This window comes from Scleropages formosus, chromosome 1 (assembly GCF_900964775.1).
Source record: "Scleropages formosus chromosome 1, fSclFor1.1, whole genome shotgun sequence".
Taxonomy (NCBI): domain Eukaryota; kingdom Metazoa; phylum Chordata; class Actinopteri; order Osteoglossiformes; family Osteoglossidae; genus Scleropages; species Scleropages formosus.
The window spans coordinates 4,193,873-4,305,540 of NC_041806.1; the positions used below are offsets into that span (position 1 = coordinate 4,193,873).

Genomic DNA, 111,668 nt, shown 5'->3' on the forward strand with positions numbered 1-111,668 from the left:
AACGTACGCGAGGTTATCTCCGCTGCAGCCCGTTGACCTGTTTGTTGGGGTACCTTACCAAGGAAACGCGGTGCAGGAGGGATGCTTGCAAACAGCCCATGCCGGACCGAAGGGCTCCGTGAGCTTTTTATGCAGCTGGATAAAACCAGTTTGGGCTGGCTTAGCTGATTGCACGGGGACTGTCTGAAAAGTCCATTTCCAAATCTTAATTTAGAATTTCAGTGATTTACTCCACTCCTTTTGCGCAATCAGTCAATAGCGCACCTTCGCTGAGAACTTCTACCTTCATGTGGAGGGCTGGAAAAGGCCCAATTCTCCGACTGCGTGCCGGAGCACCTGTATCTCGCCGAGAACACGCAACTCCCCGAAGAAGAGCTCCTTCGGTTCTCCAAACAGAAGCCCGGAGAACGTGCTCGGTCGTCCTCCAAGTCCGAGTCCTCCGGGACGCGCGGAGAGGGACGAGTAGGGAGCCTCTCCGGGTAGAAGAATTTCCGGCAAACGATAAATAAATAAAGTAGGCGTTTAATTAAAAAAGAGGGAGAGCGTCAGCCGCGCGTCACGTCACTGCAAGGGTTCGCCGCTATTTAGCTCGAGTTTTAGTCGCTTAGAAAAGCACATTAGAAGAGCCCTTCATTGTGTGTCTCTGTGTGCAGGTGTTACATGTTTACGTCTTAGCGTCGCCGCTGCCAAGCGTGCCTTTTCCTCACGTCTCCGTCCGGGAACGGCTGCTTGCGCCGCGCGTACGCGTCTGTGTGCGCCTGTCTCCGAGCCGCACACTTCGATAATGAAGTGCCTTTAAGTGGAGAGCGGGGGAGGGGCTCTCTGCTTTCCCTCTAAATGAGATAGATTCTGTTTAATTATGGATGCTAAGCGCAGGGTAAGCGTACCTGCCTCATGTTCTCATTAATGAACGAGGAGGTGTAAATGGCTGCGTGGCGCACAATATTCCAGGTGCATATATATGGGCAACATTGTTCCCCAGCGCTCCTCCTCTTGCCCTTGGCTGGGTTATGCAAATGAGGAGGGGTGCTCTGTTAATTACAGGCTCTGGTGAGTAGTATACGCTTAACAGAGTGCAGCTCCGGAGGTGTTCCGCACTCCTCGGGGGGGGGGGAGGTGGTGGACTGTGAGCCGTTCCACAGATGTCCTGCAACAAAGGGGCTCTCACGTGTTTCCCAGATGGGATTTGAACATACGACCCTTTGGAGCGGAGCTCTACCGCACGTCAGGACTGGCACCACTTTGGCCTTGGCGATCCAGGCGGACGTCGGGTTCCGGTCCCCCGCGGCTTGGTTCTCGCGGCAGTTTGAGTCACCTCTTCCCGGCCCCTCCTCCTCCTCCCGCTCTCTTTATCTCTCTATCACAGATAAAAAGCTCAGTGCGGATCGCCGGGGAACAATTAGTCTCGCCCGTCTAATCAAATCCCTCATGCTCTGCTCAATCTTCCTCATTTTCATAAACTTCCCACATATTTCCCTCCATGAATAACATTTACCCACGCTTGACGGAGAGGATGGGAAGCCAGCGTGAGATTGCCCCATCTTTCTCTGTCCTTCTCCCACCCTCCTGTGTGCAGTCGCATCTTTTCCATTCACTTCCTGAGAAAAATTAGCCTAAAAAGATTGAAGCTGTCATTTAATTATCAGCTTATAAGCCCTAATAGTTCCACTCGCAGTCCTAATGCTGCGATCGGATCACTTTATACGTGCTTTGAAAACACCCGACTGATGAAATTGTTATCGAAGCCCACTTATCCGGGACGCGTCTCCGGCAGCCGATGCCGCGACTTGACGGTAACGTTGGTTATAGCGATGACGTGTGTGCCAGTTACCACTCGGGCATGGCTTTGGCGGTTTGTTTGATCAATACTCCCATCACAGCCTGCCTCTATATAGAGAGCGATGGAGACATCGTATTACTTGGTAGGAGTTTTTTCCTGTTAAGTCTCAATCTGCACTGCTTTCTTTGCATGCCTCTCAAAGAGAGCAATCATGATTTTGCCACATATATAAATATATATATATGTATATGCATATATGAGAAGTTTTTGTTTTTATTTATTTGGAAGTAGATTGAGACCCCCTGCTGAATCCTGTCTCATTTGCACTGTTGCGGCACCATTTTAAGTTGTGACAACGTTCCATACTGGCAGGCAATTTGGGGGTGAGCATCGTGGGTTATTTTCCAGGGTGCCAAAGCATCACGCGTCATAGTTGACCGTAGCGTGACCCCGGACCGCGTGTCGCGTCTCCTGCTTCTTTCAGAGTGGCTTGCCTAGATTACGTTTTCATTCGGTGATATGCGTGTGCTTCGGCTATCAGGGTTCGGTGCCGCGCTCAAGGATGCCTCTCGTACCGTGACTTGTTGATCTCTGTCCCGGCTCCTTTATCGGCACATCGCCCCTACTTCGCCACCTCATATCCGCCCCTCTTCAAATGCCCCGAATGTCTTCTCCGAGTAAGTCTCACATCCGCAAACGGCACGCGTGCCCCTCAAGGGGACGGACAAAGTTGCGGTAATTTGATATCGATTTAATTTGATCTGATAAATGAGGGGTCCTGGCGCTGCGGCTCAGGCGCGCACCGCACGCGGTTCCTCAGCTTCAGGTACGGCACTACTGACAGGGCTTATTAATTTGCGCAGCTGGCGCTTTTATTCTAAGCCACTTACTTAGGGCTTTTACCAATTCATGCAAATGGGTATTTCATGGAGCAATTATGGCATATCAGCTAAGCCGAGGGTACGGTACGGAGTACCGAGCCGGTACTTCGGCCCTCAGCCTTTGCAGAGGAATTCCTTTAACCGCCCTGCCACCTGCTGACCCCGTCGATGCAAAACGCTCACCCTCGACCTTCATCCTTCCTTTTTTGCTGCAGATGATGTGCCGCCATACTTCAAGACGGAACCCGTGCGCAGTCAGCTGCACCTGGAGCGGAACCGCCTGGTGCTCACCTGCATGGCGGAGGGCAGCTGGCCGCTGGAGTTCAAGTGGATTCACAACGAGACGGAGCTGACGCGCTTCTCCCTGGAGTACAGGTAGGCTTAGCGTCTGACGACGCTTCGTTCAACCAACTGCCTTATCGCTGCCTCGCCATCACTCTTCGTCGCAATTCCCTAATCTTATCTCGCACACCTGCCAGAGAGACACACACACACACACACACAGACAGTCCCTGCTCCCATATCAAAGTTCCCACCGCCCCCTTTATTCTCCGTGTCTGTCCCCTCTGCCGGATCCACTGAAATCTCCCCAATGTACCCCATCTGTGGTCGCTGGCGAGGGACTCAGCGAAGGCAAGATAAGCTCCTTAAACACAGCAGAAAGATCTGTACCGTGACACAAACGTCAGATCAAATGTCCCTTTTTCTGTTTTTTTTTTTTTTTGAAGCGGGAGGGGGTGTCCCCAAGAGCTGGCTCTAACTACAGCTGACACCTGCCTGTCAAAGGCAGATCGGGAACGTCATGGGGAAACTTTGAGGAAAAAAAGGGGCTTGCTGATTCCTGCACACCAGGTAGCCTACATGCGAACCTGGCCGCAGACCCTTAGTGTGAACTCCTCTGCGTGTAGGTGCCTACGTGTAGGTGTACGTAAGTGTTGACCTTCTCGCCGACCTAGTTGGTCCTATCAGGGTTCTGCTGATGCCTGTTGTTTTTCCTTCAGGACCTTCTATCTTGTGAGTTGGGCAGCTGAGCCCCGTAAGTCCAGTGGAAACAAAGCTAGACAAGGTCTTTTGTTGAAAGGCAGTTATAGGCGCACTCTTAAAAAGCATTTCATCTTTATTTGACGGCCCCGTCAACCCAGCAGATCAATACCATAGAGCAGGGGGCGGAACTGCACTGCATGGAGCAATATAAAACCCAATGACTGCGGTCACTCACAGCTGGAGATAGAGACTTCACAGCCGAGCTGCTGTTTCTTGATGCCCTGGTCAATCAAGGGTCAGCGCTTTATAGACTAGAACATACCTGGAGTCCATCAGGGGGCCCCCTTACACAGGTTTGCTCAGTGTATTCCGTTCAATACCTTGTTTTCGGTTTTCTTACCAACCAAACTACGCTCTACATGTATCATTCCACGTGTGTCGGCACAGTGGCACAGCGAGAAATACCGGTTCCTCGCAACTCCTGGGCTGTGAGTTCTGAGGTGGGTACAATCCGTGCTTGGTTTGTGGCGAGTTTGCGTGTTCTCCGCGTGTCCGTGTGGCTTTGCTTCGGGTGCTCTGGTTTCCCTCCAAAGTCCAAATGTGTGTTCCGGGTGGATTGGTGACACTAAATAGATCACGGTGTGTGTCTGAGTGTCAGTTGCATTGCCCTGTTGTGTGAACAGGTGAACGACTAGTTAGGCAGTTTGGTATTGTACAACTAACATCTACAATGTCTTAGGCAAAGGCATTAGATAAATAAAAGCAAATAGAAATGATGTAATTCGGTACAGTAATGGGCACCACAGCGGTTAAGGACACAGACTTGTAATGTGAGGGTTGCTAGATCAAGTCCCAGAAGAGGAGTGTGTATTTCTACCATGTATTAATGCAGGAAAGGGAGGCAGTCTGAGCCGAGGAGGAACGCGGCCTGTGACATTTAGGAGCGACACCGTACGGTTGCTCTCTGCCCCGCATGGGCTGATGCAATGTCTTCAGCATTGCCTCTTGCTCCACTCTTCTAGTTGTGAGCCCAGTACGGCACATCTAGCGTGAGACCCCCCTGTGAAGGGTGCCCATCCTTTTTTGTGCCTTTAATTTCATTAATGGATACAATTTCATGCTGGCTCTGAGCAAATTAACACAAGTTGGGGCCGACGGTTCTCTGTACCTCCAAGGTTCGGGGAGGGGTGACCGCAGCTTGTTAACGAGATTTGCCAACAGCGCAGGAGGCAAGGAAGTGAAACAAACAACCATTAAAGTCCATGTGTTGTGATGGGTGTAAAGTGTTGGGCGTGTGTGGGATAAAGTCTTGCTGGCTTACGTTCTGTTTACTTGTGTTAGTTTTCTGGGCGGTGAGGGGAGGTTTGGGCCTGGGGAACCGAATCGCCAGTGAAGAGGAAAAAGCGAAATGTTGGAAATGGCTCGTGAGCCGTCTTCCATTTCCGTCGGCACACAACTCGCATACTCCGTGGTGTTTCCATTGTGAACGAATAGAAGTCGCCGTGAGAGGCACCGCTGTTTTGAAAATGAGCAATGTTCTCAGAGCGCAGACCTCTCGCTGCTAAGGGTGTGTCTCGGGATGAACATTTCTCACCCCGGATGATCGTATTGCAGGAGTAAAACGTGGGAGTTCGGGAACAGCTCGTGTCCACAGCTCGACACGGTTCACTCGCAAGATCTCCGACCCAACATTCTTTCTCGTTTCTGGTGTGGGAGCCGCTTGGCACTCACAGCCCTGCGCCCCGTCCTACCCCTCGCGAACCCTCAGTGGAGCAGGGCTCTTTATCACCACCTGCTATCTGGAGCGACTGGGACTCCGGAGGAGCCAGTTAGATGGAGTATCCCTCATCGATTTCCGGTACAGTTAATCAGGTCCGGGTTCTTCTTCCCTGGACGGTATTTATGTGGCACACTTCCAGGTGAATGACAGGACAGAGGGGGAGGGAAACCATGATTTTAGACACTGTGATGCTGGTAAGGTTTGATAGGATTGCTTCTGTGCCTGTTTGCTCCTCACTATGAGGATCTGCCCGATGTGCACGCTCAGTTTTTTGGGCAGTGACCTCATTGTCCGCCCTGACCTCCAGCGGCTGTGAGTTCCAACGGGTACCCAGCCCAGCCAAGGCCACAGCACGCCCACGTTACGCCAGTTGAAGAGGTGGAATGTGGGTCCTGTCCACAACACAAGGTAAGCATAGCAGGGGCATGAAGAAGGTCTGTTTGCCTACTTGGATTTCACTGGGTACCAAATCATCCGGAGGTCTCGGAACGCCCAAAATTGCAGAGGAAGCAGTGCTGAATTGTGGTTGTGGGGAGAAGCGGGCGGAGAGCTCATCAGTCTGACTTCCCGGCAGCTCTGGACAGACTCGGCCTCGATGGGTTGGTGAGGCTCCTAGGCACCAGAACATCGAGATGATGGGAATTACGTCGGGCTGATGGAAGCTCCTCGGGCTTCAAAAACATTACCGCTCCATCCACCCACGCCGTCTCCTCCTTTCCATCTCTCGGCTCCCATCACCCGTCTGTCCCGGGCTGCCGTGCCCCCCATCCACCCCCACCGCCACTGCGGTTAATGAAGGGACCTGACACCAACTGGCATCCAACGGCAGGCCGATCAATCACTGTCTGCTCCCCCCACCCCGTCTCCCGCTGCCCCCGCTCGCTCATGCGCCTCCCCCCAAAGGTTAATTGTATTCATTATCGAGGCGGCGGCGGCACCGGTGGGTGGAAACTCCATAAAGTCACCCTGAAGGTCTGTCTCAAGACAGTGAGCTCTGTGGGCCTCGCAAGGTTAGAAGAAAGGTACACCACCTGTCACCCCTGGTGTCTCCCCCCTGCTGTCCCGCCGTCTCGTGCAAATCCCCCCATCTGTCCTCCACTGCCGTTGTCGAGGACCGTGCATGTGCCGTGAACAGGAAGAACCTGTGAAAGGAAAGCAGAGTAGCCCTGTGCCGAGCGGCAGACCAAACCCCGCTGTAGTTTCTGATCGCGGGTGAAAATGCAGAAACCTGCGCGTCGCCACAGCTCCTAATTAGTCCATTAGCACTAATAGACTTCACGCAAGAAGTAATTTAGCTCACTTGGCTGGGTGCGCACCCCCGCTAACCCCACTGCTAATATCGTTTGATACCTCATTATTGTCTGGTAATAACAGCACCCATCGACCTGGTCTCCTGTCAATTTTCTGTCTCGTCCTTTTCCCTCTCCCTCCTCCTCCTCCTCCTCCTCGCCTACCCTTCTCTTCTTCCCTCCTTACCTCTTTGGCTTCTCACTGTGCGAGACTGGTGTGGTGCTCAATCCTTCCTCTGTGTTTCTGGCTATTTCGGTCCTCCTTGTGATGGACGTCGGTCACTCCAGAGCGGAGCCTAGGACCATTGTTTACGAAAGCATAAATAGGTTCGTGCCGAGGACATGGGGATGAGGGCTAATGCCAATTCACAGGATTTATTCTAGGCATCGCTCTACAGAGAAAGCCAAGGAAGGGAGAAGCTTAACGGACCTGACATCTCCAACCTCCAACCCGCCTTCCTTCTTCTCAGCCCTTTCCTGGGGTTGTCTTCAACGGCGTCATCCTGTGGTCCCTGTCTCCATCCCTCCCCCAGTCTCAGCCTGCCTGGCTGAATGGATCTCTTAACCGTCCTCGCAGTATCGCACCAATCGATCTCCATCTGAGGTCAATAGCTTTTTAAAGCATCAAGATCGAACCTCAGACTATCTCTTCTCCGGCACCCCCGCCCCGCGCCCGCCCTGCACCCCCCTACCGCCCCACTTCTCCCCCCATCATTGATTTTTGGGATCAGAGAGCTTTTCCAGTGCAACAAATTGTAGCCAAAGTTTCTGAGGTCATTTACCTTTCGGTCTAATTGTAGAGCCAGAGATGGAACCATGAGGATAAAAACTGACTTTTAAGTTCATAGCATCATCGCTTTTATCGCATTTCCATCCTCTTCATGCGTAGAGCATTTTTTGTAATTTAAGAGCCCATTTATTACAGTTTTTGATCAAAGACATTATCAGAGCAACTCAGGACTGAGCGGTTCATGTCCAGCAGATGTGGCTGATCTTCTTCCGATTCCCAGCACCGATAACTTGCAGTTACGGCAGACGTGCGCGGACTGCTGCACATAATCACAGAAATGCAAGCAGCATCTCCTTGCGCCAGCGCTCTTTTCCGCTCGTGCTACCGAGTTTGCCTCTTTTTCTGTCTGTCACGGTGGACGTCGTGGAGCACAAAACATTTCTGACGGCACCCATCATCCCCCCGCAAATCAGAAGAAATCTTTGGGATGGAAGCAGGAAACCCATGCGTGTGCTATGCTAAGCATGCTAAGCATCTGTTTGATGGGTAAACACCGGCAATTCAAAGAACTTATCCGTCAGAAAGATGCGCAAACAGACTTTGTCATCGGTTTTACACTCTTTTCAAGCTTCTGTTTTCCGGCTTCCTCACTGGGGAAGAGAGGGGGCTAAGTGTTCCCCCACACCTTTTCAACAGCAGAATTTGCTACTGCCATTAGACTGATCGTGTCCCTTCATTAGAGAATCAACGATAAAGCCCACTGCATGGCGAATGGCCAAATTCATCCTTTCCGATTATCCAAAACGCATCTTAGTTTGACAGTCAAGCGTGGCACAGGTGTGCAAATAGCTGTTAAATATTTGTCCAGGGATTTGAATGTGCTCTGCGTTGCCCAAACAGTCTCTTGCATTTTATAGTTTATTTTTTGCTATTGTTTTTTGGAAGGCAATTATGGTCGATGTGATATGTTTGGCCTCATACGTCTCTGCACATATACTTAGCGCATATCATGCCCCGGTGCCCATTAGAATTTTGACAGAGCTCCGGTCGGCATCTCAAAGTGGCGCATTCATTACTCTACCCAAAAGAGTATGACTCATCCAAGCCAACGATGCCGTCTCCTTTCAAGTCTCCTGCAAAATCTTGCGGAGTTCCAGCCGCGCCCAGGGATTGGCCACTCCAGTTTTCGGATTGAGTATGTCGGAGTGCCACCCTGTGGGCCGGAGTAAGTACTGCGAACAGGAGACGTGACCAGTTGCGAAGGAAAGCCGGGACTTAACGTTAGCTGAGATAGGGGGCCGGAGCATGTTGACAACTTGTGAGGCACCGGTAGAGAAAGCCGTCCCACATTAATATCCCACTGATTTGTTGAGCATCTCACTTGGGTAACAACAAATATACTACAGTGCTGGTGTTTTGGGTCACTCTGAACAATGGACATCTCTGAGGACCCACAACTCCACTGATCAATGGATACACACGGCACCATCCATTACCCCCTGGCAGGAGCCGTGCTCCAGTGCTGTTTGCGTCACCCTACATAACCTCTGTGAAACGCAGCTGTAGACTCTGACAAACTGCATTGTTCCCTCTCCGTTTGCCTTCCAGGTACTTGATCCCCTCCCTGGACCGGTCCCACGCCGGTTTTTACCGCTGCATAGTGAGGAACCGCGTCGGTGCCCTCTTGCAGAGGAAGACGGAAGTGCAGGTGGCCTGTAAGTGGCAGGGTGGGGTCTTGGGCACGAGACAAACATGGCCGAGAAAGCCAAGCATCTCTGTGTGTCACGACAAATGCAGTCCATCTGAATTGCTCCGCCTTTCTTCCTTGGACAAGCTAAGGTGGACGGTCGCTCATGGGAACCGTCCCATCTGACCATCCCTGCTTTGTTTTATCTGAATCTTTCAGTGTTTTTTCTTTAAATTTTTGTAGTTCTTTTTATCTGTAAGACCTGCTCTTCTGAAGCCAGACTGCTTCCATCGTTCAGTCGAAACCAAGGCAGCATTTTGTCCACGTTGTCATTTTTGTACTCTGACATTATTGCAATTATTTATGGGAGCTTGGATGCCCAAATTGACATCACTGTAAATTTCAGAGTGCATTGACCTGTTTCTGTATCTTATGTATACAGTGTGTGTGTTTGTGTGTATGTTTGTATGTATATTTTTCCACCCATCTAACCATTTCCAGATACTGCTTTTCCAGTCACATCACGGTGCCAGTCCTGCAAGGTGCAGGGTGTAAATCTTGGTACATTCCAGATAAAATGGCCACCAAAAACAGAATCTAACCAATGTTCATCATGCAGAGAAGAAAGGAATCATGTGGTTGCAGACCTGTCAAGAATCTCAGGAAGGACAGAGTTTGGCTTTTATCAGCAAGCAGAGCTGAAGCAATTAAAGGTGTAAAAAGACACCTTGCTGGAAGAAACATGGAGACGGGAGATTAGGGTCATGCGGGCTGAGGAAACCTCATATCAAAGTCAAATTTTTCATTTCAATTTCAAGTACTTAAGAAATAGTCTACACCTGGATTACCTATTTATTCCTAAAGGGTGAGTGAGGGGGAGGAGTTTTCCACAATCTCTGTGCTCTTGAAGCCTTGCCTCACAACTTCAAACTGAAATTAAAGACTTTTTTCTCATTTTTCAATGGAGATTTTATTGGAATTAATTATGTTTTCGGTTAATTGGCTTTTTTGATTAATTATTCACATGACTTGAAAAAAGGCGCCTTTGATTTTTCCAAGTTTCTTCACAGAAGACAGATGAAAAGTTATCTCGGGAGAAAAACGTACCGTTTCCCAGCTTTATGTAGGTGTAACGATAAGTCAAACCTCAGCTAGCCCTGAGGTCGAGGTGTTTGGGGGCAGCAGCGCTGGCACAGGTTGCACTTCACTCTGGCCATCCTGCTATGGTAATGACACGATGAGTAACAAGAAGGCTGAAGGAGACCTTTGTTGTAAGATCAACCGCATGGCCCTGGTTACTGACAGATAATAACAGTGAGTTGTTAATTTTACAGTTATTTAACGTGTTAATTGAGGAGTATGTTTGTTTTCTGTGATTTTCTTCATTGCTTCAGCCTCACGCAAACTTATTTAAATATTAAAAGAGAAATGTGGATTAGAACGTAGGTCTTTCGATATTGGCTACTAAGTACTCCACTACCTACTGTCCCAGGGACAGAAACGCAGCCTCATCCACTGCTTCGGGAAATGAGGCTTATTTATACTGATAGCTGATGCCATATCAAGAACCTTACTTAGAGTAGCTGGTATTTTGTCTTTTCAAATCTGAGCTTGGAGAATTTTGTAGGCAAGAGCAGTTCCTTAGCCAGTACATCAGCTTCTGCCCTCAAATCCTCCAGACTAAATGCCATTATGACAAGCTCTCGTGCAGCACTGGAGAGTGTCAATCAGGTGTCCTGCAGCGGTACACAGGGGACTAGAGGCGATATCACTCCGAGAGCTGTGTTTCTCTGGTGTCTCAGCTTATGGACAGTGCGTGGATTTTAACTTTTTTTCTCTCTCCTCTCAGTCATGGGCAGCTTCGAGGAAGGGGAGCGCGCACAGTCAGTCTCCCAAGGGGAGGGGGCCGTAATTCCCGCCCCACGGATCCGCAGCTTCCCCCAACCGCAGGTCACATGGTTTCGGGATGGACGCAAAATCCCACCCAGCAGTCGCATGTAAGTCCCAGCCCAATAAAATGTGTTTATCAACCATCTAATGTGAATGAATTCAGTGCCTCTATCCTCAGCTTTGATCCTCAAACCTACTGGTCATTAGCCCAGCTCCTTCCCCACAATGCAACATGTTGTCTGCTTCTTTGTTCCTTTTCTCCGAGATCTCCTGACACCTCCTCCGCACCCTTTATTCTTCCCGTGCTGCCATTGCTGTGTGATATTTCAGCCTTTCCTGAGGCATTCTTTTCCCAGAGGCCCTTACTGTTAGAAACCGGCCTTCTGCTTGGGCATGTCTGCTTCTGATGCACAAGCAGTACAAACCAATCCAAAACCCTCGGCTGCACATAGCTCCTCCTTTTTCAGCACAAGCATTCTGTGCTTTTTTCATTTCCAGCTACAGAAAAAGTAAAGGCTGTCAGAGTAGATGACACAGTGTTACACAAGGGCTGGGGGTGTTTCAGGGGTTCTTAACCACAGTAGTCGCTGCCCTTAAAAGACCAAATTAGGTTCTGGGGTTTGTTTTTAACTCCTCTGTCAGAAAGAGTCGAGTGAAGTCAAAGTCATTTTCGGAGGAGGCCACATAGTTTGTGGTGACTCCAGTGTGAGGCCCCGATGCTTTCTCTGTAATGTGCCTAAAGTTACAGGACACTAAGTTGCTCAAAACCAAAAAATGTTTGGAAGAAAAAGTTTTTTCCTCACCATGGAACATGGATTCCTCCAGCTGATGTCCTTGTTTGGACTTATTATGCTTTCTTTTAGGCCAGTATAAATGTAGCTGAAAAAATTTTATTCCTCCTTCAATGATATGCTTTGATTGCCACTTGGATTTCCACCACGACCTTCTGCAGTTTCCTTGACACCCAGAGAATGTGCCATCACCATGATAAAGGACACAAAGTTGTCGCTCTGAGTTTGAGCTCTTTCTGATCACGGTTCTCTGTGTAAACAAAACTATTCTTGGGTGATAAAAACAGGATTTGGAGGTGTTGCCATGCTGCTTGAAGAGGGTCCTACAAGGGTATGTTGCCCAGGGACTGGAAGAGTCGGGTGAACATCGGTGTGCTACCCAGGGAATCCCAGTTGAAAGCAGACCGATAGCAGGCCGATCCGTCTCTGCTGATCCTGTCTTCTCTAATGCTCCATAAAGGGCATATTAAACGGCTTCTTCTTATCCTCATTTCCCTCCTCCAGCCGCAGTCATTAGTGTGCATTAAACTTCACTGGAGAAAGGTCAGCAGCAGCTGGCTCTGCTTTGGCAGCTCAACGGGGCCCAACTCTGGGAGATTTCAGGGCCAGCTCCGAAGCAGTGAATCTACCTCATAGCAAGCTCTGAAACCAGCCTTGATTCAGGGAGTCCACCCAGCTGAAAGCACCAAAACCAGTTTTTATTCACAAAGATAACCCGATCGAAAGCTCCGAAATTAGTCTCAATTCACCATGTCCACCTCAGTGCGAACTCTGACCAGCCTCGATTCAGGAAGCCAACTCACTAGACTCCCAAACCAGCTTGGATGCAGGAAATACACAAAACTCTGAAATTAGTATTGATGGAGAAGGTCCATCAAAGAGAAATTTCTCAAAATAATCTGGATTCAGAAAGTCCACATGTGTGAAGCTCCTACTTTCATCTTCATTCATAAACCCATTCAGTAGAAAGTGCCTAAACATTCCGTATTTTCAAGAAGCACTAGCAGCAACCTCCCAAACGAGAGTAGAGTCTCATGTGCATTGTGCCGAACAAGTTGATGCAAGCCTGACCGAGTGAACTCATCTCAGACCAACCTGCAGAAATTTCCAAACCGATTCTGGGGTCTGCTCTGAAGGAAAATCCAAAGCTGTGCCCTTGTGAGACGATGAGCACGTGGCCATATCTTATTTTCCGGCGACGGCCACCAAACGTGTTTATCCCACAAATGTGAAAAATGGACCTTGAGCCTTTCCAGTCTGCATACACTTCTGCCACCACGGTTGTGGTCCCTGAGAGAAACGGACAGAACAAGATGGTCTTCTGAGGACTGATTATGTCTCGATATCAGAGTTTTCTGATGCTAAACTCAAGGGCCTGCTTTCAGGTGCTTTTTCTCAGTGCTGTGCATCTCCATACATATGGAAACTGCCTCTCTTTCCATCTCTCTCTCTCTCCCCCCCACTGTCTCCATCTCTCTAGCTGGCACAGACCCCCTACCACGCGCCACTCCCACCCCCGTCACCCCTTAAGCTTTAGAATTGCTCATTCGACTCAGGCTGCCAAGGTTACTTTGTGCAAATGAGTGGTGGCGATAACATTTTTTTTAAGAAAATCACTTAATTGAATTTGAACCATGCCACTGGCACCTCTGTGGGGGACCGCAAGACTCTCGGAGAGTGAAAACAAAAAACGATGACCTTGATGAAGGCACCCTCTCATTCTGTCTCCACCATAAAGGAATGCATTTCTTGGGCCTGTGAAAATCGAGACCTTGGAGTTACACCTCACATTCTGGTCAAAATGAGTTATTGACACAGGAATTCTCTGGCTATCACCATTCACCTCCGTGTTCTTACATACCTGACATTTTTCTTAACGAAAGATTTTTCAAAACTTGTCAGTACGAAACCGTTCTATTTTAGTAGCTTTAAAGCACAAGATCTCAAAATCCCAAGTAAAAAATCCAAAGTGTCTCACGGCTACGTCTCTCTGCTGGAGCTGTGAGGTTTCATTGCTGCTTTGCTCTGCTTTCTAATACAGGGCAGTGTTGGGCAGGGCATTGGTAGTTGAGTGGCTGCACGTTGAAGAGAAGCAGCCATTTTGTCCACCCGTCGCAGTTATTTTAAGATATTTAATCAGAAATGAAGCATCCCTCCTCTGCGCCGACACCTTCACTTAATGTAACCGGACCAGAGGCAGACTGCTGGATGGCTGGATGTTTTATTCAGCCCCTGCTGTGTGTGCCGTTTAACCTTTGCACTGGCCCTACAGGATTCCGTCTCTCTCTCTCTCACTCTCTCTCCCCATGTCTCGCTCCCTTGCTTCTGTTTTCATGGAGACTGCAGGCGTGCCCCTCCTCTCTCGTGCGGAGCTTGCTTCATCAGAGTCGGGGTACTGGATGTCATTTATGGCCTCCTGCCGAGAGCGCCCGTCCGACTGTCGTTCTACCGGGGCTAATCACGTCGAGACGGTGATTTCACTCTCTGGTCTGAACCCCTCAGAAACGCCCGCGATCATTTGAAGGCACTGGGAAAAGCCACAAAGGCAATTTCACTCGGGTCATAGACAAAATGAGCCTTCTGTTTTTTTTCTTCTCCCTTTTTAAACGTTACCCAAAGCACTTCAGCTATGGTGGTGAGTTACATTGACATCCGGTCACAACCAGAGCCTGTATCAGTCATCATTTCCGTGGTCGGCGGTCATCCGGCCAGAAACGCGGGAAGGAATATCTTTAGACGTGTTTTTACAATGCAAGAAGAAGAAAGTTAATCCAGAATAAAGATATGAACAGATGGATAAGCCTTTGTTACACACCTCTCCCATGGGATGGGCTATGCGATTTCACTCAGTCATTGAACTTCTCAACCTTCAAGCTCTCCTTCAGCTGTGAGCGCTCTTTGTTTTCTCTCTCATGCCTGACTGGCTAGATTTTGTTCTGCGTGTGCTGACGGGCTCTGTCTATAGCCGACCGCTTTCGCTGAACCGTGTGCCATCGTCCCCAGGGCACACCTTTTTGGAGTAGAGTACAGCTCATTAGCGACAAGGCGTTACAGGGTAAAAATGTCCACCCCATGCACGACTGGCCTCAGATCCATCCACCTGCAGATTTTGGGTTTTTTTTTCATTTTAATTCTGTGCCTTGTTCTCATTCACTGTTCACTTAGTTTACCTGTATAGGTCAGTGGACATGGAAGAATGAGTTGATCACTTCATCGCGCTGAGGGATCATTGCCATCTCTCTGCTCGCTGTTGAGGGAGTTGGGCTTTTTACCCTCTCCCTTCTGCTCCTCCTCAGCGGCTTAGCTGAATGCTTTGTGCAGCCAGTCCCTGGGGGCTGCTGGCCGTCATGCGATCGAATGCAGTGGCCTGTCAAACTCGAGAGAAACACAGCAGTCTGTCCACCCGTACAGAAGCATATCGGTCCGTTCACCTGTGCAGCAGCACTCAGAGTAGCCTGCGCCCTCTTGGCTCTCCAGTGTGGGGTGGCCAAACCTTGAGTGTGTGCCTTGTGCTGAGATAGGAATCCATGTCAGGGTAGCGGAAGGAAGAGGAGAGGAGGGGAGGGGAGGGAGGCCTCAGCACTGGAACCATTACTCCTCTGTGCTTGCGGACCAGAATGAAAGGCCTTTTACATTTCTGGTCATTTGATTTGTTTTGTTATTTCCATGGCTTAATGGCTGTGTAATCAGTTCTTCCTCCGCAAACACATTTGCCCGGAGCTACGGCTCTGGAGCTGCCAGCTCCTGAATGGGGTAAGAGTCCTGGGAACTCCGCAGTGCTCGGCTCACTCAGACGACCTTGTGAGCAGTTGGTAAAGGTCCTCCCTGCAGCTTGAGGCGTTATTTACCTCTCCGTTTGCACAAGGGCACTGTGGATGCCCTCAGTGTAATTACCAACCCCATCTTTTATTGAGAGCGATCAATTAGCGTGCTGGCTGCAGCCCTGCAGCCCGTCACTGCAGTATGGATTCTCTATTACTCAGATGGGGCTCCAGCAGTCCCGGGACATTGTCTATTCATCCTGCACCCTTTGGCTTGAGTGGTGCTCCTGCTTCTGCCCTCGTCCATCAGCATGTATGTTCTTCTGAACCCGAATTAGCCAGGGAACCCGGCCAGGAAAGGACCGAGCTACCCTCCGAGTTCTAGTCTGCAGGTGAGCGCGGCTGATACTGCGAGTCCAAGGAGTGTGCCTTGTTTTCCAAGCCCTCACGTCAGGACTCAAAATAGCGGCAAATGGAGAGCAAACAGCTGATTACTTCTGTAGCTCCCGGGTGGAAAAGTCTGTGGATCTCTCTTCCTTTCAGAACCAGGAGGCCTGAGCACAGCTCAGAGAGTGGGGCTGAACAAATTCTCTGGGACCGGCAGCTTGGTCCCTTAGTGGGGGGCTGTCCTGGTGTCAGTCTCAGTTTGTGGGTGATGGAGGTGCATCGGTTTAAAGACGTTCCTTCTTGAAAATGTTGGGTGCTGCGTTGACTTTTGCTAAAACTTTGATTCCAAAAGTACCAATGACTGTGTCACTTGTGACTTAATTTGAGAGACACACACACACACACACACTCAGATCCAGAAAGCAGCACCAAAGAATACTGATCGTGTTTGACTCACCCATCCATCCACCTGTCCTCTGCCCATCCCCCTATGGCACTTCACTCAAAAATAAACAGGCATGAGGCATAATTACAAATGGAAATCCTCACCGCCTCCGGCACACCAAGGCAGGGCACCGTAAAAGCTACTTCGCTCTCAAAATAAATTATAACGTTCCACTCGTGTTTCTCTGCTGCCCGAGTCTGCTGAATAACAATGTAATGAAAATAGGAAGTGGTGCTTTTGCTAACTAGCACTGCTTTTTAGGGTCACCATGCGATGCCGCTGCCCAGCTCACACACATTAATGGTGGGGTGTGTCCGGGGCATGCGTTTTGGCCCCTGTCGTTACTACAAGTCGAGCACCCGTCCAACGTGAGCTGGGCATCTTTCCGTCTTGTCCAGGCCAATTTCCCAGCTCTTTGGCTCGACAAATCCCAGCACGGAGCAGAACGTGCTAAAAAGTCATTAGCGGCTTTCGCCTGCCGGCGCGCTCGGCTGTGGGCCGGGAGGGAGAAACAGAGGAGGCCAGACGGGGAAGGAATGGCATATGACATGTAGCTCGTCAAAACCCTTGTGCCCCTCCACCCCTCTCAGTCCTACATCCACATCTCCTTCATCTTATCTCTTACTCTCCACTCTATCTGCTGTCACCTATTCAGCCCGATTGTACCACCCCTACCCTTGTTCCTCTGGCACGTCGCTCAAACAACACTTCCTCGGTGTGTCTCCATCCAGTCCTGCTGTGCTCTCTTCCTTCCTCATGAACTCCCAACTCGTCCTGGCTTTACACACCCCCGGCACGAATCCATCCGTCTGCCGCTTTCTGCTGTGTGCACCTCAACCTCGATGAGTATCATCCTTCTCTCCCTGCTCTGTATCCTCCCGCTTTAATCCCCGCTCCTCACACGAGTTCCCGTTTTACATGCGTGTAAACACATGCGCCCTAAAACGGCTCCATCTGCCCATCCCTGCCATTTGCACTTCTACCTGGCCCTCTCCAACCCTGCACTGTGGAAAAAAAAAAAAAAAAAAAAAAAATCTGAGCCTAGAGAACAATTATTCTAACTCATTTTCCACTGAATAGACACACAGTGATATGTGCTTTGATCCCCAGAGCCATTGATTTTGGGCATGTGGGCGAGGTGCAGAGTATCCACTACAAATGTTTGAAAAGGTCTCTTTCTGAATTGATTGCCGGGTAGAGCAGGAAGACCAGCGAGGGACCGCACGGGATAAAGCGAACAAAGAGGTTGCGTGCGAATAATTAACCACTCGGTTCACAGCTCACCGCTCTGTGTGTGTGTGTGTGTGTACTGTGCCAGGGCGTGTGTGTACGAGCATCTATTCATGCATTTGCTGGTGTTTGTGTGCGAATCCGTGGTGCGTACTTTTGTTCGTCTTTTACCCTTTTATACATCTGTCTATTAATGTCTGTGTGCATGTGTGTTTCTTTGTGCATGTGACAATCAGTAACTGGTCATCAGTGTGTCGTTGCCCTAATGTTATCTTTTAAGTGTGTGTGTGTGTGTCTGTGTGTGTGTGTGTGTGTGTGTGTGTGTGTGCGCGTTTGTCTGTTTGCGTGACTGCGTGCATGTGCTTGACTTTCAGTCTGTGCCCGAGCGTCTTCGTAAAAATCTCCATGTCTCCATGTGGATGTTTGTGTTTCTGTGTTTATGCGCCTGGTGGCAATGTGAGTGTTTGGGAAGCATCTGAATGTCTACGTGTGTGTGTGTGTGTTTGTGCACGTGCGTGTGTCTGCACACCATCTTGGGAACGCACCTCCTGGAGCACCTCGTTAAGGGCTCCTATGGCACTTAAGCCGAGAGCCTGGCTGTACTGAATACGGCTAAAGGATGGCTGGACGAATCACCTGAGACTAATTTACCGCTCTGGACAGCACAGGAGACCCACAGGAATCCATTATTCATCCGACGCCTCCGACATGTCACATTTGTAGTGGGGTTATATTAAATATTTACCACGGATCATCTGGCCGAGCTCTTCAAACCAGGCAGCATTTGAGGGACCGCGCTCGGCCGAGCACGACTCGAGAATTCGGAATGATGAGCGCCGTTCGAGGCCTTCAATAAAACACCTTCGGTAATCTCTGCTATTTATACAGGATCGTTCGGCGCACGGGCTGGAGCCGGACCCGCTAAAAAAAAACGAAACACACCGTAATGTCAGCTTCCGTAGCCTGGGGAGCACTTCAGAGCGATAGCTGCTGTTTGAAGGAAGTCGCCGCAGTGGCCGATTCGTAATGTCAGACATTTAAATTCTTTTCTTCTGTCGCGCACATCTAAGACAGCCCGTAATTATCGTTCCGTACGTAAAAATTTCCAGAAAATTGCGGCGCATTCATTAGCGAGGGTGAAGGAGAGCCGCAGGATGCAAATGCGGTCACGCTTATCTGTGCCCCGGAGCGCGCCGCAAAAAAAATGTGCGCCGACCCGCCGCGTGGATATGGCGAGGCTACGAGGTTCAGCTCACGGTGGAGGAAGGGTGCCGCCAACTGCCGAGAGAGGAAGAAAGGGACGCGTCGGGTTTAGGAGCTTGGAGATAAAAGCGGTTTATCTTGTTCCTGCTAATTGCACCGAGCTTGTCTGACAATTCGCCTCCTGAGCGATTGTTTGAAACTTGCCTTGTCCAGGACCTGCTGGGTAACCGCTCGCACTGTCTCTGGGGCTCTAATGACTTATAAATAGGCGTTAATCTCGCCGAGGGCCAGCGTGCCCGCAGCCCTGGAGTGCATGCCCATCCGAGCCGGTGCAATCGAGTAATAATTACGTCCGGCAACGCGGTGAAACGCAACAGGTGTTGGAGTGGAGATGCGTGTGTGCGTGTGTGTGTGTGTGTGTGTGGGTGGTGTGTGTTGAGGGTGCAAGTGTGTAGGTGAGCTCGATGTGGGGAGTCGTGTCCAAGGGGCTGTTTGCGTACGTCTGAGCCGACGCCCTGATTGGTATTCTCTTAACGGCCTGCCGTGCCTCGCATTTGCATTTCGTTTGCGAGCATCAGCACGGTAAACGGGGTTCGAACCACAAGCTGAACGTGATCTCACAATGGGGGGGTGACGCAGGCCAGAAGTATGCAGGGTCTCAGTTCTCTGTTTGTGTTGGGTGTCACAGTTAGCGCTTGTCACAGGTGTAACCTTTGACCCCGGTGTCCCATCGCCTGCAGTGCCATCACCCTGGACAACACCCTGGTGATCCTGTCCACCGTGGCACCGGATGCCGGGCGTTACTACGTTCAGGCCGTCAACGACAAGAACGGCGAGAACAAGACCAGCCAGCCCATCACGCTCTCTGTGGACAGTAAGTGTTGGCCGGTATGCGCGCGCACACTCGCGCGCACAGACAGACACACAAACACACACAGCTTGGTAGCGCAGTCCCAGGACGTGACACCTCCAGCTGGTTTGCTGCGTCTCCAGATGGAGCACGGAACCAGGGTAATGGACCAGACGCGGACAGACTCTCTCCCCGACTCCTCTCCCTCAACTCATCGTGTCTCGAGCTTCTCCCAGCTCGGTGTCCCGCTGCCCTCCACTTTACCCTGAGGAGGATCCCAGTCCTGCTCAGACACACGTCGCTGCAACCGAACTTGGGGACCTGCGCTCAGACACCAAAGCTGGTCTATAACACACACATTTCCCACAGAAACTCCCCACAAGTGGAGAAGCAGAGAGGTTCGTAATCCTGAATGTAATGGTGACCGTACCTCCCATCTTCACATGGCTGCCATGGGAGCAGTGAACTGAGAAACCAAGTGCGCGCTGTCCAAACAACTGTCCGGTGGCTCAAATGTGTTTCGGTGCAGTCTGCAACGAGGACAAATGTGAGTACTTGGCCTCACCGCGGTACACCGCCCGATCAAGTGGACCGCGAAAGAGACTCACCAAAGACCTTGAGAAAGTTCTGGCCCAGTGAGCGCCCCCAGACTCACCACCACCACCGCCCTCCCCGACCCACACACACACACACACACACACACACACACACACCTCATGTTGGCCATCTGAGGAGGACCAGCTGTGCAGAGGGTCGAAGGCCAGCCGCACTTCCACACGTAGCGCTTAGCAGAAGAAACAGCTTTTTGTAGCTGTGATTCCCTGAACAGCTCCTCAAACATCAGGACTTATGTGCACAGGTTTACTTACATATCCACCGTCACTGTCATGTCAGTGTCACTATCGCTCCCCGAACCAAATGCGGTGAAACTGTAAAACGTGTGAAAACTGTCAACAAACAAGAGTTTTGTCCCTTCTGCTTTTTCATGCTCAATATAGGAAAGCATCTTGTTTCATGGCGATGTCCCCAAAAAGTCTGTTTGCTAGGGATTGCTTTTCTTGCCGGAGCTCTTCCTTTGTCAATGTCCCCACAAGGGCGTGAAAGCACACACACACACACACACACACACACACACACACACACAGACAGAGCACACCGCTGGACCCACACTGATGTATTTGCTTGTGCTCCTGTGCTTTAAGTAAGTGAAGGTGCAGCATCGCAAATCTGCTTAGCCAGCCAATAAATGGCCATTTAACGCAGCACGCCTGCCTGCGGCCTTCTCAAGGTGAGTGGCGAACCTGGCGGGAGCGAGGGCTGCGCACGGAGCAAGGAGTCTGGGGGCACGGAGCTGACAGGGGGTCCCTTTGACCAGGCCCATTCATTAGACAGCTGCAGCTCACAGCTCCTCTCATGTAATTGAATTGCTTATTATTTTGGCGCCAGGAAGCTATTTGTTCAGCTCTGTGTCCTTTGAGCGGACAGTGGAGTGGGGGGGGGGGGGGGGGGGGTGGGTAAATGCACAGCGTTGCCGCACTTGTAAATTTGAGGATATGTATCAGGCCGCTCCGTCAGCAAGAGCTCAAACGGGCCGACTCCACCGCACGAGCTCACCCGCCGCAGGTGGGACGAGTCGGAGCCCGGCGCCGAGCCGAGGCCGCGTTTGCGTGTCGAGCGGCGCTGCGTGACAGGTCTTAAGGTTTTGCGCATCGCTGAGAGCCGTAATCCCTCTGAAGTCAGACAGGAAGATGTCACAGACCCTCTCTCTCTCTCTCTTTCTCTCTGCCGCTTTGCCTTCTCTCTCTCTCTTTCTCTCTCTCTCTCTCATCCTATCCCTCGAACCCCGGCGCTCTTCCTCTGCGCTGTGAGAAGGGAAGCGGTCAAGGCACAGCGGGGCTGAGGTTTACGCGCCACGGGGCCTTCGGACTGGGTTTCGCTCGTCGCTTCTGAGCGTCCGTGAGCAGGCCTGTTGCCAAGAAGACGCCCACCTCATGCTGCTCTGAGGGGGAGTCACACACCGGTGACACACAGTGAACAACAACGGGGGGAGGGGCACAAACGTCTACAATCCCGGCCTTGATGTATGAGTGCCGCGCATAGCGGCCGGGGTGCAGGTGTTTTGCGGAAGGGTGGGGAGCTCTCACCGAGGCGTCTGCGGAGCGCCTATGTAGGTGAGACTGGCTGGGTGCTCAGACGGTGCCCACACAGGTAAGGACGCGTGCGACCTCGGGGGGACTTCCTGTCCGACAATTACCCGTACCGCCCTGTGTGCATTGGACTGTGCGCTTCCCAGAGATGCTCTGTGTGTCCAGGAGCACAGCTGTTCGCCTGCGAAGGTCAGATGCACCAAAGGCCCAGCATTATGGTCTGCATTCTCTCCCGAGAATGCACTGCAACTCACCGTCAGAGTTTCGCCAGATGTCCATCGGAAAAATTGCGCAACGTCTCTCGCTTGTCATTGCCATTGCCAACGACTGCTTGTCCCAAGCGGGGTTGCGGCAAGCCGTGGCCTACCCGACAACGGAGGGCGCAAGGCCGAAGGGGGAGGGGACACACCCAGGCTGGGACGCCAGTCCGTCGCAGAGCACCCCAAGCAGGTTTCGAACCCCCGGCCCACCGCCCAGCGGGCATTAGCCAACCCACCGCGCCACCGCGCCACCGCGCCCCCCTCTCACTTGTCACACTCTGAATATGAACAACCCAAGACCCAAAAGAGTCTCTGAAAATAGAGTGTGACTTTGAACAACGTTAAATATTATTACCTATTAATTTGTCTGACTTTTGTACCTTAAATGTTTTATCATTGTAAAGTTACACACAGCTTGGCAGTTTTTACTGTCAGTTCAGGGTGAGTACCGTGACCCGGGGTCCTGCAGCAGGAGTTGGCGTGTGAGCCCGGGTGCCGTAAATCCAAGGCGATGGCTCTAAGCACTACCCACCTGCTGTTTGTAGCCTGCGGTAGCAAATTCCACACCACAGTGAAGATCCCAGCACATTGCCAGTGTCTCAAAGAGCTTGCGGCTTTTTCTGAGGCGTGAACCTGGTCGTTCCGGCCCGGTGGAACAGGTTGGCCTGGCTGAATGTGACTCTTTGGTTTCAGGCTGCGCTGCAGTTGGTGACTGCAGAGCTTCTCGCTCAGCTGAGGTCACCTGCAGCACGTACAGCTCACGCACAGGAGTCTATTGCGCCGTCCAGTGTGCTTCATTTCGGGTTTTTCTCATAGAGCGTCCTGCCCAGCAGGTTATCTCAGAATGCAGCAGGAGATGAGAAAGTACAGAGAAATATGCAACAAGTAGCATATATAATAAGGACACTGACGCACTGTTAGAATGAGGCATGGGGAGAGATGCCAGAAGGCAACAGAAGAGACGAATCAAAGCAAAGTGAATCTTATGAGAGTGGAATCTGAGAAAAGTTGGCGATCCGACCACCATGCATCCATCAGCGGTAACCGCTTGTTCAATACGGTGTCACGGTGGTCCAGAGTCCATCCCGGAAGCACAGGGCATGAAGCAAAGTGAACCCTGAATGGGAAGACAGTCCGTGTCAAGGTGTCTGTCTTTTTCTCCTGTATGTTTTTGCACATGGGTGTGTGTGTGTTGTGTTCATAGGATGACTGATCTTTTATAGATTTTTGTGCAATTTTTTCAGAAACAAATGACTTTACGTTGGGTTTTACGCAAAGCGCTCGTCTGCCCTGCTGGTCTACAAAGGAGTGGCGAAAAGAGGGGCCTTTGGCTCCCTCTAGAGGTGGAGAGGACTCGCAGCCAGGGGAGCACTTTTACTGTGCTGTGCACCGCAGTCGTGGTGCCATAGAGGTGGTTGGGAGTGTGTTAACTCAGCGTAGCTCTAGAGGCAGAACATGCGCCTGGAATGTGTGTCTGCGATGGGACTGTGTGCGTCGGAGAGCTTTTCCAACAGGACATCCATCGAACCGCTGTCCTGTAGCACCCTCCTCCGTTTCCAACGGCCCTCTGGAGCCCTTTTCCAGTCCCACCCCCACAAGAGCCCGACCACAAAGAATAATGGGCCCAGGAAGTGTATTTGGTTTCTAAACGGCCGTTCCGGAAAACAGATTTGCACAGTGGACGTGAGGGAGAGACCTTTCGCCGGAGCCTGTTTATGCAGGATGGGGCGCTCTCAGGGGTGGCTGGAGGAGGCCAGATTGAGAACGATTGCGACGTGTTTACCCAGGACGCCGCGCTATTACTCGGTGGGTCCGGTGATGATTATTGATATGGGCAGCCTGTCTCTGAGCGCCTCTCTTTGCCCGCAGCTATGATTTTATTAGCCGTGGCACCGGTCACCGCGCGCCGCTCTCCGAGCGTACATGTGGCCCGCATTCGCACGTCTCCGGGGTCCTGTACCGCTTCTTAACCCGTTAACTCGCCTCGGGTCTCGCAGCGCTCTCGGACCAGCGCCATGACTTCACCGCAGTCAGCTGTGATGCGTCTTGCGCTCACACACACAGACACACACACACAGCTGAAATCTCAAGTCTTGCAATCTGAATCCAAGGTACAAAATATGTCCGATCAGCTGAAGGAAGGTGTGTACCATATGATTTTGTCTCTCACACACACACACACACACACACAGACCTTCTCTCTGACCCTTTCCTCCCTGTTTCATTGTTTCCCATTAGATGTGGGGGGCCCCGCTGACCCAATCGCTCCCACCATTATCATCCCACCCAGGAACACGAGTGTGGTCTCTGGCACGTCAGAGGTGACCATGGAGTGTGTTGCCAATGCCAGGTATGTGACCTTTGACCTTTACAGTCGCTGGTAACCACAATAAGCAGTGGATGGGGCCTCACATTCTTTCTAAAGGATTTCGATTCCAGCAGTGACCCTTCTCTTCCCGCTGCCCCCGCAGGCCACTCATCAAACTGAGCATCACGTGGCGCAAGGACGGTGCAGTGGTCAATTCCGGCCTGAGCGACTTCAACCGCAGGCTGACCGTCATCGGTCCCATGGTCATCGACTCTGGGTACTATGAGTGCGAGGCGGTCCTCCGCAGCAGCAGCGTTCCCTCCGTCAGCGCCGGGGCCTACCTGCACGTGCTCGGTACGCAGCCGTCGGCCTGCTCAACGGAGCCCCGCCCTTTTATTCCTCCACCTCTTAACTGGTTCATTTATTCAAGAACCCAGCATCTTGAATCCTAGGGCACCATGAGTACACACAATTTCAGGTCCAAGTCCTGGCGTACCTGCTGTCCTTCCAGTGACAACCGTAATAAATGAGCGAAAGCAAGAGGTTCGAACTGTACTCTGCATTACTGCGTCACTAAACGTGTCCCCTATCAATTTCAGCCATTTCTGCCATTAGATATGTACTTAAATAGTTCAGATCCGCACTGAAAGATACATCTATGGCTCCGTCTCGGCACTCACCCTGCAACCTTCTGTCCCAGATTTGACTTCTTTAACCACGTGCCTCTGCTATTGTGTGAGTAGCGCCTCTTTGAGGCCACCGGCCATCGAGCGGTCCAGAGCTCAACTGAACCACTGGCCAGGACTTTCTTTTGTTCCCTCAAATTAATGGATACTGGTTCCTTTAAGTTTATAACAGCCATTTAGTTTACAGGCAGCTCACTTACTCTTCTATTCAGTGCAGAGTCTTGCCAGAACACCATTAAGAGCGGGTCGATGGCAGACGTCCCGCGGTCGGCTGCAATCTGCATTTCGGACCGAGTCGCCCTCATTCTCATTCTGCATTCCGCAGGAAATCATTCGTATTGAGCAGTGTCAGACCCGAGCGGGGCATTTGCGCCAAGCCGCGCACTCGTTGTGACTTGCCGTGTTTGTCCGTGTCAGAGCCGCCGCAGTTCATGAAGGAGCCCGAGAGACACATCACTGCCGAGATGGAGAAGGTGGTGGACATCCCGTGCCAGGCTCGAGGTGGGCGCACGCCTTCGTCTGTGTTTCGAGGGGGCCTCTGGTCCTTGGGATGGCGTTCGCTCATCGCTGGTGCCTTTTTCAGGCGTGCCGCAGCCCGACATGGTATGGTACAAGGACGCGGTGCCCATCAGCCCTGTGAAGACGCCGCGGTACCGCGTTCTGGTGGGGGGCAGCCTGCAGATCAATGGTCTCCTTCCGGACGACACGGGCATGTTCCAGTGCTTCGCCCGCAACCCGGCCGGCGAGGTGCAAACCAACACCTACCTGGCCGTCACCAGTACGTGTCACTAGGTCCTGGATTCACCCTCGACCTCTGCCCTCTAGTCCCACTTGCTTTCTTAAAAGGATGCTGTGCTCATGTGTCCCGTGTTGCGTACAGAAAACTTTTCCCCCACCATTTCTTTGCTCTTGTGTTGTCGCTGTGGAAACACAGCTGCTTGTCGTTTTGCTGGTGATTAATGGCTTTCGGGGAGCGCTAGAGAAAGCGCGGTAACGTGTCTCACGGTAGCCCTTCATCTCCGCGTCTTGCAAAATAAAAACCGACAAAGATTCTGCGGCACAAGGTGCTGCTCTGGTAGCCTGGACAGCATCAGCCTCGGTAATCGTCACTGTGCAGATGTGCATCTTATCCTTTGTCTGGAGGTTTCCCTCTGGTCTGCGGCCCACGTGTGTCCTCTCTCGTCCCAGGCATTGCCCCCAACATCACAGCAGGCCCGACAGACAGCACCGTGATCGACGGCATGTCCGTCATCCTGCACTGCGAGACCTCCGGCGCCCCTCGACCAGCCATCACCTGGCAAAAAGGTGCGTAGCTCCTTCGCCGGCTTGGTTCCCCAGCATCCAGTGCATACTGTGAAGCTGCGCCGTGTCGCTTGTTAATGTGAGCTCACTAATGCCCCAGTCCTGCAACAGAATGCCAGGGAATTTGGGATAATATGCTAATTGATGTAGTTGTTGCCATAATACTGCTGTAATGATAATAATAAGAATGCAACAGTTGGTTATAAGTGCTGATGGAGCAGCTGGTAGCGTGGTTAGAGCTGCTGCCTTTGGACCCAAAGTCTCACCTTCAGCAACAGTGCCCTTGAGCAAGGTACTTGCCCTAAACAATGGCTGCAGTGAAATTATGCAGCTGTACAAATGGGTAAATAACTGTAAGTAGCTTAACGCTGTAATTCGCTTTGGAGAAAAGCATCAGCTAAATGAGGTAAAGTAAAATGTCGTGTAAGTACTCCCGTCCTAGGATTTGGACGCGAGACCCGTGGTGATTCTTGCTGATAATGAGCCCTTTCCTGCAGGCGAGCGGGTCCTGGCCAGCGGCTCAGTTCAGCTGCCTCGCTTCACGTTGCTGGAGTCCGGAAGCCTGCTCATTAGCCCCGCCCACATCTCGGACGCAGGCGCCTACACCTGCATGGCCAGCAACTCACGCGGAATAGACGAAGCAGCCGCCGACCTGGTGGTCTGGGGTGAGTGGCTTGCTGGCGCTGCCCTCTGTGTGTGTGTGAGTTTCACGTCATCATCAGTCTGCAGGATAGCAAATTTCTCTTCCTCTGTTTCTCCCAGCTCGAACCCGCATCACCAGCCCACCACAGGACCAGAGCGTCATTAAAGGGACCAAAGCAACCATGAGCTGCGGGGTGACCCACGACACCAGCGTGAGCGTCAGGTGAGGCAGACACAGTAGGTGTGGCGCAGTACGCATCCCGCAGTACCAGCTCCCCTCCAGATGGGTGTGAGAACGCCGACTCCCGTGTCTGTGTGTGATTTATTTATGGGCGCCCAGCCGGCTGGATGTGTTCACTGATTTAGTAAGGAGTAAATGATTAAATGAAGGAGTAATAGCAGCGGACACCATCTTTCATTACAAACAACAGTAAGACGATTAACTGGGGAGTAACAACAGCTGCAATTAATCACTGCGTGTGTGTGTGTGTGTGTGTGTGTGTGTGTGTGAGAGAGAGAGAGAGAGAGAGAGAGAGAGTGTGAAAGTCAGTCAACGGTGGTGGCTACTGCTTCCTTCAGCCTGATACTTCACCTGGATATCTCGCAGTAGAAGATCACACTGTTTTTATTGTTCGTTTTTTAATTGCTCTAATTACGCCTCTCAATTAATGTTCTACTTTCCAGCCCAGAGTAACGGTGATTTTTTTTTTTTCTTCCCCACCACTCGTTTACAGCTGAATGTTTGGACCGAAGAGGTACAGGTTTAGTCATTATGGGTACAGTCACAGGTTCCTTAACGTAGCGCTCTTCCTCCTCACGGTTTCGTTCGCTTACGCGGCCGGGAAAGAAGAATAAATTCCAAACATGTAGATGTAGAAGAAATCTCTCTGAAAGGGTACAGTCACATAACATGGTATTCAGATGGCGGTGTGTACCAGCAGCTGGTGTAGCAGTTAGAGCTTCTGCTTTCCAGTCAAAGGCCCTGGGTTCAAGCCCACCTCCCTGCTGTCATGCCCTCGAACAAGGTACTTACCCTGAATTGATACAGTAAGAATTACCGGGAGTGGCGCGGTGGCACAGCGAATAGCGCTGTTGTCTCACAGTGCCTGGGTGGTGTGAGAGAACATGGGTTTGACCCCCACTCAGTCTGTGTGGAGTTTGCATGTTCTCTCCGTGTCTGCGTGGGTTTCCTCCGGGTGCTCCGGTTTCCTCCCACAGTCCAGAGACATGCTGTTCAGGTTCCCCCAGAGTGTGTGACTGACAGAGAGAGAGAGAGTGTGTGTTCCACTGATGCATGGATTAGTGACCCAGTGTAAGTCACCTTGGTGAATGAGGTGTGTGGGTTAGTAACACTACATAGAGCTCATTGTAAGTCACTTTGGATAAAAGCGTCTGCTAAGTGAATAAATGTAAATGTATGACCGGATTAATCGGTGTGTCTGTGTCACAGTGCAAACTTGACATTGTGAAGCACTTTGACGAAAGGGTCGGATACAGGAATGAATAAGAGCGAGCGGCTCTGGCGGTCTAAAAAAAGCGTTCGGATGCATTTGTGCTGCAGTCTGGACTTTAGGGTTAGAGTCTCTGCTGGCTAACAAGGTGCAGTGGTGCTCTTGCTCCAGCTCTAAGCTCGCTGCTCCACGCTGCCCGTCTCATTTAGAGAACTTTCGAGATCCGTCATCAGATAGCTGGGGAACGGAACTAACTGCGTCTTGCAATCGGGTCGCATGACAAACGTTGCTGTCCCCCCCGCCCCAGGTACGTGTGGGAGAAGGACGGCTCCGTCATCAACGCTCAGCCCACGCCCCGGGTGCGACTGGACCCGGACGGCACGCTGCACATCTACCAGACGTGGTCGGGGGACATCGGGACCTACACCTGCCGCGTCACATCCGTGGGGGGCAATGACTCGCGCAGCGCCCACCTGCGCGTCAGGTAGTGTTAATCGATGGTGTTAATTAGCACCAATTATACCGGTCCATGACAATCAACACCGATGTTTGCACCAAACTCAGTTATGTTGCAGTGAAACCTCCAAGAATGAGAAACAACAGAATAAGCCACTAGCCTCGATTTTAAATTAAAATGGACTTAAAATGAATAATACATATCAATACAAAAATATGATATATAATGCAGTGGCATTAAAATGTAATGTTGGTGTCATACAGGAAATGCCGAGTCTCTCTCTGTTCAGAAATGGAATATTCACACGCTCTCCTAAGATTTCCCTTCCTCTCTGTGATGGCGGCCTTCCTGTGTGCCTGTCCTTCATGGCATCTGCGCGGTTGTCCTGCGCTCCTCGAACCCGTTCCTCCTCTTCCTTTTCCCCTCTCTCACCTCCCAGTGCCTCTCAGACCTGCTTTCTCTTCCCCCACCTGCCCTTTAATCATCTTCACTCACCGTCTCTTCGTTTCCCTGGCAACCCCAGGCCCCTTGCCAGCACTGTTTCCCCTGCGCGGTCGTGCCTCCTTACCCATAAGTCTGTCTCTCACTCACTGTCCCTCTCTCTGTCTCCATATGTTTGGCTGTGCATCCTTTCCATGCGTTCTTCCCTTGAGCTCCGGAAGGAATGGACAGGCTGAGGTGCCAAATCAACATCTGTAGCATCTGGCCATTAATGCGCTTGTACCACATGGGGTGCTGTGATTGTGTGTCGTGGCTGTGGTCGCCGAACCTGCACTCTGGAGCCTTACGGTCTGCCTCCTCGTGGTCCTTTCTCGTTGTCCGGCTCGCAGGCAGCTTCCCCATGCTCCGGAGAACCCGGCAGCCGTGCTAAGCTCCAGCGAGAAGAGGGCCATCAACCTGACGTGGGCGAAGCCTTTCGATGGGAACAGCCCCCTTCTCCGCTACATCTTGGAGGTGTCAGAGAACAGTGAGTGGTCCTGGGTCCAGCGGAGGGCTTGGACCTGCCAGGAGGGCGGCAGGGAGGGTCAATGAGGACCGCGGTAGAAGAAAACGAAAGCCTTGACTGGACTGACACAAGTCAGAGGATCATGGGAAGCAGAGATGAAACCCACTATGTTTATGAATCTGTTTCTCCTCCAGACGCTCCATGGACCGTCCTCCTGGCCAACATTGAACCCGAGTCCACAGCCGTGACCGTCAGCGGGCTCATCCCCGCACGCTCCTACCAGTTCCGCCTCTGCGCGGTCAACGACGTGGGCAAGGGGCAGTTCAGCAAGGAGACGGACAGGTGAGTTTGGGGGTCCTCTAGCTAGCCGCTCTAGGCCTGGACGAAAACCGTGGGACGTGCATTCAAACCCCGAGCCGCGCGAGATTAGCCCCTCAGACAAATGACATCTGTCGGCGTCCACTCTGGTGCGTCTGCCGGGGCCCACGGGGGGTTTCTGAGCAGCGCAGGACTTGCTGGGCTCCGCGGCCTTCCGCTACTCTCTAAACAAAACTATTTATCTCGCCTGAACTCCAGAGAATCATTTTTTTATGCCCGTCTGACAGGAGACAATATCGAGCCGCCTGCTTAAATTGATTCCAGGGTGCCCGAGTTTGCCCTCAGGGATTAACACACTCTCTTTCGGGGATTTTTTGATCTCCGTGCTTCGTAGCGTGTCTCAAAAGATTACAGCACGGGGTTTGATTTGTTTGTCGGCATGTGACAGAAATACAATCAGCTATTCTATTGCTGTTTTTTCCCTCCCAATTTAGTCGGGCCAGTTAGCTCATTTTTTCATGTCTCCCTCTTGCGGCACGAAGCGCAAAACCGACATCAGCTCTCCAGGGCTGAACATAAGCGTGCTCACACACACACACACACACACACACACACACGTGCGTGCGTCAAGCCCCCTGCTTCTTTCTGATCTAGGGCCGCAGGGCTCTTCAGGGAACACGACGTGCTGTTTGCTCGGTCCTGCTGCCGGCAGCCCCGCTCGGCTGTAGCTGGAGCGGCACGGCAGGGAACCGCGTGTGGAGACCTACTGTCGGGTGCACAGAGAGACCCCCTGTCCACATGGGTACTTAAAGAGAGGAGTTTCCCTCAAGCGCTCTTTTCTTTCTCTCCTTGGCAGGCAGACACACCTGAAAGATCGCACTTCGTGGAAAGATTTTAAATTTGTCTCTCATGTCTGATTTACTTGGCTGTGAGATTGGATGCAGATTCGAGTCCAATTCAGCGTGTGTTTAGTTTACGTGGGTGTTCTCCCACAGCGCAAAGACGTGTTTCAAGTAAACTGGTGACTCTGAATTGCTCTTTATGTGTGTATGTCTGTGTGTGTGTGTGTGTGTGTGGGTGAGTGGGTGTGTGACAGAGAGATTACTGAATTAATGAATCAATAAATGTGTGTCATTACTCTGCGATGAACCCGTGTCCTGTCCAGCATGTGCACTACCCCACGCCCTGTGCTTCTAGGATAGGCTCTGGTCCACTGTGACCCTGCACTGCACAGGCAGTTATTGTTAATTGTTTTCAATATTTGGATGAATGTCTTTGGTTTAATGTTTTGCTCTTATTTCAGAAGTTCACTCATATACCCATTATCATTAGTAATAATAACACATCCTATGTTTCCCTGTTCCATACACCCGCTCCTCCACTCAGACTGTCTCTGCCTGAGGAGCCCCCCAGCGCCCCACCCCAGAACGTCATTGCCAGCGGTCGCACCAACCAGTCCATAATGATCCAGTGGCAGCCCCCTCCAGAGAGCCATCAGAACGGCATCCTTAGGGGCTACATCATCCGGTGAGTCCGCCGTGCCCCCGAACCGCAAGACCAGCAATGCTGCCAATACGCCCTGTGTCTGCACCCAAAATGCTGTGAAATACACCCTTAGAACCTCAGTTAGCACAGCTGTGGGTAGTCCTCTTTCTGGCCCATGTGTATCGGGTGCTGCTGAAGGTGCACATTCCAGGAGAGCGCTTGCTGCTAGCATTAAATAACCAGGTGAATAAATGACTACTGTAAGTCATTTACTGTACGGTTAATCCTAAGTCTGACCGCAGTGTACCGATGACTTGCAACCACAGCAGCGCCACACGGCGACCTGTGTTAGAATGCATTGACTATATCATGTACGCACCTTATCTGAGATATAATTTTTTAATGAAATAGTGGCGGTACGGCTCTCCTCTACATTGCCGGCAGTTTTTTAAAAATATCTGTTTTCAGCGGGCTCTCGCGGGAAGGGGGGTGCTTGACGCCATACTGTCATTTGTCGCTGCTGAGTACCTATTCAGGCAAAGGTGGCCTGGTGTGATTTTGACCTCAACAAACATCCCACACAGATACTGTCTGGCCGGACTACCTGTGGGCTACCAGTTCAAGAACATCACCAACCCAGATGTGACCAACCTGCTGCTGGAAGATCTCATCATCTGGACCAACTACGAGATCGAGGTGGCAGCTTACAACGGTGCGGGGCTGGGCACCTTCAGCCACAAGGTGACCGAGTGGACACTGCAGGGAGGTGAGACACGAAATGTGGTGCTCGGATGAAGAGATCACCAGTGAACGGATTCACTGACAAATCAGAATTAAATAGTGTCAGATGGGAAAATCAGCAATGATCACGTTCATAAGAAATCAGGAGTAGCCAGTGCCTGATGGGGTTATCAAGTGATGAATTCCACAGCCAAATCAGGAATGATATGTGTACATTCAGGGAATCGATAATGAGGGTCAAGGTTACTTCAAGAATAGTCAATGTCTCGTGGACATATTTACAATAGGAGCATGTCAGGGAAATCAGAGAGGATCAATGACACTCCAGAATCGGGAATAACCGTTGCCAAATGGAAAATTGAGACGTGACGAGTGTCATGGCGAAATGAGGAAAAATCACGTCTGACACCCAGGAAGGTTCTTCGGGGGAGGAGGAGGAAGGTTTCCTGATCTTGGTCTCGGGGCCTCTCTCCGTCTCCTGCTCTGTTCACGGAGCTCATTAGGCCCCATGGAGCAGCTTCTCAGCACTGATCACATGCCATAGGTATTCACTGCTAAATGCAAAAAGGCCTTTAAACAGTTGCAAAGTGTGTCTTTGCTAAGAAGTACAGTTATTTCAACTTGATTAAAATTAGAACTGAAATTAAGCAGTGTTCATAAATCTTTCAGTTACCTAATTTTTCAGGCACTTGGGAGAATTGAAAAACTATTAATTAACAACATGTAATTGACAACCACTCGTTATGCAGTTTGAATAGGTGAAAAAAAATCTTCAGTTTCATCTTTTCATCTTCCATAAATTCGGTGCTTAGATATGTTGAATCACAGTCAGAATTCAATCAACACCTCTGTCGAGTGTAATTATTTAATCAAGAGCTCAGCTGGAACAAAAGGAGAAATACGCGCCGGGTGCACAGGGCCAGGAGTAATAAACGGCTCTAATGAAACACTCCTGCGTTCTCCTCCAAAGCCTGATAAAGCTTCGGAAGGGGTCGCTTACCGAGCCCTCTGTGGTGTGTGTGTGTGTGCTGGATGGGCCAGTAGGTGGTGCAGTGGTTAGAGTGTCGCTTTGCAGTCTTAAGGTCTCTGGTCAAGGTACTCAACTTGATACCGAAAAAACTGCCCAGCTGTATAAACAGGTAAATCGCTGTGAAGTGGTTGAACCTTCCACTTATCCCCAGTTATCTAGTCCTAATTCATCCCTAAAAATGGAGAGAATATCAAAAACCACTTAACGAAATTACTTATTCCATTATTTCAAGGAAAAAAAAAAGGTTTGTTAGAAGCCCATCCATTCTCCCCAAAAATCACCCTAAATGATGCCTAATATCTTAAGGGAAAAGCTGTATACCGCATTAAAAAAGAAATAGCAATCAATAATAACGTTGTATGTTAAATTTTAAATATAATGATCTCATAAAGTAAACTTAGAATGATGGTGTGTGTGGAGTGACTGAAGGAAGACAAATTCTCTCTCCTTTAGATACATGAATGTATTTGAACAAAATGGTTCAAAACAGGACACATGTACACGTGAGTGTGCAAAAGGGACTGTACAGTTCCATTCTGCAACGGAGAGCGTGGGTACACATTTCCCACAATGCAGTGCGTCTCACAGTCCCTCTTGCACAGCAACTCGGTGCTCTCAGTTTTTCACGTAGGAACAACTGTCACGGACCGGATTAATTAAGACCCGGATCAGCGGGATTAATAATTGCAGATGGGATTGAGGAGTGAGAAACAAGGTATCAGGAGAGGGTACTTTTTCTGTACAGTACTTTAATTTTTCTAAATGAAAGTTAGTAGCAATAATGTCCAGGAGGTCCGACGTTCAGGGTTCTTTTTAAAAGCAGTCGCAAATGAGCAGGGGGCTCCACTCGTCACTGTAACATTGCCGGAGGCAGGTGCTCTCAGGGACAAACCTGGCCACCCCATCATGTCCTGGTGAAGGCAGCCAGGCATGGGCTTCGGGGAGGTGGATATAGGCCCGGTGGGAAGGAGGGGGGGTGATATTACTGTGGTCCGCCGTTCTCCACCGCACGGTGGACAGTGTGATCGATGGCGCTATCAGCACAGTGCTGTTCCGGGCCTGCACCGCTGCACGGGTGAGGTCCCCGGGGAGGGGGGGCACGAAGCCTGAGCTTGCGGGGATTTTAATCTTCTCCTCCACCTTTCCTCAACCCCCCTACCCCACCCTCCTCAGTGCCCACCATCGCCCCGCCGAACGTACAGGCCGAAGCCGTCAACTCCACCGCCATCCGCTTCACCTGGACCGCCCCCAGCCCCCAGTTTATCAACGGCATCAATCAGGGCTACAAGGTGAGTGAAGGACCCCCTGTTTTTAAGCCGGGGCTAGAGCTCCCTCTAGTGGTGGGAGGGAAACACCCGTTTACACCGTTGTGGACTAATCTGACAAACCCGTTGGACTCCTCCATTAATCAGTGTCGTACCCAGTAGTACTTCCTGCTGATGAGCCCTATCAGTGTTACTAAAATGACTGTCTGACCTGTTGACCTTGAGCTTATGACCTCCATAGTGTCAGCGAATCCAAAGTGTACAAGAAGGTGTTTCGTAGGTTCCACGTTTATGGCATTGATGCATGTGGCTGGATTTAGCTTGGTGCTTCATATGAGCGAGTTTCTCGCAGCTCGGTCACTGTGCAGCCCACAAACAGACGCGTTAGTCCCCCTCGGGAGCCCGTGTCTCCCTCCCTCCTTCTGTTCGTAACTCCTTCTCTCCCACCACCGCAGCCTCTCAGCTTATTCCCCCGGAGACACTGTCCTGCAAGGGACTCCCAAAACAACCCGTGACACAGACGTCAGCCAAAGTAACTGCCTACACCTGTAATTGGCAGTGCTCCGGCTTCGGTCTGCCTGTTGCTGTCCTGCACGGAGCTGTGTGTCCCTGCATGGACGCTTTCGTCTTTGGATACGTCTCAGATGAACGAGACCACGCTCTGTGACCATCCCTCACTCAGCAGCGAGCCTGAGCTTTCTCGTGGTGACAGGGATTTTAATAACAGCAACCTGAAGCGTGACTCAGCATGACAGGAAACTTGTGTGTGTGAGAGTGGCCGTGGTGTTCGTGACATGTTTTTCCCAACGTTGTCATGATGAAGACGGGAAGAAGTTTTTACGTCATTCCTTCACTCCTTTCTTGTCTCCCCTGTCTTGGGAAGCTGTTGGCATGGGAACCAGGTCAGGAGGAGGAGGTTACCGTGATGACCGTGCGCCCCAACTTCCAGGACAGCGTCCACGTGGGGTACATCACTGGCCTCAAGAAGTTCACTGAGTACTTCACGTCCGTGTTGTGCTTCACCACTCCGGGGGACGGCCCCCGTAGCCCGCCGCGGCTCCTCCGCACGCATGAGGACAGTGAGTCCAGCGCATACACACAAACACACACATATTGTGAAAGCCCCCAACGGAGTCTTCTTAATTTAATTTGATTCCTGGACTGCCAGGATCCCTCAGCGCACGTCCATTCTGGATGCCAATTTGGACCAGAACGCTGTCCAAAAATTCTGTGCGGGTTTTGCATTTTAATGGGCCCTGTTGTTAGCCGTGTTGCTCGCAACGATGTTGACAGCACGGTATCGTTAGGTATTTGACCATGTTGCTTCCCTGCTCCTAGCACCTGGTGCCGTCGGACACCTGAGCTTCACAGACATCCTGGACACGTCTCTGAAAGTGAGCTGGCGGGAGCCTCAAGAGAAGAACGGCATCCTAACTGGTATACAAGTGGATCCCACCTGCAGCCTCATCCCCTCCACCCGCGCTATCGGCGTCTCCTGGTTAACGTGGCCCTCACCCATTTCGACACACAGGTTACCGCATCTCCTGGGAGGAGTACAACCGCACCAACACACGTGTCACACACTACCTGCCCAACGTCACGCTGGAGTATCGGGTCACGGGCCTCACCGCACTCACCACCTACACCATCGAGGTAGCTGGAATGACCTCCAAGGGCCAGGGCCAGCTGTCCTCTTCCACCATCTCCTCTGGAGTGCCCCCAGGTGGGTGTGTCCCTTCCCCCTCCAGCCTTGCACCCTGAGCTGCGGGTTAGGCTCCTGTTCGCCGCGACCCTGCTTGGGACAAGCGGGATCAGACAGTGTGTTTGTTTGTTTGTGTGTGTGTGTGTGTAGTGATCAGAGCAACTTGCCAATGTGTTTGTGCTGGACCCAGGTTTGAATCCCTGCTCTTTTTCTGGTACCTTCAATCAAGGTAATTATCCCATATAGTAAGAAAGACTCTGCTGTGTAAATGGGTAAGTCAGTGTAAGTAGGTTAACGCTGTAAGTTGTGTTAGAGAGAAGTGTCGGTAAACAAGAAATAAAATAAGATCTTGCCTGGTACTGATGCCTTCAGGGGGCCATGAAGAGGTAAGTGCCACTTTGCCAGGTGCAGACATGTCACCGTTGGTGTAACACAGAGCTGTGAAGAAGCTGTTAGCATCTCACTAGTGGCTCATGGTCTTTTGTGTGAAGAGCGACCAGCAGCAGGCCTCCTCTCGGCCCCTGGTCCCCAAGCGCCAATTACTTCAGTTTAGCATGCAGAGCGGCAGCAGGTAGCCGTGCGTCTGCCCAACGCACACAAACATGCAGGGAGCCTCAGTGTGCTTCCTCTCCAGCATAATGAGCGAAGGGAGTGTGTTCCTTTCTGGGCCCAGTGCCTGTCTCATTACTCGCTCTGTGCCACACAGGGGGGGTGGCGGGCAGGCGGGCAGGCAGGCCAGGGCCAAAGGACACTCTGGGACCAGGATCCTGAAGAGTCCCTCCATGTGCTCCCCCCGAGAGGCCGCAAGAGCCCAGTTATAGGCAGGACGCTTTGAGCCCGAGCGCCTTGGCTCGGTGGCGGGGAGGGGTCAGTGGAGCTTGGGCTCATTCTGGCAATGAATTATCAGCAACCTTCCGCTGCGTGCCGTCCTCAGTCTTCACTGCTACGCCGGCCCGTCGCAAACGAGACACAGTGAGATGCGAGAAGGTAGCGTGAATCAATCACATGGTTCGTTAAATCGGCTCCTCTCATATCTGTCTCATTCGCAACGCGAAAGAAACACAGCGAACCCTCCAAACTTCTGAGTGACCAAGGCGTCTCTCTCTACTCCAGTTTACCACTGGGGGGCGCTGCACAACAAACTCAGGCTTGAACGGGAAAATGTGTCACAGCTCTTCAGGGACATATGAACAGATGGACGAATGAATGACTGAATGAATAAATTAATGATTGAAGCTGATAATTAACCTCTAAAACTGTTTGGTTGCCGCAGCAAACGGTGTACAACATACACACTTGCGCACGTGTCACATATGAGTACACGCACACACAAGTGACGAAATATGGAAATCACACAGTGAAAGTGCAACATTTGAGCACTTCCAGTTTTGTCAATGTTTCTGTGAGTAATTTTAACCACTTGCGTGTGCTGTGCTGCAGTGCTGGACCTCCACTAGGTTATGAACCTAAAAGATCACGTCCAGGAACAGCTCTCGGTGTTCCAGTAGCAGCGCTTTGCACAGAGATGGACGCCTGTTTCCACCCTCACTGCTGAGTCCAGTACATGTGGCAGTTCTGCCGAGACTCAGTCAAGGCGTCAAACTGTCCAAAGTCCTTAAAAGGGAGCAGGATGCAGGGATTAGCACTGTTTTGTTCTCGGGATGGCGTGACATTTTTCAACCGCTGGGTCCAAAGTCAGGGAACTGGTCTTTTGGTCTGTGTTGCAGCAGGTCTGCTTAGCTCATCCAGCACCCCCCAACCCCCACTCCGCAGGATCGCTCATTCGGGTCACATCGCGAGCAGCGAGACGGCTGCCAACCCCCGGAACCGGCAGGTCTGGCGTAGCGCTCATGGCTGCCAGAGATCGACTCCAGTGTCATGTCCTCAATCGGACCGGGCCTCGAGCCGAGAGAGAACAGAACCGCGGGGCTCTGCCAGGACACTGTCACGTACCACCAGAGATTTCCGTCAGGACTCCTGAAGCTTCCTGCTGTGCCCCATATGGGGATCTGCCAGGAGGAATAGTTATTTGTTCGCTTTTTATTTATTATTATAATTTGTTCACCATATGTTCGCCAAACGTGACTTGAATACCCTCTGATTACAGCAAAATCTACACCCAGTCAAAGAAACAAGCTTGGGTAAATCACTGTAAGTAGCCTAGGTGAATCACTATAATTAACCTAGTGGACCACCCTAACAATGTAAGTTACTTTGCAGATGAATAATAATTAGTTTTTAAAAGAAATAGTGAAAATGGGTGTATTTGAATTCATCCAAAGGGCTGTCAAGGGTCCAACATCAGTTCCTGGGCAGAGAATCAAACCTTTGAGTCCAGTTCAGCAGAAGCGCCACCCGATGGAGAGTGCTGGCAATTACTGAATCGATCGCGTTCGGACTGTGTCGCCCACAGAGCTGCCCGGCCCCCCCACCAACATGGCCATCTCCAACATCGGCCCCCGCTCCGTGACGCTGCAGTTCAAGCCGGGATACGATGGGAAGACGTCCATCTCCCGCTGGGTGATCGAGGCCCAGGTGAGCCGTCCCGTCCCGCTGACCTGTGTAGCGCCCACGTGTACAGTACATGATGGTGCGCATCCCACTTTATGCATCTTACATACCTACTATGCAGTTGCTGCACGTTATTTAATCTTTGATAATGTTGCCGATGTGTGAGGAGAGAATGCAGGCTCTGTCGTCCAGGTCGACTGTCATTAGAGCCCTATGTGAAGTGCAGGAGATGAAAATGACTAAATACATGTAAATGTGATGATTTAGGAGTTTGGAGTCTTCACAATATGGTCCTGATCTTGTGCTTCCTGGTTCCCTCTGTCCATCAGCGCTGACCTCTGTCCATTTCTGTCCTGCCTCCTGCCCAGATTGGTGCGATTGGAGAGAACGAGGACTGGACCATGGTCCACCAGGTGCCCAATGAGCCTGATGCCCGGAGCCTGGAAGTACCTGGGCTCAATCCCTACACCTTCTACAGGTAACAGTAGTAAAGCCTCACCCGCAGCCAATCCCCCCCCCCCCCCGACACTGCACCCCTACAAAGATAATGTACCTGTAAAATGACACCCTACACTAATCCTGTTTCTACCCTGAACTACAGCACCTGACTGACACTGCAGCTCTGCTAACATTTCCATTTATTCTTTTAGCTGACATGTTTCTCAAAAGTGACTTACACTGTTAAACTACTTATTTACATATCTCGGTAATTTTTACTTCAGCAATTCAGGCTAAGTGCCTTGCTCAAAAATATACTAGAGCAGGAGGTGGGACTAAAAGACAGCAGCTCTACCCACAGGTGAGGAGCGAAATGAGTCTGAAAGAGCTGTGTTTGAGACCCTTCTTGAATGCTGTGAGGGATTCAGCAGCTCTGAGGGACAGAGGGAGTTCATTCCATCACTTCTGGGACAAAACTGAGAACATACAGACTTTTGATTGTGAACCCATTGGGAGTGGGACCATCAAGCAAACAGAGGTGGAAGAGCACAGTACTTATGCTGGGGTTGTGGGAGTGATTAGGTCCTGCAGGTATTGAGGTGACAATCCTGTGACCAGATTACTGGACAAACCGTGATATTCCACAAGTTATTTTGAGTGAGTTTTCTGTCTTCACGTAGACTTTGTGACCTCTTGCCAGGTTTCGAATGCGGCAGGTCAACATCGTGGGTACCAGTCCCCCCAGCCAGCCATCCCGAAAGATACAGACGCTGCAGGCTCCGCCCGACATCGCCCCTGCCAACGTCACCCTGCGTACGGCCAGCGAGACGAGCCTGTGGCTCCGATGGGTGGTATGTCCCGATGAGCCCGCTTTCGCTTCACGCCTTAATGGGGGCAGTGGGAGCGCTGGGATTCGAGGAATACCCTGACAGGAGGCTTGATTTAGCTCAGCGTCTTAATGGGCACAGTGGGGAATATCTTAGAGGATTTGGGTGATTCCGTTTTACTGTAGGTCTTAATGGGAGCAATGGGAATTGAGGGGACCCTGAGGATTTTTTATTTTACTCTACTCTACTGTACATTAATGAGTTTTTAATGGGTCGTAGACTGCGAAAGGCACAGAGCTCTGCTCTCACACTGAGACACAAAACCCAAGCCAGACCGTGAGGAAGTGTTTATTTAGTCTTTATGTTTTACCATCCGAATCTTAATGATGTTTTGTATTTTTCTGGGAGCAGTGTGCAGATCAGTAGGTGTGTCTTTCCGATTTGTGTTATGGGAAACTCTCCGCGGAGTGTGTGTAGTAACCGCCTGTTCTCTTGGATCACAGCCCCTGCCGGAGTGGGAGTACAACGGGAACCCAGAGCTCGTTGGATACCGGGTCCAGTACGCTCGGACCGGCTCGCAAGGCCGACCCCTAACTCACGTCATCTCTGACCGGCTGGAGCGCGAGTTCACCATCGAGGACCTGGAGGAGTGGACTGAGTACGAAGTCCGGGTACAGGCGCTCAACGGCATCGGGGCTGGACCCTGGAGCCAGCCGGTGCGAGGCAGAACGAGGGAGTCCGGTGAGCTGTCCTCAGATTCTTACACAAGTGTTTACACACTGCCATAGACAGGCCTGTGACCTGTGTCCCCCCCCGTTGGCCACCTCACAGTCCCTTCCTGCGGCCCGACCAACGTGTCGGCCTTCGCCACCACTTCCAGCAGCATCCTGGTGCGCTGGCTGGAAGTCCCTGACGCCGATCGCAACGGCCTCATCCTGGGGTACAAGGTATGCCGCCCTGCCGGACCCCCCGTGGCCCTGCAGCTCAAGCCTGATGGTAATAGCGATGTGTCTTTTCTCTTTGACCTCTACAGTAAGGCACAATCATTAACTTCCAGTTATGTCTAAATTCAAACTGACTGACAATAAAGATGCATTAGATGGGTCTCCAGCAACTGCAATTCAGTGACAGCTGAATGTTGATTCGTCCGTTTTATCCCCATCCTGTCATTCACCACCAACATTGAGGAACACTAGACACAATCTGTAAACACTGTGGAAATGAGTTCACTTCGGTTGGTCCCTCACACCTCCTCTGTTTGGGTGCTGTTTACTGCCATCTACAGGCTGTGTAAACACAGGTAGCTTTTGCTTCGCAACAAACAGAAATTCTCAGAAATACGCATGTGAGGACTTGAAGAATTAAAAATAAATTAACTGGGAAAAGTCCATATGTGGGAAAATTCATAACTTTATCCTTCATAACATGAGGAATCAGTGTACTGAATTGAACAGACATGGGCACTGGCCAGTGTCTGCACGTGGCAAGCACAATATGAAATACAAGTACTGTACATTTACTTATCTTCTGTAGTAGGAACCTCTAGGAATAAGTTAAGACTTTAGGCTGCTTTGTATGGAATCACCAGGCTGAGCTGTGTGCCCTCAATGTACACAAAGCCACGTTTAGGGATTACGACACGAGCCGTGTCTTCGTCTTCCAGGTGGCGTATAAGGAGAAGGACTCGGACTCGTCGCTCCACTTCTGGACGGTGGAGGGCAACACCAGCCAGAGCGTCCAACTCACGGGCCTCGGAAAGTACGTCCTGTACGAGATCCAGGTGCTGGCGTTCACCCGCATCGGCGACGGCGTGCCCAGCACTCCGCCCATCCTGGAGAGGACCCTGGATGACGGTGGGGCTCCGTCCTTCGACCTTCAAAATTTGCTCCGTTAACAACTTGTGTGTCACGATAGGCTTGCGTGCGATGCATTAAGAAGTGCTGTCAGGTTCACGCACTGCGTCGCGTTCATTGTTAGCAGTATTGTGCCAGACCCACGCAGCATTTCACACACGAAACTTGCAAGAAGTTCAGTTTTGCAGTTTATCTCCCCCAGATTTTGTCAGGACATAAATGTATTCAGACGTCTGATTTAATTTTTAAAAGAAAGCACTGGATTGTGAGTCACTTTCCAGTTTTCCTGCTGTACCACAAAAGGTGCAGATGGGCGCTGACTGACCCCTGCTCCACAGAGTGGAAGTCATCCCACATTTTACTCACACAGCAGCTCAGCCAGAAGCAATAAGTGGATTTATGAGCATAAATCCACTCAATTTATAGAGCTCCGCTAGAACACACGTTGGAAACGACTGCTGATTGCTGTTCCCGAGCACACGGCCTAGTGAGACGAGAAGCCAGCTGCACAAATTAATGTAGCTCTAAATAAATGTCTGTGTTTACACTTTGAGAGACTTTTCCATCGTGATTGGGAAACACTGCAAAACTATTTTCATAATGACTCATTTTACCCAGAGTGCCTGGCGTTGGTGTTACGGCAGTAGAGCAAGTGCTACAGATATAGGGGCACGTGACATTATTAAGATGGGTGACGGAACTAAGAGGAAATTCTCTGCCCTGTTCCCCCCAGTGCCTGGACCCCCGGTGGGCATCCTGTTCCCCGAGGTGCGGACCACCTCGGTGCGCCTCATCTGGCAGAGCCCCGCCCAGCCCAACGGGATCATCCTCGGTCAGTAGCCCAGCCAGAAGATCACGGTCCACCACAACCCCTGAACTTAAATGTGCAACTTAACAGGACTGCACTTCGTGGTACATGTGGCAGTGAAGTTAAGCACTTAGCGGCAGGTGACCTAGCGCTTAGAGCTGCCATGTTGCGCTCCAGGGACCTAGGTTTGAATCCCACTCCTGCTGTAGTGCCCTTGATGAAGGTACTTACCCTGAATTGATACAATGAAAATGCTGTGTAAAAATGAATGTAAGTAGATTAGTGTGATTTGCACTGGAGAAAAGTGTCTTGTAAGTGAATAAATAATAACTGACATTTTCTCTGTCGAGATTCAGACAGCGTAGGGCTAGTTTGTCCAGCCTGTACACACATATTATGCCCTCGTTATTTTTTCAGTATGCAGTGATGGCACCTCTTTGCATTTGCTTCTACATTCATTCATTGAGCATATGATTTCTCCAAAGTGACACACGGAGTAAACAAAAGTGTATTTCACCAGCAGACGGAGAGAGACGCGATTCTCAGAGTGTGGTCAGTTCGTGTGATTACACAGCGCTCTATCCTTGCCTTGTCCCCCCTCCCCCAGCCTATCAGATCACATACCGGCTGAACTCCACCAACAGCAACACGGCCACCGTGGACGTGCTGAACCCCAGCGCGCGCCAATACACCGTGACGGGTCTGAGGCCCGAGTCCGTCTATGTGTTTCGCATCACAGCGCAGACGCGCAAAGGCTGGGGGGAAGCGGCCGAGGCTCTGGTGGTCACCACAGAGAAGAGAGGTGAGGGCTCTCCTACAGCCTCCGCTCAGTTTCCTTCGCCCTTCTTCTGTACTGGGTTTTTTTCTTGCTACAAGTGCATGTCGAGAGGAATGTCAAGAAAGCACCGGGGTCATTTAAAAGGCAAAGTGGAAGTGGAAGAGGAAACACTGAATGTTTGAGTGGTTTCCACACCATTGTAAATCATCTTTGAAAAATCAATATGTCTCAAGAGCTTGTTTAGTGTGAAATTATTTTAAACAAATTCAGCCCATTTTAAGTATTGGCTGAACCTCTATACTGATAAAAGCTACTTGGTGCGGAATGTGCGTAACCATCTATGCTGTATGCAGCTAAGTATGAATTCCTGCACACAGGCCAGCTAAGAGTACCGATTAGAGGAAGTATAAGATAATGGTGAGGTCCGTGTGCCCCCGTACCCTGGTACACACTGATTGTCTGGAGAGGGTGTCTCTGCTGAACTCCTGTGCGTGAAGAGTCATGCCGGGATTTTATTAAATGATATTAAATAATAGTGCCTTCATTGTTGCCGGTTGCAATGTTTGGTTTTTCAAATTCCATGGGAGATCACTTAAGAGTTTTTTTCCCAGAAAACTCTAAAGGGGGTTTTGTACCCCTGAAACACGTGAACCACTCCACATTATTCGAGTTGACTTGAACGGTGCCTGGTTACGGATGTTCATTTTTGGTTAAAACTGGACTGAGAGGTTTTGTGAAAATTAATATCTGTTTGCATCTCCTTCTACGCTATGATAATTTCATTGTGACTAGTATGAAATGAACAAGCTGGTTCACAAGCTCAGGTCTTTAACCATCACGCCACCTGCTGACGGCTCCACCCCTCAGCCCGCCCGCAACCCACGAGCCGTCCCGCGGTGCAGCAGGAGGACGTGCAGGCCCGCAGCGTGCTGTTGTCATGGGAACCAGGCAGCGACGGCCTCTCGCCCGTGCGCTACTACACGGTCCAGGTCAGGGAGCTGCCGGACAGCAACTGGACGGTCCACTCCGCCTCTGTGAGCCATGATGCCACCTCCTACGTCGTGGACAGGTGGGGAAAGGGAACCGGGCAGGAGGTTCGGCGGGGGGGGGGGGGGGTTCCGTAATCATTCAAAAAACAGCAGGACAAACCAAGAAAAACGTCCAAGAAAATTGTTAGCAGGCTGACATTGCCGCGCACATCCCAAAACAATTATCTGACAGAGCCCTATCCAGGCAGAGTGCGCCATTTTACATTCTTACCACTGAATGCTCATGTTTAATACCTTTCTCCAGAGTACAACAGCAGTAGCCTCCTGGGTCTAGAACCTGCAGTGCCGTCCCAGATCGATTTCCGTAATGGCCGTACAATTACCTGCTTCAGTGGCATGTGTTTGGACTGCACGTTTTAAAGCACGTCTGATGGATGAGCCTCCCTCGGTGGGGTCGGGCCTCAGCGGGGCGCAGAGCGAAAGGAATCCGGCCAGACCGGAGCAAAGAAATGTGTTTCACATCACCGTCTCCCTCTGTGTTGCCGCCTCTGTAGACTGAAGCCTTTCACCTCCTATCAGTTCCGAGTGAAGGCCACCAATGACATAGGGGACAGCGAGTACAGCGAGGAGAGCGAAGCCATCACCACGCTGCAGGACGGTGAGGCCTTCAACCCCTACTCTCTATCCGTTGACTGTGTTGCAGCACCGACCTTGGTCCACTCTCTTACTGTCTCTTCTCTTCTGCTCGTGTAAACGAGAAAACAATTTGGAACCTGTGCTCTGCTTTAAACTGAATCTGTGTTACACTCCCCTGCCTGCAAAGGAAACAAATGCGCACTTGAATTGCAGTTAGATGAACGCAGAAAAGGTAGGGGGTGCGGTGGCGCAGTGGGTTGGACCACAGTCCTGCTCTCCGGTGGGTCTGGGGTTCGAGTCCCGCTTGGGGTGCCTTGCGGCGGACTGGCGTCCTGTCCTGGGTGTGTCCCCTCCCCCTCCGGCCTTACGCCCTGTGTTGCCGGGTAGGCTCCGGTTCCCCGCGACCCCGTGTGGGTCAAGCGGTTCTGAAAATGTGTGTGTGTGTTAACGCAGAAAACTGCCGCGTCTGCTGTGCGGAGGAATAGTAGTCGACTCATCTAATTGCTGCACTGAGGACATTCCTGGAAGCGGACGAATGCATGATGTCATGTTTACCATCTTGTTGCCGCGAGACGCTGGGTTCTCTTTTTACAGCTCTCCGGCAACATGACTCAAGTGTAAAATCTGGCCGACGCAGCGGCACGTTCGCTAACTTCCATGTTGGCCTCAACAGTAGATCCAGTGTTTTTGCGTCTTAGAGCATTAAACGCTCCACTAAAACCAACGCCCCGATCCCCTACCCTTCTCTTCCCTGTCCAGCTCCTGACGAGGCTCCCACAATCCTCTCGGTGACGCCACACACCACCACCTCGGTACTGATCCGCTGGCAGGTACGGATGGATCGCTTACATTTCCTGAGTCACGCGCTTTCAGTCTATCTTCCAGTTCTGCACAGAAGTTCTGAGAAAGTGCTCTGGTTACCTTTTCAGCAGAATTGATTTTGGAATTATGGCAATGAACTAAACCCAGAGTAGAATAACATACAGCGTGCGCTAAACGGCCACAAGCTAACACAGTCTACGCTAGCGTAGCGCTAATTTTTGGGACTCGGTATAACACCATATGCTAAACAAGGTGACGGCAACCCTGCGCACACTAACGGTCCACGCTAATGAAAAACCGTGCTTTGCAGCACTGTAACTTGACGCCAACAAAGACCACGCTAACCAGCGTGTGTAAGGCGTGCCAGTACTTCTCCCCGGCCTAGCCATTGCTCAGCTTGATAGGCCTGGCAGGAGAAATACGAGGTGCTCCAGATTGCGTCTTGGCCTCGTTACAATGTGAACGGTCCGTGGAGAGGGGTAAAAAACTCATAATAACAAGATCCAGTCTCTGTCCTCATTCTTGTTGCTTCGTGTTTTATGGTGGGGGGAATTCTTGAGTTCCATGAATCACAGCTTTGGACAAGCTCAGGTTTTATGGGGATTTCTGGATCGTGTCTCCGGCTGTCTGCGTCTGCCGGCTGAGGAGGTTGTATCTGGCAGGGATTAGAGGATACCTCTGGGTTTCTGTACCAGCCAGTAGAAGAGTGAGAATCACCAGAGAGGAGGTGGAGGGGAAAACTCAAGTTCACAATTTCTACCTGACTCAGCATTGTGGTTGGAGTGAAGGGTGAAGGTGACACCCGTGTGATCTTTTCTCCTCATCCGCAGCCGCCCCCAGAGGAGCGCATCAATGGGATCCTACTAGGCTTCCGCGTCCGGTACCGGGAGCTGCTGTACGACCGCCTCCGCAGCTTCACTGTCCGCACGGTCAACAGTCCCTCGGCCACCTGGACCGAACTCACCTGTGAGTGTCATTCTAGCCTTGCTCTCTGTTTACCCCCACCTCAAATCTGATGCTCCTCCTTCTCCTTCTCTCTTGACTCCTCCCCTTATGATGTCACTCCTCTTAATCAAGTTCGATCCCAAACTTAAACGCTACCAGGAAACCTCATTCAAAGTGAAGCTCAAACATAAATTAATTCCCAAATGCAAACCGGAACTCAAACGTGTCGGTTAACCAACGAAACAAAGAAAACGATGCTGAATTACAAGAGAGTGACGCACGCTAAACAACAATATGTACAAATCTCTCAAAGCTGCTGTCATCCAGACACAATAAACTGAAAACTGAAATGCGTGGGCTGTGCCACAGGCTGAGCATTATGGTAATCGCAATACTGCAGGGATGCTATGAAGACGAAACACAGCGGGATCAAGTTTACACCCTTCTTGTGATGTCATTCTCAGTGCTGCTACTAAATTTGTCTAAACATGTTGAAGCTGCTGATGTTCCTTGGAGCGACAGTAGCCAGATCTAAGCCCAAGGCCACTGTTGTGTAAGATGTAATCATTGAGTAACATTGCCATTATTCCTGGATCCCATTAAGCCTCCTTGCTCAAGGGTCTAACAGTACTCAAGAGGCTGTTACCGTGATTCTGGTTCCGTATCCCGGTCAAAACCTGGGAACCTGGGAATCGGGCTGCAGGGCAGCTTGGGCAGTCCTGTCCACACTGCCAGCACTGCAGCAACTCAGTTCAGTGGGACACGCGGCAGCCATGTGGCATTAATTGGGGAGGCAGGTGGTGTATTTCTTAGAACTGTCACCTTCCAGCTAAGGGACCAGTGATCAAACCTTGCTCATGTTTCAGTACCTTGAGACAAGGTACTTACCCTGAACTGATAGAGTAAAAACTACCCTGCTGTATAAATGAGTACATCATTGTAAGTAGTGTAGGGCTCATATTGTAAGTCACTTTGGAGAAAAGCATCAGATAAACGAATAATAATCCTGAAAGGCAATGGTTGTTTAATGCTTGTAAAGGCAATTCACGTGACAGTAAAATAGGTATTCCTACGTACCATGCAAATGAAGAAGAACATGTACACACACACATATGATCAGACACACACTGTGAAAAAAACCTTTTTTAAAACCCCAAGTAAACAGACCGTCCCCCCCGCCCCTCACAGCAGCTGAATCCTTGCCCTGGAGCCCTCCCGCTCCTCTCCAGTACTGCTGCCTGCCTGCTTCCCTCTGCCCTCCACAGTTGCATCGATTTGTTTTGCTATTGTTTTGATTTAGTTTGTTCTGTTTCCTGGATGGTTGAGCTCTTTTGTAACGGTGTGTTTCTGCAGCCTTTTCTGCTTCGTGCCCTGTGCCCTCCAAGTCGTTCGCACACACTGTCTGAAGAGGTTTTGCGGTGTGCACTAACGCAGTAACTTCTGTCTCTCCCTCTCTCACTCCATCTCCTTCTCCACCCTCTTTCCCCATGGCTGCTACATGCCTACCACGCCTTACCCCTCCAAAACCCTAAACCCCCCTCTCCGCATCCCCATCCCAGCCCCCTACAGCGTACGGAACTTGACCGAATCCTCGCTCACTCAGTACGAACTAGACAGTAAGTCCCTGTGGCTCTGTTTTACCTCTCTTCCTATCTCTCACCGTCATCCTCCAGTGCTCTTAATGTGAAATATTTATATCCTTTATCACCACGACAACACACCAGTGAGCTGTTGCCAAAGCTAAATTACCAATGATTGATTGAGTCACCGATAAAGTAGTTTTACAAAAATAATTAATGTGGCTTCCCTGGTTTGAAGCTGCATGTGGTGAAAAGGGTTGTTAATACATTATGTTTATGACTTCGTGATTTTCACTGCAAGTGCCGTGCTCATCTTTTTCTTTGGGTTTTTAAAGAAACACTGGCGAGGAGACGAATTTACACAAATTTAACGCAGTCATATAGCCAAACAGAGATACTGCCAAATCCGAGAACTTGCCGCAGGCCTCTTGGCTTCGGTGTTGGCTGTTCACGGTGCTCAGTATCTTCTTGTTTCTATTTATGCCGTGCAATGCTAAAATTCAGTTATTATATACACAGCTGGCTGCTGAATGACTTCACAGGTCAAGGCTCCGCTCGAGCACAACAGCCGAACCCCCTCCGTCCACGAGCTCGCTTCATTAGCCGCTTCACAAGCTCTGCTGACCTGACCTTTCCCATGAACCTCGGTGCTCGCTGAGGCTGGGCTCTGTCAGAGTCCGTCTCTGCTTTTTATAACAGACAGCTGTGGGGGTGGAGCCTTTGTGCCCCTCTCCCTCTTCCCATTAATTTCAGTAAAAACGCATACACACACACAGCCGTTCTCACCATTCTCCACACACACACACACACACACACAGATATTAAGCAAGTGGTGTTGTGGTGAAGATATTGGATTGCGTTTAGCCGGAAGGTCGTAAGGTTAAGCCCCAAAGTAAACCGCAGGGGTGCAGCCGTCGAACAGGCTCTCCCAGGTGCTTTCACTTTGTGTTCTTCTGTTGGTATTTATTGTGTTGGGTCCAGGGCATCTTGTTATTAGGCGATAAACGGTGTTGGCACGTCTGGTTTTGCTCTCTTGTGACGCATTCAGGAAGAGCTTGGTGAAAATAGAGCTCAGTAAATCAGACGCAGTCATTTCCTGGAGATCCTTTTCTTTTCCTGCATGATGTGGAGTTCAAGCAGCCTGTAATGGAGGTTTTGTCTAACGCTCTTGCCTTTCATTAGAACACGAGTGGCACTTTCTGCACTGACACGCTTATGTATAATAGTTTCTCATAAATCCCATATCTCACTCAGGTCTTGAAATTCCAGACTGCTGGAGAAGGCAACCCAGTGCTGTGTGTCCTTGTGCATTATGGGTAACATCCAAATGTTGTGTCCTGCAGACCTAAGCAAGCACAAGCGCTACGAGATCCGCCTGAGCGTATACAACGCGGTGGGGGAGGGACCCACCAGCACGCCCCAGGAGGTGTTCGTGGGAGAGGCGGGTAAGTGACTGACAGGTGGAGGTTCGTGTGCCACACCAGCCGTCGTTTCCCAGAATGCTCCTCAAAGCAACATTTATCACATTCACAGCAAACACATCTAGAAAAATATGTCCCAAGTAAAGATAACTTCACATGCTCAGCTGGAGCTGAAGTGCTGTTGAGCTTATCCTAATCCCCTTTCTATTGCCTCTGAAAGTCCCGTCTCTGTTTGATCTCTGAAAAAACATAATTTTTCACAACTTGTACACTGTGAACTGGGTGCTGCCAGAAGCTGAATTGCGATGACGAATGATACCATGTGCCATATTCCTGTAGGTGATGAACCCCTTGTTGTCTTTCCTTTTCCACAGTTCCTACTGCTCCGCCCCAAAACGTTGCCATCCAATCAGCAACTGCTACACAGCTGGATGTGACATGGGATCCCCCTCCGCTGGAAACGCAAAATGGGGACATCCAGGGCTACAAAGTGGGTGGGAGCATGCGGCCAAAAACCTGAAATACATGTCACTGAGTCTGAAAAGAAGGAAATTCCCAGGTCTACAGATTTTTGTAGGTCTGTGGCATGTCACAGTGGGCAGCATCAGGGTTAGTGCAGGCTTGCTGTTTCTCCCTGGTAAATAGACAGGTTGTTTATTTGAAGGAAGAAAAGTAAAATTGCGAAGACTGAATGAAATTAGGAAATCCAAATCGCTTCCCCAGCAGTTCCAAGTGAGGGTGTTTATTAAAGTATTCTTATAGTTTTATACCAGTTTTCCTAGTTATACTACAGGATGTTCTTCTGGATTCTGTTAGTTGAAATATCTTCTCGGGTACCTCCAGTCAATCACAAGCGTAAGTACGGACACCAGCGTGACCGCACTTTGCTCCGGCCCTTTGCAGATCTACTATTGGGAGTTCCAGCGGCGGAATGAGACAGAGCGGCTCCGTACACTCTTCCTGCCGGAGGGTGGAGTTAAGCTGAAGAACTTGACAGGCTACACCACCTACATGATCAGCGTGGCCGCGTTCAATGCTGCCGGAGATGGGCCCCGCAGCCCACCTACAAGGGGGCGGACTCAGCAAGCGGGTGAGGCTGCGGGTTCAGGCTGTCAGCATTCACACCTCCCTACTTTATTGAAGCACTTCTGGTGCTGCTGTATGCAAACTTGCACATTTTTGACCTTACCACTGAATGTGTCTGGTATCAAAAATGTGAACTTCACTTGTGGAAGTCAATCCCACATTCCAGTGAGTCAAAATTTGAAGTATTTGGTTCCTACTGCTGAGTATTTGTAAGACACAGAGAGGGTGAGCACATGACTCCTGCCTGTGTGCTTCCCACTGTCCAGCATGTTGGTAGCAGCATCATGGTGTGGGGTTGCTTTGTTGGTTGCAAAGTTGTAATCTTTCCCCAAGTCCATAGCAGTCTCAACCAGTATGGGTACCACAGCACACTTTAGAGGCAAGCTGTTCCATGAGGTTTATGGCTAGCTGGGCAGAACCCAAACACACCTCAAAAGTTGTGTAAGAACGATCTGGCAAAGAAGGTACACGAAGAACAACTCAAGCTAATGAGCTGGATGCAAAATTGTCAGTTGTGGAAAAAGCTTGATTCCACCACTGCACTCAGATTTTTCACTGCTGTTGACAGGTGGTACTTGCACTTTTTTGAGACATACAGCACATTTTCAAATATTCATTCCAACAATTTTGAGTTCAACCAGCATTCAATGAATTAGGCTTTTTATGTTAGAAAATCTACTTAAAATGGGTTTGCAGAAAGCTGTTTGTGATCTTTATAATATAAAAAGCTTGGCAAAATACTGATACAGAGAAGGGATTGTTCATTGAAGCAGTTTAGCTATTGCAGTCTTTAACCACCGCACTTCATTCTATATGAGTAAAACTGCTAATAAGAGAAATAAAAATATCATAATACTGACCACTTCTTTCAGACAAACTGTGCTTTTCACTTCTTCACTGAGCTTGGCCTCTTCCCACACCCTCGGATGTGTGCTGTCCTCTTCCCACTCTTACATCAGAAGGTTAAATTTGTTGAGATTAGAAGTTAGAAAATTAATCACGAATGTGGTTGAGTCACACAGCAAACATGTTCACTCTTTGCTAAATATAATGTCCAGAGCCCAGATGTATATGATAAACAGAGAATAATGCTAAACATATGTACTTTTGATGAAGCTTAATCTCCAGAGACAAAAATGTGCACGTTTAAGGAGCATCCCCTGATATCCAGGCTCTTGTAAGGTCTTCCTTTGTCCATCCTTTGCTCAGATGTGAAACATAGCAGCAGTTAAGGCTTCACCTGGAGGACAGATATAGTTTGTAGGATTTCGTATTCGTCATGTCTCAAAGCCTCCATGGGTTTTTGGACAGAGTCGCTAAATTGTTTTCTATCTATAAGATCAATTCCTAGCAGTGGGCGAAAAATGTGTTTTTCATTCTTTCTCCAAGAGAAACATTTTTTCCCGTTCCTTCTTCTTGCATCTCAGTGTCTTTTGAGGGCTGACAGGAGAACGGATGCTTGCAAAAGATTTTTTCTGGCCCTTCAACACAAGGTTGCCACGGATACGGAAGCATATGACAGCGCCGGGCAGATTGTGATCTGAGTGCGGGGAGACGTGCGGGGCAGATTTTTGGCCAAGGCGCACAATGGGGCCTGTGTTCCTCAGAGCAGAGCCCTCCTCGATGATTTGAGAAGACCAAAAAAAGCCCGGATTTTCTTTTCGAATTCATGGCTCGGGGACAGGGGGAGCTGTGAAAACGACAAGTCCAGTTCATTACCAGGAAGCTTTGTTTTCTTTGCCTCGCAGCTGGCCTGCCTCTCCCTTCCAGACCTCGGCCTCAGCAGCATCCTGCCCTCCCTTCTTATGCCTCTGCATTTTCCACTAGGGCACCAACATCTCCAAACATGTTTTTAAAATCATCTTCCAGCGTTGGTTTCTTCATCCATCGCCCTTTTCAGGACCACTGTGGTATCTGCTTGCCCACGTTTTGCAGGTTGCGTGAGATCTCCCAGAGACAAGGATGTCTTAAACTAATCTACTGTTCCTGTAAGGTGGTCATGATTCAAACATGTTCGTACTCAAGCTGATTATGCTGATTTTTCTTTCTGGATGACTCTAATGCTCCACTGTTCTTGTATGCATGCAGTATCAGCCAAAAGTCTGAGTACACCATTTGCTGGAAAATAGTTTTGGTCAGGAAATGAGGCGCCATGTCCTCCCAGCTCTTCTGCAGCAGGTCTGTCGAGTTTCTGCCATGCCAGTATAGACGACGTTGCCCACGTGCGCTCACGCTTTTACCTGGTTTTGTAGCCAGAGAAGTATGGCATCAACAGAGAGCATGTGGTATAGCCCAGCTTCCCTGACTCTGGCCACTGTGTCTTCTGCTCCAGCCCCTAGTGCTCCCAGTTTCATCCACTTCAGTGAGCTCACCACCACCTCGGTCAACGTATCGTGGGGGGAGCCCCAGTACCCCAACGGCATCATCGAGGGCTACCGCTTGGTCTACGAGCCCTGCACACCCGTGGACGGTACGATCCGACTCTCCCGCTGCAGCCTAAATCCTGAGCAAGTGTTGGGATTGTCCGCAGAAAGATCTCAGCATAGCAGAGATCATTAAATCCTGTTACTTTTCTAATTAAATATGCAAACAGCTAGTGAGTGCGTTTACTAACCCTGAAACATTTAGCTAAACTGCCTGGTTTTTCTCAAAGTGGATCTGTTAGTGAAGTTTACTAATTACCCAGCACTGGTCTGTTGCTGGACTTACACTGTGTCCAGTTCTGTATATTCGTTTCTGCTGAATAACTTTTCTGATCGCACACACGTACTGTCAGGGACAATCCCAACAGGATGCTGAAAGGTCCCAATGGGTCTTGAGTTCGCAGTGTCACTTCAGCTCTGAAGTGTGGTCTCCGAGAGCTGATCAACTCACTCGCAGCCCATCCGCGGTGTTGCCATCTCACCCGCTACAGAAGCTGAAACAGTGTTTCCGGAACCCATGAATAAGCGAGCTCTGACACAAAAACAACACTGAATTCTAAGAGTTTTGCAGAACTGCCCCGTCCAGGGTGTACAGATGACTCGGCATCAGAGTTACAGCTCATATTGATATGTTGTATCAGGATCGGGTGACCAAATTGCCCACCCAGGGGGTTTGTTTTTGAATCATAAGCCCTGAGGAGATCTGGAACCAGAGCCATCTGTGGTCCTCGAGGCCCAGGGCTAACGGACCCATGCTCATGGCCTGCTGATACAACAGAGCCAGATTTGTCAGGTTTATGGCGACAGCAGAGCTGTTTTATCCACAGGGGTCTTCGTACCCTGCTGCTCGGTAAATGTTTGGGGTGTGTTAATCTAACTTACCTCCCAACGAGTGGCGGACTGTGAGAGACAGCGGGACAACAGACCACGTTGTGTATGCTTAACTTTATGTCTGTTTTGTGTGTCCCCGTGCCTGCGCATGTGTGTTTCGGTGTTTTACTATTTGCCATGCCTGTAAACACGGTGAGTTTCTCCATCGTCCCCGGTGGTTGGTACTGACTCCTGTCTTCATTGCCCCATCACAGGCGTCAGTAAGATAGTGACAGTAGATGTGAAAGGAGGCGCCCCCTTCTGGATGAAAATCAAAGACCTGGCTGATGGGGTCACCTACAATTTCCGCATCAGAGCCAAGACATTCACCTATGGTCCTGAGGTAGAAGCCAACATCACGACTGGTCCCGGAGAAGGTTAGCGTGTTCATTTTTCCGCCATTTGCGCCCCGCTGGGGTCCATTGGTGGTTTAGCGTCACTGGAAGAGCTGGTGCTGGAAGACGGGGGCCATGTTCTTGTTGAGCTTATCAGATTCTCTTATTCGATTGTAATTTTTCTTGGCATGAGGGCCTGTGCATCACTCTGGCTAAGAACATCACCATCTCACTCCTCTCCAGGAGCCCCTGGCCCCCCTGGAGAACCCTTCATCACCCGCTACGGCACGGCCCTCACCATTCACTGGGCCAGCGGCGACCCCGGGCGAGCACCCATCACACGCTACGTGATCGAGGCGAGACCCTCTGGTGAGATCCTGCAAACAAAGTGGTTGGGTGGCCTGGCTTCTTTTAAACGTCCTTTTGTTTTCTGACGGTAACTTAGCGATTCGTGGATTTTGGAGCCAGATGGGACCTGAGGCAGGGGAAGTGAAGCAGGAGCAGGGTCAAAGGGCACCAGATTGATGGCGGAGCTGCAGGAAATACAGAGAGCCAAGTGGTTATTCTTTCTAGCCGTTAAGTGCTGTATCGATAAGTTACGCATGTGACCAGGCACTCCTGGGTTTCATATGTGCATGACCAGTTTTGACCTCTCTCGAAATGAGTTGAGAATGATGCGCCATGAAGATCCGGGAGAAGGGAGGACTGAAGAGACGCATGATGCAGGGAAGGCTAAGGGGATAGGGGTGAGATTTCTTTCACAGCACTATGGAAGACAAGTGCTGGCCTGTCAGCCCAGGAGATATTAGAATTGCTCATGAGACACCGAGGGATGAGTTTCCTCTGTGATCCTAAGCGTATGGTGTTCCGGTTGGGAGCCCTAACGCCAGGACTCTCTCTCTGTTGTCTCTCGGTTCCATCTGTCGCAGACGAGGGCCTCTGGGACATCCTCATCAAGGATATCCCCAAGGAGGTGACCTCGTACACCTTCAACATGGAAATCTTGAAGCAAGGTGTCAGCTACGACTTCAGGGTCATCGGTGTGAATGACTATGGCTATGGTTCGCCCAGTCCGCCTTCGCCATCCATATCTGGTCAGTCAGGAGCTTATTTTTGCCCATTTTACACCTACTGGTTTTGCATTTGGAATGCTGTTTGATTACTGGTTTTGTTACTCAGACTCTCTAAAAAATGTCTGCATTTCTTTGGCCTCCAGCCCAAAAGGTGGCGCCTTTCTACGAGGAGTGGTGGTTCCTGGTGGTGGTGGCCCTGGTGGGGCTCATCTTCATCCTCCTTCTGGTATTCATCCTCATCATCCGAGGACAGAGCAAGAAGTACGCCAAGAAGTCGGATTCAGGTAGGCAGGAGGAGCTTACGCACGGGGGGCACGGTGTCTCCGACTGGGGTGACGGCTCCGCTGCCGGAGGCACGAAAATGCATCCCTGTCACTCCTCCTCCAACTTAGCATGACTGGAGCCATTGTATCCTTCTGGTGAGGAGTCGAGTTACTTGTGACTCAGGTTCTCAAACACAGGAGATCTGAAAGCCAGTGGACCATAATCTCCTTTTCTGCAGATCGTATGACAAAAGATTACCGGAATGACCCAAAACTTTAAAAACACAATGGAAGCAAAAGGAAACTAAATAGCATTACTGACATTAAACATAAACACGGTCTTGAAGGTGTTCGTTGTATTTAAGAGAACATACAATAATGATATGCACGCTGCAACAAAAGCTTTTTAAATTAATTGTTTGCTTTCAAGAGTGCCTCGGAAGTTGCATTCATCCAAAGTCAAAGGGGTAAACTGATATGTTTTCTTCTGGTTTGTCATAACCAAAGAGTACAGAGGGAAGCTGATCTGAAGTGGTCTAGTGAAGTTGCTCAGTGGCCCTAAGGGTTCCCATCCATCATGTGGACAAAAGAAACGGGTCTGACCCGTAAGCACCACTGTTCTGAGCTGCTCCTTGAACCCGCTTTGGTGCTCCTCACGTCCCCATTGTCCCCATAGCGGGTGGCACATTGTGACATGTGACATCTCGTGACAGATGAACAGCAGCTCGCCGCGCTGGACTGTGGATCATGTCCGCACTGGTGTGGTGAAAATTGGTGTTGCAAGGGGCAGAGACAGGGGGCGATAGTGAGAGACAGTACAAGGAAAAGAGTGAGAAAGATGGGGGGACCTGGAGAGGCAGACAGTCATCAGGAGGGAACCGAGGCAGAGCTGAGGGGTTGAGGAGGGGGTCAGCAGGGGCCTGACATCAGCAGGCTGTTCCTGCCCAGTCAGCGGTTTGGGGGGCAAGCTGTGTGTCAGTAAACATCTTTCTGGCTGAGAGAGGAAGCACAAGGGGCTCGTTTTCCGCAGGCACAAAGAGGGACTTTGAGGCCCACAAGAGTCGGGCCAGCGAGCGTCTCCCCTCTGAGCCCCCGGCTGACACATTTGTTTAACCGCCGCACGGCTGCGGGACGAGGGGCGGAGCATATGCCACTGAGCCGGCAACACGAGCCAAAGCAGCCACAGCTCACAGTGATGCCTCTCCAGAATCTCAACACAGTCCCGAAGGGCCGTGGAATGCGGGGGGGGGGGGGGGGGGGGGGGGGGTTGGGGACGCCCTGCAAACACGTTGCGGGACAGGCAAACAAACGCTGATTAATTGGGAGCCTCTGATGTCTCAACCACATGCTGCTCCAGCTCAAAGTGATAAACAGATGAGTAACAGCCTTATCAGTCAAACAGTCTAATCAATACCCGTCATTCCTAACAAAGGTTTACATTCTGCTTGGTTCCGTTAAGTTTACTGCTTACCATAGCTGAAATTTGTCCTATCCCCACGTTCGTACTCATTACTACTAATTAAATATGTACTAAAACAATGCTTAATGGGCAATGTGGGGAATGCAGTGGAGCTGCCAGTAGTGGGAGTGGCAGTGTCATGATGGGTCCAGAAGGTAAACGTCTTACCGTTGTTTGTGTGGCTAAGGACTAATGTGTCCCCCCTTCCTCAGGGAATAATTCCAACTGCAACGCCCTCACCCATGGGGAGATGGTCAGCTTGGACGAGGGGCGCTTCCCTGCCCTGGAGCTGAACAACCGCCGTCTCTCCGTTAAGAACTCCTTCTGCCGCAAGAATGGCGTGTACACCAGGTCAGCCTCAGCACAAACCTCTTCATCGTTGCTCAAGTGGCCAATTTATTTATCTCTTAGAGCAGCAGGTGGCAGAGCGAGCCAGAGGTTCCAAGGTCAGGTTCCAGGAAGGGGACTTCTCATTGTACCCTTGAGTGGGGTATTACTTCACGGAGTACCCCCCAGTAGAAATGTCGAAGAATGTGCGTGTTGCCCTGGATAAACTGCAGCTGTAGCAACTATAACAACTATAACTTTTAGAGATGAGCAACAAAAACCTTGACCATCTTTAAATGCATGTTCAATGCAGTTTAATAACCCAGTTATTTAAAAAGCCACTATGAGTGTATTTTTGAGAAACCAGGAACAGCTACTCATAGTGATTTACCTGTCTGTACAGCAGGGTAATTTTTACTTATCAACTCAAGGTAAATTCTATGATTAAGGGCACAACAGCTCTAACTACTGCACCACCTGCCGTCACCAGTGGGAACTGTGTTTGACACGTACATTTATAAGTTATGCGTGGCATCCGAGAGCTGCAATGTGAAGTAAGAGAGGAGGGATGTGGTTCCTCTCACTGTGATGAGTGGTGCTCATCAGTCATGGTGAGCCTGGTGCTGGAGCTGGAGCTCCTCTGAAGTTTTGCCCAGGCAGTCATCTCACCGCTTGCCCCTTCCCTCCCCGGACCTCCCTTTATCAGCCTTGGGTCTGGATGAAAGGGGCTCCAGCTACCACGCCTCGCTCTGGGGGTATTTGCAGGTGGAACATGGCAGGGGTGCCCCTGGCTGTCAGTCAGGGTGGTGTAAAAAGCCACAGGTAGGGGATTGGTATCCCTCCATGGTAAATGCCCCCTCATCTTCAGCTTCTGTCTGACCTCTGGGCCTGAATTGTTCCTCAGCCTTTCCGTACACACCTGAGAGCAGCTTCATGTTTTTCCACAAAGAGACCGTGTTAGGCTTTGTTTGGCATTTAAAAATAGGTCATCAAAAGTGCACGTAGAGGGGAAAAATGGCAAAACTATAGGCACCTCTTGAGTTGAAGGAGCTTGCAGGACAAGTTCTGAATATGTCCCAGATCGGAGGAGGGGTCTCCTCCGGCTATTCAGAGCCTCGGTTTGTGGGTGTGTGGACCATGCGAGTCATTTGGTTTCTGCAGAAATGAAGACAATAGCTCCACCACCTTCTCAGACTCCAGCCTCTGGAAAACATGAAGGGTGTCTGAAGAACAACAGTTAAGGTACAGCTTAGGGACTCAACCAAGGTCTTGCAGAGTCCTGTTCTCTGCCACACACACAAATTGCCTGAAATCACTTGTTCCAAGCAGGGTTGCAGCTAACTGGAGCTTAACCTGGCAACCCAGGGCACAAGGCTGGAGAGGAAGGGGACACACCCAGGATGGGGCGCTAGTCCATCACAAGGCACCCCAAGCAGGACTCGAACCCTAGACTTGCTAGAGAGCAGGACCCAGCCAAACCCACTGCGCCACTGCCACCGCGCCCCCTTGTTCTCTGCCATTGTCAGGATAATACAATGCAATCAGATTGAACAACGATGCAGGAAACCACATCGAGTATGGCTCTGTGTGTGTGTGTGTGTGCGCATACGTGCAAAGCCGCTTGTGTTTTTCCTTCTTGTTAAAGGACGGTGCCTCAGGCCGGATGTTGACTGGAAGGAGTCAGAGGTTTGTTTTGGTCTTCTTAAGGAGGAGGCGAGACTGTCTCCTCTCAGGCTGCAGAGGAATGAGCTGCGGATCAAAGGCAAGCTTCAGGCACCTCCTTTGGTGAAGGTCCTTTGAGGAGATCTTAAGGAAGATGTCCCAGAAGAATGCTTCAGGGGGAACTGCTGGATTCAATGGGGATGGACACATCCCCAGCTGTGCAAGGGAGGGTGGAGTTGAGCTACTAGCCAAGGAACAAAGATAACGGATTACAAACAGTATGGAAGAAAGCCAACTGGCAAGTGAGGAGAGGAAAACAAAAAACTCTACATGCTATAGAGGACACCTGAGCTGGTGAGGTGGGAAGAAAAGGTGGTGATGAGATACACGGGGATCGTTAGGCTACTTGAAAAGCTAATTTAAAATAATGAGTCTTTAAGGTTGATAACAAAGACAGACAGAGCATCTTTAACATTAGGTGGTAGGTCATTCTCCAAGTCAGAGGGCATTAGGGGAGACGTTTGAGGACTTGTCAGCCATCTGCATGAGCTGTGCTGAGCTTTTACCCCTTGCCCTGATCTCCCCAGCTTATGGCGCCATGATATTGACCTCACCACAAACATGTTCTCATGCAACAACAGTGGGGTCACCTGCCGGCTGTGACCCAGACACCGTCTTTGTCGCACTACCCCCCCAGTAGGTTGCTGATTAGGCCTTTGCTGTGAGTCATCGCCATGTCCACACATGCCCTTAGTCAGGGTCACTGAAACTCATGGACCGTCTACAAAACAGCTGAAACTTTCCAACATGTAGCTGTCCTTGCACCGGAGTACCTTGGCAAGAAAATCTGGACCGCCACAGACTTCCCGAGCGCTCCTTTTCAGCGGTTGCACACGGCCCTTTAAAAGTGATTTACGCAGCGGTTGGCGCTCAAGAACGTTTGTGTTGAATTTCAAGCGCGGCCAATATGGCGAGTTTTTGCGATGGCAGTACTGCAGTTTGACATTTCGGGCCCAGAAAAAAGCAGAAGTTATTACAGGGAAATGTGGAAACAATTAGCCAAAACAGATGTCCAATTGTTTGATTTTGTTGACATGGAGTTGGGCGGCAGGGGTTGGGGAAGTGCAGTGGTGGGTGGGAGGAGGAGAGCCTAAGGACTCTAAGAGATTTATCTTTCTGTTCAACTGAAGAGAGCGTGAGAGGGGCAGCGACAAGGTATGGAGCATACTCAGTACCGCTGCCCCCGAACCGTTCCACCGTTCCACATAGAGCCCTTTGCCCCAGTCACAAGGGCCCAGCTCTTCGCCAGCAGGCTACCTTCAATCGAGTAGGGAGGTACTAACTCCCTGGAGGTGGGTGGAGCGCATCATGTGTGTCCCATGATGTTTGTGTTTGCCTCCCTTGGCGCGGTCACCCCCCTCTCCCCTGACATTCCTCGCCCCCATCTGCCAAACAAACATCTGAGTGTGTCCCGTGGGCCGCGGGGCGCAGCGTGTCGCCCATTGTGAGCCCCTTCAGCTCAAAGCCTGCTTTGCGTTAGCATCTCCAGACCGTTCCCTTTAAGACTATTGCTCAGCAGGGGGCATCACACTTAAGCTAATGGACATGCAGTCAGTAGGTGGCAGGTTTGAATCCCGCCAGTGGAGCTACTCTTGGACACTTGAGGTGCTTATCTTGAACTGGCTCAGCATTTACCCTGTGGAATAACTGGATTAAGAGTGGAGTTATGAGATGTGCATGCTGTTCTTGATAAGAACATCTGTGAAAGTAAATTAATCGTGTAATTTAATATCTTAACAGGGTGAATTATAACTGCAGGGATTCTGTGACCCTGTTGACACCGTAGCTCCGTACCCCTGGATGTGGTACCAACGCGGTGATACATCTGTTAATGAAAGTCATTCAAGGACTCAGTGGATTGGTTGTTTACTCAGGGCTCCTAGGGCATGGCCAGTGTGACAGCGTTCTGGAGGAATGACACCTGACCGCATCTCCCGCTCCCCGCACAGGTCACCTCCGCGTCCCAGCCCCGGAAGCCTCCACTACTCAGATGAAGACGTCAGCACCAAGTACAACGACCTGATCCCGGCTGAGAGCAGCAGCCTGACCGAAAAGCCCTCGGAGATCTCCGACTCGCAGGTACTGACGTGGCCCTGGCCGACCGGAACCCTTCCCCTCCCCCCTCGTCCCCTTCCGATAGGTCTACGTGGGGTCTCAATTATGCTCTCAGCCACAGCACCGCTTGTGGAAGCAGCACTTTGAGTGGCGTAGTACAGCTCCCTCTGTTACGAACAGGCAACATTACAGCTCTCTGTAACAGGGTAAGCAAAACCATTGTTTACCCAGCAGGCCGATAGATGGAAGTAAAGTGTATTCAAACAGGAGGGTGGGACCACCTTCATTCAACTCGCTTCAACAGTGTTCACAATTTTTTATGGGAATTTGTGACTTTTGCTCGTGCTAACAACAAAACCAGTAAAAAGAGGTGCATTTTACCACGGAAAAGAGATTGTAGATGGCAACTGGTCTTGAATAGGAGTTTGCGGAGACACGTTATTTTTGGTTTCGGTTATTAAAGTTGTTCAAAGTTAATAAAAAATACAATGAAAGTTAATTTATTGTAACCAAGGTTTTAACAGAACGTAGCCCACAAATCTGTTTTATTGTTTGCTCATTGAGACTGAGAGGTAAAAGTGACTTTGGTCTTACAAACAAAATGAGTTATGAACAGTTCTCTGGTCCCAGTTATGTTCATAAAAGCTCGGAAGTCAGTATATTAGGGTTGGCCGCATATAGACAGGGTTTAAAGAAGATGATACCTGAGCCAGTGCAGCACTCTGCAGGCACCACGATGCCTTTCAGGAAGAGGGCCGCTTGCGCGCTGACTGCGAACGTGGGTGGAGTGTTCCGGGACCGAGGCCCGGCTCAGGCCCGGCTCACTACCGGCTCCTGCACTGTGCTCCCTGTCCTTACTCCAGTGGAGTGTCAGCAAAAGCGCTCCATGCGTAAATGAAATGGCAGTTGTGTTGGGGGTTGGGCTTTGAACTTGGCCCCATCCCTGGAGTGTCTTATCAACCCAGACGGTCCAGCAGCACCGGGCCCAGGGCCCAGAACCCGACTCAAAGTACACAGAGGCCAGTGTCTCCCTCCACACAACCCCAGCTCATCTCACGGTGAGCGTCTCGCTCCCACATGGGGAGGGTCTCTCTTTAGCAGAACCCGCTCTACCTCGGGGTAGAAGATCTGTCTTGCCCTTGCCCCCCCATCCTTCTTAATCCTCCTTTTTATTTATTTAGTCTTTCTTTCACTTCATCTCATTACCCTTTTATCTTGTCTCTCCTTCTTCTCCCTCTCTATTTATGTACATAAAACATTCAGCTCTTTCTTGAGCTCTTTTGTTGGCGGTCCTCACTTCCCGCTTCCCCTTTCTCCATCTCTACGCACTTTCCCTTCTGCTGCAATGTTCTCCTGTCTCCTCCTTTGCATTGTCCGCGGAGATGAAGGTTCTGTTGCTCTTCCCACCTTTCAGAGAGAGCGTCAGGCTCTCGGTCCGTTCTGCTTGCAGGTAGATGAAGGTGGTGTAGAAGTTTCCACAGCTGCCCCTCCAATGGTGTTGCAAGGTTTGAAATTCTGATCGTTCGAACCTTCTGCCTGAAAAAGTGCAGATTTCTCTTACAGAGATGAGAGCACAGACACAGTTTGAGGAAATTGTTTGAATTTCCGAGTTATTTTCAATGAAATCACACTGGAGGTGAGATACACAAGTATGAGTTATTTATGTGGTTGCGTTAAAAGTGCGCACGAAACACCAGTTTGGTGCTGTTTTTTCACTCAGAGTATTTCCTGGCACAAGACCTCTCAGTATTGTGATTTATCCAATGCACCCAAGTTAGAGTTCTGAGCCGTGGGCCCATTTGGCAGCCGTAGGGCTCTGGGTCCCGGTGGGAAACCGCCGTCTCTTCAGATGTGACACGCGCACAAAGCCGACCTCGTCCTCCCGCACTCCGCACCCGCAGCCTGTCTCACACCCTAACTGGCAGGTGACGATGTCGCGAACCGTGGAGCACGACGCCACGCTCTCCTCCCGGTCGGCCCCGTCCCCCAGATTTTCTTCATCTCTTTGTTGCTCGGCCGCCCGTGCTGCTTGACAACGCGTTGGCCTCAGTTCAGCACCTCAAAGTCCTGGTAGTGTTGTTTGTGACTTGGAGTTTCTTGCAAAATGTTCTTGGCAAAGGCAGCTCTCATAGCTGGTCGTATAATGCAGCCAATTTATTTATCTACCACTTTCTCCAATCTGCACTCGCACCGTGAGGTTTGTACACTAAGCTGTTTACATCCACCGATGCCCTTTATACAGTTAGGTCATTTCTACTGTGTCGGTTCAAGGTAAGTACCTTGATCAAGGGTGCTAAAAAAGGAATGGGGATTCCTGCCCAGGTCCATTAATCGTAAAGTGACAGTTATTATACCTCTGCAGTGGACGTACAATAAGAGCACCCTCCCGGACCATGGACTGGCAGCATTTTGGCTTCAAACCCAGGACCGTTGACCCACTATCCTGCCTGTTGCCCTCAGCACTGATGCTGTTTATGTTGCATTTCTTTATGAGAGGAGCGAAAGAAGGATGACCGAGTTGGCCTCTGCTGACCCCCTGCCGAAAAACGGTCACTGCGGTTCTGCTTACCATCGCTGGAAACGACGGCACATCTCTTTCTTGGCTGGTCTGCGCTGGAACAGTTTGCGCTGCTCTGTGGAAGCTCTACTGATCCGTACACCGAGTGAAAGAACTGAACATGCAGTGTCACATGTGGTGGGAGCTCAGGCCAGTGTGTGTTTTCTGGACGAGAGAATTACGGCGCAATGGACGCAAGTGTGAAGCGCCTCCAAACGGCCTCGTTTGACTCGGTCAAGGACCTGAAGTCTTCAGATGTGGACTAACTGTCTCACTGATGACCTGGAGCGAAACAGCTCGGCTGCACAAGTCGTTCGCCTGCAAATAAATAGTTCTGTTTGATTTAGGCTGAAACAAGGGTGTGTTTTCAGAACAGTTTTTATACCCACACACACTTGCAGAGACGCACTCACTGTCACATCACTGTCCTGCTTGATGTCTCTCAGTAACGAGAGACATTATCTCAGCATGTCACATGACTCCCTTTTGTTTAAGCAGTCCAGTCCCCCCCCCCCCCCAAACACACACACTTTCAGTGGTCTGGGCACAATTCCACACCCAACCCACCTCATCTACCACTCAGTTTTAATCTATATCTAAAGAGATTGTCCTGCTCACCAGGGTTTGTTTGGGTGAGGGTTCGAGGGAGGGAGCCACCAGACCTCATTGTTCAGATAAAGGCTTCTGAGATCTGGGAATTCAGGTGACCTCATCAGAACCACAGTGAAGTTCCAGCTGTCAATAAGGAGATATGCTTACCACAAGGGTCCTCTCATTTGTACCACGGCACTCTGTTCTCAAAGCAAGTTCGTCGGCTTTTTTAATAACATCGAGAGGAAAATAGCTTTATCTCTATGTCAAGTGCCATCAAGTTGACTACGCGGGCACGGAAATGGAGTTCATCTAGAATGTTCTGCCCTCTTCTTGTGTCTTTGGTGTTGAATCAGAATCAGAATGAATCATAATCAGAATGAGGTTTTATTTGCCAAGTGTGCGGGATGAAATCCAAATGAAAGGGATGTGGCCGCTGTCACTGTGCTCGAGTCTGTCCATGTGGTTGCCGGACGTCCTCTTCTTCTTTTTTTGTCCAACTGTTCTAACAATTTGCATCTTTTCAGGTGAACCCAGTGTCCTCGTGATGTGTCCAGAGCACTATAACCTCTGTCTCATCATCTGTACTTTAAGAGTTCTGGCTTCATTTGACCCAAGGTCCATCTGTTTGTCTCCTGGCTGTCTGCAATGTCCTTAAGTCTCCTCCAGCACCATAGTCCAGAGGAGTCCATGTTTTCTCTCTCCTGCTTCTTCAATGTCCACCTTCATCTCTCTACAGTCCTGTAATAAAATCTGGATGATGACTTTCTGTCAGTCACGCTGCTGTATCTGTTGATCCTGCAGCAATTTTCATTTATTCCTCTGTTGGCGATTGGAGATTTTTTTGGTTTTCTCTCTGGGTCACCTTGCTTCGTGAAATATCGGACCAACTGCTCACCGCTGACGTTCACCGCTAACTACTGACGTTTAAATACGGCCTTTGGCGTATTTGTGTGGAATCGCTGCAGTCTGGTCTGGTCCCGTCCCGATCGTTCGCCCAAACGCAACAACCTGATATCCAGCTTTGTTTTAAGAGCTGCTCTTCCCAGGACATTTTTCGGGTCATGGTATCCCGAAACACAAGGCTCGAGAGCGCTCGGTGCCCGAGGCCTCTCTGGGCCTTGTGCTCATTTTCGCGGCCAACAGAAACAGCATCTGACCCAAAGAAGGTTCTGTTTGAAACCCAGAGCGTGGAAACTACAGCCTAGGAGCCAGAGCTGAGTTGTGGATGTTCTCTTTTTAGATGCACGCTGGAGTCTTTTGACACTCTCCCTTTCTCTCTGTACTCAGAATCGTAACGAAGGTGTCCCGTGAAATAGGGGAGTCAGTGATGGACTGCTGCAGCCATGTGCCAGAACAGCTGTATTTGGGATGAATGTTGCCGTAGCGCAGCTGAATGTTACACAGAGAGGGGGGTGAGAGTGAGCGTGGGGTTCCTGGATGTAGGAACACTGCTCTGATAGTGGGGTGAGTCAGGGTTATCGTACGCAGGCTTCCAGCTAAGGGTGTCCTGCCATCAGTTTTGTTCGTGGCTGCACGTACACACTCCCTGCAAACCACTTGCACCACATTAGAGGAGGGTGCACACAATGCTCTCCTGTGAGGTTATATCGATCGCAGGACGTTGCACTGTGGTTAGGTCCTGCGTCACTCTATCAAGAGCGGCTTCCCGGCTCCCAGATCCTTCAGCTGTGTGGCGGATGGGGGGGGGCATGCTGGAATTCCTCTTCATTTGGTCTCAATGCCCCACTTTGAACCGTTTGGAGAGGACTCCAGCTGGATGAATTGGCCAACTTGAATGGTTTCTCACACAGACTGGAAAGGACGGAAACCTTTCCCGTGGGACTTTTCTTTTTTTTTTTTTTTTTTGCCCGAATAAGGAATTTAAAAAAAGTTGTGCATTTGCTTCAGAGAAAGCAATTAAACCCAGTTGGCAAAGTGCATTTACATGAATTAGCTTAGCGTTTAGCGATTTACAAACACACACACGCACACTGTCTGAAATCTCTTGTCCCGAGCGGGGTCGCGACGAACCGAGGCCTAACCCGGCAACGCAGGGAGCGAGGCTGGACGGGGAGGGGACGCACCCAGGATGGGACGCCAGTCCATCGCAAGGCACCCCAGACCCGCCAGAGAGCAGAACCCGGCCAAGCCCGCCGCGCCACCGTGGCCCCCGGCGTTTAGCGATTGCGACATTAAAAGACAGTAAAGTACTCCAGGCCTTGGTCTGGGGATCCTGCAGGATGTTACGCAACAGCAGGTCTGTTTTCGATTGCATTTCTGAAGACAGAAGTGGAGGTCTGTTTCCCGGGATTGGAAAGCAGGGCCATTCCCCGAATTCGCTGGCGTCCACCGAATGACATCTCCAAATTCCTCTCATATCCATTTAAAGTAACTCAGGCTTGGTGTAAGCTGCAGTGAGGCGACCGGGGGTTGGGGAAGAGGTCATAGTCTTTGGACGTAGCAGCCCTGTATGGTATATGTACTGTTATTGGGTAATCAGTACATTTAGTGGCCAAAACAGATAATGATGATTTTTGTGTGCTGAATTAGTAATCTAAACAGAGCGCAGCTGCTTTTGTCTGAGGTTTTCATAGTATTTCGAGGGCTTCTTTCCAGTTTCTGAGCCCTGTTATCAGTAATCCGTGAACAACCAGCTCGAGCGCTGGCTCCGAGTCACCTCTGGAATGCCCCAGAGCAGTCGTTAGGAGAGTTGTGTCATCCTGATGTTTGTCACACCTATAACGGGAATGAGCCCACAGCCTCCGGCAACACGCACGAACAGAAAATTGGTTCTGAAAGAGCTGTTGAAAATTCCCAGATTCCGTGTGAAATGACACATTTCTCCCGGTGCCTCAAGAACAGCGGGGGTTGGGGTGGCACGGTGGCACAGGGGGTTTGACCGGGTCCTGCTCTCCAGTGGGTCTGGGGTTTGAGTCCTGCTGGGGGTGCCTTGCGATGGATGGGCATCCCGCCCTGGGTGTGTCCCCTCCCCCTCCAGCCTTGCGCCCTGTGCTGCTGGATGAGGCTCCGGCTCCCCACGTGGGACAAGCCGTTTCAGATGGTGTGCGCGCGTGCCTCAGGAACATGGCGAGATGCGGAAAGGTGCTGTCCAGCCTGCTCATTTCTTACCTTTCTTAGTTGGTGGGACAAATGACAGTGAAGTCACTTCTTAAATATAGGTCTGTGAGCTTAAAAAGTGTCTCGTCGAGCGTGTCTCACCCCACAGTCCCAGACTGGCCTACTAGGATGAGCAGAGAGTGAATCGCGCCGCTTCTCCCTCTTCAAAGTGCATGGCTGTGTGTGACGTGAGCAGAGCGGATGGGTCTGCATTGTCCCGCAGGGGAGGGAGTGGGACAATGAAGCACACAGAGTCCTAAGGACACCTGTTAAACCATCTCTTTGTCCAACTGTAGGAGGCGCTCGTGCTCTCCTATAAGATGGGTGGCCTTCATGTCCTTCCACTTCACTGGGTGAGGTTCTGCGGCTGCCTGTGTGTGTGTGTGTGTGTGTGTGTGTGTGTGTGTGTGTGTGCGTGTGTGTGTTTCTACGCATGCGTGTGGGTAGTCCCATGTGACAGTTCCCATTCTGTCCCCCTGATCGTAGGACCTGATCTCCACCACTGTGTTGTGATAAGTGCCTTTGTAGCTTAGCTCCTTAACCAGGTAGTCGTGAGCTAATAAAAATACAGTATGTATAGAGGTCCGTGGGAAGTACTGTGTTGGGACACAGTTCTTTAACCATTTGGATCCCTTGTTTTGAGCCCCTTTGTCTGGAACCTTTCATTTGACCATTTAACTTCAGTCTAGACTTCGCAAATGCATGCCTCTTAACTGCGTGGAGTTATATATTGTTAAAAGAAAGTGGTCCGGAGACTCTTGCTGAGGGAAAATGCTTTTCAAAATACGTCTTGTGTATTTCACAGATGTCCTGTACTGTTGCCACTAGATTTTTACGCTTTCTTTTAGCAGCGGACCAAATCCTAGAAGGAAGTTTGAAAGCGCTAACCTTGGCCCCCCTTCCTGTCCCTCCTCCGATCACAGGGCAGCGACAGCGAGTACGAGGTGGATCAGAACCGCCAGAAGACCCATTCTTTCGTGAACCACTACATCAGTGACCCAACCTACTACAACTCGTGGCGCCGTCAGCAGAAGGGCATCTCCCGAGCGCAGGCCTACAGCTACACGGAGTCCGACTCGGGCGAGCCGGAACACGCCAACGCGCCTCCCCCTCTGCCCCCACTGCCCCCGCAGCTCAACCCCGGCTCCCAGAGCCAGGGCCAGGGCAGCCTGTTCAGGCCCAAGGGCAGCCGGACTCCCACCCCCTCGCAGCAGACCTCCAACCCCCCTAGTCAACACAGCACCCTCTACAGGCCGCCCAGCAGCCTGGCGCCCGGATCGCGGGCTCCCATCGCAGGCTTTTCCTCCTTCGTTTGACATGGGTGGAAAAGCAGCGGAAAAACTCGAACCCCAGCGAGCATCTAGATGCAAAATATCGACGAATCCCGATTCACAAGTTCTGTGTCGATGGCTTTCTTTGTCTTTTTTTGCAGGTTTTTATTATTTCAGGCGAGAGTAAGAAGTGCAGCGGAAACGTTCCGATTCTTTAGCGCCGTTCTTCTGCGTGAGCGCGTGCTTGTGTGAACACGTGTTTTCTGACAAACACTCCCAAAATATCTATCAGCATTGTTTTTTGCTACTTCAGTGATCTGCATGGTTTTTGTTTTCTATCTTTTGTTTATTTTAGATTTTGTTTTTATTCTTACATAACTTTGAAAATGAAGAATCGATGGGATTCTGCGGAATATAGTATATATCTGTTAAAAATGTCAAAAAGGGAGAAAAATCTAATTTCAGCAGCTGTGTTGCTGATATCACTGGAATATCGATTACATGAGCAAAGCAAGGAACAAAAGGACATAAGAGGGAGAGTGTGAGATGGAAGAGCGGAGAAGGAGCGGACGACGAGGAGAGACGTCGGCACTCGTGCAGTTATGGTGGACTTTGTGCTCCAGTAGAGAGCTACGGTTAGAGGAAGTCGGTCAGGTTGTCTTTGTAACATGTGCACACTATCTCATTAAGACAATAGCCAAATGGAATGAGCTGCCAAGAGCTGCGTGTGCTCAACGCTATCTTGAAATGACATCACCCAGTGATTTCAGAGGTCAAAGGGCAAAGGTATGTGACCATTGAAAGGCTCGTGAAGTGTCTCCGATGTCCTGCGGTATATCAGCAATGCCTTGGTGACGGACCGCTGAATATCACTTAGCTGCGCGGCTGTTTTGGCTCAAGAAACGTAATGTTCGCTCCGTGTATGCATCCTAGCGACATGGGTGCGAACTGACATGAATCAAAGCCCTTGATGTTCACAAACTCACACAGCGTACGCACGCCTTCATGCGACAGGTGACTCGATGTAAGAACGCGCAACGAAACCGCACCGAGGTCTGGATCTACGTCCAACCTGCTGTCCAAAATCTCCTGCGTTCTGCGCCCTCAGTGACCTGTGTCGATAAGCGCCGCGCAGCCCGCTCAGCGTTGCAGCCAGGTGTTCCTTTCTGACGATGACGCCATCGCGGAACACTTTGAGTTGGCGCCAAAAGATGACATCATGAGACGAGTCCATCAGCGTTCCTACAGAAGGATAGATTAATTTATGGCACTGTTTGACTCGTTATCGCAGTTTAACCAGTCTGGGAGACGGGCGTCGGTAGCGAGGGCGGGACTGCGGGGGCATTGTTTTCTCATGCGGAACAGAAAAAGAAACAGGCCGAGAGTCAGTCAGGATGTTCTGTCCCCGGGGCGCCCGTCTGTGAGCCGGGGCGAAAAGGTCGGATGAGCTTCCGTGTTCTTGGATCTGCTTCGCGGCACCTCAGTAGACGTTCGCTACGAAGCCGAGTCAGCCTGGATTCGTGGCAGCATGGGATTTAGGCGGTGCCCACTTCTTGCATTGAAGGCCTACCTCTCCCGACCCCACCGCACCCCTTCGTCCCTTCCCTCTCTCTATGGATCGTGTGTGCATCTGTATGGTTTAAAAGGCTCTGTAGGTCTTTTTTTAGGTGAAACACAGTGTAATCATGGTACATTTCTGAAACGAATGGATCCAAGTGCCTGGGCATTAGTTTAGACTGAGGGTGGGGCCCATTTATTCTGCTGGAATGTGTCCTTTCCTTGGCAGATAACATGTGTCCCTTTTAAAGCATAGATTTTCCAGTGGTAAAAGAGGGATAGAAGGGCAGGTTTGCTATGAAACGGGCTGCACGCTGCATAACCTGCCATCACATCGCAGGGCTGACTTATTGCATCTTTCTATGAAAAAAGTAGGAAATTAATTGCTTTAACTCACTTCATTATGGCCAAAGTCAGAGGGCTGTCTTTGTTGCCGCAGGCTTCCCGTTTCATGTGGTTATAATGTGTTTTTTTTCTTCATTTTTACTCATAGCCGGCTTGAAAAAGAGCATTATGAGCGTGTTTAAAATCTTTCTGAACATCTGTGAGTGTGGTATGTGAGTCTGTGTGTGTGTGTGAGAGAGAGATAGAGAGAGAGAGATAGATCATCTTTGCTGACCCCTTAGGCACTAGACCTCCGGCTGTCTTGCCGTCTCTGTTGCCCACGGTGGATTAAAGACCCCAGATAAAGTGCTCCGTGATCCTGGGAAATCCTGTTACAGGATCCAGCCACCGTAAACCTTGTGTTTACGGAAGGTCATTAGCCCACCGCCCACCAACAAACACACGTCTCTCGCCGTTCACTCTTGTATGTCACATTCTGGTAAAAGGCAACACAGAAGTAGTGTTTTAGTGACAACACGAAATTGCGGAGGAAGCACAGATTGACACAAATGTGACTAGTCCTCTCTCCTACACTGTGTAGTGTGTTTTTTGTATTATTTTCACATTTGAAAATCAGTTTCATGCGTTGTTCCGGATGCCCCTGCTTCTCTACACGTTGGAACCCACTGACATTTCCTCGTAGGTCCCATCCCAACGAAGCACCGCCCCAGGAAAGCTCCAAATCACCAACAATTCTTTTTTTTTTGTTTTGCTTTTTTTGCTTTTTTGGTCAGGGAGACGGATACCGAGGAGCGCACCGAAATCTGTCACACCGGCTGATCACCAGCACGAGGACACCAAAGAGCCGATGCCTTTATTCCACTCTGAGATTCATAGTGCACTTCGTGGTAATGGACGGGGCAGGCGCTCGCTCACCCGGACCTCACAGAGCCGCAGTCACGCGCACGTACACACGGCACACGGCGCGGTGTTGGCTGGCCCGTCTAGCGGCTCACGTGTCCGCCGCGGCTGAAGACTGCTCCATTCATACTTTAACTTCCTTCACGGGCTCGGGGCAGGAAGCGCAGTACCAAATGGCTCTGAAATATGAATGATTATGTTCATGACATTAGACGGAGAGGATGCTACCAGCGCCAAGCTGAGTCATAACTTATGTCACGCATGTGTGCGTCAGCCCGTCTGTGCCACTCTAGGCGACGGTACCAGTTTTCAGCTCCTCCGAGCTCAATCGATGCCTGTTCCCTGAAATTGTACTGCTTTTGTGCTGTGAGGTCCCACGGAGAGACTGACGGCGGCTGGCTTTTGGGGGTCGCCGTGTTGTCGTCCATCTGTTTGAGGGCCTAGGGGACACATGCTGTCAGATGTTGGATTTAGGGTCTCGGGGACAAGTATGGGCAGCGGCGTCATTAAGGCTCTCACACGCAGGCACGCTTGAACTGTGACCTTTTTTTGTATATCTTCGTGGCTCTTCTCGTCTTGTGCCTGCCTTCATGTGGAGGTATTTGAGACATTAATTTTCTGTAACCTGTAAGAGGCACAGCAGAGTGTATTGACGGTGAAGTCAGCAGCGCGGTAGGTAGTGTGTCTTCAAAATGCATTCAGCAAATTGTAGTGATGTCACATGAAAGGAAGGGTTTATTACTCGGGAGGTTGAGTTTGATGTTCGGTTGGACGCCAAGCTTGGTGCCGAAAGTTTCGTTACGAGATGAAGTAAAACGATCGCTTCTTTGTAGCGGTTACCTGCGCAGGAGATCGGGGGCTCAATTCTGAGCGCGTCCTTCGGTCGCAATTCAGTTTGACCATGTCGGATGCATTCCGTTCAATTTCCACGGCCCTTTTCCCGCATGCTCTCTGCTCGCATTCCTGATTTTGCAGCGGTCGGGGGGGATGTCGGAAGAACAAAGACATAAGTGAAAAAAGATGCCGTCGGGATTACAGGCTGCTGTGTTGTACTTTTAGTGTGTCGCTAGCACTGCAATCGCGCACCTTCTTGTTAACTCTCGCACAAATCACATGACGGTTTGGTGTCGTCAGTTTCATCGTGGGCCTACAATGAAAGAGGGAGTCTGCGTAAGAGTGTTTCGGTGTGTTCTGGTGCTTTCCTTATCTGAAGTAATCCATTCACCAGAGACTCGTATTTCCGCTGCAGAAATCCAGTTCGCTGATCCTCCTCAAGAGTCCGACAGCGGAGTCACTTCACGTGTTTGAACCTTCAAGTTACAAACCGTGGGTCCAACGCACCCTGCTACATGATGCTGTTCTAATAGACATGCTTATTCTACTTCGTATACGGTTCTTAGTTTCTTTCTTTGCCTGTGTCCTGATGCAGGTCTTACACACACCGTGAGCACTTTACAAGGAGCATCTGTCCGACCTTTTCGAAGCAAACATTTTGTACATTATTTCCACGTACTGTGTGCTTAAATGACACTCCAAAGCAGATACAAAGAAGAAATCAGCCTAAATGTATTCTGAATTGAGAGGGAAATGAATATAAATATATATTTTTAATAATAAATGAAAATGTATAAAGTTTAATGTGTGTGGCTGAAAGGCTATACTGCCCTAGCTGTGAAAAAAGGAAACCACGCTGTGTATTAATAATCATATCACAAAGGACGAAAGCATTTGGGTTCGAAAAAAAAAGTGCTCCAAATGTTTGTAACCCTCACTTAACATTGGTTTTATTTTCCACTGTTGTGTGAAATGTGAAAGTTGTCATCTGCAGGACTCACTTTGACGTCCAGGTTTGTTTGGAATGCTTTACGAAACACAAGAAAACATACTTCCGTAAAAATGTATCCTTTTCAGCTCTCGATTTGGCCTTATTTTTACTTTCTACGCATCTGTTTTGCGCTGTCACAACGTAAGATATGAGGAGCCTTTTCGATCGGATAGTCATTGCCAGCGCCGGCCCAGGCCGCTCTCACTACGGCATTGTGATGACCCACTCACACCCCCCCCCCCCACCTCCAGGACATATTTGTATTATACTGAGTGTATAGTGCCAAGGATGTATTCTATGTGATCAAATATATTCTTTATTAGACTACGAAAAAAAATCACTTGAAAGAGTTTCTGGAGCTATCTGAGGCTTTACCGCTGTGGGCAAAATTTCAGGTAGAAGCAAGAATTTGAGGTGACGTGATGTCAAACAAAACATATTTTCTAAATAAAAACAAGAAATAAAAATGACAGTGTGTTCACTCTTTGTTGACCATATGGAGAATGGTAAATACCTGTTTGTTGTTGTCATAGTTTTACAAGTTTCTGTTATTCTTCACGTGTTTGGCAGGTTACCCGATCACCCTGCCTACCCCTGTGACCGCCTCAGGCTTCCACACCCACCCCCACACTGAGCTTTTGCCCTCCCGTGGGGCAGCTCATAAGCAAAGTGCCTAGAGCTGCAGCCGTTGGACCTGAACGTTACTGATTTGAAACCCACCTCCTACTGTAGTGTCCTTGAGCGACATACTTATCCTGAAAAGCTCCAGTAAAAGTTACCCAGCTATAGAACTGGCTAAATCGGTGTAAGTAGCTTAACGTGATAAGTCCCTTTTGAGAAAAGTATCAGGTATATGAACAAATGTAAATTTATCAAGGATCTGATTTTGAAAAGGTATCAGGTTTCCTAAAGTTATTAGATTCCAGACAGGTGGGTTCTGAAATGTAACTGTAAGACAAATCGGGAAAGAAGCTGTTAATCATCATGGGTTCGTATGAACATGTAGCGTCTGTTGACCAGGAGATCGACTGCATTGGACCGGCGACTTCCGAGCACCTTGGTGGGGTTCACGTGCACTCCCTGATGGTACTGTTCTTCTAAAGAAGCAAACAACGGACCAGCAAAGGGCTGTGGGACAAAATCACAGTAAAATGACAGTATCAGTAGCAACAATCATCTGTTCCCTTCAAGAGGTGTGTGACACCACATAGACCAGTTACCTTTTACCTTTTTTCATTGCATTATTTGTCATTTGTATTATTTTTAGTGCATGATTTTCATTTTTTGTATTGCTCGGCTTTTTGCACGAGGCCTTTTAAAATTACAGAACAATATCATTTTAGCTTTTGGCCAACAGAATGTTAACTAGGGACTTTTTAAAGCTCTTGTCTGATTTATTCATTTTAAAAAATCGATTGTATATAATTTAACGTATTCAGTACTGCCAAAATATCCAAGAAACACGCTGCGTTGGATCTGAACATCAGAGAAGATCCTGTGTAATGAAAGCTTTGAATATAATGAAAGCTCTCAGTGAGAAGACTTTCTTTCCGAGTGAATTCCTCAGATGAAGCTGCAATTAAAGGATTCCAGAGATCGCGCTAAAAAAAAAAAAAAAAAAGTTACACATTTGGCACGATTTAAAACGTTGTACTTCAATGAGAAAATAGATGTCATGGAACCAAGCAAAAACGCGCGGACGTGTGTCGCTATGGCAACAGTAAACAAGTAGAAGTTCGTTGCTAACGGCAACATGAAAAAGTAGAACTTCGTTGCGAATGGCAACATTAAACTAAAAGTTCTTTGCTAATGGCAGCATTTAACAAGGACATGTTTGTCGCTACTAGCAACGTTAAACAAGAAGGTCGTTGCTAGTGGCAACAGTTCAGCTGCCGGCGTATAACGTAAGTAGCTGCCATTCCGGTATTGCACGCACATGTACATATTTGCACGGTGAAATATACACCGACTGCGACGCTTTTTACTGTTTCTTTCTGTTATACCACGGAAACAATGTTGTCAGACTTGTTGTTCTCGGAGTCGCTTTGTAATTGAATCCCTACAAGATGTTTTTGGCTCATTCGCAGTGCGGCACGTTGCACTTCAGGGCAAATGGAACGAGGTCCCTTTAAAAGGGGGAGGAGCCTCAGCTGGGAGGGGGCGGGGCTCGGGCAGCTCCAGCTGGAGGAGTGCGGAGGTTCCTGTGGCTGGGCGCTGGAGAAGGTCCGTTCCGTTCGCGCGCGCGCACGCACGCACTGGTAGCACGAGACTGCTGTGTGCGCGCGCGGCTGTTTGACTGCGAGGGAGAGGCGCGTACAGTCGCCTGTAGTAGAGGGGAAGGGAACTTTCTTCGCAAGGACTTTTTAAAAACAAAATTTAAAGTTTCGACGACTTTATTATTTTATGCCAATTTCGTGAGGAGGACTTCGAGGGACGGGGTTACCGCGGCGTGGCAAAGAAAGAAAAAGAAGGAACAACACGTCACGGTGAGAGCTTCATCCTACTCTGTTCTCGAGTTTACAGAAGCTCTGCTCCTCTCCTCGGTGTGTGTTGAGGTTTTATTAGTTAAAGCAACGCGCTCCACGCGTTTTCAGCTCTCCCCTTGTCTCTCTTCCCAGCCAATGGGTAGTAGTTTTACGCCAACGCTCACTTGAGCTGCTCTCCTCAGCACAGTACAGCACAGCACAGCACAGGACTGTAGCGGCGCGCTTCTTCCGATAGCCAAAGGCGCGCGACGCGACGCAGTGCGCGGGTCCACCTCGTGACCGCACAAAAGAGCTGCGAGTCCCTGGAAAAGCGCATTAATTCCTCGCTATAATCACGAGTCTGTGACACGTAATCGGCCGACGCGCTGCTGGACGGTGCGAGTTCTCGTCTTTAGTTTGCACCGCAGTCGCATTTGTTTTTACCTGTTTTTTACCCCCCCGAATCAGCTACATTGAACGGTTAATAAGTAATTTAGGTCGGACGCTCCGATGCCCCCCCCCCCCAGTTGAGATGACCTCGGGTGTGTTTGTCTGTGTGTGGAACGAGCCCACGGAGTTCAGGAGTGCAAGTTTTGTCACTTTGTCAGGTGTTCTGGGACACTCACTTCACCCCATCCAGAGGTGGCTTTCGGACCCTGACGGGCCCCCCCCCCCTGTTCCTTGTGGAGGGGTTGGTTGGAGATCCTCCTCATTCCTTCAGCTTCTCTTTGACAGAGCTGGATTGTGATTGACATTAAATGTATACAGTTTAGTAATTTTCACACTCTCAATTGAGGGAGCATGAGGATTGGAATCACTGCTGGCCCCTAACCATAAGTCCAACCGTAACCCTAATCACACTAACCTTAAGTTAACCCCCTATCACCTTAACAATCGCAAGCTGAACCCACGTAACCCATCCCAACCCTAACTCCAACCATAACTCTAACCAGACTAACCTTAACCATACTGACTCCTATGGTTCTTGCTGCCACTTAACATTATGTGTTGTTTTAGAGGAAGCACTTTAGGTCACAAAAGACCGCCAGACGCCCCGCTGGTCACCGACGAGCCGCCACCAGACGAGCCCCTCCGACAGCGCTGAACCGCGGTTAAAGGCATGCCGGGCAGCCGGGCGTGGGCTCGTCGCGTTGGCCAACGAGGACAAAGGGGGTTTTATTGTGTGGAGGAGGGATTACCCCGCAGCCGCGTCCCTTTGTGATGGACCGCAAGCGTGGGGCCGGCGTCCCGCACCGTCGTTTCACTGAAAAGCGCCAAGGAGGAAATGCAGTTGGTTGGGAGAGCTGTTGCAGACTCACGTTTGCTAATCTCACGGCATGTGAAGTTTCCTTGGAGCGGAGAGCGAGTGGGGGCGGGGGGCAGGATCGGTGGGGGAGTTGTAAGTTACTCCGTTGTGCCCGTTGCATTTTAAAGAGCAATCGAAGTCCACTTGTGGTGGAGCTGTACAAACCGCTGTATGTCTCATCAGATGATGAGGTCACGGGACAGGAATGGGGAATTGTTGCTCATGAGCTTGGGCACCCTGTAGTGTCTGAGGTCATGTGGTCACTGACTGGACTGAACACGCTGGTGCAGAGAACCCGCAGCGGGACTGAGAATGGACCGTGTGAGCGACGAGCGGGAGCAAGTAGCCATGCTCGTCCATGCCTCGTGCCATTTTTAGCCCTGCTTATGCTAAACGTTGACAGAGCCGCGCTCGAACCGTGCTGATTTCCAAAATACGGGGAGAGGATCCCTCCACCCCCGAGCTTCCGTGTGAGAAAGTACCTGCCCGTGTAACCCCCCATGGTTAGACACAACCAATTTGGACAGCGTCACCGATGCCGTTTCCCACTTCACTTCCACCCTCAATAAGGTATTTACATGAAAATGCTGTTAATGGGGATAGCTGGTAGTGTTAGTGCTTAGTGCAGCCAAAATTCCCACCTTCAGCTGTAGTACCCATGAGCAGAGTACTTAGCCTAAAATTTTTCCAGTAAAAATTGAGCTGGCTGCTATAAATGGGTACATAATTTTAGGTAGATTAACATTGTACGTCGCTGTGGAGAAAAGTGTCAGCTAAAGGAATAAATTTAAAGAAGCTGTTGAGTCCTGAACTGTGGATATGCAGACAAGAAGTTTCTCTAGGTGTCAACGGAAGATATTCCAGGGAGAGTTAGGATAGCACTGGAGCTGGTGGGGGGAGGAAGTTGGACCACTGTTGTGTTCTGTAGGAAAGATCTCGCACTGTTGTTCCTAACAGCTGCTCTGGGCCTTTAAGGGGTGAGCCAGGTAAAGATGGCCTGCTATCTGGGTCCTGGCATCAGTGCGGGGGGGTGAGGTTCCCCAAGGGACACTGGCCCACGCTTGGGTAAGACGGCATGTTTGGCGGTGTATGTTGTGTGGAGCTGTGTTGGCTCAACTCTCTGGCCAAGACTGGTGTATCGATTTCTTTTTGATTTCTGCATTTATCCTCTTTTCACCACTCTGTAGCTTGATTATGTAGGTATTTAGAAGAGCTTCTGGACCCTTTGCTTCGCTGCATGTAGAATTGTGGGGGCTGTCGGTGAACAGCACCACGTTTGTGTAACCTCGGTGCAGCAAGTGGTAGGGAACAAATTAGGTTTGCTTGAGACTTTCATGTCTGCAGCTATGTCTCTTTCTGTCAATGTAATGCATAAATTGTACTTTTGCTGAGATATACGTCGCTTTGGACAAAAGCGTCTGCTAAATGAATAAATGTAAATCTAACAGCTTCTGATGACGTTACGTGGGAACAATATAGTGAACTCCTGATTTGACCCCCGAGATGCATGCGGAGTGATGCATAAAAGCCCGGTTGATTAGAGTACCTGAGAGGGGTTGTTGGTTCATGTCCTTGTGCGGGGGGGGGTTTGTTTTAAGGCCTCCTCGGGCTGCATCTTCGTCACTGGTTGTCCATCTTTGTCACTGAGCGCAGGGGGCTGCTTGACCTTTGACCTCAGGTGCCCAGCCTTGGCTCTGCTTAGGGTCACCTTGTCTGTTTCGGCATCCCCAGGGCCCAAGGTTGGTATGGGGTACCGTAGCCTAAACAAACGGGGTGGGTGGAGAGGCATCGAGGACACATGAAAGCTGCGAATACCGCGGCTCAGCTCTTTTTTTTTTTTATTATTATTATTTCAAGATTTACTGGGATTTGGGAGAAGACACGGGATGTGGACCCTCCTTTGGCATCTCTGTCCTCTCGATGTACGAGTAACATTCAGACCCTCGCTGTCCAAGTGGAAGCCGCTCCAGTAAGGAGTTGCGCTTTGCTGCCGTTTGCAGAGGCGAATTGGGGGAGCCGACTGTCGAAGAGCATGGCGCAGCCTCAAAGGCTGGCGGGATTCCTGGCAGAAAGTGCTCCGGGGCGGTTCGCTGCAGAACTGGAGGGGGCGGGACTCGGTGGATTGGGTTGGGGGGGGGGTGCGTAAACTGCTCAAGACGTCGATGGGCTGTTTCTCACAAATATGCTGAATTTGACTAAAGCCACAGCAGTGTCGGGCCCCCAGGGACTTGACCAAGCAAGTCAACAGTTTTAGCTAAACCTGAGCACTGGACTCCTTCAGCCATGGGATAGTTAGATCCTTCCTTTATAGGTGCCTTCAGATCCGTTCCACGGTAGAGTGCGTCCAAGATCCCTGTGTCACTGGGGTCATTGGGGTTCTGTGCCGTGGTGGTGGATGTATGCTATCGATTTACCAGCAGGGTATTTTTAGTAGTGAAGCAACACTGGATAAGTACTTGTAGGCTCATCAGTGTAACCTGGGATATGAACCAGTAATACGTCCGCTGGGGCAACAGTTGACTCTGTGCAGGGAGTGGTCCTGAAAGGTGGGGTGTTTGCATCGTCAGTGGAAAGTTTCGGGGTTCCCGCCTCCCGTATGATGGAACACACCAGAACTTTTGAGTGCACGGGGGTCCTGTCCACCTCTCCCTGCCAGGAAATTCCACTGTGAATTGTTTGTTTTTGCTGGAATTTGCGTGTTGAAATCGACAGCAGGCGAGGGGGGGGCTGCTTTTGGGGATGGAGCACGCTGGGCCTCTGCAGGCCAGGATCGAGGGTGCCTTTTTCTGGTGGGTGACTTAACAGCCCCCCCACCCCGCCTTTGTTCTGTTTGTCCCATGATCTGGCCAGATCGGGACGCCAACATTCCCCTTTCCTTTGTGGCCCTTGGGTGGTTCGACTCGCTTTGGGAAATGCGGGTGGCTCACGTCACTGCGAGACTATTAAAATGCTGCATTTTTGGTGCCGTGTGTGTGTGTGTGTGTGTACACACACCTGTGGAAAGGAAGGGGGGATACTTCAATGGTTAAAACAGCCTTGACTCAAACCTCCATCTTCTCCCCCTCATTCACATAGCCCTAGTGATTGAGGTAAAAGGCGGCTCTAGCGACCTACTCCGTTCTGTAATGCTGACCTTTGATCTGTTGGGTGGTCAGTTCAGGACCCTGGGACCCCTGGGCACGCAATGGTGCGCCGCACGTCCTCGTGTGTATTGACGCGTGGCGGCTCATTGTGCGGCCGAGGGGTAAATGGCTTTTCCTTTTGCTCGCCGGACGCTGGGCTTTAACCCCGGTCTGTTTACCTGTTTCTGCCAGTTTGAAGCGGCTGGTCGGTGATGCTGCCTGATACCTTGTATGTGTACTGCGCACCCTTTCTGTGTGTCGGTGTGATGCTTTATATGTAAATTGCGTGGGGCTGTCATTGTGCTGGAGACAATGACAGGATGTTCTCCTGAAAGGAAAGCACCCCTTTGAACCTGCAGCCTCCCGCCGTGGGCACCAAACCTGTGGAAAACAAACGCTTCCCTTTCACTTGTGCGAATTGGCTGTGTGTCTTGCTCTCTGGGAGCAGTTTGTGTGTGTGTGTGTGTGTGTCCAGCAGAAACCCAAACCGCTGTCCTCCCGGCTGAAATCCAATCTTGTTCTGGCTCCTCTTGTTTGCCTGCGGGGATCTGGAGCCGTAGTGACACCTGGGCAGGATGGCGGCGCTTCCCGTCCACGCATTCCAGTCTTCCTGACTGGCATTTGGGTCGCTGCTCATGAAATCGAAGGAATCAGGCATGCCTCATGCTTGTGGCACTCGAGCCTCTCTGCTCTTTGCTCCACGCTGTTTGTCGCTCCAATTCGTACGGCTATGCAAATCCCCCGCTTGCTGTAAGATGTTGCAATGCGTTAGCGCCCAGTGGGCTGGTTCGTCTCTTGCGCCGTTGCGTTGCTCTTGGCAGAGTCGGCGATGATGGCGGAGCAGACACGGCATTCTGAGGGAACGTGGCTTGGATTGCGAGACACGTTTCAGAGATGCTTTCTTAGACCCGCTCTCCGGAATGAGCCGGTTCTTCAACGCCCGTCGGACTCCTCGCTCCAGCTACACATTCCACGGCTTTCGGATCGTGGCACCGCATCGGAGTTGGAGCATGTTGGTGATTCTTCGAAACCCGAGATATCTGTTCCGGCAGCATTGCTGTCAGTATCGCTGATACTTGAACTAGACCCACGGCATGTTTTGAAAAGTTGAGAGGCTGCAGGGGAGCTGGGGGATGCGCTGTTTCAGCGCAGGAGCACACAGGTATCGCACCACATTGATTGTCAAGGGCCAGCAGGTGGCGCAGCTGTTAGAGCTGTCGATAGCCTTCCGCTCAAGGAGCATTACTTCCACATTTGTTCAGCTGACGCTTTTTTTCTAAAGTGATTTAAAACATTATGCTATGTGATTTTTCGTTTCTACAGCTTGTTAATTTTTAAAGAAGCAGCTGTAGGGTTAGCATTACGTCAGTAGGTGGGATTCGAACGTGCAACCTTTGCATCCGAGGGAAGCACCCCAACTGCCATGTTACTTAATAGCTGCTTGCGCTTAATTGATAAAGTAAAATGACGACTAAGTAACATTGTTTTTCCGCGAGATCTATATGGCTTTGGAGAAAAGCGCCTCATAGCTGCTCATTGGCTCTTTGTGATTTGCGTTGCACATGAATATTAATGGGGGCGTCCAATTAGAACAGTGCAGTGTGGATGACCGAAGAATGGGTTGTCTCCTTACTGTCAGTGATGTGGCATCCTCCCGCAGACGGAGGGCGACGAGCATTTCTTTCCAGATGAATGTTTGGTGCGGGCGTTGAACCATTAACCTGCCCTGGTGGGTGAAGGTTGTGATGCGTGTGGTGCGAGAAGGTGGGGAGGGGCAGTTTATCTGTGGTCGAAGAGTTGTCTCGCACACGCACTGCTTCACCTTCCTGCTTCTCGTTGTGTGTTGCTTTGTCTGCTGATGTGCATCAGAAGCAGTTGATTGAATCTCCATGAGGGTGGAAGAGGTGTTGGCTCAGTATCTCACTGATGCATCAGCCAGATTCCTCCCCAGCAGTCCACCCCGACACCATCGTACCTGCATTCCATGGGTGCCATTGCAGGACTTTTCACCCTTCATAGTACCCCCTCCCCCAGCCCAAAGGGAATTGTGGGAGTGAGAAACAAGTTCCCAGTGACACACCTGTCAGCAGCACACTCCTGTGATAGGGCGGTGGTCAGTTGTGCTCTCATCCCCACACATCCCTGCAGATGCTCTTGATCAGACTGCATCCGTGTGCTGGAGTGGAGTCAAGATGGTAAACGTTGGTGAGCTCTGAGCTTCACCATACAGCTGTGGAGGTGCTCTGCAGTGGAGCTGGCCGGTCCTGGTCCCGCAGGACCTCTGCCCGGCATCTTTAGAGTCGCTGAAGCACACCATGACTGACATCTGGAAAGTTTCCATCAACTATGTAGCCGACTTACAGTGCAAGGTTTGCATAGTCATGTACTTACACTGATTTATCCATTCATACTGCTGCATTCATTGTTACTGCATCAGCTGACAGTAAATATCTTGATAAAGGGTTTTAGAGCGGGAGGTGGGATTCAAATCAAGAACCTTCAGAAGAGTTGCCCTACCTAGTTAACAGTGAAAGATTACAGTAGAAACTAGAATGCTTTGGCCCCTGTGGATCAGGGTAGTGAGACCCACTTTATAGCCGTCACTGTGTTCTGCCAGTACCAGTGTGCCCTAGATTAGTATGTAGTCAAAGGCGGTTTTTGGCATTAATGTGGCCTTCAAGGTGCTTAACAGAGCTCGCATCAGTTGTAACGTCCACTTTATTTATAATGATACATTATATCGCTGCAGGACAGTGGAACCGAAGTGGCCAAGCTGTGGTCATTGTGCAGCGAGTGCTGGGTGTGTGTACCTCTGCCAGTGAGTTTAACGAATGGGCCGCTCTCTTTGATTATCATGTACGCACCTCGCTGAGTAGCATGCCAACACCATTAACACACATGCACACACACACCTCCGGCTGCCTTCAAGAGCCCTTATTGTGAAGGTGTATAAGAACCGGATGGAGGTTCAGCTCTTTGTCTTGCCTCCCTTTGACTAGACGGAAGGAGTCTGGCAAACAGGGCGCTGTGGCCCAAAATGCTGCCTGGGAGAGGTGCGAAAATATGTACAGGATGTGATTTACAGGGCCGTGCTGACACCTCACACGTAATGCGTGTGAACCATCTGTTATTCGAGTTGACACGGTTACGTCAGGAGGTTGCGGGGGGGAAGGGTGTGTGTGTGTCAGAGATTCCTGAGGGCCTCGAGTGTCTTTGTGTGAACTGTTCGCTGAGGTACTGCAATCCACGTGCGAGCGAAAGAGGGGGTAGGAAGGTGTGAGAAGTGACTGGCTGGTAAGGGACTAGTTTACATCTGTATCACTTGGGCACAGATGAGCGTCAAATTAACACGTTTCTCTTCACCAAGTCCTCTTACACAGTGTGAGGTTTGTATACTGAGCTTCTTACACTATTCCACCTCTTTATACAGCAGGGTATTTTTCACTATACTAGTCTAGGATAAGCTCTTTGGCCAAGGCTGCTATGGCAGGAGTCTGGGTCCTTCGATTAAAAAGCAGTCCCTCTAACCAATATACTGTTGGCGCGTAGCTCAAATAGTGTCACCTTTTACTCTCCCCTTTCTTCCTTTCCTTGTGCCCCTGAGCTCCCTTTCTTCTGCATCCCAGAATGCTCTCTGCTTGCTTTTTCTGAACTGTCCCGTGTGTGCGCGCGCGCGCGCATTAACTGCTGCGCTGGCAGAAAAAACAAACGCAGCGTTCTGCAGCACTGCTATCAGATGCTCGGCTCTGCGCTGCTCGACGGTCACAGCAATGTCGGCGCGGGACGTTCGGGGGATGCGGAACACACTAGAGCTCCTTGTAATCAGCACCGTAAGATTGATCTTCCTCCAAAGGTCTGGAGACGCAGCAGGAGCTGTGTGGATGTGTTACGGGTCCATATAATTTCTGCAGCGCTTTGAGGAGTGTTCGGTCATCACCTTTGCCTTCTAATCCAGGGCGAGAGATGTCGGGGCATTCGCTGAAGTGGCTCCGCCACCTGACCAGGGACGTATCTCACATGGGTGTGAGGGCAGCACCTTAGCAGTTTCTCCTTACCCGCACGCCGCTGCGTTTTTAAATGACTGTCCTTCTAGAGACAGTACTCCGTCTCCAGCTGTGCGCTTGTGGGAAGGCGGGGCTTCCAGCTGGGGCGGAGACACGGTGCAAAGGGCCTGCAGGGACATGGGTGTGTGGTGGCGGCGGCAGTGGTGTCCGTTTCAGGTGAGCGGGCGCGGTTTCGTTCTGCGTCAGGGCGACACAAAAGCCGCGTTGTTTCTGTGGTGACACAAATACACGTAAGCCTGCGCGGGAATGCAGAGCAGCGTAAGAAAGAGTTGTTCGCCATGACTGTGATATTGCACGCACACACATGTGGCCTGCAGTCTGACTGCACACATGTACAGTCCTGTGGTTCAGACCTCTGACTGAGCGTTCGTTCGCTTATCACGCACTCTTAACGGGTGGGAATGAGGAGCGTTCTGGGTATCGCGGGCAGTGACGTGAACATTCGTCACTCGCTGTGAGCGGGAGTGCGTTGTGGGCTGGGGACAGTTGGTAGCGTAGTAGAGCTACTACCTTTGGATCCAGTGGTCGCAGGTTCGATCCTCACCTCTGGCTGTAGTACCCTTGATCAAGGTAGTTACCCTAAATTACTCCAGTAAAAAATTACTCAGCTCTATAAACGGGTAAATAGCTGTAAACTTTTAAGTGTAATAATTGTAACCTTAACATTCTATGTCGCTTTGGCGAAAAGCATCAGCTAAATTAATAAATGTAAATCTGCTTGCACTTAAGAGGAGGATCAGCAGAAACTGCTCTGCTCAAAACATTCCGGACAATCATGAGAAGCATGATGGATTCCCCCCCTCCTTCCCTCTGTCCCCACTTTTTTGAACCTTGTATCCCCCCCCCAACCCCACCCCCCACCTACCTCTCACCAGCTCGTGTTACTCCTGATTGGCCAACCAGGACTCGAAGCCCCAGGCAGCCCTTCAAGGTCAAACCCAGATTTCCCTCCACGTTTACATTGGCTTGTGTACTCAGGCATTGCCATGTCAGGTTGGCGCCACCCACTCACGTCTGCAGTGCCGCTGTTGCTGACTCATCAGGGTCACAGATTGCATATCCATGTCCATGTGAGCAGGGCTCTTTAAAGGTTCTGGTTAAGAGAAAAAAGGGAAAAGTGCTGCACTGTCATTGGCCCTGTTTGGGGATGACCTTTGACCTCCCGTCTATGTGCTCAGTCATTCCTGAGAGGAAGTTTGGTCACATGGCATCGCTACTGTGTGGTGGCCAGGATGGGAACAGGGAGGTGTCTCCTCGTGGGGGGGCACAGCCTGTCAAGTGGTCGAGGGCTAGCCTTGAATTTGTGTACGCACACATGGCAGATTGCTACACATTGGCCCTCCTGATTTTTGAAGTCTTTGTCTGCGAGGTGACAAAGCTGAGTGTTGGAGAGACACCTTGCTGAAGTGTTGGCACCTCATTGTGAGATTGGGGCCTTTGGAAGTGGAAAGGTGCTGTCCTCCCCTTCCATTGGGAGTGGTGGGAGGGGCATCTACATTTGTTCACTTAGCTGAAGTTTTCCTCAAGAACTTCTTGTGCTGTTTGATACTTTCACTGACTTATCTATCCATACAGCTGGGTAATTTTTACTGCATCAGTTCAGGGTAAGTACCCTGCTCAAGGGCATTACAGCAAGAGCGGGATTCAGACCCCTGTCTTTTAATGGTAGGTCTGACCGCTTCACCACCTACTGGCCCTGTACTCTGGCGGGATAGATGCTGCCCGTTTGGTAGTGCCCGACTCATGGTCTGAATGGCGCTGGTCCGTTTGGCTCCCGCCTCCTCTTCATTAATGGTGCAGCCTGATTGGTGGTTTCTTGTGTCGTTGCAGTCAGGAAAGGATCTGATTGGTTACTAAGAGCACAAATAGACTCACTGGACAACATTCAAATGTTATTCAAAGTCTTTTCCATAGCTTTCTCGTCGTCCATGGAAAGGGCTCAGTTTTGCCTTCCATAAGGAGGCAGCTGTGAAAATCCACTTGTTTGAGACATTAACTGTGGCCCACAGGCATTCTTTCAACATCCCTGTGGATTAATTGGGAGATAATTGGCCCGTGGGCCTTGTTCCGTCTGCTGGGGTTCCTCCCGCATTGGATAGCACTTTAATGCCAAGGAGCACACAGTGACAACCCCACAACAATGTGAAGAAAGCCCTTGACCCATTCCTACTGAAAAACGGCACCTTTCAGCTGCTGGGACACCCTCGCTCTGTGCCTGGACACCACACGTGTTCGTACGAGTGCTGTTGGACACGGTGCAATGATGGGATGATTGACGGGGGGGGGTGTTCTCAGCAGCAAGAAGGAGGAATGTTGGAGAGCTTTCATTTGGCGCTTTTGTTGAGTGTGCTCTGCCAAGCCGTGGCGTTGGACCAGTGTTGACAGGCTTTGATCTGCCTGTGTCCCACTCTCCAGGTGTGCCGGTAGCCTGCCGACCGACAGTGGCGTTGACAGCCATCCGTTCCCCGCCCCGTTCTGGGTCTAATTGTTCCGGAAGTAAATGTCTGGTATGACTTGGCAATGAGTCAGATTAACTGGTTCCTTGTGTTAAAGGTGAATAAGTTACAAATATTTGAACATAACATTTTCTAAAAGTTCTGTCTGTAGTTGAGAAATTGCAACCTGTTTTTACCCTCCAGAGTGATGGGTAACAGTAAAGAGCACCCAAAAAGAATGGGATTATTGGGTCGTCTTAATATAACTCTTTAACATACGCAATGCGCACGTTTATGTGGAATTAAATGTGTCAACAGTCAGGATTGAACAAAAGATTATGGAGGCAATGAATTTTTCGTAATTTTTTTTTTAATTTAAGAGTAAATTACTTTAGAATCACGCATCTGCATCTTAGTCTCTTTCTGCTAATGTTGTCGCTTTGAAAAGTGTCTGCTAAATGAATAAATGTAAGTGTAGCTTGAAGTTAATTGCTTCAGTTATATCCAAGATTTCCAAGATTTTTACAGAACCGAAATACACTGCTCAAAAAAATTAAAGGAACACTTTGAAAACACATCAGATCTCAATGGGGAAAAAGTCATGCTGGATATCTATACTGATATGGACTGGGTAATATGTTAGGAAGGAAAGGATGCCACATCATTTGATGGAAATGAAAATTATCAACCTACAGAGGGCTGAATTCAAGGACACCCCAAAAATCAAAGTGAAAAAATGATGCGGCAGGCTAGACCATTTTGCTGGAATTTCATTGCAGCAACTCAAAATGGTACTCAGTAGTTTGTATGGCCCCCACGTGCTTGTATGCATGCCTGACAACGTCGGGGCGTGCTCCTAATGAGATGACGGATGGTGTCCTGGGCTATTCCCTCCCAGATATGGACCACGGCATCACTGAGCTCCTGGACAGTCTGAAGTGCAACCTGGCGGCATCGGATGGATCGAAACATAATGTCCCAGAGGCGTTCTATTGGATTTAGGTCTGGCGAGCGTGGGGGCCATTCAGTGGTATCAGTTCCTTCATCCTCCAGGAACTGCCTGCATACTCTTGTCACATGAGGCCGGGCATTGTTGCGCACCAGGAGGAACCCAGGACCCACTGCACCAGCGTAGGGTCTGACAACGGGTCCAAGGATTTCATCCCGATACCTAATGGCAGTCAGGGTGCCATTGTCTAGCCTGTAGAGGTCTGTGTGTCCCTCCATGGATACGCCTCCCCAGACCATCACTGACCCACTACCAAACCGGTTATGCTGAACGATGTTACAGGCAGCATAACGTTCTCCATGGCTTCTCCAGACACTTTCACGTCTGTCATGTGCTCAGGGTGAACCTGCTCTCATCTGTGAGAAGCACAGGGCACCAGTGGCGGACCTGCCAATTCTGGTGTTCTATGGCAAACGCCAATCGAGCTCCACGGTGCCGGGCAGCGAGCGCAGGGCCCACTAGAGGACGTCGGGCCCTCAGGCCACCCTCATGAAGTCTGTCTCTGACCAAACAATCAGAAACATTCACACCAGTGGCCTGCTAGAGGTCATTTTGTAGGGCTCTGGCAGTGCTCATCCTGTTCTCCTTGCACAAAGGAGCAGATACCGGTCCTGCTGATGGGTTAAGGACCTTTTACGGCCCTGTCCGGCTCCCTCTAGAGTAACTGCCTGCCTCCTGGAATCTCCTGCATGCTCTTGAGACTGTGCTAGGAGACACAGCAAACCTTCTGGCAATAGCATGTATTGATGTGCCATCCTGGAGGAGTTGGACTGCCTGTGCAACCTCGTGGGGTCCAGGTATCACCTCATGCTACCAGTAGTGACACTGATCCTAGCCAAATGCAAAACTAGTGAAAAAGAGTCAGAAAAGTGTCAGTGGCCTCCACCTGTAAAACCATTCCTGTTTTGAGGGTCGTCTCATTGTTGCCCCTCTAGTGCACCTGTTGTTAATTTCATTAACACCAAAGCAGCTGAAACTGGTTAACAACCCCCTCTGCTACTTAACTGACCAGATCAATATCCCAGGAGTTTAATTGACTTGATGCTATACTTTGATTAAAAAGTGTTCCTTTAATTTTTTTGAGCAGTGTATATCACAGGACACTTGTATTACTAGCCTTTTATTGGGACTTAGTGGTAGAAGTGAATTTGGAGTGACAGATAAATCAAGTTTTCCAGTCTTCATTTCATTCATAAGCCAAGCAGCCAGTGTGCGTGTGCGTCAAAGCTTAAAGGTGTCTATGACTCCATGCCTGAAGGAGGGGGATCTGAGATGAGATGACCCCCTCCCCTGAGGCCAAGATTAAGGGTTTCTCTTAAGCACCCTGCACAAAGCCCCATGTGCGCTCCAAACTGCACACACATTTATTTGAATGCTAACACTACACCGTGTGTGTGTGTGTGTGTGTGTGAAGGGATATGGTTTGGAATACGTTCTTCTGGGAAACTGGCAGCTTCCTGCATCGTGAGCTTCGACAATCCTGTTACTCTTGTTTAGCTAGCAAGTAATTTTCACTTTACTGGGCCGTCTAGTATAGCTATTAATACTAATATTAACAAAGCACAGAGTGACGCCTGGGCTACATGCTCTGCTCTACCTGGACCTGCCCGAAGGTGGTGCACCATAGGCTCTTTGAGTGAATTGTTTTTTTCCCGTATGTGGTGTAATTTAAATGTACTCATTTAGCTGACACTTTTCTCTAAAGAGCACTGTTTATACAGTTGTGTAGTCTTTTACTAGAGTAAACACCTTGATCAAAGGTACTACAGCAGGGGTTGAGATTCAAACCTGGTTTCTTCCAAGTCCTCCACCAGCAGCTCTTCACCACTGCACCATCTACTCTCACGTTCAGGTTTAATTGGTGACGCATGTTGTACACGCAGAATCGTGTCCTCTGCAAACACAAAGCTGACTGCCTTGTTCCTCTGGTCCTACCTTGAGCCCACAGTTAGGAAATGGGTCGAACGCACGGTACAGAGCCAGCAGAACTAGCAAAGTGGATAATTTGAGGTCCTACGTTGTGCAGTTATTTGGGAGTATTGTTGAGGGATTTGTTGGGAGGAATGTAGGTTTCACTCAGGGGTTTTCAGTGAGTCCTCCTGCATGCCAGCAGATGCATTTGTAGGACATCTGTCTCTTGTGACTGTTGGGGAAGTGCTGGGGGGGAGGGGGGTATAGAATTAACAAAGAGACTTAGTGTGCAAGTGCCATATGCAAAGTATGTGATTACGTTTGTTACGAGGGGGCGGGGGGTTAAAATATGCAAATCTCTCAACAGCTTTTTATTGTTGCAGGCATGCTCTCCTATAATTCCAGGAATGAGGCTGGTGGGAACTTTCTCTTAACTCATGGGGCGGGGGAGACTGTTTAAAAGGTGATGCGTATTGGAGAGGTATTTAATTAAGAGCACCTGAACCAGGACAATGATGTAGGTGGTCTCATACGTCTGATGAAACCCATTTGGGTTACAGCATGCAAGTTACTTTTCAGCTACTAGTCAGAAAAAGTTTGGAGGTAGCATAGTGGTTAGCGCTGATTGCTTTGTTTGAAGGTTGCAGGTTCGAGAGCCCCATCTACTGCTCTGGTACCCCCAAGAAGGGTACCTACCCTAAATTGTTTTAGAAGAAAAAACTGCTCATCTGAAATTCTAAATCGCTAAGTAGCTTAATGTTGTAACTCGCTTTGGAGAAAAGTATGAGCTCGATATGCACTTGCGTGACAATACATGTGCACCGGGTCCTTGTTTTACAGACATTCAGTTCAGCAATTTTTCTAGATAGTTTATTAATTGTATTCTCTTCATTAGAATACTTTCAGAAAGTCGTCGTAAACGTCACCTGCATTTCTCTTCCCTGACCTTGGCAGTATAGAGCAACACAGATGAATAGGAGTGTGAGAAACTGCCTTTGTTCAGCTCAATTCTGGTATTCACAGCTCGACTTAGTGTTGATGATTTACAAGATGGCAAACGTTGCTTATGAAAGTGGCCAGATGCTGACATACTAGTACCCCCCCCCCTTTTTTTTTTTATTTTTTTATTTTTTAAACCCTGTCCAACATGAGCCACCTCAGACGTTGTGGGATAGCATAGATCTGCATCCACTGTCCAGCTTGCAGTGAGCCCGGCTCTGTAGCGTTCCGTGGTGATGGGGAGGACCTAGTCCGGCCAGTCTAACCTCACACAGAGGCCATCTCTCAGTAGTAGCCCCTCTTACTATTATTGTGTCGGAGAGGTCTTAAATGGACACTCTGCCCCTAGATATTTATGTAGATCTTGGTCTTCAATGTACCAAATATGTCTCTGCGTTCTTGTGCACTATGTTAATTGATGGGATTTTTTTCTTTAACTTCTGTGTAAATGAGAATTTTTTTGGCGCGGGGGCTGGGAACATTATTTGCACAGTAATGCAGAAAGCCTAGAAAAAATGTAGTTGCTCAATGAAGAGGTTATGGGCCACGGCAGATGGGAGAATCTTAATTCTCCACAGAGACAGGCTGTCCCATTGAAGCGGGGCTGGCGTGTCATTTATCAAAACTCCCTCTGTCCTCTCCGCCACAGCAGTTGCCTTTTCAGTTCAATGGCCTCTTGTGGGGGATGTAAATGTTTGGAAGGGTGACGTCGCCGTGGCCCATTGTGGTCCGAGGCCCGTCGGCGTGACGGCAGCTCAGACCGAAGCTTCCGAGGAGAGTGTTGTTTTTGCTGCCGTTGGCGTCTGTGCGATGAGACATCCGTCTCCGTTCTCAGACGGTACTGCGATTACGCTTGGGTGAACGTTTCTGGAACGGTGTGGCAGTCGATGGGGGGGGATGCATGAGCCTATGACTCAACGACCCTCTTTGGAGGGGGAATAGCTCCCTTCGAAATTAAACGCAAGACGAAGAATACAGTTGAAATGGGATTCCTGAGTAATTGTGACCTTTCAGCACTTGTTGAATATGATACCACCGGTGGTTCATCTACTTTATTAACTTATAGTGGCGGGTGTCATCTGAGCTCTTAGAGAGGGTCTTGAGAGGTCTCCGTGGACGCTTCAGATAGCTGCTGTCAGCCTGTGTAGAGGATTGGCTCGACTTCAGAAGGAGTAACCATAACCTGACATCCTCAATGTCATTCCTGCAGTGTGACCTCGAATCTTTGGCCATCATGGATTTGTCGGGCTATTTTCACCTCCATTCTGAAAGTCTTTGTTCTGTCGCTAGTCTTTTGGGGTTAGGGTGGGAACTGGTGAGTGGGTGCCGCCCTGACTTTCCAGAACATGGGAATGGCGGTGAGAAATCTTGGCTTGTGCCCAGTGTGGGTTGCGGTGTCCAGCTTTTCCAAGCGAGTCGCATCTGGAGAAATAAAACGGGCTTTATTTTTGGCTTTATTGCGTGGGAGGAATGTCTGAACTTTGGAAATCCAGAAAGTGGCGATAGTGGCCCAAAAGAGCCTTCCTCCCGCCTCCTTCATACGCCAACCCAGATTGGTGTTCCTCTTCTCTCCTACTTTCAAGAAGCGTTCGCTGTCTAATGTAGGATGCCAAGGAGCTGCTCCTACTTTCTCCACCTTCTGTCTTGACCTTATTTCTGTCTGGTTCTTGTAGAAACAAGGTTTTCTGCTCCTACAGGTGGGACAACAGTGGGTCGCACATGCCTGTCTGAAGTTTGTGGCCAATTTTACTAAACAGTTTGTCCCCCTTTTTCCCCCCAGATTGACTTGGAGACCTATGTCACTATGTGTCCTGCGACGGCCATGAACTTGGAACACATGGATATATGTGCATCTTGACACAACCTACTGTGCTCACTGTTGGCAAGATCAGCTGCGTTGTCTTGGAAGCTACATCTGGACCCAGTAGGGTGGTTTGGCCTCATCGGCACATCCATCTCCCTGCACATCCCCACTTCGTCTTCCTGGCAAGTGTCCCATCAGTCCACCAGGATGCCTATCCTCAAGCAGTTGGTGTCAGGCTCGTCCCAGTCGAAGCGACGCTCACGGGCTGACCTGACGGCAGAGATGATCAGCGCCCCACTGGGTGACTTCCGTCACACCATGCACGTGGGGCGAGGCGGCGATGCCTTTGGAGACACCTCCTTCCTCAGCACCCGTTCTGGAGAACCTGCCCGGGACGGAGGGTCACATCCCAGCTCCCCCGGGTCCAAGCCGAGCCTGTTCCGCACATTCCGTAGCAGCAAGCGCTCACAGTCTGTCACCCGGGCAGACAAGCAGGAGCCGGAGCCCCTGGCTACCAGCGATGGGCCCACCTTTGTGAAGAATGCTGTGTCCCTGCCTCACCTTGGTGATGAGGGTGGCGAGAGGGGCGGTCGGGTGCCCAAGAGCCTGTCATCCAGCCCGCTGAAGAAGCTTCCGGAGGCTGAGGGGCGGCCTGCCAATGGGGCGGCAGGAGCGCTGGAGCTGGAGGAGCGAAACTTTGGTGAGCTCACAGACCTGCCTCCCGCCACCGGTGTTGCTCGCGGAGGTGGAGGAATGAAGCATGCAGAGTCCATCATGTCCTTCCACGTGGACCTGGGCCCATCTATGCTGGGGGACATCTTGAGCGTGATGGAGAAGAAGGCCTGGGATGAAGATGACCTTGGCTACGAGGAAGGCAAGAGCAGCGAGAGCTGTGCTTCTCCACCCTTTGGTCATCAGGCAGATGCTGACAATGATAACGAAGAGCTGGAGTTTCCACAGACTCCCATCCGCCCACCTCGTGCAAAAGATGCGCAGAACCACGATCTGAGTCCCTATACTCCCGAGACCAGAACCAGGCACCACCAGCATCTGGACAGCTGCTCTGTCTCAAGCTCTGGCTCTGCCACCCTGGAAGAGAAACTGCCCGGCCAGCCACAGGTGGGCGACACGGACAGCAGCACTAAGTTCAGCTCACCGCGGGAAGACGACAAGGACTTCTCCTTCATGGATGAAGACGAGGATGAAATTCGAGTATAAAAGAGGGTGGAAGACAAAACGTTGCATTCTTTGCCCCCCCCCCCCCTTTTTTTTTTTTTTTAAATGGCAAAGTTGAGCTAGTTAGGATGGAAAAGAGGAGGCTGGAAGTCTAGTGTAGAGTGATGGAACTGAGCTTAACCTCCAGTCCATCAGCACCTTAGGGAACTTGTCCTCATATGTAGGAACACACTTTCTTCACAGTTTGTCAGCAGCAGTCAGAATACAGTGACGAGTTCAGTGGGCCTCATTTCGGGCAGCATTAAACTGTGTGTCTTCCATCAACGGGCAGAATGAAGTGGAGGGATATGTGGCGCAAGGTGTTGGGGTGCACGCATTGATATGACCTTGCTTTCTCCATGTTGGGCTGTTACTGAGACTGGGAAGACCGTTGGGTTCATCTAGACGCCGACTGTTTGATCTGTCCAAGGCCAGGATGGTTTGAGGAACAGCAGTGTAGATGTGGCTTTTCCTCTAACTGGACATGGACTCAAACTGGCCTCATGAGCTTAGCCTCAGTTCAAGAGGCCCTGTTCTTGCTTCTGCCCTGGATTACAGCGGCACTTCACCTCCATGCCTTCATTGGTCGTTCCGTGACTGGAACTCCAAGCAGTAATGAACGAGAGTGGTCACGTTGGTCAAAGGCTCTGCAGAGACCACCACGGCTCGGACTCATGGGAGCAGGGGCAGAGGATGAAGGTCAGACTGAACGAGAGACAGGCCACCGGTCTGAGTTGATTGAACACGAGTGATCCATATATGCCAGGGTCCTACGGACTCCAGCTGCCAACATCTGTCCTTTGCCTTTCTACATAAATAAGGTCATTTTAATGTTGATAAATGTATGTGTTATTTGGTTAACAGTGGGATCTTTGAAAGCATTAACCTTGTCAAGAGTTCTCTTTTCTTCCATTTGTCCAGTAGAACCTGATGAGCAATACTGAACATGTACTGCATTGTGAGAGATGGTGTCCTTGGCCAGTTGTGGCTGGATTGTCGTTAAGCAGCCAGTTACTACATTCAAAGGGACCTAAGACTGAGCGAAGGCTGTATGGATTGTAAAAATTTTTTTGTGGTTTTTTTCCTTTTTCCCCCCTGTTCTCCTTATCTGCGGTACTTAAGACTGGTGTCTCCAGGCTCTCTTACAAGGGTTTTGGTTGTGTATGAGGTAAAGCTGGGGACCGCTACCAATACACTACACTGCCGACCAGCCGCTCCTTTCTGGGCTCGAACCTTGCCTGCCGTCATCGACGTAGTGCTGGCGCTCTTCTCTAACACCCTAAAACACTAATCTTTTGTACAACATGTGTAGTTTAATTTTCAGTATCTTGTTGACTGACTCTTAAACGTGGCATATTTAGGAGCTCGAGAGGAGATGTATCTGTGGGTTGTAACGCAAGTTAAAGTGTGCAACTCGCAGCATAGGTTTTAGTGCACAGAATCACAGGTTTTGCTGGGCTTTTCTGTGGCGGGGGATGCTGGGAAGGCTGACCTCTTGATCACAGAGAGTGGAGGACTGGCACGTTTGAAGAGGGAAAGAGCCAAGTGGGAGGGCGATGAGCGATGCCAAAGTGAGAATACCACCAGTAAAGGGTGCTGTCCCTCTTAAAGCCCCCTTGTGACAGCACTAAAGCTTTAGGAAGTATGTGTCAGTGCCACCCCACTGACCACCACACCCAAACTATTAATAAAGCGCACTAAAAGTGGGGAGTACCAGCGAGGAGAGCAAGCAGGTGCCCCCTGTAGCTGTCCTCTGGAAATGGTGCTCTGAGAAATCAAGGTGCCAAATCTTTATGTGCTGCTGCTGCTGCCCCCCTGAAGTGATCTTATGGTTTCTCTGTGTGTGTGTGTGTGTGTGTGTGTGTGTGTGTGTGTGTGTGTGTGTGTGTGTGTGTGTGTGTCTGTGTCTCTCTCTCTCTCTCTGTCTCCGGGTGGTGATTTGCTCCATAAAGTACAATGAAACCCAAACCTTTGAACGCACGCTGGTCGGTCCCGTGAGCAGACACGTGAAAGGCTGTATTGTGCGAGTGCCGAGAGCAACTCGGGAGCCTGCCAACACAAACCGCCGTGTGAACGCTCCGGCTCGGCGCTGCGCTCAGACGAACCTGATTTATGGCTTTTTAGTTCTTGTTCCGCTGGCACAGCTGTGTGTGCGGACCGTGCCACGTGCCGAACCTGTTGGCGAACGCTTTTCCTTTTTGCTATGTGCGCGCATGTCTGTGGTACCTTGCACCACCGGAGAGGTGGAGAGCACCCCGATTCCTGGTACGTCGGGTTGAGCGGTGCTGGTCAAGCCCCGGTGGAGGGTTTGTCTGCGGTCACGTAGGTCTGAAGGTCTGCTGTGGGGCTGCAAGCTGAGACTGGTAAAGGATGTGAGAAACATGAGGAAAAGGTGGTGATTCATTTGTTTAAAAAAAAAAAATCCCCCCCATGCAGTGGCTGTTCGGTGCCACATGTGAAATGTACCCCCCCCTTCTCTCTCTAAAATATAAATATATGTAATTACTCTCCTCTTTCAAATAACTATATTTTTCAATAAAAGAAGGCTGGTAATCTTGAGTTGAAGCAGCGCCTCCCTTTGTTTTGTTCAGTCGCCGCAGGCAGCGGAGCGGCGTGGCAACATTGTGTCCCGAGCGCCTTTGTTTCGCGTTTCTCTCGCTAACGACGATTCTCGACCCGTAACGCGTCCCGTGACGCTCCAGGCCCAGCTCCAAATTGGAGTGCGGGGACGAGGCTGTTGACAAGACACCTTGGCAAGTTAAGATGCTGCCTGATAAGATTTCACTTCTCAGAATTGAAACTACAGCTCACAAGGCATCATTAAAGAAGCAAACGGGTCGAGGTGTCTGAGGGGTAGTTGGGTGCACAGGAACCTGGAAAATGAAGAGCTGGAACTCAACTGTGTAAGTGGGGAAGAGTGGGGTTGGCAGAGTACTAGTTTAAAATTCCAGGAAGTCGTGTCCTATTCAGTGCGAATCAGATTATTTCTCAAAACTCCCAAGTTCAAAGTTTATCTTGATACTGATCACCTGCACCGAGGAACACCAGGTAGTGCCGCCGGGTTGGTCATACACTTTATCTGTTTTCTTTGGTCACACCTACCTGCCGATGACGTGAGCACAGGTAACATTTCAGACATCGTGAAACTGAAAACATCTGCACATTCATCACTGGAGGACTTTGGAGAAGCCAGTGTTCAGCAGCAACGGGGGGGGGGGGTGTGGATGTGTGTCATCGTAGCACTTCTACGCCTTGGGGTCACCAGATGTTCCCTCACGAAGCGGAGCAGGCTGCCATCTGTCCACTGGATCTCTTCCATCGTCTGTGCACAAGCAGACCTACTTCCGGTCTTTTCCGTGGTCCAGCCGGGGTCGAGTTCCTCTTCCCCCTGCCTGCCCCGGCTGGACGAGAGCAGCGCATCATGGCCAGAGCTGTCCAGGACAGAGGCCACTCTGTGCAGTCACAAGGTGGGGGGTACATATTGGCATGTGGAGCAACAGGCACATTTCCAACTGGACCCAGTGGAAGATCCACACTGAATGCTAGACTGTGTCCAGTCGAGAGTGAGATGCTGAATGTCAGAAGCAACACAAGGAGGCGTTTAGACCCATGAGCTGAGCCAGGGGGGTGGGGTTGGAGGTGCAAAATACTGGGCTGATGGGTGATGGTTTTGTTCTGGGATTAATGCAAATGCGATGACTGCCATTGTGCGCAGCTCACAATGATGTGCGGGGTCTTACAATAGTGAGCCTTTCTGGGGGGGGGGGATGATTATTTCCCATATTCTCCCCTCCAAAGGAAAAAACAAATGCAGCCCCCCCCCCCCCCCCAGTGGAGCTCCTCAGCACTGGTTGACTGAGGCTGGAGTGCTGCCCAAAGGGGGGGGTTACTGTCCTTAAAGAGGTCTGAGACGCTACACAATGCTTTACAAATCCTTCAATCCCCTTCCTGAAGAGCAGCTCGAGCAAAGCGAGCTTACAATTCATTTCACTTCCATGCAAGTCAGTTGAATTTTTTTCTTTTTTTAGCATAAATGAAACTCCTGGCTCACTCACCTATTTTAAGAGGTAGATTCCGGTGTGCCCCCTAGTAATACAATACATTTCTTTAGCATGTGTGTAACAGTAATCAGCAGACATTCCATAACTTAATGAAAAGCAGGATCTGGGTTGATTTAACAAGAAGGGGTGGGGGCTGGTCAAACTTTGTTAAATTTTGGAATGATGGAACACTATTCCAGTAGAATTTTTCCTTCGCGCGTCCTTTGCCGAGTTTTGGTGAGGCAACCTTGAGGTACCACAGCACCTCCCTTCCATTCCGCTCCAGGCCTCCGCCGAGCCCCTGCATTCCTGGACATGACACTGTCGCCACCGTCTGCATTAGGCGTCCCTCCAGCTCTCGAGCTTGTTTTGCCGATTTTGGCTGAAGTTGGGATAGATTCGTGTCTAAGGAACACCTCGAGCCTCAGACGAAACGCGTTGGACTGCATTCCAACCCGCTGGCAGATGCTCCCGCCCTTCGCTTGGACTAATGAAGTGAGACGTGCCTCACTTGTGTAAAGTGGACCTTTCAAGCGGTGTCTGCAGGCCTGATTTATGGACGGCAGCCTGTCGTGCATCTCCCAAAGGCGCGGCGCCGCGGTACGCAGCATTAACGTGTAGTTAGCAAGTGCAGAACAGTCGGTCCCTGTGAACGCGACTCAACCCGCTAAGGAAAATATTTTAATTGGGGACACACGTCTTCTGTCCCTACTTTACTGAAAAGAAATAGTGTGTTTGGTTTGTAGCGGGCGGCAGCTGCCAGCCACGGTGCATGTAAACCTTGTACGATCTGCCACCTAAACTGAACAATAATACTACATGCGATCAGCAGGTGTAGGTCCTGCATTGTTATAATTAAAAAGGGAGGGAAAAACCAGCAACCCAAGACTCACCATAGTATTCAATACTGACCCAAGTCATGTTCTTCCGAAAAAATTGCTCTCGTGAAGCTGAGCTCCGTATGTCAAATGTGTGTGATGCAACTGCTGTACATTAGACCTAATTATTATTTTTGGGGTAATGCAGCACAATATTAAAAACAAAAGGACGGATCCCGCTTGAACGGTGCGGCCTCTCCGCCCTTCGACCTGCACCCCCGACGTGAGGGCTGCTCTGGTCCCGGCTTCCCGGTCCGCACGGCTCCGGGTCCCCCCCCGGTGGTCGGAGCAGCAAGCTGAAACCCTCACGGCGGAGCCACAGCTCGCCACTTCGGACTCGTGACAATGACACGTAAAGTCCGCTTATTTACTTCTGCACCTGCGCTACTTGTGTGTTTCTACACGCGCGATTTTCTCGAAAGGGAACTTCGCGACGCACCTATTATGTCGCACGAGAAACGGTGATCCTGACAGTACGCTACTGGGTGACAATTTTATTCAATAGCTGCACGGAGAGCGGACATGAGGACACGTTCCCCGTTGGACGCATTCCTTACCGGAGCCCCTTAACCAGGTAGGTGGAAAAAACGCAATAGAGGACAGTAAGATAAAGGTCCGGTTTGTTTCCCGTTTACAGGTCAGAGGCAGAGAAGAGATCCTCGGCGTGTCTTTTCACCGTATCGTGTGCGCTTCTCCACGTTTTTCCGCTCCCCGGCTTCCCAGGACACCTCGGCGGGTCGCAGGCCGTCCGGGTGATGCCGGGTTGCGTTTTTCCCACACGTCGCATCAGCTCAGCAGTTCTGCAGCTCTTCGACCGTGTGCGGTGTTTCTGTGCGCGGCTTCGGCCCTGAGCAGGAGCTTCAGAGGTGTTGAAAAGTCTTATGCACTTAGATGTTTCATAAAAATATTTTAGATACTTATTTAATGTCTTCTGCATTAGTGTTAATGGGGAAGAGCATATTTTAGATTTCCAGGCATTCCTTTTGCAAACAGTTACAGTATCACAGTAAGGGTTTTGTATGTCGTTAAAGAAGGTAGACACACACACACACACACTGAAACCACTTATTCTAAGCGGGATCGCGGCGAACTAGAGCCTAACCCGGCAACTCAGGGCGCGAGGCTGGAGGGGGAGGGGACGCACCCAGGACGGGACGCCAGTCCATCGCAAAGCACACCGAGCGGGACTCGGACCCGGGACACACCAGAGAGCGGGACCCGGCCAAGCCCACCACGACCCCGCTCGGGACAAGCGATCGTCGACGATGGATAGTTACTAAGCTTTGTAGGAAGTTTATTAATTTAGAGCATTATTTTTGGAAGCATTCTCACTTTACAGCTTTTTTTCCCAACCAAGTGCCTAAACCTTTTGCGCAGCACTCTATATAAACATGCTATATTAAAAATGCTTTTATCGATGACTGCAGGTGTGATGGTGTAAGGAACAATAATGAATATTTGAATTAGCATTTGTATTGTTCTTTTTTCGTTGCATCGTAAACGTTCATAAAATTCTTATCGCAAAATATCTCGGCTTGCGTAAATAGCAGAAAATCCTTCATTAATACATGTCGGCAAAGAGCATTATTCTTCCACGGGTGTGTGGAGTGCTGTGGAATAGAGAAAATTGTTATTAATCAGATGGAAAATGATGGTTAATGGTCCAGGGAGGTCTCGGTAAGGACATATTTCTCTCCGTGCTCCAGCTTAGCGGCGGCTGTCAGTGTCAGCATCCCACCCTGGAGCAGGCTGAGGAGATGAGGAGATGAGAAAAGACCTCTTGCGCGCGAATGTTTTTTTTTTTTGCCTATTAATGCCAGAGGTGTATTGTGGAATCCAGGTTCTTGGTGACAGCGACACCATGAGGACTGGTTGTGTCACAGCCGCTCCATCATCCCCTGAATCTCACAAGGTTCCTTATGCATTTAAATGCTGCTTCAAATCCGTAACCTTGGAGAACATCTGGAGAACGTCCAAGGAACACGACCGGCTTTAGACGACGAAAAAGCTGCTTTGCACGTGAACCGATCCTCTGCTTCTTTCCGGTATTTCATGTGGCCATTCTTACATTTATTCGTTTATGGCTCTTTTCTCCAAAGCTTTTACTGTATCATTTCGTGGAAAGTATCTTGATCCAAGATGCTACGGCAGGAGAGGGGATCGGAACCCAGGAGCTTCAGCTATAAGATGACACCTCTAATCAGTACACCGCTTACAGATGTCTAGTCCTGTTCCATCTGGACAGGAACTGACTGTTAACAGGTGATGGGGCCCATGGTGACCTTTGACCTTTAGGGTGTGCACTCCAGCTCTGTAAGTAATTAGCATGTAGAAGTGACCCCTGCGGATGGATGATGGTTCGGCGGGGGAACCTCATCCTGGTCCTCAAGGGCAACGGTTTAGACCCACTTTGGCCCTTCTCTGCTGCTCAGCTGAAGTGATTGGATTGTAAGTGACCATCCAGGGTCATGGTGGTCTGGAGCCTATCCAGAAGTATAAAGGACGCATACAAATTTTACTCTCTTTCAGCCAACGACCAGGAAGGTCCGTAGCGACAATGTGAGCAGAGGGCGGAGCCGGTGGAGCCGCGGTGCTTCCGAAGGCTGGCGGGTCCTTGAAAATTCCCCTTCTGCACAGCTGCTAGTGTAGTGCTTGGAGCTGCTCCTTTTGGACCCAAAGGTCACAGGTTCGAATCCCACCTCCGGCTGCAGTACCTTCGAGCGACGCGCTTAACCGAAATTGTTCTATGAAGCTACCAGCTGTATAAATGAGTGAATATTTGCCAGTATACTAACACTGTTTATGCTTTAGAGAAAAGTGTCAGATGAATAAAAAAATGTAGCTGCAGCCTGTAGATTTCAGTGCACTTGTTTATATGGCTCTTTTTTTAAAGGAGCAGTTTTGTTGCCCCCCCACTAAGGGGCGCTTGTCACCTTCCTTTCGAAAGTGTCACTGTTTATTTCCCCAAGGGAAAGAGTTTGTAAAAGAAAGTTTGAGTCTTTGTGAAGTTGTCATTTTTTTTCATCTAAAAGTTTCCTTCGGTTACTGTCTGAAGTTTTTTAACCCATCGGCTGTTTTTATATGTTCACAGAGATTTTTTTTTGCCTACATATTATGTATTTACGGGGTCTTCATGCACCGAAGGATATCTTTCTGGCTGCGTTTAAAATGTCATTTATTCTGCTTTCGAAGGTAAACCAGAGACCAAAAAGGATTGTCTTGAACACATCCATCCATCCGCCCATCCATCATTGTTAATATTTAGTTAGGAGTTGGAGTTAATCCTGCTAAGTATGTGATATATAAAAAGTAATTATTTATACCACTAGGGGGGTGCGGTGGCGCAGCAGGTTTGGCCAGGGCCTGCTCCCCGGGGGCTCTGGGGTTCGAGTCCTGCTTGGGGTGCCTTGAGATGGACTGGCTTCCCGTCCTGGGTGTGTCCCCCCCCCCTCCGCCCCGGCCTTGTGTCCTGTGTCGCCGGGTTAGGCTCTGGCTCGCCACAACCCTTCCTGGGACAAGATTGTGTGTGTGTGTGTGTGTGTGTGTGTATTTATACAACTGATAAATGAGACTGAATCTGAACCTGAATACCAATAACGATTATACTCTTTGAGTAATTCAATATTCCTGCTATATTTAGCCTTCTGAGACCGAGCCATTCATTCGTGTCCGCCGTAGAGGACGGCAGCTGCGAAGCAGCGTCCAATGGAGGCCCTTGTGGAGGGAGACGTTTCTCATGTCGTCACGGCAGCGTAACGCCGTCGGAAAGTTACTAGGGGCACATGTCGGCCAGCTGACCTCACCGCCGGACCATGTCTCTGCTGACATTGGCTGTCGTTCGTCCCGTTGGCCTGTGTTGCTGCTGCTGCTGCTGCTGGCAGGGAGTTTCTCTCTCTCTCTCTCTCTCCCTCTCCCAGCTGTGGAGCATCATTCCTCCAGTAGGGGGTGCTCTCTGACACCCTGAAGTGCTGCTCTTCCTCTGGGAGGTAGTGAACAAATCTGGAAGGCATTAAAGAACCTGCCAGTGGGAACAGACAGAGCGGATGAGATTGGAGAAGAGCGGAGCGGACGTGATGGGAGGGGCTCAAGGGTGTGTGTGTGTGTGTGCGTGTGCGTGTGCGTGTGCGTGTGCGGTGGGGGGTTGGCCCCGCCGCACCCCAAACACCCCCCGTTTACTGCAACCTGGTGAACCCCGTGCCCTTCCACCCCCCTTCCGCCCCACCGCAGCCAAACCTCCATATTTCCTGCTCTCTTTGTCCTCTGCGCGTTGCATGTGCATGCGAGAACTTCTGCTTGTTTAGTTTGGGCCTCCAGCGCAGTTTGAAAAAAGCGTTCACCGCATTACGACCGCGCTTTTACAACGGTTACGGCAACGCTTCAATTAGCAGCGGCAGGGTTCCGGCGCCTAGCGGGCCGCGTCGGCCGAGCTCCGACACACGTGTTGCGCGTAAACGCGGCAGAGCAGACTGCCGGAGCCCAAGTTCAGACCTTCGCGCACGCTTTCCTCCCAGGAGACCGACACCGTGAGGCTTGCGCTGAGCTACTTACGCTGATTTACCCATTTAAACAGCAGGGTAATTTTTACTGCATCAGTTCAGGGCGAGTACCTTGCTCGGGGGTACAACAGCAATAACGTGGGCCGGAACATGCGACGAAAGAACCGCAGCGCTGCACGCGCTCTGCGTTTACTTGTAGATGTGGGTAAAAGAGGGAAATTAATAATAAATTACTAATAATGTGATTAATCGGGTTTTGTGCACTTGCGTGTGTTTCAGCTGGTTGTCAGCAGGGGGAGTAACGGTTACTTGCTGACTTACCCCTGGGGTGGGTTCCGTGCCCACGATCGTACGGGGAGCTCCCTGTTCGGCTCCGGTACTCGAACCCCCGCTGCCGATGCGCTCGGCGCGCTACTCTTCTGGCACTTTGACCCTGCACGGCATTCTGGGTAAGTGACTAAGTGCTCCGCTCAGCGGATGTAATATCATATAATCGATATTTAAGACGACGAGACCTGTAGAGAGATGAGGGCAGCATAAAGGAATGAAACATTTATTTCATATGTACTTCAGCCAAAAAGGCTCTAGTTATATCAAAGAATTAATGACTTGGAACGAGCTCCCTCTGTCCTTCAGAGCTGCTGAATCCCTCCCGGCATCCAAGAAGGGTCTCGAAACACTTTCAGATATTTTTCGGAGCCGTTTCTCCGAACGAGTCCGACACCATCTGCTACGATTTGAATCTAACGTCTATAGGCGGCAGATTGAGGGACATGAACCAGCAACACAGCGGTGTCAGACAGACAAGCTGCTTCGATAATCCTGTGTCTCAAGCTCTTCATCTGTTGTCGATGCTCTTTGTTTACCGTGAGTTGTACGTCACTTTGGACAAAGTGTTTGATAGATATATATAAAAAAAACACAGATGTAAACGCCGAACACTCGAGTGCAGAGGTTTCTCTGTCCTCAAATGTTTCTTGGCATTTGACCCCTATTCGGTAATGCTCCCGGTGCGTGAAAGTACAAGTGGCAGCGTGTCCTTTACCGCGTTTTACTCGGTGCGAACTCTTCGCCGGGTCATCCTTCTGTTCGCGCTCCGGTCGCTCTGGTCCCGGTTCAAGAACGCCTCGTTCCCGTGTGGCCCGATGAGCCTCGACTCTTTTTTCGGTCTTAGAGCCGCTTTGTGAAATTCCCATCTGTGCGGATCGTCCCTCATCGAGGTGACGGGATGTTCGACCTCAGACCTGGACCTTCTGGGGTCCTTAGCTTGTCACCGATCAACGTTGTCTTTCTATGTCCCAGGAGGAAACGGGGGGGTTAACCACACGGCTGATGGTCCTTGGTTTGAATCCCTGCTCCCGCTGTAGTACCCTTTCTCAGGGTTCTTAGCCTGAAATGGCAGTGAAAATTACCCTGTTGTGTAAATGAGTAAAGCACAGTGCATAGTTTAATGTACAAACCTCATATTAGAAGCCACCTTGGAGAAAAGCATCAGCTAAATAAATACATGAAAATGGAGACCTTCTGTTGAACCTTTGAGAAGGTGATTTGCTTCCCTATACACGAAGCTTTCCGTACAGGCAAGGTTTAAAATTGTAAAGCGAACCGAATGAACAAAATTTAGCCGGCGCCTTCGCGCAAGGCCGCTCGGAGCGACGGGTCGACACGAGGCCAAGTCGGCGAATAGCGCCGCGCCAAAATGCGAGCCCCGTTTCCAGCCGCTGAGGGTGATTCCAGCCGCTGGAATCTCTGAAGGCTCTTTCTGGCCTTCGTGACGGAGCGCACGCCCAACCCCCACCACCCCACCCCTCTCCGTACACTCTGGTCGGCCCTCGCAAACCAAAAACCCCTCCTTCTCAAACAGTGCTACGGAGCATATTGGATATATGTAATTATAATGATATAATTGAAGTTGATGTGACGTTGGGTGCCTGCTGAAGCGGACGTTGCTGTGATTCCTCATCGTTATCTACCCTAATGTTGCCAAGCAACCTTTCATCTGTTGTTCTTCGAGCTGAAGACGTGAGTCACGCATCTTCCCTCCTTTCCCACCTGCCGCCCCTCCCCCGTCTTCATGAATGGGTCAGAACCACCCGTCCGTGGACGGGCTGACCCGTCTGTTCTGCTGGACACCTTGCCATTAACCCCGCTGCTTGGACGTAGAGGTCATCGTCCTCACGCGGCTGGTACTCCGTCTCAGTCGGGAGGTACGGTGCCGTGAAAAAATATTTCCGATTTCCTCTGTTTTTGCAGCTTTTTCACTTGAAATTTGACACAAAAATTAAAGCGACGTGAAGCCCGGGAGAGAAGATGTGACACTAGTATGGATTTTATGCCGCTTCCTTGCTGCGGAAGAAATTAAATGTGCCGTCATTGGTGTGAAAAAGCAATTCCTCCTTCAGGGTAAATGGTTGCGGCACCTTTAGCTGCAACGACTGCAACTAAGGAAAAACTGACTCGGGACAAGTGGAAAAATTCTTTTTCACACGTATAAATTGTTTAAATTTTTCAGCATGAATCACTGCGTGTTGCTCCAGTCATACCGAAGAAACTTTTCTGTTGTTCGGCCGCACTGTGCTCTAAGAGTTCAGAATACTGTCATATCTGGGACGAGGGTTCGCACGAGAGCTTAGAGCGTTAAAAAGTACGGACCGGTGTCAAAAGTACGATTTTTTTTTGCGGTCAATCCCCACGGAAAAGACGGCGGCGAAGCCGGCGGAGCTTCGGACGCAGCGTTAACCACGAGGGAGGAAAAGAGAGCAGAACCTCTATCGTGGGAGCGGTAACATAACCAGGTGGAGGAGAGCGTCCGCATCCGCGGCTCAGCAGCTAAGTAAATTGCATGTAAATGTGAAGAAAAAGCTAAACGGTGAACTTTGAGGCTCCAGCAGCTTCTTGTTAAGGGCACAGTTACACACACGCACCCATGTTAGAGCAGGGCGTGGAGTCTTGCTGTATTTTGGGTGGAGGGATGCGAAGCCGGACGGACCCTTTCCTAACCCGTGCCAAAATTCCAGAGCCGGCCGGCCGGGGTCCGCTTCCAGGCACGTAGCCCGAGAGGAGGCCATCGCTCGCGCAGCTGTGGCGGATTCCGACGCCGCGCACACACACACACGCACACGTGTGGCACACAGGCCTACGGAGCGTGGGTTTCGGTCCGCGCCAGCCTGCTGAGCGTGCACATTTCGCACTAACGCAATCCTTCCGTAGCCGAAGCTCCCCGGCTGGACCGCGTTCGGAAAAGGGCCGCTTTTGCTTTCCGAGACCGAGAGAAATGCCCCGAGTCGGTTTGCGGGAGGCCGTATCTGCCCGGGCCTCGCGCGGCGGGTTCCGACGACCGAACGGCGTCCGACGTATGCGGATCGACAGGAGGCGTCAGAGCGACTGCTGCGCCGCCGCGATCGCGGCTCGTTTCTCTGTGTCGAGAGCGGCGTAGAGCAAGCGAACGAACCGCAGCCTCGTCTCCTGTGTGGAATTTAGGAATTTTGGCCGACAGCGAATTTTAATTCGCGGACTACGAAGCCCGGTGAAGGGTTTTAGGGAAACTCGCGCTGGCGTTCGCACACAGATGTCTTCACAGTGAGCACGGGGGACGAGGGGGCTGGCATAGGACACACGACGCCGCCCCTCCCCTCCCCTCCCCTCCCCCCACCTGCCTGCGGGACTGTGGGATTTTTCCGCCCCTGTCCGGAAGCGACGTGCAGGAGCGCGGCAGGTGAGGGCGGCTCGGATGTGAATGGGCCCCATTGTGCCCTAGAAGAAACGGGGGGACCTGCGGCCGAGGACCCGGCCCCGAGGGAAGGAGGCGGAGCGGCGCGTCCCCGGGGGCGGATCGAAGGCACCCGGCCGGCCGCAAACGCAAACGCGCCGTCGCTACGAGGTCGACGAAACGGTGAACGAGAAGCAGAGGAGCCTGTCGCCCCCCAGCCGAAACCACATGTGACGACCGACCGGGTCCCGTTTGGGCCGACGGCTCTTTTCCTTCCAAGCTGTTGTCTCTCCGTCCTTCGCTCGCTTGGCGCGGAAAGCAGCCCGGGAGAGAGGGTTGATTTCCGATCCCTTCCTCAGCTAGCGGCTCTCAAACCCTGTTCCAAGGCACGCGGCTCCTCTGGGGTTTGCACAGATTTGACTGTGGGGGTCAGTTTGTTCAGGAGGAAGCGGGGGGTGGGGGTTAGCGCTTAATAGCCGGTTTGAAGAAAAGGAACCTGGAGTGAAATTCATTCCCATGATGCTCCTTGTCCGCGTCCATGCAAGGACAAGAGCTGCATTTATTCCAAGTATAAATGGTGTCGTTGCCACGACTTTATAGAGGAAAATATCAGAATAAAGCAGATTCTGTTACCATCCTTCTCATTTTCTCACATTTCCATTCCCCAAATATCGGTTCACAACCCGATTTTCCGCAGGACCTTCGATTTGTTCTTTTGCGCCGATTCCGCTGCTCTTCGCACGTTGTCCCGCGCTTTGTCACCTCCCCCGCGTTCAGCAGAACCGAAGGCAGGGCTGACGTCGTCGTCTCCGTTCTTACTCCGAATGCGAGCGGAGAAATGAAGGACGGGGAAAGGAGCGGCTCCGGGATCGCGGGCCGTGCCGAGCGGGGGATGGCGCGGCCCGGTCCGAGGTAATGGAAAGAAGGTATCGGTCCGGCTGTTTTCTCATTAGAGCAGAAGTCGGGCAACAACCGAGGGCTCGGATCATATTTTCCCGTGCAGCGGAATCAAGTGTTCCGCCCGCGTGTCCCCGGCGGGGAGGTGGACGCCGCTGCACTCGTGCTACTCGAGGAGCTAATTGTGTTTTACGGCATTTTCCTCCAGCGATGAGAAAATAATAGGGCGGCCGCCAGCGTACGGCCATGCGAGAGCTCTTCGCGACTCGCCCGGGGAGCGTCTAATTCGCTCCGCGCTGGGTGGATCTCTCGTTTTCCGGGCCGCGCCCCGGCCGCACGTTCGAAATGCGGGACGGCTCACGGCACCGCTCGACGTGGCCCTTCTGCGCGCAAATTAGCGTGTGCGCTTAGTCTGTCTGGGGCAAATGAAAACATTCGGAGCGGTTAGATTCCCTGTAGCATTCAAGGAGGGTCTCGAACCCACGTCTTTCAGATCCGTTTCCCTTCCGCTCTCCTAACAGCCGCATAAATTAATCTCGACACCATCAGCTCTGATTATTTATGTGTTTGCTATTTACATTACTTATTTATTTATCAGACCCTTTCCTCCAAAGTGACTTCCAATGAACTCTATGTAGTGTTACCAGCCCACACACCTGATTAACCAAGGTTTATTTATACCATACATTTATTTAAATCTAACTACCATTGGTAGGGTACAATGAGCTCCCTCTGTCCCTCGGAGCTGCCGAATCCTTCCCAACAACATCCTCGGTTATGAATGCCAATGCATTTGCTGTTTGAATGTCACTTGTACAGGCAGCTGCTTGAGGGATGCGAACCAGCAACAAGGCGGTGTCAGACTAGCTGAGGTTTGATAATCCCGTGTCTGTGTCTAGAGCTCTTCATTTGTTGTTGATGCTCTTTTATTGTACATCAATGTAGAGAAAAGCACTTGCTGAACGCATTCGTTAATATAAATTCAACAGTTGTCTTCGTCCATCTGTTGCTCCCTGACTTAATGTCCAGCCCCCTAAGAGGGCATGACGAGAAGCGAAAAGTACACGAAGCAGTTAATGTAACGAGCCTGAGCCTTATTATTCGAGTGAATTTGCATCAATCCATTTTCCTGATGCTTTCCTTCAAAGCAGCTTACGCTGTAAGGTTTGTACACTAAGCTCCTTACACTGATTTACCCCTTTATACAGCAGGCCTTTTTCCCTGTGTTAAATCCAGGTAAGCACCTTGATCAAGGATGTTACGGCAGGAGATCTTTCGGACGCAAGGTGACGATGCCATCCCGTGTGCCGCCTGCTGCTCCTTTGCCGCTATTAAGGCGCTCGCGCTGTCACGGCAGGTCGGGGTGAGAACAGAGCGAACGGAAAATACGTTAGACAAATGTCACAATGCGTAGCGTATTTACCGCACCGGAGCATTATTACCCTTCCAAAGTGTGTACGCGATTCATCGACCTTCGCCTGTGCTGTTGCGTGTCTCTCTAGCTCTAGCAGGAGTGGGGGAGCTGAGATTTAACGGAAACTGAAGAGGCCGTTAACTACGCACAGCAAAAACAGGAGCGGCTTCGTGTGCTCCGGGTCGCGGCGTAGAAGCTCTCGGCGATGCACCTCCTCGCCCGGGACAACGCCTCAGTGCGTCGAGCCCGGTGGGAGATACTTCCGGGGGACGAAGAAGGAGGCGGCCCTCGTATATATTTTCTTTCTTGCGGCAGGTGTAATAAATAGCTGGGAAATGGAGGCGAGCGGCTCTCCCGTCCTCGGTCCGCCGTGCAGCCGGGAGACCCGGAAGTGAGCAGAGCGAGCCGAGCCGGCGGCCAAGACGTCTTCTCCCCGTCTCCTTCGCTCCGACTCTGTCACGCACACGCAAATTTTGCTTCTGCAGCAGGGACGCCTGCGTCAAGGCGCCGGACGGGGGGGTTTATAGGAGCCGGTAACCCGGAGCGCCGGACCGTGGGGAAAGCCAGCTGCGTAACCTGTATTTTGGATAATCGTGGGTGTCGGCGCAGGTAAAGTACAGTAAATGGTAGTTCCTCAGTGAGGGGGAGCACAGCTCGTGTCTCGTTACACAAGGTCATTCATTGGGAAACAACAGCGCTGAAACAGCATGGTAAACACGGTATCATGTGACCAGCTTGGCCAGGAGAAATGGAATAACTCACCTTACAAACATTTATGCTCTATGGATATGATTATTAACTGGCCAGTTGACAGAAAGAGCTTCGCGATGAGGGAAACGTCTCTTATTTGTAGATGTAATTGATAATTTACCACTCTTCATATGTACCACGGTTCGCATGTAACACAGGTCTGAATTCGCACTCTTGCTGATGGTAGAAAAAGGTCGGTCAAGCATCAGGAGCCGTTCCACGGCTGGCGTTTTGCGAGGAGCATCTCGGCTTCTGTAGCGCGACGGGAATCCGAGGACCCTGACTGGAGAAGAGCGGCGACAGCAAAGGCTTCTGGGAGAATCGATTTTGGCCGCAGGAGCCGGACGTCCCGAAAGGCGGCGCCGTCCTTGTTTATTCGAAATCCGTTGAAGGACAGTCGGTGAGTCGTCCTCCGAAGCGTGCGCGTGCGCGGGGGGTGGGTGTGTTCCAGTGACCAGGGGGGTGGAGGTGCCAAAGCGCGCCAGGCTTGCTGGTTCCGGGAGCAAAGCGGATACCGGGGTAAATCTAATAGTCATTAGGACGGAAGCATTACGTGGAGAAGAAACCGAGCGCGACAGGTCCGGCGCGCCGCGAGAGACGGAGATGCGGAAGTATCTCGGGATGCGGCAGAGTGCAGCTCGGGGCGGCCGACAAGCGCGCGGGGCGTGTCGGGGGGGGTCGGCGGCACAGGCGGCCGTCTCTGTCCGCCGCGGCGCTAATCGAGGGCCTCGCCCAGCCACGAGGACGACGCGTGCGGTAAACAAGCCGGCGCTTCCGGCGCGTCCTCTGTTAGCGCCGCCCGTCCGCAGGTTCGGCCGGAGCCCCCCGGAGGGCCGCGCGCACGCGCACAATGAGCGTGGACGGATTGATAGGCGCTTTCTCCCAAACCCCGAGCGCGACGCCACCCCTTCTCAGAAGGGCTTCCGGATGGGAGGCCGACGGTTCGCATCCTGTCCGTTTCCACGGAGACGCGAGCTGTCCGTGTCACGCTCTGTATTCTCACTCCTGGTGGTTTCCTGGTGTCGGTGTTGCAGCGCCGCGGCCCCGGGCCTTGACCCCGGCAAAGTAGGGGTTGTCGGGGTGGAGGGGGGCAGCTTCCTTCCTAGGGCGGGGGGGAAGGGTGGTGGCCGGTTGAGACGTTGCTACACACTTGAGTGTTTATGAAAACACGGGTGTATCTGGGCTCCCCGCCCCACTCCAGTGTGTGTGTGTGTGTGTGTGTGGGGGGGGGGGTGGATAGAAAATGGACGGATACCTTTCCACTCCAACATGATTTTGTTTTTTTTTTTTTCTTTTTTTTTTTTTTTTTTTGTTTCCCCTGCTGTGTTTACACTGTCTC

At 50.5% G+C, this 111,668-nt stretch overlaps 2 protein-coding genes across 2 annotated transcripts; both read left to right on the forward strand.

Moving 5' to 3' along the window:
* Positions 1–2,941: 2,941 nt before the first annotated feature.
* On the forward strand, positions 2,942–69,461 carry sdk2b (sidekick cell adhesion molecule 2b). Its single transcript, XM_029254328.1, has 44 exons — positions 2,942–3,036; positions 9,053–9,159; positions 10,981–11,128; positions 19,579–19,712; positions 24,334–24,445; positions 24,567–24,757; positions 25,507–25,590; positions 25,673–25,867; positions 26,278–26,394; positions 26,889–27,056; positions 27,154–27,256; positions 28,792–28,968; positions 29,772–29,908; positions 30,082–30,229; positions 31,592–31,732; positions 32,275–32,456; positions 34,635–34,750; positions 35,610–35,805; positions 36,065–36,163; positions 36,258–36,449; positions 38,842–38,963; positions 39,308–39,417; positions 40,078–40,228; positions 40,708–40,945; positions 41,036–41,151; positions 41,868–42,057; positions 42,791–42,889; positions 43,473–43,667; positions 44,511–44,712; positions 45,187–45,290; positions 46,028–46,098; positions 46,921–47,056; positions 48,595–48,651; positions 49,959–50,060; positions 50,411–50,526; positions 50,940–51,126; positions 53,455–53,592; positions 54,631–54,792; positions 54,994–55,119; positions 55,680–55,844; positions 55,967–56,107; positions 57,758–57,896; positions 61,544–61,673; positions 68,841–69,461. Exons 1-44 carry the CDS (start codon positions 2,957–2,959, stop codon positions 69,231–69,233), a joined length of 6,417 nt encoding a protein of 2,138 aa, XP_029110161.1. The 5' UTR covers positions 2,942–2,956; the 3' UTR covers positions 69,234–69,461.
* A 6,556-nt stretch (positions 69,462–76,017) lies between these two features.
* Positions 76,018–95,978, forward strand: cdc42ep4b (CDC42 effector protein (Rho GTPase binding) 4b). Its single transcript, XM_018745477.2, has 2 exons — positions 76,018–76,301; positions 92,907–95,978. The coding sequence occupies exon 2, from the start codon at positions 93,138–93,140 to the stop codon at positions 94,146–94,148; it is 1,011 nt and encodes a 336-aa protein (XP_018600993.1). The 5' UTR covers positions 76,018–76,301; positions 92,907–93,137; the 3' UTR covers positions 94,149–95,978.
* Positions 95,979–111,668: the final 15,690 nt, after the last annotated feature.

Excerpts from the sequence above, each read along its gene's own strand:
- sdk2b (XM_029254328.1), top strand. The coding sequence starts at position 2,957 with ATGGCGGAGGGCAGCTGGCCGCTGGAGTTCAAGTGGATTCACAACGAG. Across the intron at positions 43,668-44,510 it reads GGTCACCACAGAGAAGAGAG|CCCGCCCGCAACCCACGAGC; the intron begins GTGAGGGCTCTC and ends TCCACCCCTCAG. Across the intron at positions 55,120-55,679 it reads GATCGAGGCGAGACCCTCTG|ACGAGGGCCTCTGGGACATC; the intron begins GTGAGATCCTGC and ends CATCTGTCGCAG.
- cdc42ep4b (XM_018745477.2), top strand. The coding sequence starts at position 93,138 with ATGCCTATCCTCAAGCAGTTGGTGTCAGGCTCGTCCCAGTCGAAGCGA.